This window comes from Crinia signifera, chromosome 6, assembly GCF_055691185.1.
Source record: "Crinia signifera chromosome 6, ASM5569118v1, whole genome shotgun sequence".
In the NCBI taxonomy this organism is placed as follows: domain Eukaryota; kingdom Metazoa; phylum Chordata; class Amphibia; order Anura; family Myobatrachidae; genus Crinia; species Crinia signifera.
The window spans coordinates 199,840,945-199,970,441 of record NC_139222.1 but is presented as its reverse complement, the minus strand read 5'-3'; the positions used below and the strand labels follow the sequence as shown (position 1 = coordinate 199,970,441).

Sequence of the window (129,497 nt, the reverse complement as noted above, 5' to 3'; positions counted from 1 at the left end):
AATGTCCGTTATCTCAGGGGCCAGGAAATCTTTGTCCTATGATAGATATACCTGACCTCTTCCCACCCCCTAAGCAGCGGGAACACGCCTTCGTTTTCACAAACAGAGACCTCTTACTCCCCCAGATGACAAAATATTACCAGTCACTGACAATCTGCAGCTGCTTTATATCCTATGTCGCAGGGCCCCTGCACGCTCTAAAATAAAAACCGGTACTTGGCAACGAGGGGCGCAGGACCGACCAGACTTGAATTAGGCCCAAAGCTTTTACGCTATGTTGGAGCACGTCTATACCCAGATATGATCCTTTCACATAACTTGTAATCTGTCTCTACTAGCCATCCTAAGGGCCAGATGCACTAAGCTTCAAAAGTGATAAAATGGAGAGTGATAAACAACCAACCAATCAGCTCCTGTCTGATAGTTTTCAGACACAGTCTGTGACATGTCAGACAGAAGCTGATTGGCTGGCTGTTTATCACTCTCCATTTTAACACTTTTGAAGCTTAGTGCCTCTGGCCCTAAATCTATCCAGGAAGCCTGTGGTAATAGAATTTTCTCATCTTGCTACAAAGAAGTGTGCATTAAATCTGTGACCCAGACCCACCGCAACTGCAGTAACAAATAACTTTCCTTAGGGTTAGGTTCTTTATGTATAAAGAATATTATTATAACTTGGGGCCGAATGCCAGCCAGTAATGTTGTTATAGCATTTTAGATCTTATAGTGGTGCTCTTATACTGTATATAAAATGGTGCTGATACCATTCACAAAGTCATAGTGTGACAGATATTGGGTTAAAGCATATGAGATTATTGTTGTATGTGATTTTCAGACTGCACATGTATGTGTGTGTGTGCATGTAGCTCTGTATCCATGCGTCCTGTAACCAACCGCACACATATACTCTACACTTCTGGGAATCTGGGCTTTGAAAACACAGCTGCTGCCTCTTGAGATGAAATGCAAACCGTATGCCGGAGGCAGAAGTCGTAGCAGCGGAGCCTAAGCTCACACTTGGCAACATTTTGTGGAATAGGAGAGAAAATACTTTAATGCAGAAAAAAAAAAATCTATGCCGTGAGCAAAATGAATAGAGCTCAGTGTGCTCACACCGGGGGCAGCCCACACGGCCTCAAATAAACTTTATATTAGCAAAAGGAAAAAATATTCGCTGTAGAAAAACACTGGCATGACGTTAGCGTACTGAGGAAGCCTCACATTCCTTGCGTAGGCGCCACTGAAACACTGAGGTAATCCCTCGCTTAAAATCACTAGCGCTCTTACGTTGTGCCCTTTTTACACCCATCTTTGTCTGTCTATTACAGTTGTGGAAATATTCCATGCAGTGGGTTCAAATACATAACAGATGTGGCCCATTATGAATACATTATAAAGTATGTCACTGGTAACAGATAGTGATGGGGCTCTATTGGGCAGCAGATGGCAGCGCAATGGTCAGGCAGAATATACCATGCCTTCCAGAAATAAGCTGATTGTGTATTTCTGTTAGCATTCTTTAGGTCCTACTGGGACACCCCAGGTGGCCAAAATGATGAATGCAGGGGCATGGTGATACAATTTATTATCATTATCATGTTAATACTGTGATTAACATAGAGGTAAACGTTAGCTAATTATACCAGTAATTAGCCCCACTCTCTCCACTAGGGAAGTGGATAGTATCCAGGACAGTTCCTCATTTACCAGGAGAATTCTCCTAATTTTATCTAATGTCTCATGAAATTCCAGGAGAGTAAGTAAGTATGAGAGAAATAATTCAAGAACCCAACTAAAATAAAAAATAAAACCAGACAAAAACAAAAAAATCTAATTCTATATTTCTTTAAATCAGAACATACTGTAGCATAACAGTTTTTAAGTCATAGTTGTTGCCTACCCTCCTGCATTCTGCAGGAGACTCCCTGAAATAACAGCAATCTCCCTCTCTCCCTCATTAGTCTAGTAATCTCCGTAATTTCACCTAGCCCACATTACACTGTTACATTTTTTTGGGGGAAAAAGAATGAGTGACAGATACATTTACATTGAGTGGGTGTAACTAGGTAGCTATGGCATGCAGGATAAGTATGCCATTGATAACATGAAGGAACTGCAGACTATATATGAGAATCTGATGTCAAATTAATCTCTTGTAGGGCTATTGAAAGTCTGCAATGGTCATGATGACATCAACTTTTACATACGGAACACTAAAGTTCCCATATTGCTGTACTTGCATGTTGTTTTAAATACTACACCTTGCCTATAATGGGCCTAATTCAGACCCAATCGCACGGCTACAAATAACATCCTGCTTTTCTTTTTATCCCTGGCTGTCGCAAGTTGCACACACTGGAAAAATCATTTGATGGTGAGCAGCTTGTGAATGGTTTTTAAACTACCCTCTGGTCCAGTTACTTTTTGCAAGCCCTGCTAAGCAATTTGCAGGCTTGCACAGGGCGGGATTTCACTCTGGCGGGGCAGCATTATGTATACCTGATAGCAGGGCTCCAAAAATTAGCAGCACAGCGATCAGGTCTGAATTAGGCCCAATGTTTCAAGCTGGGTACACATTACATGTGCAAATGATGCAGATGACATCAAGAATTTCCCTTTAACTCCAAGACAAACGATATAGTGCATACACTCTCTGCGACATTACAAATGACCTAACGATATATCATCAGCTGCAACATACAGGAGCAAGCTGTTGTTGGCGATATTATCAGATTGAGCTGCATGTACGACCAAATGTAAAGAATGGTGAATACACTTGCGCTGTTCTGAATACACACTAATCTGTCTGTCCCAGACGACCCTCTGTATGCGTAACTCCACCAATATAAGAGAGTAGAGACAAGACAGAAATGGTCAGTACCACTTTAAGGTATATAACCAGACGGGAGTGTACCCCTGAAACTGACCTTTCTGTCGTGCCCTATAGGCATATAAAGGTATCTTTGAATAGAAGTTGATTCAGCCTTTTATTCCAATTGGATCAGAGCTCACCTTATATCAGTGCCCTATGATCGTCAAAAGGTTTCTTTCCACATCCAGTAATAAATCGATATCCCAGTCAGATGGTAATCGGGGATGGTTTGAAAAAAATCCTTTTATTCAGGCAACAAAGTTCATATCACAATAAAAATGATAAAAAAGTCCTTTAAAAAATCACAGTAAAAAACCATGTATTCCTGGGGTCCAAAAAGGAATCTGGGTCCTTACCAACTCTCACTCACCCAGGTTAGAGCGAAGAGTGGGTGTCTATCTGATGGCAAAAAAAGCGACACAGGATCCCCAGGAAGTCTGGATTCAATTCCTCCTTACCAACGCGTTTCAAGCCTCTCCTTGGGCCCTTTTTCAAGATACCTTGAGGGCGACACAGGATCCCCAGGAAGTCTGGATTCAATTCCTCCTTACCAACGCGTTTCGAGCCTCTCCTTGGGCCCTTTTTCAAGATACCTTGAAAAAGGGCCCAAGGAGAGGCTCGAAACGCGTTGGTAAGGAGTAATTGAATCCAGACTTCCTGGGGATCCTGTGTCGCTTTTTTTGCCATCAGAAAGACACCCACTTTTCGCTCTAACCTGGGTGAGTGAGAGTTGGTAAGGACCCAGATTGCTTTTTGGACCCCAGGAATACATGTTTTTTTACTGTGATTTTTTAAAGGACTTTTTTTATCATTTTTATTGTGATATGAACTTTGTTGCCTGAATAAAAGGATTTTTTTCAAACCATCCCCGATTACCATCTGACTGGGATATCGATTTATTACTGGATGTGGAAAGAAACCTTTTGACAATCATAGGGCACTGATATAAGGTGAGCTCTGATCCAATTAGAATAAAAGGCTGAATCAACTTCTATTCAAAGATACCTTTATATGCCTATAGGGCACGACAGAAAGGTCAGTTTCAGGGGTACACTCCCCGTCTGGTTATATACCTTAAAGTGGTACTGACCATTTCTGTCTTGTCTCTACTCTCTTATATTGGTGGAGTTACGCATACAGAGGGTCGTCTGGGACAGACAGATCAGTGTGTATTCAGAACAGCGCAAGTGTATTCACCATTCTTTACATTTGGATTGTACTTTCTGGGACCGGTAATCCCTCGGTGTCTACAGTGCTGCAGTTCTGTGGCGCGGACAACTTCAACTATCTTTTTGTGTCTTGCATGTACGACCAAACTGAAGGGGCAATGGTGGCGATAGTGCATACAGCCTGGATGATGTCCTGATCCGTCGGGATTGGGCACTTCATTACAAAAATCATCTAATATGTACTCAGCGTATGATAGTTTTGTTTTTGAATGTCGGTTTTTGGGTTCTCTATGTCTATGTAGACATAGTTGCCTACCTTCCTGCATTCTCTAGGAGACTCCCTGAAATAGCAGCAATCTCCCTCTCTCCCTCATTAGTCTAGCAATCTCCCTCATTTCACCTAGCCCACATTACACTGTTACATTTTTGGGGGAAAAGGGAATACGAGACAGATACATTTACTGTACATTGAATCATCAGCACCATTTCCCAGCACTTTATTAAGTATATTATCTCTTACTAACTCCTTTGGGACTCATCTACATTTGGATATAAGTCATTTTATAAGATTCCTCTCAGATGTAGCCAGAGGCGTAGGGAGGGCGGAGCCACCGGAGCTCATGCTCCGGGCGCTGATTGGTGGAATGGCGCTGCCGGCCCGCCCCCCCTCCGCAAATGATCCCCTGCAAGTATCATACTAACTACACTAATGGCGGGCAGCGTGTGACGGCAGCTGCCCTGCCCGGCGCCTAGCTGCTGGTCCTGTCAATGAGCGTACCTACAGCCTGATGTCTGTTGCTGGACGCTGCTTGAGATCAGACAGGGCTGCAGCTCTGAGCACAGCCCACAGACACAGGCATGATGCTGGTGCAGGCTGCTTGTGTTCTCCGGGGCTGCAGACAGAGGATCAGAGGCTCACAGTGCCGGGGAAGCAGCTTGCATCTGGCATTTCTCACCTGTCAGCTCGGACAGCCAGCGTCTCCCTCCGTAACTGTAAAGTATTAACTTTAACCTTTGACTTGTGCACACACATCAGCTGACCCCCGGTATTGCCGCTGATGAGTGCACACAGATGGGAGGGAGGAGGGGGAGTGAGGGGAGGAAGCTACAAAGCTCTGTCCTTTAATTAAAGTAAGCATTCCCCCAAATACAGAAGTAAGAGACACAGGATAATGTGGTGGTGTTATCATCACTAGGCTGCCTAGGCGTTACAGTGTCTTATATAGCGTGGCAGATACCGTTACAGTGTCTTATATAGCGCAGCAGATTCCGTTACAGTGTCTTATATAGCGCAGCAGATTCCGTTACAGGGTCTTATATAGCGCAGCAGATTCCGTTACAGGGCCTTATATAGCGCAGCAGATTCCGTTACAGTGTCTTATATAGCGCAGCAGATTCCGTTACAGCGTCTTATATAGCGCAGCAGATTCCGTTACAGTGTCTTATATAGTGCAGCAGATTCCGTTACAGTGTCTTATATAGCGCAGTAGATTCCGTTACAGCGTCTTATATAGCGCAGCAGATTCCGTTACAGTGTCTTATATAGCGCAGCAGATTCCGTTACTGTGTCTTATATAGCGCAGCAGATTCCGTTACAGTGTCTTATATAGCGCAGCAGATTCCGTTACAGTGTCTTATATAGCGCAGCAGATTCCGTTACAGTATCTTATATAGCGCAGCAGATTCCATTACAGTGTCTTATATAGCGCAGCAGATTCCGTTACAGTGTCTTATATAGCGCAGCAGATTCCGTTACAGTGTCTTATATAGCGCAGTAGATTCCGTTACAGCGTCTTATATAGCGCAGCAGATTCCGTTACAGTGTCTTATATAGCGCAGCAGATTCCGTTACTGTGTCTTATATAGCGCAGCAGATTCCGTTACAGTGTCTTATATAGCGCAGCAGATTCCGTTACAGTGTCTTATATAGCGCAGCAGATTCCGTTACAGTATCTTATATAGCGCAGCAGATTCCATTACAGTGTCTTATATAGCGCAGCAGATTCCGTTACAGTGTCTTATATAGCGCAGCAGATTCCGTTACAGTGTCTTATATAGCGCAGTAGATTCCGTTACAGTGTCTTATATAGCGCAGTAGATTCCGTTACAGTGTCTTAAATATTTCAAATGTAACATGCCAACACATGTTAGCCACTCCACCAATTCATTACTGGGAGGAGGGGGGGGGGGGGCGCGAAATATGCCCTTGCTCCGGGCACCATGGCACCGAGCTACACCGCTGGATGTAGCAGTACACACCCACGCTTCTAGGTGCCACGTTCACATCTCTTTTCACAATCTCTCCATACATGAAACTAGACACGCTTTTAAGTGGTGCATGACATGCCCCCTCAATGGGGCTCTGTGCAAAATTCTATTTCCATATAAACATGCACTAATAATAATAATAATAATTATTGCATTTATTAACATTACTGGGAGTCACGTTATTTTCTTGCTCCATGTAACAATGTCAAATAGAATATGTGCTATATAGGGTTATCTATTAATATTAGTTAGAGGTTTAGATCTGTATTTTACCCATAGCAACCCAACTGACTAGTGTTTACATTGCCTAGTAATGTCCTCAATACTAATGACAGCTGATTGTTGAGAGACTTCCATAAACCTTGCTATTTGGAGGAAGCAATTATACTGTATATTATTTATAAATTAATTCATGTTTCTGAACAGTGACTGTAAAAAAAACAAATGAAGTTCCTCTTTCTTGTAACACTGAAAGAGAAACCATTTTTTCTCAATAAGACTGACACACCTAGGAAGGGGGAAGCTCTCTTCTATATGAGCCACATTTTACTCACATTATACTGTAAATCCACTACAATTCCCCTAATTGAATGAGTGGTGATTTTACCACAAGAGTCCCGTAGTTTCCGTCTCTCTGGCCCTTTCCCAACACTTGTAATAACTTCTGTGTCTGCAGTTATCAGAGGATGGTGACAGGCATCACCACCGTTACAGCACTGTACGGAATGCAGAAACAAATAATGTATTGAGCTCTCCAGGTCAGATAGCATTAAAATCTAATGTAATTTATATACTTACTTACTTTCTACCTTCCTGGAATATCTAGAAGAATTCCAAATTTAGGGGAGTTCTGTGTAATTCTCTGTTGACTTGGGTGGTCCGAGGTTTCACTTTAACCTGGCCTAATGCCCCCTACACCAGTATGTTCATGAATGTTTGTATCATCTTTGTAGGTAGCCTTATTATAACATAGACTGTAAACTCTATACATTAAAGGGTCTCATGTTTGAAGGCTTCAGTGATCCTTTGAAGTGCCATTAATCAGTATGCTCATGGTGCTCTATACATATAAAAGTACATACAGTAATAAATAACCTTTTACTCTTATGGTTTTGGGGACTGTTTCTTAGTTAGCCACCAAAACATATTGAACCTTATTTGCAAAGGGATTTTGCAAACTGTTTTGGTTTTGCGCCATGGTGCAGATGAAGAGATATATTTACCGAAGTTCAGGTTTACAAAAGTGGAAATGTTGGACATAACAACCAATCAGAGTCTTATCATGTATTTAGTAAGTAGGCTTTATTTATATAGCGCAATTGCTCCAACAGCAATAATCAGATTGGTTGCTATGGGCAACATCTCCCTTTCTGTAAACCCTCATTTAGTAAAAATACATTTTACTCTCTGCTCTTGGAAAACATATTCATTAAAAGAAGAGATGTGCAGGTTCAGATTTACATGGATTACAAAACGGGATCTTATTGGCTATATGCTGTCACATGTTTTTGCTTCAAAACATGTGACAGTTGGATAGCCTATAAGATCATGTTTTGAGACCCGGGTAAATCCGAACCTGCACATCTCTAATTAAAAGTATATCTAATTGGCAGAGGGCATGGGTCATAGGGTGGACAGTAATAAGGGTGAAAGTTAATAGGTTGACCACTATTGGATGACAGGCCATAGGTGGACACATGGGAAAGGTTGACATGCTGTAGGTGGACATGGTCAAAAGGATGACACAAGCAATAGGTCCACGTGGAAAATGTCAACGTGACTTTTTCACATGTTTGAGGGTTGCATGGTAGCAATGCTTCAGACACTAATATAATCTAACTCTATGTCCACTTGGATAGTAAAGTATGAAAAAAGCACCTTTTAAAAAAAAAACAATGTGAAAAACTCATGTCCACCTTTTGCTTGTATAGACCCTTTGACCATGTCGACTTAAGGTATGTCAACCTTTTTTTTTCATGTGTTGACCTATGGCCAACCAATAGTGGTTGACTTATTGCTGCCTACCTGCCAAGAGAGGCCCACTGGGTAGCTCCAAGAGCTTTCATTAAATCTAACTTTTCCATGTTTCTACTAAATTATATATAAATACTTCTTGGCTTAGACTTAGCTTTCATCGGAGAGATTGGACAATATTAAATTACTAGTAGACCTAAAAATGTGCTTCAACATAGAAATGCAAATTAGAAAAGCAAAGGGCATCACATTATAAGATCATTACAAAAACTGGAATCATTCCACAAAACTAACTACACCTGTGCCCCTTTCTGCAGCATCAGTGTTGTCACTAGTTCCTGGGGAACTGATATAGGCCGCATTATTGTCTGTGAGAAGGCAATTCAACTTACCATAAATTGTACATTCACTGATATGACATCACTATACTTAGCAAGCTACCATTGCTTGCTTCCTGTAACATGATTAGGATACGTGATTGCTTTATTTTATGGTGCATGTAGCAAACATCAGTCTATGAGCAATATCCCATATCTCACCAAACACGCAATGCAAGTCACTAGGATTGGGAAAGATAACTGAATGTGTATTCTTGAGAACAAGCTATTAAGATATGTCTTCTCTAGATACATGGTGTATGCAAAGGATTTATTCTTTTATTGAAAACACATTTAACCCTTTGAGTGCTAAGCGAATTTGTCAAGATAGGTGTGAAAATTGCCAAGCAAACTTTTTTAATCATCATAATGACCTGAAATGTTCACCTTATATAGGAAATATCATCTTTTTTTAATACATTTTATTTTGTAAATTTCTATAACAAATATGAGAGACGCTGGCGGTTTTAGCTGATATTTTGCACATCTCTCACATAGATGTCGGCACTCAAAGGGTTAAAAGCTAATGGGGGAAGTATGCTTACTACAGGTTGAAGGTTCTCTAAAGCTGTGTACACGCGGGGGGGTGATTTCAGCACATATTGCTGAGCGACCATATTGGCAGTGATTTCATGTGCTGTGGGAGATAAATCGCGGGGCGCACGCTCCCGCGGCGAGGCCTTCATGGTCGCAGGAGCATGCTCCTCTGATCATGGCTAAAAATTGCTGGTCGCTGGTGCACAATACACTGTGCACCAGCGATTTCTAGTCAAAATGAGGTGGAGACAGAATGAGACAGAATAGCTTGCAGTTTTCAGCCAAAATTGCTGGTCGCTGATGAAAACAGTACACACTGAGCAATATATTGCTGAGAGATATTGCCAGTACACTGAGCAATATATTGAGTGATTTTAAGCCAAAAATCGCTTAGCGACCAAATCGCACCGTGGGTACACAGCTTTATTCTCTATTTACTGTTACTGGAAATCATGCACAGTATGTAGATCTGTGATGGGCAATTTGTGCCGGCTGCTCACCCTATTCAGATAACGGCGAGGATTCCCCCAAACAGCAGGAAGCCCGCGGCATTTAGCCGTGAGCCTCGTTGTTTTAACGGTCACACAAGCCGTTTCACACGTCGCTGCAAAAACCTAGCAATGTGGGAACAGCGTGTACAGCAGGTCAGTTGAATACTGACCCTGCAAGCTGTGACAGCGAGCAGTCAGCACTACTTACGGTCACAACCCGCAAAAAACATTGAATACACCCCATACACCCCATAGCTTTTGTGAACACATAAGGTCCATTTTTCTTTATTTCTAACTCTATCCACAAGATTTTAGAATCACAGTAGGAACACTGATTTCATTAGAGTTACCAGATCTTACAGACTTTTGGGGTTATTCTGGTTGGTTTGCAAAAGCAAATTCCTTCTTTAATGGACAAAACCATGTGCACTGCAGGTGGGGCTGATGTAACCTGTGTTATAGGTACACCAAAAAAACATGAAGACCTTGTGACCATGTCGACCTTTTTGACCCTGTGGTTGACCTTTTGACTGTAGACCTAGACATTGTAGATCTAATATACCATAACCAAGACAATAGGAGAAGGAACAAGTACAGCAGGCATGTCCAAACTATGGCCCTCCAGCTGTTGTGAAACTACAAGTCCCATCATGCCTTGCCACAGTTTTGCTTTTAGGGAATGCTAAAACTATGTGAGGCATGCTGGGATGTGTAGTTTCACAACAGCTGGAGGGCCATAGTTTGGACATGCCTGAAGTACAGGCTTCTTCTTTGAGGTGTGTGAAAGTTACATTGATACACCTCCCCTTGCCATCAGACATCAAATTCATATGAGTTTGTATGTACGCGTGTAGATATCTATGCATAGATAATACAATATCGTGACAGTGATTATTATTTTTCTTGCTGCATTTGAAAATATGTGCACCTGACCATTATATGATTTATTGACCACGCTTTACCACTATAGTTTACAACATACAATACGGCATGGGCTCTGTATTATTAATAACAATGCTTCTGCTGTATCTCCCTCAGTTAATTGGCACTGTAGCACAAGTTCTTCCTGGTGTTCTTTTTCGTCCACTGTTACCCCTGGGCACTTGTACTTTTTGTACAGTACATCTTAATATTTTTCTATTATTGTTCTTACAGTAATTAAGCAGCTGCTTCTTGATTGATTGTATAACCTATACATAGCCTCCAAACTTTCAAGCGTTCCCTGAAAACTCACCTCTTCAGGCAAGCTTATCATTTAGGTACTGCACACATAACCCTCTGAGGCACTTATGTTTCTTATAGTTTCCCTTCTGGACTTGCAACCTGGTGGGATGGGTGTGGTATAACACACTGTCAGTCGGGATTCCGACAGTCATTAGCCCGACGACAGATTCCCGTCTGCCGGGACTCAGACAGCGGGGCGAGCGCAACGGAGACTCTTGCGGGCACAGTGGCTCTCTATGCTCGCCACCTCTCCCATGAGGGAGAATAGCCGCTGCTTTTCTGTTGGGGTTTTAGCAGTCGGGATTCCGACAACAGTGTAATGAATATCCATATAGATTGTAAGCTTGGCGACCATCTAATGATGTGGGAGTTTCCCCCTGGCCTGCAAATGGATGTTTATGTTAAACATCCATTCGCAACTAGTGTGTACAAACGCGGCATGCAAGGGGGGTGGACCGGCATTCACAGGGCGGCGTCTGGGGGACTTGCAAGGCTGCGAATTTGCATTGAATAAGGACCCCAGTTTGTTCTATCACTGTTTACAATTGTAAAGAGCAACGCAATCTGCTGCGCTATGTAAGAAATTGTTAATAAATACTGTACTGTGATCTTGTGTCTTTGTTATGTTATGTTGCGGTGCATTATACTTAAAAAAAAAAAAAAAGGATCAGGAATTCAATCTTTCATTATTAAAAAGGTCTCCACCGAGCTACTTCTTTATGTCACCCAACTGAAAACATTTTCTATGGAGAACACTGATCTATCTACCTCATACAGATGGAGCCGCTGTTGTTTAGTGGGGTCTGGTGGTCGGATCGCCAACTGCCAGAAGGGGAGACGCGCTCGCGTCCCCTTCCGGCGGTGCTCCCCATTGCTGTCCACCTGTCCCCAGCTGGGAGGACGGCAGTGGGTGACGCACAGCTGGGAGGATGGCATTGGGGAGCACGGGAGCGTAGGCAGCGTGCCGCACCCTTTCACCTCACTTTTTCTCACCCTAAACCTCTGCATTAACCTACTTCTCACCCTGTCTCCTCAGCTCCCTCCAGTCTCACCCCCACCTCGTCATCAACTAACCTAGCTCCTCTGCCTCACCCCAACATCACCCAACTCCCAGTCGCATCACCCCACCTCACTCCTCCTCACCCTAGGGACAGATTAAGGGGGGGGTGCTCATTACCCCTGGCCCCCTTTGTCTACGGCCCCCTGTGACTGGCATGTATTTAAAAAAATATTATTTTTTAAGCTAAAGGTTGTGTTTCGCAGGGGGAGGCTGCATAGGGAGCCGCGCAGGAGGAGGGTGACAGCCAGTAGCGCACGCAGGGGGGTTTCCGAGTACCCAGAAAACCCCCCAGGAGTCTAAGGGCCATTGTCTGAAAGCTGAGGGTCCCCTCTTTCCAGGAGTACAATAATTTTTAAAATCGGACCTTGGGAACCGGAGGTATCTGACTTCAAAGCAGTGGTCCCCATCCAAGCCTATTAATTGCTGTTCCCAGTCAGATATTTCAGGTTCTGTCTAACGTACAGTTTTTCTGAGGATATATTCCAAAAGCTGGGACTCTCCCCCTTTGAAGGACACTAGAAGCTTGTCTCTACTGTTCCCAGAACCAGAGATATCAGCCTTCCAGCAGCTGGTTACTGCTCCAGCTCCACACACCTGGTATGTAGTTTTATATATACTTGTTGGCAGATTGCTCTGCCTCCTGAACTCTGATCCCCTAGTCCCCAATATAATTTGGTAGGTGGGATTCTCTCGTTTTTAATTCCATTAAAATCTAAGAAATCTATTTCCGGGAACTGGAGATATCTGCAGTCAAGTATGTGCAAGAACAATAATAAATTAATTTCTGTACATTATAAAAGATATCTTTATTACGCAATTTCTCCTTTCTATTATTATACACTCATGTTTTTACTTATTTCAATCATTATATGTTGATTTGTATCATTGTGTAAATATCGCATAACAGTCACACATTTAAATATATTATTATTTCTCCAATTTCTTTGGAATGCTAGTCACGTTATGTTTACAAGTCCCTGCCTCGAAACCAGTTTTATCACTCACCCTTAGAACGTTACATAATACTGAAAAACAAAGTAAATCCAGCAAGGAATACTCTATGGGAAGATCCTCAGGCAGTATTAAGCCACAGCACTTCTACGTCTGGGAAAGAGGGTGGAGGCCTAGCGCTATCATCACACAGGTCCTCCGAAAGCTCACCAGAGGAAGTGAGTGAATGCCAGGTCATTCAGCTGAGTAATAAGTGTAAGTAAAAAATTATGTATTTACACCAAATATACATATATATTAGAGTGTAATTTTAAAATAGTTGACAAATATATAACACTTCGCTTCATAGAGTGCATATACCACACCACCATTATATATATATATGTATATATATATGTAACCAGAGTACCGGCACTCACACCAATAACCAATTTTGATTGATCCTGCTCCGGTGCCTCCTTCAACTGCATAACAGCTTGTATATAGGACAATATAAAGTGGCACTCGTGAGATTTCTTTGCGGTAGAAAAATGTTGTTTAATCCAACTTGTTTCGAGTACAACTGCTCCCTGATGACGAGCAGTTGTGCTCGAAACATGTTGGATTAAACAACATTTCTCTACCACAAAGAAGTCTCACGAGTGAGTGCTTACTGACTGGGTGTTCGCCATGTCTAGCTGCTAACGCTATTTTAATATTGGACCTATGGGCAGCAGCCCGCTCCTTGAATGCCCTGTCGGTTTTTCCGACATAATGTCGGCCGCAGGGACAACTCCGGAGATAGATCACACATTTGGAATGGCAACTAACTCGATGTTTAATTCTGAACTTTTTGCCTGAAAAAGGGTGATGAAAAGTGTCCCCCGGTGTCATGTAGCTGCACGTTGTGCAGCCACAGCACCAAAAACAACCGGGTTTCGGTGTTCCCAGGAATGTCAAATCCATGGGAGGAGGATAGGAGACGTTGTTTTTGACCAAATGTTCTCTCGGATTTTTGCCCCGCTTGTAAGCACACATAATGGATTTGTTATTGAGATCCGGCAGTGTAGGATCACTGGTAATTAACGGACAATATTTTTTGGAGATACGTTGTATCTGGCTGCTCTTATCGTGAAAGGAATTGGGCATATCCTCGTTGAAGACATTTTTTATCATGTCATCGAGGGACTGGTCCAGATCCACAGGGTCACTCGCGATGCGGCGAACCCGAAGCATCTTAGAGAATCTTTTAGCCAACTGGAGAGGGGAGAGCGGCCCAGGCCTGGAGGGAAGGCTGGGTTATGGAATAACGGGATTAGAGGAAAAGGGAGTGGGGCTAAATTATATATTTTGTTAACCTTGTCCCAAACCGATAAAGCACGGGAAACCACCGGATGGGATGCAACTGCGTGTGGACGTTTGGGTCTGGGTAGCCATAGCAGGGAAGACAAAGTGGATAATCCTAAATCATCCGACTCTATATTTACCCATACCTTCTGTGCTCCCCAGGAGTTACACTATTGGACATTCTGAGACAACCGTGAGGCGTAGTAGTACCTCCAGAAGTCTGGGATCCCTAGTCCACCCAGATAGGAGGGCCGCTGTAGTAGTTTTAGCCTTATTCGGGGGCGTTTTTGTCCCACATAAACTGAGTGATTTGGTATTGTAGTGATTTGAATACATAAAGGGGGATATATATTGGTAAAGTTTGGAATAAGTATAGGAGGCGTGGGATGACACTCAATTTGACTGAGTTGATCCTACCAATCCATGAGATGTAGTAGGAGGACCATGCGGATAGATCTGTTTTAATTATATCTAATAATCGCGGAAAGTTGGCCTGGTAAAGTTGGTGATAGTGGTGAGTCAGGTATATGCCGAGGTACTTGATTTTCTTTCTATTCCAATTGCATAGAAGCTGTTTCATTAGTTTGGATTTAGAAGATCCGGGTATATGAAAATCAAGGACCTCTGTCTTTTCCACATTGATTTTGTAGCCAGAGTGTTGGGAATATTGCTGTATTTCAAAAAGTAGAGGGGGGATAGAACTAGCCGGGTCAGCAAGGGTCAGAAGCACATCATCGGCATATAACGCGATTTTGTGCTCCGAAGGGCCGGTTCTTATGCCATGAATAGAGGGGTTGCTGCGAATCCTCGCCGCCAGGGGTTCCATGATGAGGGCAAAAATGAGCGGGGATAAGGGGCATCCCTGACGTGTACCATTCGCTATTTTGAAGTGGTCCGACATGACTCCGTTGACAGAGACCCGAGCGGACGGCGTGCGATATAGCGCTTTGATGCCTTCTAGAAAGGGCCCTGAGAAGCCCATCTTTTCTAAGACTGCAAAGGCAAAAAGCCAAGAAATACGGTCAAATGCCTTTTCTGCGTCTAGCGCTAAGACCAAGGCGGGGATTTTCTGCTTCTGAATGACGTGGATAAGGTCAATTGCTCGTCTTGTATTTTCCGACGCCTGGCGACCAGGGATAAAACTGACCTGGTCCGGATGAACCAGGAGTGGGAGCAGAGAAGCAAGCCAGCCGGCCAAAATCTTCATACATTTTTAAATCTACATTCAAAAGCGAAATCGGTCTATAGTTTGCACACCCGGTCGGGTCTCTGTCTGGCTTTGGGATCACCACTATGTCCGCTTGGGTAGCCTCGGGGGAAAAAGAGGCACCCTCTAGGATGACGTTAAACAACACCACCAGGTGAGGGGCTAGTTCTTTTGCAAAGCGCTTGCAGTATTGGGCCGAGAAGCAGTCAGGACCCGGGGCGGCAGAGGAACACATTGAACGGATCGCTGATACTACCTCCTCCACCGTTATCTTTGCGTTCAGGGCAGAAAGATGAGATTCTGAAAGTGTGTGGGTAAGGGGGTGCCGGCTAAGTAGGCAGATAAATTATCTTTGTCAAGTATGGATGCAGGGGGGGACTCACTCAGGTTATACAAAGCCTTATAGAGTGCACGGAATTCCTCCGCTATTTCTTTAGGGTCATAGGTGTGTGATCCCAGTTTTGAGGAATATATTTTATCAATAGTTCTCGACGCTTGTTGGCGCCGGAGCTTATTGGCCAGGATCGAGTCTATCTTATCTGCTTTGTCATAGAACCATTGTTGAAGTTTTTTAAGAATATTGGCAGCTCGGTGAGATAGGAGTGTATTTAACTGACCTCTAATTGAGTCTATCTGAGACAGTAAGGTAGATGTGGGCGTGAGTTTATGTTGATCTATAAGCGAGGTTAATTGGGATCCTAAAGTGTGTATCTGTTTGCTACCTACTTTTCAACCAAAATCTCCTCTCTCAGAACTGCCATCACTGCTGCCATGACCTCACCCTCTCCCTCCAACATCTCCACTCCCCTCCTTCCCACCCCTGTCCTCATTTTACCCCACCACTGCCGCTGAAGTCCATTCTATCCTTCAATCCGCTTCTCCCTTCACCTGCCCGCTCGATCCTATCCCCTCCATTATTATCTGTCGTCTCATTCCGTCAGTCTGCTCTCACCTGGCTCACCTCTTTAATCTTTCCCTATCCTCTGGGATCTTCCCCTCCCCCTTTCAAAAACGCTCTTGTCTCCCCAATTCTCAAAAAAAAAAAAATCTGGACCCCAACTCTCCGTCCAACTACAGGCCAATCTCCCTCCTCCCTTTTGCCTCCAAGCTCCTAGAACGTCTGGCCTATAATCGTCTCCTAAGCCACCTTACTGCTAACTCCATTCTAGACCCCCTCCAATCCGGGTTCCGCCCTTTACATTCCACTGAATCTGCCCTGACCAAAGTCACTAACGATCTACTATCGGCTAAATCCAAAGGCCTCTTCTCTATCCTCATCCAGCTTGATCTGTCGGCTGCCTTTGACACTGTTGACCACGCTCTCCTGCTCAACACCCTCCGCTCCTTTGGCATCACTGGCACGGTCTTCTCCTGGTTCACCTCATACCTCTCTGATCGCTCCTTCTCCGTGTCCACTCTGAGCTCCTCCTTTCTTACTACCCTGCAGCCAGTCGGTGTTCCACAAGGGTCAGTCCTTGGCCCTCTCCACCACCTCTCTGGGCACCCTCATCAGCTCCTATGGCTTCCATTACCACCTTTATGCTGATGATACCTTAATCTATCTCTCCTCCCATGACCTATCCCAATCACTCCTGTCCAAGGTCTCCGAATGCCTTACGGCCATCTTAGTCTGGATGACCCACCGCTTCCTGAAACTAAACATGGCTAAAATTGAACTTCTATCTTCCATCCCCCGAACATCCCCTCTTCTTCCACTATCTCCATCAGCATTGGTGAAACTTAGATCACCTCTGCCGCCTGACCTCTCACCTAATCACCTCCTCCCACTCCCATGTCCAAGAATTCTCTCAAGCTGCCCCCCTGCACTTGAACAACCTCCCGCCACCTATCAGGCTTTCTGATTCCCTAACCTCTTTCAAAACCCACTTCTTCCGAAAAGCCTATCCCTCCTCCTCCTAACCTCTGTCTCTCCTTCTATCCTGCCTACCCTACCCCGCCATCCGTTCCCACTTATTCTATTGTTTTTCGTTTGTCCACCCACCTCCTTTTAGTCTGTTAACGGTTATGAGTAGGGCCCTCCTTCCTCACCCTACCACTTTACCTCACCAGCGCTCCTGCCCTCTTCATCTTCAGTCTCCTCGACAATTTCGACACCTACGTCAGAATTTATGCTGATTTTAGTTCTACCAGCTATACTCCTATTTTATCAAAACACCCTGTACGTTACCTTGTCATTTTTTTTTTGTTTACTATGCACGGCGCTGCAGACACTTTGTGGCACCTTATAAATATACAAACTACTACTACTACTATGTCCTCTTTTACATCATCGGATAGGATTTGGTCCAATTCTGCTTTATATTGCAAAGAAGGATCTTTAGGAAGATGTTGGTAAGTCTCGATATCCTGGAGTTGTCGGTTGGCCTCATCCACATAGTCAGACATATTTAAAATTACAGTAGCTCCACCCTTATCTGCTAGTCGAATTGATATAGAAGAGTCCATACTAAGGATTTTTAAAGCATGCCATTCTGAGGCAGAGAAATTTGAGTGTCTCAAAGGAGCAGCAACAAGAATGTCATTAGTTTCCTTTTCTATCATTCTGCTGTAAGTCTTGTTAGAAGGATTTAAGGAAACAGGTTCAAATTTAGAGCTATTTCTAAGACTGGCTGGGAACTGATCATTTGAAGTAGGTGTCGATTCTGGTGGTCTTTTATCTTGAAAAAATTCCTGCAGTTTTAATTGTCGAATCAGTTAAAATGGGTCTACTTTAGTGGAAGGCACAATGCTCAATCCCTTGGAGAGCTTTGGTATTCAATAGGTTGTAATGGCCGGTCTGAAATATTAAAAATCAGTTCTTGGGGTACCGTTTCGGTTGAAACCGGGTCTTTCTACCTCGCCCTTTTACACTGTCCGCCCCTACGGGTAAACTTTCTGGGGCGTGTTGTGTCCGATCTTTTTGGATGAGCCCCTAAAGGGTTTGGAGCTGAGCTCTGTCCTGGTCTTTCCATGTCACTGACTGAGGATTGTTCCTCTGGATGATTCGGTTACACGGCCAGGCCTTGGAAATCGTGTATATGGACGTTTCTTAAAGGGGCAGTAGGCCGGTTCCCCTCCGGTAAGCCATGGGTATATTTGATGTTTTTGATAGTCTGTGTCGACTTTGGCTTTCTTGTTCTTTTTGTATTGAATAAGATCCTTCTTATGCTTGTAAATTAAGTCAAATTATCGATCATGTACCTCCACTGTCTCATGGGGGTGACAGATCATTAGTGCTACTACAAGCGGAGAGCCGATGGATCTATCTCCTGGATACATTGGCACCCTGCGGGTTAAATGAGAATTTAGGACTTACTTGCTTTCTTTAAAGTGATGCGGCTTTGTGTATTTGCTTTATATTACTATACATGGTACTTGTGTAGTTTCACGGCGCTAATGTAGTTAGCGAGCCTTCCTTTTAGAATCTTGTAAGCGTAGCGCTGCTGCTGGTGCTATGCTGATAACGTAGCGTCCCTGTAGTCATGTAAGCATCCCTGTCAAAACCGGCATAGTGTTTCCGTGACTATAACGTAGCATCCCTGTAGTCGCGCAAGCGTCCCTGTCAAAATCGGCATAGCGTAATCAGTCATAAATAGCGTGCTGTTGACCAGCTTCGTCAGCATAGCCAGTAGTTTGCGCGGCAGTTATGTAGTTAGCGTACAGTGTTCATGCGGCCGCTTAGCATAGCCAGCGTCTCTGTCAGATGCAGTGTAGTGTTCCCGCGGACAGCGTAGTGTAATCAGTAAGCTGGTAGATTGAGCGGGAAGCAGTTAGCGTAGTCAGTCAGCTGTTAGATTCCCTGAGAGTCAGACATATTTCAGTCATGGCTGCTGAAAAGCTGACACTGTTCAACCTGCCACAGACAGAGGAGGAGTCGGTGGCATTTCTGCAGAGCCACAAATTCCTGGCTGACACCCAGACCTGCCCCAATGGGCACCCTATGAGGCGGAGTGTCAGGGAGCAGATGTGGCGTGGCCATATCCACAGCTGCAGAAAGAAGGTCAGCGTCAGGGCTGCGCAGTGGGTCAGAGGGTGCCATCTGACCTTTGTCACCCTGATCAGATTCATCTTCTGCTGGGCAGAGGAGCTGACGAGCATCCGCTTCTGAGAGTGACACCTGGCCATCTCGCAGAAGACGACCATACTCTATAATAACTTGATGCAGAAGGCCTGCACCGTCGACCTTCTGTCGCAGTCTCACCAGCGTATTGGCGGCCCAGGCATTGTTGAAGTGGACGAGAGCCTGTTCGCCGAAAGGAAGAGCCATGTTGGGTCGCATGCTGCCCCAACAGTGGATCTTCGGAGGCATCTCCAGGGAGACCGGAGAGTGCTTCATAATGGCAGTCAAGAGACGTGATGCCAGCACCCTCATGGATGGCATTGAGGCACTTGCAACTGGGGACCACCATTTATTCCAACTGCTGGCGGGCCTACAACACAGAGCAGTTGGAGCATGCTGGGTAACACCACGCCATAGTGAACCACCGGTACCACTTCATGGATCCAGACACCGGGGTTCACACCCAGAACATTGAGAGGCTGTGGGGTTCCTGCAAGTGGTGCAATAAGCGCCAAAGGGGCAATGCGCGCCATCAGCTGGACTCCTACTTGCAGGAGTTCATCTGGAGGAAGACCCATGGCGCAGAAGACCCCTTCCTGCGTATTCTCCATGCGCTGACCCTGCTTCCCCAAGCTGAGAAAGGCGACGGCGCGGAGGCAGACACAAGTGCGTTGACTTTGCCTGCTGTTTCTGCCAGTGCAGTTTCTGAGGAATGACTTTCTAATTTTTTTGTGTGTCTTTTTTCTTCTTCTTGTTCATTGTATTGTCATTTGATAATTTTTCCTTGATTCTTCTTAATCTTAACTAAAAACCAGTTAACCAGTTAACACATGTCATCATTACTGTCTCAGATGTATGATATGGCAGGTGTGAATGTGTTCCTGAAACACCCCCACCATCCACCCCAGCCCAAAGCGTGGTGAGCACAGCGGTACACGTCCTACCTACCTTTTCATACCCGCGTCGCCTCGCTATGCTGCAGGCTCGGTGGCTCACTGCGCTCGTCACACTTTATAAAAACAACTCCATGCCGACTTGGATAGTGGGGGTATGAAAAGGTCGGTAGGGCGCCACGCTTCTGGCTGGCGTGGATAGTGGAATAAACAAGGTCGACAGCTGTTACATCGACAAGTGTCATTGTCGACAGGTTTACTAGTGTTTTTCACATTTTTGGTCTGTGTCTTTTTTGGAATAATGCTGCACCCCTATACCCGACTAAAATTTAGATGCTCTAGCGTCTAAATTTAGATGCACCCTTGTTAGCGGTTTGCCGGCGCTGTACTTAGACGCTATAGCATCTAAGTACTAGACGCACCCTTTAGACGCCCCCTTTGTTAGCAGTGTGCCGGGCTGTCTATTTCTCTGTGGAACTACAAGTGCCACAATGACATGTCAGCGCTGTGCTGCCACGGAGTCACTGCGCTGACAACGTAGTTCAAGCTGCCGCTGTGAAACTACACAAGTAAGGCAGCCTATGAGCTACGCTGATAACGTAGCTTCAAACAAACTTAGTGTGCGCTGCTGCCTGAACTACACTGTAGTAGCTTAGAGAAGTAAGGCAGCCATTGGGCGTACAGCTGCCAGCATAGAGTTGGCGAGCTGCCAGGATTCAAACATAGGGTAGCGCAGAGCTGGCGCCATGAAACTACACAAGTACCCTATACATTTTTGTGTTATTATTTATGTATTGCTAGATTCTTTACTGTGTTGTTACTATGTTTTTCTTCATGCTATGTTCTTAGTGTTCCTTTTAGCACCCGCTATCTTTGAAAACCCATGCAGTTCCTCTTCCCTGCCTGGGGTGTCGCTCTCTGCTGTGGTGTTTCTAGCACTGGTCTGGTTTGCATATCAGTGATGATATACAGACCACACTGTGCTAAAAGCACTACAGCAGACAGCGACACCACAGGCAGGGAAGAGGAACTGCATGGGTTTTCAAAGATAGCGGGTGCTAGAAGGAACACTAATTCTTTTAATGATTTTTATGTTTTTGTACAGATCACGTGTCAAGGATCCCCTCTGTGGTTCACTGTTGCCAGAAGCGTGTGACGTCATTTTCAGACGCGGCGGGTCCGGACGTTGTGACCCATGGACGGGACCAAGGGCTATTTAGGTAAGACACTTGTATGTATTCTTTGTTCATTGGCACCTTGATAAAGTGGCAGCGCTTGCCACGAAACGTTGGTAATCACGCCTGTGTGTATTCCTTTATAAGAGTGCCGCCGCCCGCACTACACGTTATGCTTTGCTTGACTCCTGTAATGGAGTATTAAGGGCCCTACATTCGCAGAGATTTGTGCCGGAGATTCATAACGGGAGATTCAGCATGAGAGATTTCACTCTCTCAGATAATGAGCCACATACAGAGAGATTTGTGTCAGAGATACATAATGGGAGATTCAGCATGGGAGATTTCAAATCTGTCACAACTGTCACAGAAAGCGACGTAAAAAATTGCACTGTCACATAGGCATGACATATTCATGTGTATTATGGCTGACCGTGTCAGCAGAAAGATCCTTGTCACCAAGATTGAGGGGTTGACCGAAGCAGCCATAAGACCACCTCCCAAATCACTTGTCAGACGAGCAAGGCCCCTTTACACCTGTGGCAGGTTATGCAGATGCAATTTTAATAATGGTCCTCATAGTAAGAAGGCAAAATGAGAGGTACAATCAGTGTACATTCCAACAGGATTCACCCTGAAACCCCAATTGAGAACGGTTTATACCACCCCATGAAGGAGGATGATGCTACGTCACATTAATTATTCTAGCGCCATGCACTTTTCAAAACCTGCACAGTTCCTCTTTCCACCCTGGGGTGTCATGCTCTGCTGTGGCTTCTAGCACAGTATAGTCTGTATATCAGTGCTGATAAACTGAATAGAGCAACACCCCAGACAGGAAAGAGGAACTGCGAGGGTTTTGAGGGGTGTAGGGTACTAGAATAATTACTGTGCAGTAGCATCATCCTCCTTCAACACTACATTGGTACTATGCATCTATACAGTGGCCACAAGCAATGGCGTCCATGAAATATAGGTGCCGGGCAAAAGCAGTACCTACACTCTAATCTTCGCCAACACCCATACAACTATTTAGGTATGATTTATATTTAAAGGCATGAAAGGCACAGCAACAGGACAGCCAGTGACAAAAGGCACACGGGTATAGAGTTACCACATATATAACACTACTAATGCAGCAGAATGTGCAGATATAATGACTCCCCAGCACTGAACTGGCTGATCTACATAATGTATGGTGCACAGCAACCAACGCCAGTCATGAGGGGGACTGAAAAGCAGTGCTGCTGTCCCAATGTTCCTCACTGACATATCTGGTCCTCACCCCCCCCCCTTCTCCTCACCCATCCCCGCCTCACCAACAGCCCATCCACGCTCCTCCAGGCACCAGTACCCGCTCTGTATCAGCCACTCCCCTTCAGTTGCAGTTCCGCAGACTTCTGACACTACAGCTTCTTCATCTCTCAGCCGCGGCGTCACTGTCAGCATCGTGGCCAGGCGACACATCAGACATGGAGGCAGAGGAGAGTCAGGGGCATTTTCCTGGACAGGTCAGCAGCACACATCTGCAGAGTGGGATCCAGCGGCTACACAGAACCACCCAACCACATAATAAGCCCATGGGTAATTCCCTGATACCCCTCTTCTGCAGCGTTCACACTGCTGGGGCACCGGGCGGTACTCTTGGTGTTCTCTCTCCTGCCTGTAAGAGCCGTCTCCAGGATCATCTCCAAGGGCGGCGTCATGGGGCTCCGGCGGCTGAAAGCTCAGAAGGCCACCACACATTCAGCGATATGTAGACCTTCTGAGCAACAATAACCAGCAGGTCTGTCATGCATCGTGGTCCTGCGGGGCCGCGCATGCCTGTCGCTGTGTGGGCTAAAATCGCTCAGAAAGTGGCTAAATATCGCTCTGTGTGTAGGCCCCTTTAGCCTTGGAGGGCACCGTGTTATGACAATTTCTACCTGTTGTTGCTTCTTGGGAGTGCGGCTGCATCCTCCACTGCATTGGATACGGACCTATTCATCTTTATCTGGCTGGCACCCACTGCTAAATATTATTGCTGAAACCTTGGTATCCTGAGACCGCTACTTGCACGTGCACTTTGCACCTCTCTGTGGTGTTTTTTAACCATTTACTGCACTTTTTTTAACTTGTTGGGACTCTCTAAACAACAAGACACCGGCAATCTATACTGGCCTTTCTGGTCGAAACATGGACAGCAATTCCAACCATATTAACCCCGTCCCAATGTCTCAGACACAGGTTGAATTGGCGCATGGAGCCATTTTCAGCTATTCCAATACTGACTACGACCGGGTCCTTTTTAAGGAGGATATGTTGTCATCCAGTGGAACTCCTAAAAATGTTCAGCTATATCAGGAATGGCTGATCTTAAAACGCAAAGAAATCGACTATCACTACCATGGGGTTACACTCTCCGATTAAATGCGTGAGAAAAAAATTCCACGCGGATTTAGGATTAAAAACGTCCCGTCGATAGGGCGTTTTAACATCCAATTCTGTAAAATTTGGAAATCAATTTTTAATAAGCATTCTTTCGATCTTATGGTCACTGTAATAGAAGAGGTATCACGTGAACTAGCCGACATCCGTGAGAAGATTTCTACTTTTGAAACACAGAACAAGGTACTCTTGGTACAAGACGTTACTACTAATTGGCTGGAAAAAGTGTTGACTCAATTAGACAAACATAAGAAGTATCTTATTCAATACAAAAGAACAAGAAAGCCAAAGTCGACACAGGCTATCAAAAACATCAAATATACCCATGGCTTACCGGAGGGGAACCGGCCTACCGCCCCTTTAAGAAACGTCCATATACACAATTCCAAGGCCTGGCCTTGACACCGAATAGTCCAGAGAGGAACAATCCTCAGCCAGTGACATGGAAAGACAGGGGCAGAGCTCATGTCCAAACCCTTTAGGGGCTCATCCAAAGAATCGGACAAAACGCGCCCCAGAAAGTTTACCCATAGGGGCGGACAGTGTAAAAGGGCGAGGCAGAAAGACCCGGTTTCAACCGAAATGGTACCCCAAGAACTAATTTTTAATCTTTCAGACCGGCCATTACAACATATTGAATACCAAGTGTTCTCCAAGGGATTGAGCTTTGTGCCTTCCACAAAAGTAGACCCATTTACAGTTAAAGCGGAACAATTTACACTGAATCGACAATTAAAACTGCAGGAATTTTTTCAAGATAAAAGACCACCAGAATCGACACCTACTTCAAATGATCAGTTCCCAGCCAGTCTTAGAAAAAGATCTAAATTTGAACCTGTTTCCTTAAATCCCTCTATCAAGACTTACAGCAGAATGATAGAAAACGAAACTATTGCCATTCTTGTTGCTCCTCCTTCAAAACACTAAAATTTCTCTGCCTCAGAATGGCATGCTTTAAAAACCCTTAGTATGGACTCTTCTATATCAATTCGACCAGCAGATAAGGGTGGAGCTACGGTCATTTTAAACATGTCTGACTATGTGGATGAGGCCAACCGACAACTCCAGGATATTGAGACTTACCAACATCTTCCTAAGGATCCTACTTTGCAATATAAAGCAGAATTGGACCAAATTCTATCTGATGCTGTAAAAGAGGACATAATCTCGACATCCACTCAGGATGCACTAACCACTGCATACCCAGTGACTCCTCTACTTTATCTGCTCTCAAAAGGACATAAGAGCCTGGTCAAACCCCCGGGTAGACCCATTTTTTCTGCCTGGGGGGTCACTACACCAAAGTATATCTGTATACCTCGACTATTTTCTCCAACCATGCGTTCGGGACATGAATACTTATTTAAAAGACACCAACGCATTACTTGCCAAGCTTATGGAAATTGCTTTCATTCCTCCTTATTGTTCGCTGTGTACCATTGACGTGGTGAGTCTGTATACGTGCATCCCGGACGAGGCGGGGATAGATGCCGTATGCAGACTCATCACTGACAATCCCCTGTATAAGGGACCAAGCATCCCCCTTTTTTTTGCGACTATTAAAACTCACACTTAAACTCAATTATTTTGTATTTAATGGGAAATTTTATGTCCAGCTACAAGGGTGTGCGATGGGATCCTCTGTGGCCCCATCGCTGGCGAATGCATTCATGTACATTATTGATCAACAATTGTTTACCAATAATCCGCTTACCACAGGCAGCCTGTTGCTATATACACATTATATAGACGACTTGTTAGTTGCATGGTCTGGCGAAGTAGAAAACTTAAAGTCAATTCTGGATGCACATAATGGCACATTATCTCCTGTCAAATTGACTTATACTATTGGCGTCAAAGAAGTGCATTATCTATACGTCAATATTAAGATTAACAATGAGAGTATCTGTACTTCATTACATGTTAAAACTACCGACAGAAATTACACTCTTTTGGCCACGAGCCATCACCCTGTCTCTTTAAAGAAAGGGCTACCGTTCTCCCACATGCTTAGGGTTCACTGCATCGCGATCTGGTACGGTTCCTCGATGTCCTAATAAAAAATGTATTCAACGAGGATATGCCCACACGGATTTGTTACAGGCAATAGCTACGGTTTTAGCATTAACTCGTGAGGAGGCTCTGACTCCCACCTCTAAAAATAATAGTAGTGACAACAAACTTATTTGGGTCAATTCCTTTCACGATAAGAGCAGCCAGATACAACGAAAAAATATTGCCCGTTAATTACCAGTGATCCTCAAGAACAAATCCATTATGTGTGCTTACAAGCGGGGCAAAAATCTGAGAGACCATTTGGACAAAAACAACGTCTCCTATCCTCCTCCAATGGATATGACATTCGTGGGAACATCGGAACTCGGCTGTTTTCGGTGCTGTAGCTGCACAACGTGCAGCTACATGACACCGGGGGACACTTTTCATCACCCTTTTTCAGGCAAAAAGTTCAAAATTAAACATCGAGTTAGTTGCCATTACAAATTTGTGATCTATCTCCTGAGTTGTCCCTGCAGCCGACATTGGGCCTTATTCTGGTTGGAGCGGCCGGGCCGTACGCGTACGTCCCGGTGTTTTTCATGATCTGCGCATGTGCAGATACGCTAATGCGCCGGCGCGAACACTCCACAACGCTTACGGCCGGGTCTCAACGTGCGAAAAAACCTGTACGCGAGTGTACGGGTAATGGGGGCGGCATAGGGGCGTGTTGATGGGAGCGGCCGAAATAATGAGGCCGAAATAATGAGGGAAAATGGGCGTAAATATGGGCGTACACGGGGGTGTGCACCAAAAATGAGCGGTGCTACTACCGCACGATCGCCTAAAGCACCGTTCATTTCGGACACCAGACAGGCGCCCGGCAACCGCCAGCTCAGACCACCCCTACAGATACCGCATGCCAGCGTGCGCCTGGGATTGCTAATTAACGCTGATTACTACTCAAACACATACACCTGAATGTAATAAGCAATGCTGCAGTCTATTAAGTCAAAAGCATGATTTCACTACCTGCAAGCCACACACACAGCACGCAAACACATTGGAAGCTTCTCTTTCTATACTTCTCCACATTTAAACGTTTGTTTAATTTAAGGTAAGAATCTTTTTAAGACCTGCTTATATACGCTAAGGTAGGGATTTGCTAAACAGTTAGACACATTCACTACGTGCTTTCATAGACTTTACACAGTAGCACACTCAATCTACACAAGTCGACATGTGTCAACGTGTTCACTCTAATACAAACATAGGTTTTCTATTTAGGATACAATAACATAAACCACATCTAACACCTACAAAGGATGTTTCAGCAATGTTTGAAGGCCATGACCACTATTTTGCACACAATCTTTGTATAGTACCCAAAATACTGAACTGTACCACTATCTTATCTGCTATGAATTGGATTTGACTACACTCTGGATGTAAGATGCCACCAATCACATTATTGCACTCACATCTCTCTAACAAAGGATTCCTACATCTGCTTATGACACTGTCAAATCATATATATTTAAAAGTTATGCATGTTTGTTCACAAGCTATTTTATCATGTTTGGCCCATTCACACATCTTTTTTTAGGGAGGACACATATGCATTCCTACACAAATGTACCTTTTCACCCTTGTTTGTCTGCCTCACCCACTCCATGAGGAAAGCATTGTTCTGGACCTGCTTTTACCTACTACTGTAGGAGCTACCTCACCTGCACACAAACTGCTTTCTCACCTATGAAGTTGCTCTGCACATGTGCTGACACAAACTAATTAGCTGGGAAAAGTTGGATAGGAACATGGTAATGGCCATGGAGAGGGTTACACATGGGAAACTTCTACCACACTTCATCAAATGTTCAAAAATACCCTGGTCAGTAAGTACACATAAATCTAGTATTTGTTTCACACAAGAAATTACACAGACCACAATTTTGATTTAATTGGGAAAAGAAATGTATTTGCTGTTCAGCATCACAGCTTATTTCACACTTTAATGTAAGAAATCAAATAAACAAATAAAATAGACACAAAAATGAAAAAACTGCCAGAACAAGAGGTTGCATATCTCCAAACATGTGTTACCCTGCAAATGCAATGGTGAAAGAAATGGGGACACCAGAATACGTACTGCAACAACCAGGGTGAATACTAAGCAAGATACACACCACCAAAAAAAAATATCCTGCATTTGTAGAGGTCAAAATACGAACTTTCATGCCCATGGCACGCAAATGGATCGATGGCCAACTCAGGAAGCGGATGTCCAGTGCAATTTAAACCTTTGGGCTCCAACCACAGAGGAAGTGAACCAGGTCTCATTTGGGCCCTTTTTTGCCCCTTTTAGATGGGGCCTTGGGGACAGGGGCCTTTGGCTCAGCTGGCTTTCGGCGTCTTCCCCTAGTCGACACAGGAGGGTCAGCAGAGGTGGAAGGTTGGGGAGCAGCTTGGGGTGGGGCAGCAGATGGGGGATTGTCCCTTAGGGACCTGGCGGTGGACAGCTGCTCCGCAAGAAGTTCATTCTGGCGGCTGAGGTGTTGGCCAATGCTTACTATGCCAGCCGCCAGAGTTTCATTAATGCGGTTCAAGGCCTCAACCTGCAGCTTGTTTGTGGCCTTCCACTCCGCCATAAAATCCGCCACCTGCTGCTGACGGATCGCAGCATCCACCCCTTGCTGCTCGATCCTCTCCAGCGTCACCAACAGGCTCTCATCCCATGTCTCCTGTGGCTGGGGCTGGGGGCGACGTCTTGGTGGAGGCTGGACCACTTGCTCCACCTGTGGCTCTGCAGAGGAAGATGCTGCCGGTACATCCTGGGTTTCTGCTTCTGCTAGGATAAGAATTGAAAACAATGTCACCATCACATACGCAATAAAAAATATCTTTCTAAATACAATGCATTACTGTGACTTACCATCAAAAGCAGCATCAAAGACCTCCGCCGGGAGCTCACTGTCCATATTGGAGATCCCCCTGATCTCCCCCACATCAATCACGTCCAAGGAGTCCTGCTCCAGGGGGGTATACTCCAAATGGTCAGGCATAGGACCTCTCCCGGTGGACATGCTGTGGTTGTACCGGTCAGTCATCTTCCTCTTCAGTGTACTTTTGAAGTCAGTCCACCTACAAGTTTAAAAATACAAATATCACCATGAGATATGTGCACCACTGTGCTACGTGTAGGGTTACCACCTAGTCCCTTAAATTCCGGACACATGTTAATTACACAGGTTCTGTGGCAGTTTAAAATTAGGTGAAGTGGAGTCTTGAAGTCAGCCAGCCACAGAACCTGTGTAATTAATATGTGTCCGGAATTAAAGGGACTATGTGGTACCCCTAGCTACGTGACATTTCCTAGTGTGGGTGCTCTTATGTTTTTTTGCCATATGTGTCCCACACACACATTCATGTCTAAATTAGGAGGCATTTCAGTGTCTCATCTCATTCATTAGGCCACTAAATGCACATACATACATCACTATGCAGAAATGACATCATCCATGGCCAAATTAGGCACCTCCACCTGGTGTGAAACTACACATTCCACCATAGCTTGACAATGTGGTTATTATGGAGTAATTTAACTATGGAATGGCATACTGGGATGTGTAGTTTCTCACCAGCTACATGTGCACAGTTTGGTCATTCTTGTTTCAGTAGCATCATATGGAACATGTTACAACAACTCTTTCAAAAACACACTTTCTCTTGTCCCATCACATACTTCACATGAGCAGAACTGTGCCCATAACCTCACATCACACCAATGGTGCATGTTTCATATATCAATGTGGGTTATTAGACATGGTTGTGTTCACATGTGACATTGAAGTGTAGCACTATCTACAAACACACCTTTCTATTAGTCTCAAAACATACATATAACATATGTACATACATATGACATCAGGGGGACAAAGACCAGGGCAATTTTTCAGCAGTCTCCAGCAGGAACTGAGGCCCTTATTCTAGTTCACTCTTTCTGCCCAAATATTTCTTTGATGGACAAAACCATGTGCACTGCAGGTGAGGCAGGTGTAAAACCCCACCCAAATCTGATTATCTCTGCACAAGTAACACCTGCCTCACCTGCAGTGCACATGGTTTTGTCCATCTAAGAAATATTTGGGCAGAAAGAGTGAACTAGAATAAGGGCCTCAGTTCCTGCTGGAGACTGCTGAAAAATTGCCCTGACAAACACACTAACCTTTTCTTCACCGCGTCCCAATTTCTGACCACTGGTGCCACCTGGTTCACTTCCTCTGCGATCTTCTCCCAAAGGTTTCTCCTTGCACTGGCACTAGGCTTCCTGGTTGCCAATTCAATCCATTCGCGTGCCCTGGGCACTAGAATTCGCATTTCGGCCTCTACAAATGCAGGGTTTCTCTTTCTGGTGGTGGTATCCTGCTCAGTCCTCACCCTAGATGTTGCAGCACGTTTTCTGGTTGCCCCAGTTCTCTCACCATGCACCTGCTGGGTCACACCTGTTTGGAGAGATGCAACCTCTTGTTCTGGCTGGTTGCTTGGCCCTTGTGGAGCTGGTGGAGGTTCAACAGGGCCTGTTACTGAGGGGCCCGCTTGATCTTGCAGGCTACTCCTCTCTTGGGCCCTCCTTCTCCGCTCCTGTTCCCTCTTGTTCAGTGCATCAAGCAGGGATTGTGCTGTAGCTCTCTGCAGAGCGTCCTCAGCTGCGGAATCGTCTGAGTCAGACATGTTTGCAGCAATTGTGGGCTGCATCTGACTGAATATTTATATGTTAATCTCCCGCCATGAACAAGGGGGCGTATATTTTTCCACGCAATGTAGATGCAAATTTACGCCGATATTTCCCGCCGATAATTCCCGCTTACATTACGCAGGTCTCAACGCACCTGATCAATCACCTGTATATGCACATACACAGGTTGTGGAGCATTGTGGGCTACATCGTGAAATGTGTGCACCTGTCATTCCAATGATGAGTGTTGTCAGCTGGTATCTGTTGGAGTTCGTGTATGCTTTGTGAGTCACATTTCAAAACATCACGTTACAATGCTTTCCTTACATATGTAATGTGTATGAAATTGTCATACAGCAACATGTCGCATTGTGGCCCTTTAAGCAGCGTAGTTATAAGTAGAGGGTTGCGTGTATTATTTTCCGCACACTGTAAATACAGTACTCCTCTCCATGGAAATCGGTGTATCGTGCCCCCTTTAAGCAGCGTAGTTATAAGTAGAGGGTTGCGTGTATTATTTTCCGCACACTGTATATACAGTTCATCTCTACATTGAATGCATGCTGTTGGTTGTGGTGTGTGTATATCGGAACGGTCCGCGTAAGTTTCTATTCGCATCCAGTTTGTTAATGTAAGAGGGATTAATAAAGTTAATACCAAACAAACAATTTTTTCGACCAATCAGCAAGCACCAAAAGTGATATATGTACCTGCAATTAATAACTGCACCATTGCCACTATGACTTGTAATCGAGCTAGGCCCTTTTCCACCCCTGAGCTGTTGGCCCTGGTCGACGTTATGGACCGTCACCTGGGGCCCATATGTTAGCAATGCGGACAAGCGGCGGGCGTATACTGCTGCCCGCCGCCTGATCTTCTCGACGACCGGCGTCCGCAGAAGCCTGGGGCAGGTTGAGCGGCGCTGGTCAGACCTGCGCCGGCGGCAGCCAGTTTTTCTCAGCAGCCTTCGCCGCCATATTGCCCGATGTAAGTTTTGATTACTAGTATGTCAGCGTTTTTTAGCAATGTTTTGTGTACTTTTTATAAATATGTTCCTGAGTATGGGGGTGTATATGGGGGTGTATATGGGGGGTATATGGGGTATATATGGGGGGTATATGGGGTGTATATGGGGGTATATGGGGGGTATATGGGGGGTATATGGGGTGTGTATGGGGGGTATATGGGGGGATATGGGGGGGATATGGGGGGTATATGGGGGGGATATGGGGGGTATATGGGTGTATAGGGGGTGTATAGGGGGGGGTTTAAGTAGTTGCTCAGTTTTTGGGTGTAGGATATCAATTAGTTTGCATGATAAATGTCTGAAATATCACAGCAATGATAATTTTGAAGGTTATGAGCATGACTAATGTGAATTTTTCTTTCCCCCTTTTTTATGAAACCCAATCTTCGATTTCTATGCCATCAACATGAACATTTCAGCACGGGCAAGAGCCCGCAGAGAAGCCCGGGAGCAGGCACGCCGGGACCAGGCAGCCCAGGAGCAGCCGGAAGAGGAGGAGGAAGAGGAGGAGGAAGAAGAGGAGGAAGAAGAGGAGGAGGAAGAGGAGGAGGAAGAGGAGAAGGAAGAGGAGGAGGAAGAAGAGGAGGAGGAAGAAGAGGAGACACTGGCTGTAGCTGGGGCCCACACCATTTCTCCATCCCCTTCCCCAACCCCCACCCCCTCCCCAACCCCCACCCCCTCCCCAACACTGGAGACACTGGCTGTAGCTGGGGCCCACACCATTTCTCCATCCCCTTCCCCCTCCCCAACCCCCACCCCCTCCCCAACCCCCACCCCAACACTGGAGACACTGGCTGTAGCTGGGGCCCACACCATTTCTCCATCCCCTTCCCCCTCCCCAACCCCCACCCCCTCCCCAACCCCCACCCCCTCCTCAACCCCCACCCCCTCCCCCTTGCTCATGACCACCCCAAACACCGCACAGCCAACCAGCGGGGACCAGGATGGCTCAAGTAGCCGTAAGTAAATAATGTGTATAATGTTGACCTACACATTTCTACACATCAAAAATCACAACAACCACATATGTGTATCCAACATCAACATTAGTTGCAACATATCACTGCAGGGCGACCATGAGGTGTGTCCTGTCCTTCTCCAGGAACAAGGGTCCCCTTGGTGGTTTTTTTGAGTGTGGCCATGCCTCACCCCTTGAATAATTGACATAACAGCACATCCAATGAGATATCCGACATAAGTGGTGTGGTAGTTATGTGGCTCCAGGTGTTGGGTAACTCCAGTTCCCAGCATGATGTGCAACACAGGGCCGGATTATAATGGAGGCACAAGGGGTCAGTGCCCCTGGGCACCCCTCTAGCTAGGGGCCCCCTGTGGTTGTCATGTATTTTTTAAAAAAAAAAATGTTTAAGTTATGTTTTTTTTTTTTTAGCTAAATGTTTTGTGCATGGGTGGGGTAGTGCTGCAGCTTCACCTATCTGCCAATGTGACAATGATTTATGGTGCTGAGCATCGGGAGCCAAGGCACACTGATTGCACAAGTGTGCAGTGCATTTCTGGGAGTTGACTAAGTCCCATGACACTTTGCACCAGAGGACAGAGGCTGAGAAGTTTGTGCTGAGCTCTGATTGGTGGAGCTCATTACATGCTTCTCAGGTCCATGGAGAACAGCAGCAGCAGCTTAGTCATGGGAGGGTTTTTAATCAGAGGCAGCACTAGGACTGTGAGGTCTCCTCCAGAGTAAGGGGCAGAGGGACAAACACAGGGTTTTCATGTGGTGTGTGTGTGTGTATATATATATATATATATATCCCATGCAGTTAACCATTGACCAAGTTTATTCTGCCTTTACTCTGTGTTTTGACAGTATAATATTCTCCCATGCAGTGTGCGGCCAGTAATGACAAGTGCAAGGGGGCCCCCCGCTCTAAAGTACCCCGGGCCCCCCAAAGGCTTAATCTGGCACTGGTGCAACATAAATGTAGAGATTGTTTTGTTAATAGTGTGTGAGGCCATGCGGATGCATGCTTTACAAACATAGCTGTAGGCCTATAATTTGTACAGCAATGTCCTAAATTTAAAATAGTAAGGAGTGCTTAAGCCACAACAATGTCATAACCCTTAAATAGCACAGCCTAATTGTGAGGTTAGAGGACAGTCCCCCAAAACCAAAGTACCAATTGGGATACAGCATACATTCATCCATGAAGGAGTAATTGAATTAATGTTATTTACTATGTACAGTATGTGTGTGTTAACATATTATTTTTTAGTACTGTGTTTACAGCAGACCCATCTTCAATGTAGTTTAAAAATGTATGTGGCCTTCACACATAACTCTGAACTTTTTATTATGTACAAATACAACAAACATTTGTGTATGTTATATATTTTTTTTTTTTTTTTATCCCTTCACTACAGACACTGAACAGCAGCAGGAGGAGGTGGCAGCCCTAATGAGGGAGATTGTATTGACCCTCCTGTACCTCCAGATCATGGCCCTTATTCTGATCGGTGCGGATATTCCCGCATTCTTACGGTGCGGTCCGCACGCCACGGTGTTTTGCCGCGTGCGGCCATCGTCCGTAGAAACGCCCACGTGTCCTCCGCATTCGGACGGACTCACTCTTTAAGAACAGGGCGTGTTTACGGACGACATACAAAGCATGCGTGTGCGGGAGAAACACTCCGATTCGGCACGGTATTACAGAGTATTACAGAGTATGCTCGGGAATACCGCATCCGAACGGGAGCCAAGCGGTGCTACCGCACGTAAGCGGAGTATTTACGCCAAACAACCCACTATGAAGTATCTTCTGCTATACATCACATGACCCACTTATTATACATGTCTAATACACATGTGTATTGATAGTATTAATATTCAGTCATGTCCATTGTTAGCAGTTTTTAAGTGTGGGACAAGTACAGCATATGTGGGGGACTAGTAAGGTTTCCTTGAAGCAGCAATGGTTTCAATTAAAGCACTGACAAGCGGCCTATTAGTGAGTAATGAGTAAAGGAGTAGATTCTATTGGGTTCAGGTGTTAATGGTTGTAGTCATTAGGCGTACGTTCGCCTACCGCATGAACGAGTGGTGTCCGCAAAGCAATAGTACACTTGTGGACACCGCACATTTCTGCCCTTTTTGATCGCGTGCATTCGGAGTGGTTTCCGAATGTACGCCCCCCAACATAAGTGTACTCCCCCGTGTCCGCCCATGTTTCCGCCCCGTTTTGCCCACTTTGAAACTACGCCCATGTGTCATTCCGCATGACGCCCATAATACGCCCCTATTTCCCGAATGATAGCGGTGAACAGTTCTGGACGGGATCTGGCCGAACTGGTACCGAGTCAAAGCGTGGCACATGCGCGTTGCGTTCTCCAAGCATGCGCAGACGCCGTAAACACGCGATCCGAAAGTATGCGGTAAAGTCCGCATCAATCAGAATAAGGGCCCCTGTTTGGACTTCTGGAGGCCCGGATTTTTTTTTATCCCCCCCCCCCTTATTATTGTTGTCCGAAATAAAAGTTTATGTACAGTTCGAACTTGCCTGTGTTTTTACTAATAAATATGTTAGAGGGCTTGTAAGGGTAGGTACATACAGATGTGTACTGTAAGTTATACTTGTAATTTGAGGTGAGGTGTAATGATTGATGTGTGAATGTGTGTGTTTTTGAGTAAAATTACACATAGTGAAAATGCATGAATGTTTAATGTTGTTCGATTAAAACATCACACATAACATCAGGGTAGGTATACATGTTACACATTTTGGACAAACTAATTATGGACATAATTTAGTACATATACAGAAACACCAACATAACTTGATTTAAAAGTAACAGCAATATGGGGACACATAGATAGTGATTAAAATGCCACATTAGAACATAACAAATATACATGTAATGAGGGTTCAAATGTTGGTTTATTAGGTCTTTATTAAGGTAGACAATTGAGTTAATAGAAAACAATAATTGAATAACAAATAGATTAATTAATCAATTGTGAGATTTGTAGTTGAAAGGCAAGATTTGCAGGTCCATATATGTGAAGGGTATGGCAGCGTACACGGACGTACGCTCACTCTCACGAGCGGTGACATAAGCTGTGTTTTCCATTGAAAACAATAGGGACCCGTCCGTGCAAACTGGCGTACGCTCAGATCTCCGCAAGAAGTCGGTGGGGAGACGGACGAAAGACGTCCGTAAACGGCGCCGTACGCTCAGTTGTACGCCTGTTGTCGGAGTGCAAGGGCTGGGCCGTCCGCGTACGTTGCCGTACGCTCATTTGTACGCCACTCCCCTTCTACGGTATTTCTGCCCGTACGTAAGCGGCTGATTTGTGGGTGGACCTAACCCTAACGGCCGCGTACGGCTAGCGTACGTTAATGGCGAACGTACGCACGTTTGGCCGCTCCGATCAGAATAACCTCCATTATGTCAGAAAAACCGACAGGGCATTCAGGGAGCGGGCTGCTGCCCATAGGTTCAATATTAAAATAGCGTTAGAGCTGGACATGGCGAACACCCAGTCAGCAAGCACTTTGTAGAAACCAGACATTCATTGACTTCACTCCGTTACAGAATTATTGATCATGTACCTCCACTGTCTCCTGGGGGTGACAGATCATTAGTGCTACTACAAGCGGAGAGCCGATGGATCTATCTCCTGCATACATTGGCACCCCGCCGGCTAAATCAGAACTTAGGACTTACTTGCTTTCTTTAAAGAGATGTGGCTTTGTGTATTTGCTTTATATTACTATACATTTTTGTGTATTGTTATTATTTATGTATTGCTAGATTATTCACTGTCTGGTTACTATGTTTTTCTTCATGCTATGTTCTTTTAATGATTTGTATGTTTTTGTACAGATTACGTGTCACTGATCCCCTCCGTGGTTCACTGTGTTGCCGGAAGCACGTGACATCATTTTCAGACACACGGGCCGGACACAGTTACCTATGGATGGGACCAAGGGCTATTTAGGTAAGACACTATGTATTCTTTGTTCATTGGCACCTTGATAAAGTGGCAGCGCTTGCCACTACATGTTGGTAATCACACCTGTGTGTGCGAGTGCCGCCGCCCCTAGTACACATTGTCACATATATATATATATATATACACAAAGAAATAAGGAGAGCGAGCGCTCTATAGTGCATGAATCTGTATGATAAATTTATTCAAGGTACACACAGGTTTACAGATGGCTTAAAATCACGTACCAGACAATGCGGTACTAAACACCGCAGATATAAAGCATAGGCGTGCTGTCTCAGCAGCCGGGTGTTGGAGAGGTTACACTCACACGGCAATCCGACTTTGCAGCAGCAGCAGCGGTGAGACTCCACACGTCAGAGCGGCACGATATCCCCACAGGTAACTCTGGTCAGAGACGACGCTAGGCCACGTCCCAACGCGTTTCGTAATCAACTTCGTCAGAGGGCTCTTAAGCCATCTGTAAACCTGTAAACCTGTGTGTACCTTGAATAAATTTATCATACAGATTCATGCACTATAGAGCGCTCGCTCTCCTTATTTCTTTGTAGACAAGCACCTGTTGGATCCAGGATTACCTCACCTGAGGTGGAGAGCTTGGAGCTGCCGGGTTAAATACCTGAGTGCCTATTATATACACGTGGAGGAACAATGTGTGGTACATCTTGCCCAATTGGACATAAATTGGCATTTATAACTCCTTATTTTTTGCGCACTGTTAGTTTGTCATATTTTGAATGAATATATATATATATATAGTCCAGAGTTCCCACACTGATCCGTGTAGGATGTAAGGCACTCGCCGGAATAACGAGTATCCAAACTCTGTTATAAATTCATCAAGTTTTTAGTTTTTATTCCAGTCATAGGATTGTGCTGCGATAATCACTATCCATACGGGCATAGTGATTATCGCAGCACAATCCTATGACTGGAATAAAAACTAAAAACTTGATGAATTTATAACAGAGTTTGGATACTCGTTATTCCGGCGAGTGCCTTACATCCTACACGGATCAGTGTGGGAACTCTGGACTATATTTGGGTGCATGATCTAATGCACCTCTTGTAAGGCACCCCAAGTTGCATTGGGTGAGTACGAGTGCGGTCTCCCCTCGAACTATATATATATATATATATATATATATATATATATATATATATGTCCTTTGATTGTATAGTCCATATGAAAAGGTACATGGCAGCAGAATTAATACTATTGAGGCTGATAAAGTTAAAGAGGATAATGGAGTTAGGTAACTGAAAGAAATAGAGGTAAAGAAGAGGAGTGAGTGGAATGGGGGAGAGAAGTAGTCAGGTTTAGGGGGGCTGGCAAGGGAATATGGTAGAAAAAAGCCATCCAGTAAGAGAGGATGCACCAGCTGTGCCAGTGATTCCCTGCTCACTGCTGTCCAGTCTCTCTTGACCACCCCTGCCCTGACTTTGACTCCGCCTATTTTCCACCATATCCCTATATTTGCCACCATTGACTGCGTCTCTGCTTTACCTGGACCTGGTACATCCAACTCATCATTGTGGCAATCTTCTCTAATTGCATCTATTCTATGACCTACCTGGTATCTTGCACTACCGAGGGTCTCATCCCTCCTACCACTTTCCCCATTGACTGGATATACAAACTCTTGGTCCAATCACCCTGGCCAAAACTTATGTTATGCCTGCTGGATTTCAGATGGCTGACAGACAAGGACTAGTCAGACAGTCAGTAAGTATACACCAAAAGTTAGACATGCATTAGTCAGACATTGACAAAACTAACAACACAAGTAAAATGTTGACATGAAGAATCAATATGTGTACATGGACACTGTGTACATGTGGTTATGGTATATTACATCTACATACCTAGGTCTACAGTCATATGGTCGACCACTAATGGTCGACAGTCAGAAGGTCGACAATAAAACGGTCGATAGGGTCCAATGGCTGACAGTGAAAAAGGACGACAGGGTCCAAAGGTCGACAGACAATAGGTCGACATGAAAACGGTCAACATGCATTTTGTTTTCAAAATTTCGAGCCAACATGTGCCGACAGGTGGTAATTAATGCCATCCACTACGGCATGGGGGGAGAATATAATAGTGTGAGGGGACGCGGTATACTTAGACAGTACCCATGTGTGTCTACCTATGTCAACATAGACACAAAAACACAGAAAATTCATGTTGATTTTTTCAATGTCGACCAATTGAAACTGTCGATGATTAGTGGTCGACCATATGAATTTAGACCTACACACTGTAGATGTAATATGCCATAACCACATTTATACAGTGTCCATGTACACATATAGATTTTTCATGTCAATATTTTACTTGTGTTGTTAGTTTTGTCAATGTCTGACTAATGCATGTCTAACTTTTGTCAATGTCTGAATAATGCATGTCTAACTTTTGTCAATGTCTGAATAATGCATGTCTAACTTTTGTCAATTTCTGAATAATGCATGTCTAACTTTTGTCAATGTCTGAATAATTCATGTCTAAAGGTGCTTACACACGGGGGCGATTTTGTGTATTATCGCTGGAAATATGGTCGCTGAGCGACCATATTGCCCGCGATGGGAGTGTGCACCGGAGTTATATCGCCGGGTGCACGCTCACGTTTTTACCCAAGTAGTGATCACTGGTCGCAGGAACATGCTCCTGCGGCCAGCTGATTTCCACTGCCGGGCTCCCCCGGCAGTTTCTTTTTCATCAGCGACCATCTCTGGTCGCTGATGAACAGGAGACACAGAGCAATATATTGCTAGCAATATATTGCTGAGCAATATATCTCCCCCGTGTGTAGGGGGCTTAACTTTTGTCAATGTCTGAATAATGCATGTCTAACTTTTGTCAATGCCTGACTAATGCAGGTCTAACTTTTGGTGTCTACCTATTGACTGTCTGACTAGACATTGTCTGTGAGCTATACCACACCCGACACTATTGCCCCAAAAATTCAAATTTTTTTAAAAAGTGTTGAGACATAGATCCGCCCCTGACACCCATGAAGCCCCACCCCCTGTGTTTTGATTGGCCCACAGGCCAATCAATCAAATACAATGGATGACCATCGATATGTAAAAATATCGATGGTCATCCATTGCATAGTTAAGCACTATCGATGGCCAGTTGCAGAATTGCCATCGATGGCAATTGCAACGATGGCCATCCCTAAGTTACACCCATGTACCGCAAAGCCTATTTAGGGAATCAAAAAAATGGCATAGTTCCTTTTCCCGGCAACTACAGTATTTATTTACAATTTCTTATATAGCACAGCATATTCCGTTGCGCTTTACAAGTAGACGGAACTACTGATATAACACTTATTCCAGGCAGCTGAAGCAAATGGCTCAGACAGTTAAGAGCCCTATTTCAGTACCCGGAATTGATGGCTAAAGTACTGGGAGCTTCAAAGCCACAACTGGAAGGCATGGCAAGAGCTCTTCTCTAATACTTGGCCAAGGTGGTCAGTGCCTCTTTCTGACACCTACTCAGCTTCCCACTCTGGCATCTAGAATGGCTGGGTAAGGTGCTCAGTGCCCTATTCTGGCACCTAGAATGGCTGTCTAATGTGGTCAGAGCCAGGTGCGGATTTAGAGGGGGGTGAATGGGGCGGTCGGCCCCCCTAGGGTGGACGCTGTCCCGTACAGCAGTGGCTGAGTGAGAGAGCGGAGATATTATTATAGCTGCTGGCGGCGGCGGGAGACCGGAGCTGAAGCTGTGAGCCTGTTACTATAGGAGTGTGCGGAGGTGTAAGCTCCAGGTGAGGCCAGGCGGCAGAGGTGTGCGTGTTGACGGGTGCGGGTGTCCAGGGTATATGTTGTGTGCACAGCAGTCGGGGGTGTGGGGGGTGCGACAAAGGGGAGTGGCGTACACTTGAGCGTACGCCACCGTACACGGACGGATCCCCTCTTAGCCACCGATAACTGGCGTACAACAGAACGTACGCCACCATATACGGATGGGTATCGTCTGTTTCCCCACCGACATCTTGCGTATATCTGAGCGTACGCCACATTGCACGGACGGGTCTCGCTTTTTTTCAATGGAAAACTCAGCGTGTGTCACCGATCGTGAGAGTGAGCGTACGTCCGTGCACGGTGGCGTACCCTTAACAAGCACGGATCACATTGCATTGCCTGTGCATGCAATGCGATGAAAACAAAGTACAAAAAGTATGTGCAAGCACATACTTTTTGTACTGTGCTATGAGGTGCCGCGGGAGCACGCACCTCAAAGCACAGAACGCACAGCCCGCATCGCAGCGTGTATGGGCTGCATTAGAATGAATGCTACCTACAATTAAACCAACCTTTACATGTAGAGAAGTGTTCAAAGATATGCTTCCAATGTGTTTGAGGGCTGTGTGTGGCTTGCAGGTAGTGAAATAATGGTTTTCACTTAATAGGCTGCAGCATTGCTTATTACATTCAGGTGTATGTGTTTGAGTAGTAATCAGCGTTAATTAGCAGACCCAGGCGTCTGCTCTCATACGGTATCTCTAGGGGTGGTCTGGAGCTATCTTTGGTGTCCGCCTGTTTTTGGGGCAAAATGCACGGTGCGTTCGCCGATCGAGCGGTTGTAGCACCGTACATTTTTGGTGCACACCCCCGTGTACTCCCATGTTTACGCCCCGTTTCCCTCATTATTCCAGCCGCTCCCCTAGAAACACCCCCATGCCGCCCACAATGTCCGCACTCTTGCGGACAGGTTTTTTCGCACGGAGAGACCCGTCCGTGAGCGGTGTGAGGTCGCCGCACCTGCGCATTGCGAAAGCTACGCATGCACAGATGAAAAAAAAAACGATCCGTCCGTTTACGGTCCCACCGTAGTGAGCAGAATGACAACCCCCCCCCCCCTATAATAAAAGTCTAAATCCGCCCCTGGTCAGAGCACCATTTTGGCATCTGGGATGGCTGATCCTGGTGCTCTGAATATCACATCCCGGAATTATCAAATAGCACACTCAGTGCCCCATTCTGGTACCTGGAAAATATGGGTAAGGTGCTCAGCAGCACCGGGAATAGCTTGGTTAAGGTGGTCTGTTATTAAAGGTCAGATGTTGTAACACTGCTTACACTGGCACCCCTGGCTGCCACCAATGTTGGGAGAATGCTCAATATCTCCATCTCCCCGTATGCAGCTGCAGAACACCCGGGCCCATGGTCAGGAGCAGCGGCGGGCTAGGAGGCTGGATGATATGCCTGCAGGATCGTAGCCCCGTGCAGGGGAAGCTCTCTGTCCGTGAGCGGCAGCCTCCAGTAACAGACCACGGGTTACGCAATACAAGCGCCGTTGAGCAAGGGGGCGCTGCAAGGAGCAGAGCCGTTCCGGAATCTGTAGCGTTCCGGTTTTTTACTTTTTACCCACTGTCCAGAAGAGCAGTAACCGCTCTACAGTCTGCTGCACATATACACCGGCTTTTCTCACCAGGGGGCGGGTCCTGGCGGCCGCTGCGCCTGCTCTGCTCCTGTATCCGGATAAGATGGCGGCGCCCTCTGTGCTTTGGAGGCGGCTTCGGGGTCCCGGGCTTATGGCTCTACTTGCCCGCCTCTGTGGCTGGGACCGTGGGGGCAGGTATGCACCAGTGTCACCAGGGGGCAGTGTCCTTGTAATCTTTATTATGTCTTCTCATACCCTACTTGCCCCGGGCACAGGGTAAAACTGCCCCGTGCTGTGCTAGCAACACCCATATTATTTACAGTCATAGAGCTACACTGTATGGCAGCAGCCGCATGTCTGCAGGGCAGGGGCATTACTACTATCCTCATGGCGTCTGCACATAGTACTGCACAACAGCCACAGCTGCCCAGTAATACCCCCGGTTTGTGTATCTACATGTAACTGCCTTGTGTATACTCATGTGCGGTTATATGTCACTGCGGGAAACGGTCATCTGTCAGACCAGACTTAGGTAGACAGTCATTAGGTCGACCCCGGAAGGTCGACTGCCCCCAAGGTCGACATGACTTAAGGTCGACATGGTTTTAGGTCGACAGTCATTAGGTCGACATGAGTTTTTCACTGATTTTTAAGCCGACGTGCCGACAGGCGGTATTTTATGCCCTACCATCCACTAGGGCAGGGCTGGGCAACACCGGCCCTCCAGATGTTGATGAACTACACATCCCAGCATGCCTTGCATCAGTTTCAGCATGGCCACATAGCAAAACTAATGCAAAGCATCCTGGGATGTGTAGTTCATTAACATCTGGAGGGCCGGTGTTGCCCAGCCCTGCACTAGGGCGTGGTGGGAGAATAAATAGTGTGCCCGAAGCACTGCGAGGGGCTGCGGTTCAACTCCAACTGTGTCCATGTCGACTGTGTCGACATTCGGGTAAAAAAACAGTGAAAAACTCATGTCGATCTAATGACTGTTGACCTAAAACCATGTCGACCTTGGCCCATGTCGACCTTGAGCCATGTCGACCTTGAGCTATGTCGACCTTTAACCCTGTCGACCTTGGGGACAGTCGACCTTCCGGGGTCGACCTAATGACTGTAGACCTAAGTCTGTTCTGACAGATGTACTGCTTCCGTCACCGCGCACCCGTCTGTGTCGCTATAGCTATATAACTGCCAGGTATTTTGCTTTTGCGCAATTACGTTTCCTGACTTCTTGCCCTAGGGGTACATTTCTAAGATGGGAGTTATTTTGAAGATCAAGGGGTTCTATCTATTATCTTCTAAAATGTGCTAAATGAGAAGTAGAATCTGATTGGTTGCTAAGGGCAACAGCCCACCTTCAATAGAACTCCCATCTTAATAAATATAACCCTGGTATTACCCATGTGTGTCTTTATAACCGTGTAATTGTCCACTATACTGTACTCCTGAAACTACATTAATTCACTCTTAGAGGTGTCTATTCTGTTCCTATTGAATTACCTAATATTCTCATGTATAGTTACCTGTTTGAGCGTCTTTCAGCTCAAAGCCGCCCAGTGTGTATGCCCCAGCGGTGAGCGCTCTCCCGCATCATCGCCGGGAAAGCTGCTCATCTGCTGGTAATACCAGCAGATGAGCGGCGATGAGGACGGCTTTGCATAGCTCTGCGCTATGCAACGCCGTCCTCCCCCCACCGTTTGCCCCCGGGCAGGGGGAAAGCCACTCAGTGTGTATTGACATCATCGCTGTTCATACACTCTGGGCATAGTCGCCCAGTGTGTATGGACCTTTACATTTCCTGACCCCTAGGTAATGTCGGGAGGTTGGACTTTGGACTTGGATGGATTTGCTAAATCTTATGTGCAGCCTCAGGGCGTGGGACGCTGCGAGGTGGGCAGGGGCAGCAGACGCAGAGGTGGCAGATGCCAATGAGGGGAATGGAGAGCCAGGCAGTAGGAGCAGGGAGCTGCAAGAAAAAAAAAAACCAAAACAAATGAATGGGCAGCCAGTGATTGGCTGAGTGCTCTCTCAGCCAATTGCTGATTGGCTGAGAGAGCTCTCAGACAATCACTGGGTGCCCATTCATTTCCATGGGCTTTTTTTTCTTTTCTTGCAGCACTGACAGCTCCCTGCTCCGTCTGCCAGGCTCTCCGTTTCCCTCACCGGCTCACCTGCGTCCCCCATCCGCCACCTCTATCTCTGCCACCCCCTGCTCCTTCCACCTGCAGCTCCCTAGAAGTTGCGATTTTATCATATGCAAAACTTAACACATGAAGTGCCTAATCGTGTGTCCCCCTCCCGGGGAGCTGCCGGGGAAATAAGGTCCGATTTGTCTTTTCCACCTCTCTGAAAAGAACCAGCGAGATGGAAACGGCGAGTGAAGGGGACGCCATTGACTACTCTAGCTATTGGCTCTGCTGGCCACCAGAGGCTCGCCAGCGGCATTGAATTTACCCCAATATGTCTATAGCTGCCTGGCCTTCTGACTTTCAGTAGTTCCCCTTATTCTAAACATATATACTGTAACTGTACCATATTATTGTATATTGTATTGGCAGAATGGGGGCACCATAGTTAGCATTGCTACAGCTGTTATTGATGCACTGTTGATTCTTGGCCAGGGCCCGATTTGTGTGGAGTTTGTATACATTCCCTGTATATGAGTGGGTGTTCTCTGGGTATTCTGGCTTCTTCCTGCCCTACAAGAAAACATGCTGGTAGGGCAGTTGTCTTCTGACTAAAATGTATCCCTGTATGTGCTTTTGTTACACACTATATGATTTTCACTATATCAGGGGTTCACAAACTTTTTTTTTGAATCACGGTGCCCTAAGAATCCAGATTTTTTTCGTGGTACCCCATGACCACAAATTTCTTATTGATTGCATTTTAGAAAAAATATTATATTACGTAAATTGTGTTTATATGTCATCTTTAAGATCAGCTATGGGGAGAAATTTATAGGATGAGAGATTCAGAAAATGAGAGATTTGGTAAGAAATCTCCAGTTTTTTCTTGTTAAAGCGGCAATCATTTACACTGCAAAACCAGTACAGCGCTGCATTAATAGTGGCTCTATATGATTTATATTGAGGACGCTTTCTGGCTTTTAGTGGAGTCCCCAATTCTAGAATAAAACTACCTAAAATACAAGTGCCCCCTATTATATTGTGTATAATATGCCTGCTATACTCCAAAAAAAGTGCAACTAATTTATTGTAGTGCCCTTGATCTATCTCTACATAACTGGCTGGCATACAAGTGTGTAATCACACCTTATCTCCTACTCCTGGTAGGGCCTCCTACTCTATACCTAAATAGACTACATGTCCAATATACTTTGTTACAATAATAACTGCTGCTTCTTGGCATTGACCACTAAGTTTGTAACTGTATAACTGACAGAAATGCTATTTGCATATTCAGTTATTTTATGTGGACTATCATACCCTCCAACAGTACCGAATTTGCCGGTACAGTACCGTTTTTTAACGGTCTGTATCGGCAAATTCAACCTGTACCGAATGTACCGGTTTTCTTAAATAATTGACAGCCGGGCAGAGAGCACTGTCTGTGCGCGCTGCCCTGCTGGATCTAGTCTCTACCTTTAAGTGAAAACAGTAGCAGCAGCCTGGTGGTGACCCGGTCCCTGCCCTGCTCCCCTCCGTCAGTAATATTATCAATTCCCCTTGTCTGGACGGCCGCGAGCCAATAGGAGCTCGCGGTCTGACAGCCAATCAGGAGCAACTGCCGGATCACAAGCTCCTATTGGTTTTTGGCCGTCCAGCGGCAGGAGAGTTGAAAATACAGACGGACTAGGCCGCTGCTCTTGCTGCTAGGACCTGCTGCAAGGAGGACAAATGCCCCTTTTGTGAGTGCATTACAGAACTGATTTTGTTTGTGTACAGAGTACACAAATGCCATGCTTTAGAATAATCACTTTAAAGGGGGGTTGGAATGAAAGACAGCATATTATGTATACAGTATACCCTATAGAAATGCATCAGCCCTGCAATAGTACACTCCATATAAATGCATCAGTCCTGCAACAATATATGTCCCCAGACTTTGTACTGTATACAAGTGTTGTCATGTAAGACAATGGAATTACCTGCAAATTAGATGCTGCTAGCTGTGCTTGTCAGCATTATGGCTGTGTTTGTATGATTTTTGTGTATTCCACTCAGTGTCTATTCTTTGCATAACATGAGTATGTAGGTAAGCAGCATGTAGTTGTCAAGTATGTAATGGGCATTATGGTTTGTTATATAGTATGTAATGGGCATCATGATGTGTGGCACATTGTTTAATGGTTTAAGGCAGTGGTTCCCAAAAAAAAGTGCAACCACTTGACCACAATATAAGCTCAGCCCATTCTGCGGACAGCATATAAAATAACAGAACCTTGTCAAATCTCTATTACTGAAGCAACAGACATTCCAACGGATCACGTTAGCCTTCCAATAGTGCCAGATACACATATGCCCCAAAAAGTGCCAGATACACATATGCTCCAATGGTGCCAGGTATGCCCGCACAGTGCCAGAAACGGGAATGCCACCACGGTGCCAGGTATGACCCCATGGTACTGGGTATGTGCCCACAGTGCCAACAATGCCCCTACAGTGCCAGCAACAAGTATACCCCCATAGTGCCAGCAACAAGTATGCCCCACAGTGCCAGCAATGCCCCACAGTGCCAGCAATGCCCCACAGTGCCAGTAACAAGTATGCCCCACAGTGCCAACAATGCCCCACAGTGCCAGCAATGCCCCACAGTGCCAGCAACAAGTATGCCCCACAGTGCCAGTAACAAGTATGCCCCACAGTGCCAACAATGCCCCACAGTGCCAGCAACAAGTATGCCCCACAGTGCCAGCAACAAGTATGCCCCACAGTGCCAGCAATGCCCCACAGTGCCAGCAATGCCCCACAGTGCCAGCAATGCCCCCATAGTATTTCCCAGCAGCAGCACACTCACCATTGACACTGCTGCTGGGGAGAGGACAGTCCAGTGTCCCCCTGCCATGTAGCTGCAGTGCTTCTCTCAGGGAAGGAGAGTACAGCACACTGCGTATCTCTCCTTCCCTTCAGCGTGACTGGGCTGCCCGTCAATCAAAGTTCGCGGGCCGGCTCCTGATTGGCGGACGGGCGGCCAGTCACAGGGAAGCACACTGAGGGGTAGGAGAGATGCGCAATGCACTCTCCTCCCCTCCAGCGACCTGTCTGACTGCCGCGGCCGCCATTACAGGCCGGGCCGCGGCGTACCCCCCAGCTTGTGGATGCGTACCCCCAGGGGTACGCGTACCACAGGTTGGGAACCGCTGGTTTACGGTGTATGGCCTTATGTGTAATTGGCATTACAGTGTTTACTAAAATGTGTAATGGGCATTACAATGTGTGTAACAGTGTGTAATACCACACCCCTTTTTGCGATGTCACGCCCTTTCCATTAAGCCACGCCCCCTTTCTGAATTTGTACCGATTTTTGCAATTCAAATGTTGGAGGGTATGGATTATACAGTATGTGTTTTATATGTGTGGCGTAAAACCACAGGGTACAAAAAAAAGGTAGAATGGTACAAGATCAGAGGTGAAGAAATATGGCATCTTGAATTTCTGATAGGTAACAATACTGTAGTTCAGTGAAAGGGTCTAAGTCAGTGGTTCACGAACTGTGTGCCTAGGCACCCTGGGGTGCCTCAGGACACTTGCAGGGGTGCCTTGGGTTGGTGGACCAGGATCAATTCATATTATTTATGGTCATTGTAAAAGGCAAAACCAGTGCTTGTGGCTGCCAATCATAATATATGTGGACAAACAGAAGCAAATCCTGTCCCTCACCAGATATCTGTGACATATAAACACAATGTACTTAATTAAATTGTTTTTTTTTCTGAATTTCTCGATAAGCATTTGGCCTAGGGGTGCCATGAAAATATTTTGATGCTCTAGGGCACCATGATTCAAAAAAGTTTTGGAACCCCTGGTCTAAGTAGTTAAACTCATTGCGGGCAATTGGACTGGCGGTGGGAGAACACCAGATAGTACATTTGATATAACAGTACATCGGCCCTCATAATAATGTGTACCCCACCTTAATCTGCATTGATGTGGCCTTTGAATTGCTTATGGCAGAGCAATTACCTATCAGTATACTGCCATTTTATCTCTTGGGCAGCATGGACGGTGTAATGGTTAGCATTACTGCCTCGCAGCTCTGAGGTCATGGGTTTAATTCCCACCATGGCCCTAATTTTGCAGAGTTTGTATATTCTCCCCGTGCTTGCGTGGATTTTCTCTGGGTACTCCGGTCTTCCCCCACAATCCAAAAATATACTGGTATGTGGCTCTCAACAAAATGAACCCTAGATCAAATGTGTGTGCATGTACATGTGGTAGGGAATATAGATTTTATGCTCCATTGGGGCAGGGACTGATGTGAATGTCCAAATCTTTTCTATAAAGCGCTGCATAATATGTGTGCACTATGTAAATAACTGGTAATAAATAATCTCTTATTAGAGCTCTTCTTGTAATCTTACCAGCTCTGACAAGAGATTATGACTCACCCCTCCATAGGCTGTAGATAAAAATCATATTTTGGGGCAGATGTATTCAGCCTGATAAAGTGAATTTCTCAGTACATATACTGAAGAATAGACCCAATATTCCAAGGACGCACTGAACCACAATAAATGGTTAAATCTCACGGCAGCCTGACCGCTGAGTTCCTTGAGGGCTCAGGAACTAATACACAACATACAACCCAATAGTGGTAAGGCACCTAAATTGTATAGATAAAATCAAAACATTAGTAAGTGATATAAAGTCCTCAATTCAGTGAAGCAGAGATAATGGAGTTTTTCCAAAGAAAGGTATTTATTTATTTCTTTCAACCAATGGATACAGGTAATGCAGATATAACCCCGACGCATTTAGTCTATGAAGACTTCATCAGGGGAATTTAACAAACTGTATCTTTCTATTGAAGTGAAATAGGTATTCCAATGATATATAAATCAGATATTCTATATTTCAAGTGTGTGAGGAATCCCAGCTAGTATGATGTAAATTCTAATATTCCACTCAGCTATGATGGTATCGCTTTATTAATCAAAGATGAAGGGGATTATTCTGGTTCACCACTCCTGGCAAATTCCTTCTTAAATGGACAAAACCATGTGCACTTCAGGGGGCAGATGTCAAATGTGCAGAGATAATTAGATTTGGGTGAGTTATTTTGTTTTTGTGCAGGGAAAATACTGACTGCTTTATTTTTACACTGCAATATAAATCTCACTTTAAAGTAAAACCCCACCCAAATCTAAGTATTTCTGCACAAGTTACATCTGCCCCACCTGCAGTGCACATGGTTTTGTCCATTTGAGAAGGAATTTGCCAGAATGAGTAAACCAAAATACCCCCCTATAGAAGGATTAAGGCCCTTATTCTGATCGGTGCGGCCGGATCCGAATATGCGGCCAGCACCGTGCGTGCGAAACCCCGCCTTCCATACGGATCGCCAACTCCGTCCGTACGCGGTAAGAAGCTGGCCGAACGGACCGCACGTGTATTTTTCACGGAATACGCCTCCTCCATCTCAGGGAACCTCCCCCCATCATTCAATGGTCGCAGACCATCGAATGCTGGACCGAGTGTTCCACCAGCTCCCGCAACCTCAGACCACACGGACATTTTTCCGTGCAAAAGCAGTGATCTGTGCGGGCAGCTGACATCCGGTGATGTCATATGTCCGCCCCCTACACGTGCGTCACGACTGCATTACCATACGTACGCCCAGCGTTTGCATGGGAACGCCCATGAAACACGGGGCGTATGCATATGGTAGTGAGCCCAAATAGCCCTTCACGCCCCTCTCCACCCCCTGTTCGTAGTGTCCACATTTCATGCGGGATTTGGCCGTACGCCCCGCTCGCACATGCGCAGAGACGCCTCTGCACATGCGCAGACACAAAACATCGGCGGCACGAACGCACGCGGTTATTACCGCACCAACCAGAATAAGGCCCTAAATCCCAATGCCAATAGGGTTTGTTATTTAATGTGACAGTCAGCAGAAATATGCCTTTAAAAAGTAGCTGTCTCCTACAGGGGTAGAATTCAGAATGGCCCTAAGGACAAGTCGGGCCTGATTGTCCCAGCAGCTCCCCGGGAGGGATCACATGCGATTAGGCACTTAATTTGCCAAGTTTTGCATGTGAGCTGCAGGTGGGGGGAGCAGGGGGATGTTGGTGCAGGGAGCCGGGCAGGGGAGCTCTTCAAAGGAAAAAAAAAGCCCATACAAATGAATGGGCAGCCACTGATTGGCTGAGACCTCTCTCAGCCAATGGCTTCCTATTCATTTGGATGGGCTTTTTATTTTAAGTACTCCTGTTGCTGCCCGGCAATGTCGTCCCCTGCCTGGTTCCCTGCGCTGCCTCCCCCTGCTCCCTCCACCCAGCTGTCTGATACTCGGCATCCCCCGCCCACTGCCGTCACCCGCCCGGCTCTGGGCTGCATATAGGACTTAGCAAATCTTATGTGCAGCTCATCCGACCTCCCAAATGCGATCCAATGCGCACGAGACCAGATCACATAGTATATGGGGGCCTTTACCGTTCATGGCCTTTTTCCACACACAGAAGTTCTGCTGCTCTAACCACTATCCTTCGAACCATGTACAGATAGTTTAGAGGCCACTTTTCTTTGTGTTTAACAAGCTCTTCTGTGTACAAACTGAGAATGTTTTGGCTTTAGAGACACCTGATTTTATATGCTCAAGTTGCTGTGGAAACGCCAGCATCGGCATCTCAATTTGTCCCATCACGCCCCAATCCCCCAGACTTTTAGGGCTACTAACGTAGGTGCAGCATATAGCCGTTCTTTATATGCATGAGCTTGCAGGTTCGGCTAATTAAATAGAACCCAAAGTGTTGCAATGTGGCACTAGAATTATTAGATTCAGTCTTATTTAAAAATAAAAAAAGTAGAAGGGAAGATTGGGTACTGGCCCCACTTTATTTTAATCCAGCTTCTTCTAAACAAATGTGCTGGGTGTGTGGGATGGATTTATACCTGATGCTCGCTAAAGAGTTCCATAAGGCTTCACCCTCAACACTACACACGTTATTTTGGTAGGAGGGTTACAGTACAAGCAAACATCTTGTTTGTTTTTGGGGTTGTCTGTCTCGCTGTTGTGGGGGGGCCTGCTCAGGTGATCTCACACTGTGGTTACTCCTTTGGTTATTTAGTAACGTTTCCCAGAAGTGAAACATCTGTTGAATCAGTGTGGTAAGGCAGCCCTCATATCCTGCAGGGTGAGCAATTGCCAGCCGGTTATCCTTGAGATCCCATCCCCCCTCCTGTGACTCTGCTTGAGTTGGACAACTTTTGGGAACTGACAAAGACAGGAACTTTATACCAACAAATTACTGGTGGTTTGTCTTGTGACTCTGCCAGCTGTGTAGAAAGATAGACATCTATATGATGTTCTGCTGTATGCAGGAAGTGCACATGACTTCTAATCTGGATGAAAACTTGTGTTAACAAGTCTGATAGTTACCTACCCCTGCTTACAATCTCACTATTTCATCAGATTTACGCAAATTGAACACTCATACCATTACTAATTTGTAATTTGTGGTATCTCATTTGTTTCATCTACGTCTTCTTTGTCCCTGTTTGTTGTAATCTAAGGGGCATACACACGTTAAACGTTTTTGCTAAGCTATAGGGGAGGTGGTTTCCTGGTGTCTAGATCGCCCATAGAGAGCCCATTATGCATGCAGCAATGTGTGCTAGGCAGTTTTACTTAAGCAAAAAAAAAAATGCAGGGCATACACCCGGAGCGATCTGCGCTTACTTTCTAAGTGATCTAGTCAGATAGCTTAGAAAAGACCACAATCTCGCTCCTTAATGTCATTTAGGGGCATTTTCTGAGCAATCTAACTAGATCACTCCATGTGTAGGGGCCATAGCGATTGCAATGTGCGGCTGCGCACGTCACTATCGCCCGACGATTAATATCCAGCATGCTGGATATTAATTTGTCAGGTCCAGTGTTCTCACCGGGGAACACTGGCCCTGACAGATCTCTCAGCACACATCGCTGACACATCGTTGTGTGTTGAATGATCTAGTATCGCTCAGCACATCTCCCCGTTTGTAGGCCCCTTAAGAGTCTAGTTGGGTTTGGTTTGGTTGTGCCTCAGAGTTGCTGAAGGTCTACAAAGCTTCCAGTGTCTGCAGTTTTGTTTTTTTATGTTTTGTTAATTAGATCAGCAGTTTATTTCACCAAGCATGTGAAAGAAACAATATTGGTGGGTGTGGGGGTGGTTAAGAAATTAGGTTAAGCATTCTCCCACCACTTTTGGCTACTCTGTATTTTTCCTACTTAGTACTTCTCATAACTCCATGCTAACACATGGCATTCCATGCAAACACGCATAAAAAGGTTTGTGCAATCTGGTGAGTATACCAGGGCTACGTCACTACTGCAATTCAGAGGTGACACGTTGGTAGTGATTCCCATATTTGTATATCTTGTCCAGTTCTTTGTGCACAATTTGGGGATGTTTACAGTCGGGCCATCCCACGCTTTCAGGAGTCTGCAGTGTTAATGTTAGGCAATAGTCCATGTCTGGTATTATGTAATGCTGCCATTAGTAGCATATATAGCATTTTCTGCTGCTTTTGCTGAGTTTACTGTGGTAAATATTGTGCTGACCTTTTATTTGCTATCATTATGTTAAAGCAGGCCCCATTTTAAGATTGTCTCCATGGGCCACATTAAAATCAGCGGGGCACGTTGTTATTCCACTTAAAGATTTGTCTGGCTGCTATATTTGACTGTCTGTATTTGTGTATTACTTTATCCTCTCTAGGAAATACCTTCTGCGTTCTTTCAGTGTTGTTAAAATTCTAAAACCAGCCATGGAGATTTATTTTGAACATGTAGTGCCCAAATAGGACATGACAGAGAACAAAAAGACTGAAAAGTCCCAAAGCGCTACCAATCCTTGCAGCCGTAATTCCAGAACGAGGACCACTGGGTAATCCTCCTATGCAACTCTTCCAAAACAAATAGGAATTCCTGGCGCTGGATTTGTATGTTCAAATATCGATAGTTTCTCGTGTGAATATAGAAACAAGAGAAAACATGTGTATAAATAACACAATAAATATAAATAAAAAGTGGGAGGGGTAGGGTTGACCCAAAAAATGAAGTCGTACCACGACTCACACTTTGTGTGCGGTTACAAATATGTAACGGTTTCTTTAAGGTCCACCAACGTGTTTAGACAGAAAGGTAATACCAGAAGAAGGTGAAATCACAGGTGCATACCGTACTCAACTGATAAAACAGGAGTTTGAAACTTATAAAGGTTTCTTTAATACCAAGGGTCCTATTCACATAATGATGTAACAATGAAGGCACTTCGTACCATACTCACAAGAAGTACTGGTACCATAAACACATAAAGGTATCTTGTAGGGGGACTGGTGAGTGGCGAATTCCCACTGGTGAGGTCCCCACGTGGCAGCAGATGTACCCAAAAATAAAGGGATGACCAGTCTCAGAAACAAGATTTATTTTAAAAGAAAACTGTAAACGTGGCCCATTGGCCAAGGGCACGGTACAGCTTAAAAGATAAATGTACAATCAATTGAACATTAAAATCACAAAAAACTCACTTGACATCCAACATGTTTCGGCGGGCTCTGCCGCCTTTTTCAAGGATAGTCAGTGAGTGATACTTACAGAGTTTTTATAGTACTATGGAGGAACCGTTTCCGGGTCAAAGGGCATGTGACTAAAGTTGTGTAAGTGACACCTTTAGAGTGTCATACGCGGCCCGTACCATATGCTGGTTAACCGGGCATTAACATTAGATAATGCAAGCGCCTGATAAGTGCGTCTAAAAGGTTTAAAAACGAATAAACGGGCGATGGTTTCCATTAAGTGGAACGCATCCCCGGAAGTGTGATGCGGAATTTGGAACGCATATCCGGCTGGTGCGCCGGGTTATGCGTACACACATCAGTGACGTAGGGTGATGCCTTCCGGCATGTGGAGCGCAGACGCCGTGGAGTGATGCCTTCCGGCAAGTGGAACGCAGGCGCCGACCTCCGGTGGTTTGAACCACATGATTCGTGCAGAGGCTCTGACGCGTCACCAACTTTAGACTAGGTGAAGCGCAGGAGATGACGTTTGCGTGTCAATGTATAGGAAGTGAAGCAACGTGAATGAAACGCAAAATTCACGTTTGTGTTTCACTACAAGTGCAATTGGAGAATATAAAGTGCGGATGTGCGTATATAATACCAAAGGAAAACAGGTTCCTCCATTTACAATATAATTCATATATATAGATAATAACAAAAATATTAATAATAAGACCATTTTAAAAAAGCATATCATTAAAATATTTTTCAAAAAAGCAGAATATAACAACAATAAGGCTACAGAGAAAGACATAAAATATATCATAAAAACCATTTTAATTCAAACTCATGATTTAAACCCAATGGAGCTAGGGTGGATAAATTAAATATCCACCTCATCTCCGTTTGTGCCAATCTGACATCTCTGTTATTATTTCTCCAATTACCCTTAACAGCCTCCAACCCCCAAAATCCTGTGATGGATTTCACAGAGCTATCATGGATTTCTGAAAAGTGCAAGGAGAAAGGGTGGTCTTTAAAGCCTTTTTTGATGTTTCGCACATGTTCGGCGAGTCGGACTTTTAAATTTCTTTTCGTTTTGCCGACATAAAGTTTATCACATGAACACCGGATCGCGTAAATTACATAATTCGAGTTACATGTGATAAACTGTTTGGGTTTAATGGTAATGTTATTGAGTTTGATCTCTGTAAATTTTCTGACCACAGAGGGGTGTGATTTGCACATGGCACAATCTCCACATCTGTGGAACCCATTGTTGCGTGTTGACATGGTCCCCCTATCCATGAACGCACTACTAACCAATTGATCTTTGAGGCTAGCCGCCCTTCTATAAATGAATTTAGGGTTCTGTGGTAAAATGCTGGAAAGGGCCGGATCTTCTAACAGTACTCTCCAATTTTTTCTAATAATATGCTCAATGGATCTATGGTAAGCATTATATTGTGTACTAAACGCTATAGTATAGTGATTAGTATCGGTCGGAGTAATCGGTTTATTTTTAAGAAGATCTTCTCTGGGGAGCAATCTAGTCTCCTCTAGGGCCCCCTCAACAAGAGTGGTGTTATATCCTTTATTAATGAACTTGTCCCTCATTCTAACAGCACTCTCCTCGAAATTGGTATCATTGGAACAATTGCGTTTCAAACGTACGAATTGTCCCTTGGGAATATTTGAAATCCACTTTTTGTGATGATTGCTGGAGGGGTTAATGTATGAATTAGAATCTGAGGGTTTGTAGTAGACTGATGTTTCTATCTTACTATTATCTATAAAAATCTTGAGATCAAGAAAATTCACCTCATATTTACTGATGTTAAAAGTCAAATGGATATTAAACGGATTCAAATTGAGGTATTCACAGAACTTGTCAAGTTCTGTCTCCGGACCTCTCCATATAAACAATACATCGTCTATATACCTCCACCACTGGACCAGATTTGCCTCCCAGTCATGCCCATGCCACACCATTAGATTTTCCCATCTGGCCATGAACATGTTGGCATAACTGGGGGCAAATCTGGTCCTGAACATGTTGGATGTCAAGTGAGTTTTTTGTGATTTTAATGTTCAATTGATTGTACATTTATCTTTTAAGCTGTACCGTGCCCTTGGCCAATGGGCCACGTTTACAGTTTTCTTTTAAAATAAATCTTGTTTCTGAGACTGGTCATCCCTTTATTTTTGGGTACATCTGCTGCCACGTGGGGACCTCACCAGTGGGAATTCGCCACTCACCAGTCCCCCTACAAGATACCTTTATGTGTTTATGGTACCAGTACTTCTTGTGAGTATGGTACGAAGTGCCTTCATTGTTACATCATTATGTGAATAGGACCCTTGGTATTAAAGAAACCTTTATAAGTTTCAAACTCCTCAGTTGAGTACGGTATGCACCTGTGATTTCACCTTCTTCTGGTATTACCTTTCTGTCTAAACACGTTGGTGGACCTTAAAGAAACCGTTACATATTTGTAACCGCACACAAAGTGTGAGTCGTGGTACGACTTCATTTTTTGGGTCAACCCTACCCCTCCCACTTTTTATTTATATTTATTGTGTTATTTATACACATGTTTTCTCTTGTTTCTATATTCACACGAGAAACTATCGATATTTGAACATACAAATCCAGCGCCAGGAATTCCTATTTGTTTTGGAAGAGTTGCATAGGAGGATTACCCAGTGGTCCTCGTTCTGGAATTACGGCTGCAAGGATTGGTAGCGCTTTGGGACTTTTCAGTCTTTTTGTTGTCAGTCGTTTGTTCACTTTGAAATATTGTTCTAAGCTGCAACCATGTATGTTCATCGTAGCACACGTCATCAACACATTGATACGGTATTTTCTCTAGACACTTTAGGAGATATTGAAATTGTAGATGATACGTTAGAAAATGTGATGTCTAAACTAGAGGCTACTTTACTAAAAGAAGGTCGTCTCTGGTGGGAAGTCACTACACTAGAGAAGTATCTCTCAGTTAAACTTATCCCCAGGGGACTTCAAATTATTAAGAAAGCATCATTTAATAAACCGTCAGAAATGTTTCTAGAAAGATGGGAACAAATTCTTAACACATGCTCCATATCACTTATGGAGCTAATTATCCAAGAAAGGAAAAGGGATATGGAGGAGGTTGAATCCACTTTAAAAAACTTAGAAACCCTTACTGATCCTTTTAAGGACCAAATGGAGTATAAGGAATTTGAAAATAAAATCAAATTAAAACTCCAAAAAAACGAAAGAGAACTTATGAGGAGGAAACAAAAAAAGTTCCAGCGAGACAGGACTTCCGCTGACGGGGTTAAAGAGGTTGCAATACCTGGGAGGTCCGTTCCAGGGCCACCAGGTGCACGCAGCCGCCACGTCCCCGGAATTACTGTCGCAAAAAAGGATCTCAGGAGGAAACCCCAGAGTCTCCATTCTCCCTTAAGACCCAAACCTCTCTATAGCGAAATTTTGCGGTCTAACCCTAATCATTTGAGAACACCATTACCTCCTAGGACCCCTGAAAACCGCAACCAAAGAGAATGGAAAAGGGTACCGTTTAAAAAGAGTTTTAGACCTTGGGAAGAAAGAAAGAATGATCCTGTCTTTCCAGATCAACCACCTAATAGGAGAAGATTAAATGAAAGAGAAGGCCCGTCCAATTGGGTGGACCATTTTTCATCCCGTAATAGATTTGAGAATTTGGAACATCCACCTAACAGATCTCCCATGCACCATAATGGTAATTTTTTAGACAGGAACCATCAAACATGGAGAATCAATTAGCGGTCACACCCACCCCTGAAAACCCTATTACATATAGGAGGATTAGAAGGGGTAAAAGAGGGGGTACACGCAAAAGAGTTAGAAGGAAAAGGGGTTTGACTAAAATTTCTCCTCCTAATTCAGAGGACTTTGTTACTAAAGTTTACAATTTAAGTGACCACATTCTATCTGAGGGGGAAACCAAAATATTACAAAAAGGTTTAAAATATGCACCCAGTAACTCAATTAATTTTTTCGATCTCTATTTGGATGTAAATAAATTTATTAGGAAAATTACCCTCAAAAAATTCTTCCTAAATAAAGATCTAGAGACTACTGATCGGACTATTAATTTTTTTAAAAAACCTTCTACGTTTAACCCTCAGCACGTTAAAGGTTGCTTCATCGAATCATTTCAGAAAATGGTCAATAACGAGTTGAGAATACTAAAAGACAACCTCCCGTCACTCAAACATAATCTCACCTCTGAAGAAAGAGATGCTATAGACAGCCTGAAAGGGAATCTTAACATAATTATAAAGCCCGCCGATAAAGGCGGGGCAGTAGTTGTTCTGAATAAATCAATGTATACAGCAGAAGTAGCCCGACAATTAAATGATGGGATTACTTACAAAAAATTGAAGACAGACCCCTCCCAAAGAATCCTTGCTAGTCTTAAAAACTTGATTGACGGCTTTGTTAACTCTGGAACCCTTAATAGTGAAACTGCTGAATTTCTGGTAAAGGAAGACTACTCCATTCCTGTGCTATATCTTTTGCCAAAGATTCATAAAAATGCTCAAAATCCCCCAGGGCGACCGATTGTCGCAGGTACCAATAGTATCACGGCAAATTTATCATACTTTATAGACCATCATCTCCAACCAGTGGTATTGACCAATAGATCTCATTTAAAAGACACAAAGGATGTACTCAATAAGATCAAAGCAGTTAAATGGGATGATGAATGTTTTTTAATTACCGCAGATGTCACATCCTTATACACCATCATAAGGCATGTCGATGGAATACAAGCGGTAAAACTGTCCCTCCAGGAAACTAATATCAACCCTGACCTACAGAGCCTATTGATACAAGGTATAGAATTCATTCTTATGAATAATTATTTCAATTTTAACGGCACGTTTTATAATCAGGAGGTTGGTACAGCCATGGGGACCAGATTTGCCCCCAGTTATGCCAACATGTTCATGGCCAGATGGGAAAATCTAATGGTGTGGCATGGGCATGACTGGGAGGCAAATCTGGTCCAGTGGTGGAGGTATATAGACGATGTATTGTTTATATGGAGAGGTCCGGAGACAGAACTTGACAAGTTCTGTGAATACCTCAATTTGAATCCGTTTAATATCCATTTGACTTTTAACATCAGTAAATATGAGGTGAATTTTCTTGATCTCAAGATTTTTATAGATAATAGTAAGATAGAAACATCAGTCTACTACAAACCCTCAGATTCTAATTCATACATTAACCCCTCCAGCAATCATCACAAAAAGTGGATTTCAAATATTCCCAAGGGACAATTCGTACGTTTGAAACGCAATTGTTCCAATGATACCAATTTCGAGGAGAGTGCTGTTAGAATGAGGGACAAGTTCATTAATAAAGGATATAACACCACTCTTGTTGAGGGGGCCCTAGAGGAGACTAGATTGCTCCCCAGAGAAGATCTTCTTAAAAATAAACCGATTACTCCGACCGATACTAATCACTATACTATAGCGTTTAGTACACAATATAATGCTTACCATAGATCCATTGAGCATATTATTAGAAAAAATTGGAGAGTACTGTTAGAAGATCCGGCCCTTTCCAGCATTTTACCACAGAACCCTAAATTCATTTATAGAAGGGCGGCTAGCCTCAAAGATCAATTGGTTAGTAGTGCGTTCATGGATAGGGGGACCATGTCAACACGCAACAATGGGTTCCACAGATGTGGAGATTGTGCCATGTGCAAATCACACCCCTCTGTGGTCAGAAAATTTACAGAGATCAAACTCAATAACATTACCATTAAACCCAAACAGTTTATCACATGTAACTCGAATTATGTAATTTACGCGATCCGGTGTTCATGTGATAAACTTTATGTCGGCAAAACGAAAAGAAATTTAAAAGTCCGACTCGCCGAACATGTGCGAAACATCAAAAAAGGCTTTAAAGACCACCCTTTCTCCTTGCACTTTTCAGAAATCCATGATAGCTCTGTGAAATCCATCACAGGATTTTGGGGGTTGGAGGCTGTTAAGGGTAATTGGAGAAATAATAACAGAGATGTCAGATTGGCACAAACGGAGATGAGGTGGATATTTAATTTATCCACCCTAGCTCCATTGGGTTTAAATCATGAGTTTGAATTAAAATGGTTTTTATGATATATTTTATGTCTTTCTCTGTAGCCTTATTGTTGTTATATTCTGCTTTTTTGAAAAATATTTTAATGATATGCTTTTTTAAAATGGTCTTATTATTAATATTTTTGTTATTATCTATATATATGAATTATATTGTAAATGGAGGAACCTGTTTTCCTTTGGTATTATATACGCACATCCGCACTTTATATTCTCCAATTGCACTTGTAGTGAAACACAAACGTGAATTTTGCGTTTCATTCACGTTGCTTCACTTCCTATACATTGACACGCAAACGTCATCTCCTGCGCTTCACCTAGTCTAAAGTTGGTGACGCGTCAGAGCCTCTGCACGAATCATGTGGTTCAAACCACCGGAGGTCGGCGCCTGCGTTCCACTTGCCGGAAGGCATCACTCCACGGCGTCTGCGCTCCACATGCCGGAAGGCATCACCCTACGTCACTGATGTGTGTACGCATAACCCGGCGCACCAGCCGGATATGCGTTCCAAATTCCGCATCACACTTCCGGGGATGCGTTCCACTTAATGGAAACCATCGCCCGTTTATTCGTTTTTAAACCTTTTAGACGCACTTATCAGGCGCTTGCATTATCTAATGTTAATGCCCGGTTAACCAGCATATGGTACGGGCCGCGTATGACACTCTAAAGGTGTCACTTACACAACTTTAGTCACATGCCCTTTGACCCGGAAACGGTTCCTCCATAGTACTATAAAAACTCTGTAAGTATCACTCACTGACTATCCTTGAAAAAGGCGGCAGAGCCCGCCGAAACATGTTGGATGTCAAGTGAGTTTTTTGTGATTTTAATGTTCAATTGATTGTACATTTATCTTTTAAGCTGTACCGTGCCCTTGGCCAATGGGCCACGTTTACAGTTTTCTTTTAAAATAAATCTTGTTTCTGAGACTGGTCATCCCTTTATTTTTGGGTACATCTGCTGCCACGTGGGGACCTCACCAGTGGGAATTCGCCACTCACCAGTCCCCCTACAAGATACCTTTATGTGTTTATGGTACCAGTACTTCTTGTGAGTATGGTACGAAGTGCCTTCATTGTTACATCATTATGTGAATAGGACCCTTGGTATTAAAGAAACCTTTATAAGTTTCAAACTCCTGTTTTATCAGTTGAGTACGGTATGCACCTGTGATTTCACCTTCTTCTGGTATTACCTTTCTGTCTAAACACGTTGGTGGACCTTAAAGAAACCGTTACATATTTGTAACCGCACACAAAGTGTGAGTCGTGGTACGACTTCATTTTTTGGGTCAACCCTACCCCTCCCACTTTTTATTTATATTTATTGTGTTATTTATACACATGTTTTCTCTTGTTTCTATATTCACAAGAGAAACTATCGATATTTGAACATACAAATCTAGGACATGACAGAGGCCCGTTAGCATGGTCAATTTCCAACAGTACTAACGGCTATAATCTTATCGTATTTTTTATTAACTGGATGGAGCTTCTGACATAAGTTCAGTGCATGTGTGGTAAAATGACCTGCACTGTGGAAGCACGGTTAATAGAATGCACCTCATCCGGTGACATATTTATGTTGTACCTAATGTCTCTACATCCTAAAACTGGGTACACACCTCCAGATTTATCTGTTCAATCTGTTTGGTGAGAACAAAAATCTGGTAGTGTATGGGAGCATATGATAATTAACCATCGCTCCCAAACACTGGAAAATCGGCAAAAATGTTCGGATAAATTTGTTTAATATAACTAATTTGTCTGAATGACCATTGTCTGTTTTCCAGTGTTTGGGATCACATGTTTCATTCTCATATGCTCCCATACATTACAGATTTTTGCTCTCACCAGATATATTGGACAGATAAATCTGTAGGTGTGTGCCCAGCTTAAGGTTTGGTTAAATGCAGGTTGAGTCTCATTCTTTTCTCATGGCTAAAGACAACATTTCAGTTGCGTAGTCCTGTGGTGAGCATAGTACCTAGCTTAGGGCTTGACATCCCTGGTTTACTTTACACATGTATCATCTTCTAATTGATTAATCTCTCTGCACTTTAGCCATGGTAAATGATAAGATGATAAGGGTTCCACGTGCCATGCAGGAGGGGCAAAGTAACATGTGCAGAGAGAGAAAGTTAAGTCCCCTATCCATTGGAGCAAGGTATTGCATGCGGTACCCAGCCAACTCACGCAGCAGCTACCAGGTGGCAGGATCGCATATGATACATTGTCTGCGGTCCTTTTCACATAAAATCTGGCTGTGGGATCCGATGAATCCTTGGTACAGCAGGTCCGATTTCCGGCTCCGATCCGATGTGCACGGGACCGCACAACTGGTTGGAATCAGAGACAAAACACATCCGATTTGACTAGGGTGGCCAACCCCGGGATCGTGATCGGCGGGATCCTGGGATTTGGCACCAAAACTGCCTGGAGTATCCAATCCTTGGATTTTGTGATTGTGCAGTCTAATGCCGCGCAGCGTCTGAGCTCCTGCTCACAACGGTCAGGGGTCATGCTGCGCAGGCTGCATCACTCCCATCTGCCCATTTCCACTGTCCCCACAAGCATCGCGCACCAGCCTGCCACCCGCTCTCAAAGGCACCAGCCTGCCTCCCACTCCAGCCACTGCACTAGTAAGTGAATGTGGGGCGCAGCCGGTTTGGGGATTGGGGGTGCTTTTTTAAAATGAGTAATGCCAATCCCGGGAATCCCGTATTGAGCATTTTTCATTCCCAATTCCCGGGATGAAAAAAATGCCCCAGGATTGGCATCCCTAGATTTGACACTTTGTATCTGATTTCTTGGCCCGATTTGGTGACATTGAATTGAAAATGGCCTAATGGGTGGGCACATTTAGATATGGGTAAGGTGTGTTTAGACTGAAGTCTAATGCCCCTTTCCCACTGCAGCTCTTAAACGGTAATTTGCAGCTTTTTTAGCCTTTTTAAAGGGGAGAGCTGCAGTTGGAAAGCTCCAGGTTGCTTTACCCGGTTAAAAATACCGGGTTTTTTCAAACGGGTAAAAAGCAGAGTTTTACCCGTTTAAAAGCCGTTTTTTTGGCAGTGGGAAAGGGGTACCCCTTTTACCCTTTAACCCCTTCCTGACAGAGCTAGTTTTTGCGTTCCTGACAGAGCCATTTTTTTCAAATCTGACATGTCTCACTTAAGTGGGGATAACTTTTTTTTGCTTTTACTTATCCCAGTGATTTTGAGATTGTTTTCTCGTGACACATTGTACTTCAAGTTAGTGGTAAATTTTCGTCAATACAGTCTGTGTTTTTTTGTGAAAAATACCAAAATATCGTGAAAAAATGGAAAATTTAGCGATTTGCAAAATGTTAAATTTTCTGCTTGTGAGACAAATAATCTTACCACTCAAAATAGTGAATAACTAACATAGACCATATGTCTACTTTATGTTGACATCATTATTTCAACTTCCTTTTAATTTTTTGGGACACTAGGAGGCTTACAATATGAATAGCAAATTCTCAAATTTTCAAGAAAATTTCAAACACTGATTTTTTTAGGGACCAGTTCAGTTCTGATGTGACTTTGAGGGACTTGTATGTGAGACACCCCCATAAATGATGCCATTTCAAAAAACTGCACCCCTCACAGTATTCAAAACAGCATTTGGGAAGTTTGTTAACCCTTTAGGTGTTTCACAGGAATTAAAACAAAGTGTAGGTGAAATTTCAAAATTTCTTTTTTTTTGCAGATTTGCAATTTTAATACATTTTTCTAAGGAACACAGTACATTTCACTAGAGAAATGTGACTAAAAATTGATTCCCCCAATTCTTTTGTTTTCATAAATATCCTATATGTGGCCCTAGTGTGCACGGTGACCAAACCACAGGCTTCATAATAGAAGGAGCACCTACTTGATTTTGGAGCCTCCTTTTTATGAGATTATTTTTTAGGCACCATGTAGGTTTCTAGGCACCATAAGATGCTAAAAGTTAGGAACCCCCCCACAAGTGACCCCATTTTGCAAACTACACCCCTCAGGGAATTCATCTAGGGGTATAGTGTACATTTCAAACCCCCAGGGGTTTCACCAATTGTGGTACAACTGGGCAGTGAAAATGAAAAATTATTTTTTTTACACAAAAATGCAGTTCTGGCTCCAAATTTGTCATTTTCAGAAGGTATGAAGGAGACAAAGCACCCCAAAATCTGTGCCCCAATTTCTCCCGAGTACGGCAATGCCTCACATGTGACCAAAAAATACCAGTTGGGTGCATGGCAGGACTCAGAAGGGAAGGAGTGATTTTTGGATTTTGCAGCTCAGATTCTGGTGGAATTTTGGTGGGTGCTATGTCGCATTAGCAAGACCCCCCAAGCACCAATACAGTGGAACCCCCCCACAAGTCACCCCATTTTGAAAACTACACCCCTCAGGGAATTCATCTAGGGGTATAGTGTACATTTCAAACCCCCAGGGGTTTCACCAATTTTGATACAAGTGGGCAGTGAAAATGAAAAATTACATTTTTTTACACAAAAATGCAGTTCTGGCTCCAAATTTTTCATTTTCAGAAGGTATGAAGGAGAAAAAGCACCCCAAAATCTGTGCCCCAATTTCTCCCGAGTACGGCAATGCCTCACATGTGACCAAAAAATACCAGTTGGGTGCATGGCAGGACTCAGAAGGGAAGGAGTGATTTTTGGATTTTGCAGCACAGATTCTGGTGGAATGAATGGTGGGTGCTATGTTGCACCAATACAGTGGAACCCCCCCACAAGTCACCCCATTTTGCAAAGTACACCCCTCAGGGAATTCATCTAGGGGTATAGTGTACATTTCAAACCCCCAGGGGTTTCACCAATTTTGATACAAGTGGGCAGTGAAAATGAAAAATTACATTTTTTTACACAAAAATGCAGTTCTGGCTCACAATTTTTCATTTTCAGAAGGTATGAAGGAGAAAAAGCACCCCAAAATATGTGCCCCAATTTCTCCCGAGTACGGCAATGCCTCACATGTGACCAAAAAATACCAGTTGGGTGCATGGCAGGACTCAGAACGGAAGGAGTGATTTTTGGATTTTGCGGCTCAGATTCTGGTGGAATTTTGGTGGGTGCTATGTCGCATTAGCAAGACCCCCCAAGCACCAATACAGTGGAACCCCCCCACAAGTCACCCCATTTTGAAAACTACACCCCTCAGGGAATTCATCTAGGGGTATAGTGTACATTTCAAACCCCCAGGGGTTTCACCAATTTTGATACAAGTGGGCAGTGAAAATGAAAAATTACATTTTTTTACACAAAAATGCAGTTCTGGCTCAAAATTTTTCATTTTCAGAAGGTATGAAGGAGAAAAAGCACCCCAAAATCTGTGCCCCAATTTCTCCCGAGTACGGCAATGCCTCACATGTGACCAAAAAATACCAGTTGGGTGCATGGCAGGACTCAGAAGGGAAGGAGTGATTTTTGGATTTTGCAGCACAGATTCTGGTGGAATGAATGGTGGGTGCTATGTTGCACCAATACAGTGGAACCCCCCCACAAGTCACCCCATTTTGCAAAGTACACCCCTCAGGGAATTCATCTAGGGGTATAGTGTACATTTCAAACCCCCAGGGGTTTCACCAATTTTGATACAAGTGGGCAGTGAAAATGAAAAATTACATTTTTTTACACAAAAATGCAGTTCTGGCTCACAATTTTTCATTTTCAGAAGGTATGAAGGAGAAAAAGCACCCCAAAATCTGTGCCCCAATTTCTCCCGAGTACGGCAATGCCTCACATGTGACCAAAAAATACCAGTTGGGTGCATGGCAGGACTCAGAAGGGAAGGAGTGATTTTTGGATTTTGCAGCTCAGATTCTGGTGGAATTTTGGTGGGTGCTATGTCGCATTAGCAAGACCCCCCAAGCACCAATACAGTGGAACCCCCCCACAAGTCACCCCATTTTGAAAACTACACCCCTCAGGGAATTCATCTAGGGGTATAGTGTACATTTCAAACCCCCAGGGGTTTCACCAATTTTGATACAAGTGGGCAGTGAAAATGAAAAATTACATTTTTTACACAAATGCAGTTCTGGCTCGAAATTTTTCATTTTCAGAAGGTATGAAGGAGAAAAAGCACCCCAAAATCTGTGCCCCAATTTCTCCCGAGTACGGCAATGCCTCACATGTGACCAAAAAATACCAGTTGGGTGCATGGCAGGACTCAGAAGGGAAGGAGTGATTTTTGGATTTTGCAGCTCAGATTCTGGTGGAATTTTGGTGGGTGCTATGTCGCATTAGCAAGACCCCCCAAGCACCAATACAGTGGAACCCCCCCACAAGTCACCCCATTTTGCAAACTACACCCCTCAGGGAATTCATCTAGGGGTATAGTGTACATTTCAAACCCCCAGGGGTTTCACCAATTTTGATACAAGTGGGCAGTGAAAATGAAAAATTACATTTTTTTACACAAAAATGCAGTTCTGGCTCAAAATTTTTCATTTTCAGAAGGTATGAAGGAGAAAAAGCACCCCAAAATCTGTGCCCCAATTTCTCCCGAGTACGGCAATGCCTCACATGTGACCAAAAAATACCAGTTGGGTGCATGGCAGGACTCAGAACGGAAGGAGTGATTTTTGGATTTTGCAGCACAGATTTTGGTGGAATGAATGGTGGGTGCTATGTTGCACCAATACAGTGGAACCCCCCCACAAGTCACCCCATTTTGCAAAGTACACCCCTCAGGGAATTCATCTAGGGGTATAGTGTACATTTCAAACCCCCAGGGGTTTCACCAATTTTGATACAAGTGGGCAGTGAAAATGAAAAATTACATTTTTTTACACAAAAATGCAGTTCTGGCTCAAAATTTGTCATTTTCAGAAGGTATGAAGGAGACAAAGCACCCCAAAATCTGTGCCCCAATTTCTCCCGAGTACGGCAATGCCTCACATGTGACCAAAAAATACCATTTGGGTGCATGGCAGGACTCAGAAGGGAAGGAGTGATTTTTGGATTTTGCAGCTCAGATTCTGGTGGAATTTTGGTGGGTGCTATGTCGCATTAGCAAGACCCCCCAAGCACCAATACAGTGGAACCCCCCCACAAGTCACCCCATTTTGCAAACTACACCCCTCAGGGAATTCATCTAGGGGTATAGTGTACATTTCAAACCCCCAGGGGTTTCACCAATTTTGATACAAGTGGGCAGTGAACATGAAAAATTAAATTTTTTACACAAAAATGCAGTTCTGGCTCAAAATTTTTCATTTTCAGAAGGTATGAAGGAGAAAAAGCACCCCAAAATCTGTGCCCCAATTTCTCCCGAGTACGGCAATGCCTCACATGTGACCAAAAAATACCAGTTGGGTGCATGGCAGGACTCAGAAGGGAAGGAGTGATTTTTGGATTTTGCAGCACAGATTCTGGTGGAATGAATGGTGGGTGCTATGTTGCACCAATACAGTGGAACCCCCCCACAAGTCACCTCATTTTGCAAACTACACCCCTCAGGGAATTCATCTAGGGGTATAGTGTACATTTCAAACCCCCAGGGGTTTCACCAATTTTGATACAAGTGGGCAGTGAAAATGAAAAATTACATTTTTTTACACAAAAATGCAGTTCTGGCTCAAAATTTTTCATTTTCACAAGGAATGAAGGAGACAAAGCACCCCAAAATCTGTGCCCCAATTTCTCCCGAGTACGGCAATGCCTCATGTGTGACCAAAAAGTGGCAGGACTCAGAAGGGAAGGAGTGATATTTGGATTTTGCAGCACAAATTCTGGTGGAATGATGGTGGGTGCTATGTCGCATTAGCAAGACCCCCCAAGCACCAATACAGTGGAACCCCCCACAAGTGACCCCATTTTGCAAACTACACCCCTCAGGGAATTCATCTAGGGGTATAATGTACATTTCAAACCCCCAGGGGTTTCACCAATTTTGATACAACTGGGCAAAATTACATTTTTTTACACAAAAATGCAGTTCTGGCTCAAAATTTTTCATTTTCACAAGGTTTGAAGGAGAAAAAGCACCCCAAAATATATGCCCCAATTTCTCCCGAGTATGGCAATGCCTCATATGTGACCAAAAAATACCAGTTGGGTGCATGGCAGGACTCAGAAGGGAAGGAGTGATTTTTGGATTTTGCGGCTCAGATTCAGGTGGAATGAATGGTGGGTGCTATGTGGCATTAGCAAGACCCCCGATGCACGGTGAATTGATGGACCTAATAATCCATAGATGTGTGGTATATTTTAAAACACTCCTTTATGCAAAGGCCGGGTTTGTCAGGGCAAGTTTCACAGTGGAAAATAGTTTCCTTTCTTATTCCCCTTTTATAACAAACTTTGCACCTTTTTTGTGTCCTGCCCTTTTTTGCAGTGGAGGGGATTTCGTTGGGAAAATGCTGCCCTGGTACAATACGGGGGCCAGTACTAGAAGTACTGGGGCCCTCTGCCTGCTGGTTCCCAAATATCAGGCCCTTTATGACTTCCTCTTGAAAGTGCATAAATGTCCCCCTCTGGCCGGTAGAACGGAATAGCACGTAAGCGTTATACAGTGCCATCTGGATGATATACACGGCCAGCTTCTTGTACCAGATTTTTGTTTTCCGCAGGGCACTGTACGGCTTCAGTACCTGATCTGAAAGATCCACTCCGCCCATGTACCTATTGTAATCCAGGATACAATTAGGTTTTGAGGTGTGGGTACTGGTACCTCGTACAGGGACGGAGGTGGTACTGTCTCCGTGAATTGTTATCAGTATAAGGACATCCCTCTTGTCCTTATATTTGACCAACAACATATTTTCAGTGCATATTCCCCTGCTTTCACCCCTTCTCATTACTTGGGCAATGTGCGTTTTTGGGAGGCCTCTTTGGTTCTTGCGCACAGTACCGCAAGCTGCTGTACCTCTTGAACCAAGGGCCTTAAACAGGGGGATGCTAGTGTAAAAGTTATCCACATAGAGGTGATAACCTTTATCCAGGAAGGGGTGCACTAAATCCCAGACAATTTTTCCACTAACACCTACGAGGGAGGGGGGGCATTCTGGCGGTTCAATACTTGAATCCTTCCCTTCATATACCCTAAACCTGTGGGTGTACCCTGAGGTGCTTTCACACAGTTTATACAATTTTATGCCATACCTTGCCCTCTTATTGGGAAGGTACTGGCGGAATTTAACCCTTCCTTTAAAATGTAAAAGGGACTCGTCCACACAAATGAATTGTTGGGGGATGTACATCTCCTCAAATTTGGCGCTGAAATGATCAATGACCGGCCTGACTTTGAATAGCCGGTCAAAGGTGGGATCATCTCTGGGTGGGCACTGTGCATTATCGCTGTAATGCAGAAATTTAAGGATCATCTCAAAACGAGTCCGGGTCATGGCCATACGGTAAAATGGGGTGCTGTACAGAACATCTGTACTCCAATATTGCCTAATTTCTGGCTTTTTTACTATGCCCATATGAAACACCAGACCCCAAAACGCCATCATCTCTACTGCATCTACAGGGGTCCACCTAGCAAATGATGACGTGGGGTTTTGAGCAATAAACTGCTGGGCATATAAATTAGTTTGGTCCACCATTAAATTTATAAAATCATCAGAGAAAAATAATTTGAAGAAGTCAATTTCTCTGAGACCTGTGGAATCAAATTGGATTCCTGGGATGGCCAAAAACTCAGGAACCTGGGGCTCAAAATTGTCTGGTGGTGGGGTCCATACGAGATCAATCATTGGGGGGGGGGGGTCTCAGCTGCTCTACGGGGGCGTCTTTGAGGGGGTCCCTCATCACTAGAGGAGGAAGATGAGGTTAACACAAATCCTTCAAATTCCCCGCTTGCATCACTGTCTGTGTCACTGTCAGAGGCAAGCATGGCATATGCCTCCTCCGCTGAGTACATTCTTCTGGATGACTGGGATGACATTTGGGATGACCTTTGGGATGCCATTTTTATTTTTGTGTTTGTGGTTGTGAAATGTTTCAACACGTGTATAGTGTAGGGGGGGGTACAAACTTTATTTCAACCAGGTAGTGTGTATGTAGTGCAGAAAAAAAAAAAAAAAAAGGTCCTGCACCAAAAATTGAGCACAGATGTTAGTCAGTAACGACCGTCACTGAACAGCGCACAAAGGCAACAGGAATTTATTAAAAAAAAAAAAAAAAAAAAAGGTCCTGCACCAAAAATTGAGCACAGATGTTAGTCAGTAACGACCGTCACTGAACAGCGCTCAAAGGCAACAGGAATTTATTAAAAAAAAAAAAAAAAAAAATCAACCCTGTGCCGAAAAAGCTGATCAGTGATGTACGTCACTGATCAGCGCACAGTGGCCACAGGACACCCACAAAATCACAGTGTGTGTAAAAATACCCACAGCACCCTCAAAAAAAAAAAAAAAGGTGAGGGGCAGCAGGTGCACAACCTTTGGTGCAACTGGCAGGTATATATTTCCTGCAGACACAAAATATAGCACTCTATCACTCTCTGTCACTCTCTCTCTCTATCTCTCACTATCTATCACTCTATGACACTGCAGCACTGACAGGAATTTAAAAAACAAACCCCTGCACCCCCAAAAAAGTTGCTGATCACCTCAGATATAGTGATCAGCACAAAAGGCGGGGGCAGCAGACACAAAATTTAGCACTCTCTATCACTCTCTCTCTCTATCTCTCACTATCTATCACTCTATGACACTGCAGCACTGACAGGAATTTACAAACCCCTGCACCCCCAAAAAAGTTGCTGATCACCTCAGATATAGTGATCAGCACAAAAGGCGGGGGCTGCAGACACAAAATTTAGCACTCTCTATCACTCTCTCTCTCTATCTCTCTATCTCTCACTATCTATCACTCTATGACACTGCAGCAAACCCCTGCACCCCCAAAAAAGTTGCTGATCACCTCAGATATAGTGATCAGCACAAAAGGGGGGGCAGCAGTCAGTTATATAAAAAATATATATCACAATCTGTCACTATCTCTCTATCTCTCTCTCTCTATCTCTCTCTCTATCTATAACTCTATTACACTGCAGCAAAATATAGCACTCTCTGTCACTAGGCCTCTCTATCTCTCTCTATCTCTCTCTATCTCTCTCTATCTCTCTCTCTCTAGCTAACTGCAGCAGCACAACACAGCACAACACAGCACAACACAAGTAGCAAGATCCAGGCAGTGATCAGGTAAGTATTTTGCACGGTTTGCACGGATCAGGTCAGTATACTGCGGCAGCCAGGCACGGTGACCACACTGCACGCAATTCCAGACCGGAATGGCGTCTGCAGTGCAGTCACCGTTAGTTTAAACCCCCCTCCATGGCTGTGATTGGTCCGTCGGTCCGACGAACCAATCACGGCCTTTGGGGGCGGGCGGGGTGAGGTGGGGTGACACCAGTGTCACCCTTACACCCCACGGTGATTGGTGCTGTACTTTACAGCACCAATCACCTCCGATCCCATGTCACCGGCGAACGTTATTCGCCGGTGACACAGAAAACGCTGTAATTGGCTGTTCACACTGAACAGCCAATCACAGTGATCGGCGACGGGGGGGCGGCATCGCAGCCCCCCCCGGGCACGCAGGGACATGTCTGCTGTCAGGGACAGCAGACATTGTCCCTCTGTCACTGCGTCTCTAGACGCAGTGACAGTTTTCAGCCATGACGTATATATACGTCATGTGTCGGGAAGTACTTCCCGACCATGACGTATATATACGTCAAATGTCGGGAAGGGGTTAAAAAAAAAACGGCATGGGGTCCCCCCCCACTGCCGTAACCAGCACCATGCTGAAAGAGCCGGGGCTGGTATTAAAAAATCAGGAAACCCGACAAATAGGGCTTCGCTGATTTTTTAAAACCAGGTCCGGGGATGGTTCCCAAAATACGGGGGACAAAATGACTAGGGGTCCCCCGTATTTTAAGAACCAGCCCCAGGCCAACCCAGCCAGCAGGGTAATGCCACAGCCGGGGGACACTTATGTGCACGGGACCGCACAACTGGTTGGAATCAGAGACAAAACACATCCGATTTGACTAGGGTGGCCAACCCCGGGATCGTGATCGGCGGGATCCTGGGATTTGGCACCAAAACTGCCTGGAGTATCCAATCCTTGGATTTTGTGATTGTGCAGTCTAATGCCGCGCAGCGTCTGAGCTCCTGCTCACAACGGTCAGGGGTCATGCTGCGCAGGCTGCATCACTCCCATCTGCCCATTTCCACTGTCCCCACAAGCATCGCGCACCAGCATGCCACCCGCTCTCAAAGTCACCAGCCTGCCTCCCACTCCAGCCACTGCACTAGTAAGTGAATGTGGGGCGCAGCCGGTTTGGGGATTGGGGGTGCTTTTTTAAAATGAGTAATGCCAATCCCGGGAATCCCGTATTGAGCATTTTTCATTCCCAATTCCCGGGATGAAAAAAATGCCCCAGGATTGGCATCCCTAGATTTGACACTTTGTATCTGATTTCTTGGCCCGATTTGGTGACATTGAATTGAAAATGGCCTAATGGGTGGGCACATTTAGATATGGGTAAGGTGTGTTTAGACTGAAGTCTAATGCCCCTTTCCCACTGCAGCTCTTAAACGGTAATTTGCAGCTTTTTTAGCCTTTTTAAAGGGTAGAGCTGCAGTGGGAAAGCTCCAGGTTGCTTTACCCGGTTAAAAATACCGGGTTTTTTCAAACGGGTAAAAAGCAGAGTTTTACCCGTTTAAAAGCCGTTTTTTTGGCAGTGGGAAAGGGGTACCCCTTTTACCCGTTAAAAAAAAAACGGCATGGGGTCCCCCCCCACTGCCGTAACCAGCACCATGCTGAAAGAGCCGGGGCTGGTATTAAAAAATCAGGAAACCCGACAAATAGGGCTTCGCTGATTTTTTAAAACCAGGTCCGGGGATGGTTCCCAAAATACGGGGGACAAAATGACTAGGGGTCCCCCGTATTTTAAGAACCAGCCCCAGGCCAACCCAGCCAGCAGGGTAATGCCACAGCCGGGGGACACTTATGATATAAGTTCCCGCGGCCAAAGCATTCATCCCTACTGACCAGTCAGCCTGGCCAGGGGCCCTGGGGGAGTGGGGACCCCCCCAATGAAGGGGTCCCCCCCCTCCAGGACTTACCTGACCAGGCTGAAGCCTGGTGCTGTCCCCGATGCCCCTGGGCGGTGGGCATCGGGCTGATGGAATGGTGTAAAAAAAATAGAATAAAAACTATTGTCTTTTTTACTGTGGAACTATAAGTCCCAGCAAGCCTCCCCCGCAGGCTGGGACTTGGAGAACCACAAGTCCCAGCCTGCGGGGCATTAAAGGGCCCGCTGGCACTTGTAGTTCCACAGTAAAAGAAATAGTTAAATAAGCACACACTGGATATGCCGGTACTTGCTACTTTACACCTGTGAGTACAGGCATTCTCTCTCTAATTTAGCAATGCGCTGATTAGAATAGGTGCAAGAGCTCACTCCTGGCACTAAAAACTGTGTACCATATTGAATCGACCCCAATGACTACTGGGTACATTTACAAGGCAGTGTTTAAAAGCCAGGGCTTGTTCTGTGCTTTCAGCTACTGGATTTAGAAGGGAAATATAGGTTGAGTGTCCCTTATCTGGATATCTGTTATGCAAATTATTCTAGAAACCAAAATTCTAGAGTATACTTTTGTTTTTGCTAAAAGTGCTACTGGGGACATCTGTAACTGGCACTACTGGGGACATGATATATAACTGCCCGTTCTCTGCCTCCTCGACTGATAATCGGCAGGCGGGATTCAATGACCCACCTGGTGAGCGATTGGAAACGGGGCGTGCCCGCGAGATATGGCCATGGATCGTCGAAATCCATCTGTGAGCTCAACAATCCAAAGGCGTTCTCATCAGAATGGGCCAGACGGATTTTAAAGTCAGGTCCATTCTGTCAAGATGCCTGTTCACTGCTGTCGGGAAAGACAGCATTGAATAGGCACCAGCCACTATTTCCGCCATTGGAAATAGCGGCATGGGATAGAATACCCCTAAATATGTGTAAGAAAATTATTGCTGTGCATTAAAATTTATTTCTTGTGATAATACACAAACTTTTTTTTTTTTTTTTCAAACCTTGTTTTACACACAAATAAATATATTTGTATGTATTTCATGTGTTTGATGTGTTTATACAAAATAAATGCATTTTGTGTTCACACATGGGTCTCATCCTCAAGATACCTCATTGAAATCTAAAAATATTCCAAAATATGGAATGATCTGTTTATCCAAAATGTTTCTCTTGTCAAGCATTTTGAATAAGGGCTATTCAACCTGTAATATAAAAAATGTTTTTAATGTTCTTTCCCCTTTATGTCCAGTGGAGGAAACTCTAAAAGGGCAATTCAATTGTTTATCATGCCCAATACTCCATCTAGTGTTGAATGGTCCTGGGGTTATATGTACCCAGATAGGCCAAGTTTGCCGCAGAAAATGCCTACATCCAAAGTGCTGGATGCAACCCAAAAAGTGATGCTTGTCAACCAAACCAGTCACTTCGCACATTTCAGCTTGGCAGCATGGGGGCCTGCCTGAATGGAGCAACAACTGATCTGTTGGACTCTGTCTAGTGTCATATAACTGTAGGGTCTCTCAGTGCAGTGCTGTCAAGTGAATAAAGTAATACAGGGTGGGTATCCCTTATTCGGATGTCCCAAATCCAATATATTCCAAAAACCGTTGTTATAGTACAAGCCTGCCCACCACTCAAGGTAACCTAGTCGGACAGGTCCCTAACATTATAGGGGTTCACCTATATCAAACAAATGTGGTTCGCCACATCAAACCACGCCAGGGCACCACACACTAAAAAGATAAAGTGAAGTATCAGTGTAAGTTTAAAAATAAAAGTGAAGTGTTGGAATGTTAGGTAGGTGAAAATGGCTGCGTCTGCATAGTGCCACCGGGACGGTCAGAACACCCTGCAGCCACCGACATAGGGCCTTATTCAGATTTGAGCTCAGTACAAATATGTTTGGGCAAAAACCATGTGCCCTGCATGTGGAGCAGATGTAACCTGTGCAGAGAGAGTTACATTTGGGTGGGGTGTGCTAAAACTGAAATCTAAATTGCAGTGTAAAAATAATGCAGCCAGTATTTACCCTGCACAGAAACAAAATAACTCACACAAATCTAACTCTGCACAGGTTATATCTGCCCCACCTGCAGTGCACATGGTTTTGCCCATTTTCCAAACAAATTTGTACTGAGCTCAGATCTGAATAAGGCCCATAGTCTGATTTCACTTGCCCTCAATAGATGTGCATAGGAAAATTAGCGATGATTGTCTACCTTATTTCTCTGTGATGAATTCATTCATGTTTCCTATAGTTCAAGATGAACTGCAATATTTTGCCTTTTCAATTGGATAATGAAGTACAGGAAAAACTATCTTGCTTGGAATGATCCTGCTGAGAAGAGTGTCCTAAAGAACCCTGTTGTTGCCCCTGCGTTATTTATTGTATGCTAGTGTACAGTACTTTACAAGGTAGATTCAGTAAGCAAGGTAACAAGACCTTTCACAAGTGCAGTGTTTTTTATATAATTCTAAATACCTGCCAGGCTTCCCTGGTGGTAACGTTATGTCACAGAAATGGGTTTGAGTCAGGTTCCATCTTCCCTTCCTGACAGACCCCCCCCCCCCCCCCCCCATGCAAATGGGGCTCAAAGTATTTTTCTCTAGTGGGAAATTAGAATAAAAAAGAAAACAATACACACGTGAGATGTATTGTTACCAGCCACCCTCGTAGTTTTTAGTACTATTGTGTAACACGTATTGATTGATATTTATGCCATAAAGTTAAAAATGGTAACTCCCTTTATACAATATGGGTACTTATGCTTGGTAATATCAAAGGATTTAGGTGATGACAGATTTTATTGTAGACTCTTTAGCAGGTATGCATTGGAGCATGTGATGTTGTGCCAAGATACACACAGACTGTAGTTAATGGAATATTGGGGATTCCCTGACCTGATAGCGCACAGTTCAGCTGTATTAAATTGCAGTTCTTTCCTTATATACTTTTAATATTGAACAATGTATCATTTTATTTAATCTTCTATGACGTTATTTGCTAAAACCTATATAGGATGACATATATTAGAACAGCCAGTTACCAATAATACCATTTGAATTTTAGCTACCTGGATACTTCAGCTCGGACATCCCTGCATTTATCCGTGTAGCAACATTTGACATATGTTGACGTCATGCCAATTAGGCTCCCGAATGGTTCTACAAGAAGTCCTGTCTTGATGCAGGAAATTTGTGATGTCAAATACACTCTGATCCATCTGGTCACGATGAAATATGAAACGATTTAATGTTTTTCTCTTTGTAGATGGGACATCTTGTACTATGTGAAAATCTAATGTTCTCACGTACATAAATATTTATATATTGTGCAATGGAAATCTTTTTATCTTGTATCATCAGTAATCTGTGCTAACTGCAACTGTCCCCGATCTTTGTGGCTTATTATAAAACTTAAATTAAATTCACATCTGCCTGACTGAGCATGCGGTATAAGGACCTGTAACTTAGTATTGCCTGTGGAACTGAGGGCCTTATTCTAGTTCACTCTTTCTGACAAAATCCTTCTTAGATGGACAAAACCATGTGCACTGCAGGGGGGTAGATGTAAAATGTGCAGAGAGTGTTACATTTGGGTGGGGTTTTACTTCAAAGTGAGATCTATATTGCAGTGTAAAAATAAAGCAGCCAGTATTTACCCTGCACATAAACAAAATAACTCACCCAAATCTAATTCTCTGCACGTTTTACAGCTGCCCCCTGTAGTGCACATGGTTTTGTCTAACTAAGAAGGATTTTGTCAGAAAGAGTGAACTAAAATAAGGCTCTATGTGAAATGTAATATGGTGGCTTGGTTACATTTGTCTTTAGTATAGTAATAATCAAAATTAAATATAAAATGCTTGTATATTAATTGGCTTGTGATTAATATGAAGCCTAATGTGTGTGGTAGGGAATTTAGACTGTAAACTTTGGTGGAGAGGGACTAATGTAAATAATTGTGCATGCCCCATTATGGCTGCCTCACCCTCTCCTTTAATGGAAAGTGCTTTGACTCCTATTGGAAGAAAGGACAAAAAAATAAAATAAATGATGATCTCAGTGGAGGCATCTATGCATGGTAATGCAGCACATAAACTCACTAGATAGTGTTTCATGAAAAAATTGCTGGTTACAAGGTGCCTAAGTGATGCCAGTGGTCAGGCGAGGGGGGTGGGGCGCCCCGGTTCCTACGGGGGGGTGTAGTGGTACCTGCGGCGCTGTGTGATCTGGCGGCGTGGTCCCTGCAGTGATGCACGCTATCCGGCAGCCAGGCGGCGGGAAGTGCTGATGGGTTTGAAAACTCGCCGCACGCTGATTGGCTGAATCTCAGCCAATCAGCATGCGGAATGTTTTCAAACCCAGCAGCACTTCCCGCCCCGCCGCCTGGCTGCCGGATAGCGTGCATCACTGCAGGGACCACGCCGCCAGATCACACAGCGCCGCAGGTACCCGGCACGGACACCCCTGCAGCCTCCATGCGAGGGGCGAAGTGCCGCCCTTCAGTGGCTGGCGCCCTAGGCAAATGCCTAGATTTGCCAGTGGTTTTAAAATACTGTCTAAGCCCATTGACTACTTCTAATACAATGTTTGTAGAGAGGAGGGGTTTGTCACAGTCTGTAATTATTTGAGGAAAGAATGAAAAACAACTAAGAAAAAACCAAAATGAGACTAATCACTTATGAACACAATTATCAGAGGTGCTATGTTGGTGGTGCTCCCATAAATGAGTTCAGCGACAAAGCTGTAAAAAGAGGGTATGTCCAAAAAAGGATAAAGGAGGAACCATATAGGATTTTGGGGCACGCTTGTATGATTGTAAATGTAGATGGAATATATGTGTGAACTAAAATATAACTTTTATTACACTAGTTATGTAAAATAAAGGCGTCACATTAATGAGACTGACAAATGTACATATACACAACTAAATAAAATATGTTAAATTAATCACTGCTAATTGGCGAAAATGATTGTTCTAGAAGTCCCACTCTGTAAATGAGCTACATGGGAGTAGTTAATGATGGAGGAGCTAACAATAAGGTTAGGGTAATGGAGGGGACAAATTACCAGGTAATTAAAGAGGGTTAATAATGATGCATATGTGGGTGATTAATACAGTAGATATTGATGGTCTCATTTATGATGATTGGTCAGGATGCCGATGAAGGAGAGATATGTGGATCCGGATGCCGGCTCCCCTCTATTTACAGCAGGCATGTCCAACGTTGGCCCTCCAGATGTTTTGAAACTACACATCCCAGCATGCTTTGCAATAGTTTTAGCCTTCTCTAATAGCAAATTAGTGGCAAAGCATGCTGGGATGTGTAGTTTCACAACATCTGGAGTGCCAACGTTGGACATGCCTGATTTACAGCATTACCTGTATATTTGAGCTGCCTACATAACAAGCTGTGTTACTGATGATTTGGATGCCTAAACCTCTCTGTTCTCTAAATATCTGTGTTGGGTATCATAAGGTCATTTGCCCATTGTATGTCTATTTGTCTTGACACGGTGGCCATTATTTAGTCTAGTCCTCTTTAGGCTGGACTATATTGTAACCTTTATTTCCATCCAAAACTTCCAAAATACCAAATGTTATTATAGGGTATCCATTAAATTTGTATGTGGGATTTTGTGTTTTGTAAAAAATTTTCCTTTGGGTTATAGGTGTGGGAGGTATTGTGTAGTCTGGCAAGTACAGTCCTAGATAAAGGAAACCGTTTCTGTGCTGCTGTGACTCAGACCCTTATTGCATTGACCTGGCATTAACAAACAGCAGGCTTCTGGGAATCCTGTCTTTGTAAGGAACTGTTAGCGATTCTCTTTTGTCATGAATCAGACTGTTGAAATGGACTTCCAGAAATCATATGAATGATAGTTACGTGTACTGTTACCACTATGTTCTTACTAATATGGAATATGTTCTTACTAAGATTATATTCTACAGTTCTTTTCTACTTACACATTATTAGTGGAAAGAAGTCTATCCAGTTTGCAATCTAATTAATTGTGTTGCATAACCAGTACATACAACATAATTATTATTTTTTTTTTTTAAAGTAGCTAGAGGCCTATTGCTAGCTTGTCCACATAGAATGGGCATTGCTGCCTAGTAGTATTACGAAATGGAATTAGTTCATCATTTGGTAGATCAGCTCAAGGGATGTCCAAATGGGCATACACAGGGAGCGATTTTAAGCTGTTCTCTAATACCCCTTTCACACCGGCCACCCGGCAATTACCTGGCATTTTTGAGTGCCGGGTCATTTTGTTGGGTGCAGCCTGACCCCAATTCACACCACCCGCAAATTACCAGGTTAAAGCTTTTCAACCTGGGAATTTGCTGAAAACCCCGGGTATTTTTGTGGTGTGAAAGGGTCACCACAGGTCTTAAATCCCAGCACTATGACCCTGCTCTTGAACAGTGTCACACCAAAGAAAACGCGGGTCTAAAAGCTTTAACCTGGTAATTTGCTTCTGGTGTGAAAGGGGTATAAGCAATCTGACTAGAAATTATGCATGGTTCACTCCATGTGTATACACACGAGCGATGGGCTGTGGATCACCATTGCCTGACTAGATTTTGACTACATGTAGTCACGATCTAGTCAAATCACCGGCCTGTTCTAACCAGAACACTGGTTAGCGTAGGTCGCCAATACAAAAATCGTTACATGTGTACATGTGATGCAGGCTAGAAGAAATTGCCCTGTGTTTAGGGTGGCCAATCCTGGAATTGGAGTTTCCAATCCCGGGATTTCGGGATTAGACTGCGCATGCTCGCAGTCGATGCTCAGACGCTGCCCGACTTCTCCCGGCAGCACTGCGCAGCTTGACGAGATCAGAGGTCACGCTGCGCAGGCAGAGGTCGCTCCCAGCAGTATGATGCCGTGCCAGCCCGCCAGCCAGCGCGCCAGCCCACCCAGCCGGCAGCATGGACGACCCGTCCCGGGCAACCCTGCTGCACCCTCAAATGTAAGTAAATGCGGGGTAGCCAGGGCGGATTGAAAAAATGCCCCAGGATTGGCTTCCCTACCTGTGTGCATAGGGCTTAAAGGGGCATGCACTCAGTGAGATGTATGCTAAGATATTTAGGCTAGGCAATTTCCCTATGTTTTGATCGCCCATAGATAGCCCATAAACGTGCAGCAATGTTTGCTAAGCAAAAAAAAAAAAAGGGCAGATAGTGGTTCATGATGACGTAAATTGTGAACGCTATCGCTCATGCTGTACACACAGAGCAATTTGCAGTCACTTGTTAAGAAATTTGACTAGATTTTGACTGAATGCACTGACTTAACTAGCGGGCGTTAGCAACGTGCATCGCCATCGCTCGGGGGCATACACATGGAGTAATCTGTGCTTAGTTTCTAGTGAGATCACTTAGAAAAGAGCACAAAATTGCTCTGTGTGTATGCCTTTTAAGACTTCTGCTTCGGTTGTTTCTTATGGTTTTTTTGTGAAATGGGAATAGCGTCTGGTTAAAACACACTACAAACACTGCAACAGTATGAACAACAACATGTTTTATTTTCTAACTACAGCTGTTATACAATATGGGTTGAGCACATAGCATTCAAATCATATAATTGTCTAAACCTAACTATACATTCTGAAAACGGTACATTTTACTTATCATCATAAAATGACTACTGTAGAATTCTACAATCTATTACATGTATTTTGGGTGTGTTGTTTGTAGTTTTGCACTTTAAATCTTGGGATCACTTAATTTAATCAAGCTATTTCTACATAAATCCTTGTAATAATATTTTTTATTACTTCAATTGCAATACTAAGTAAGCATCATCTGGTTATTGGTGGACACCATTTCACTGGGTGTGGTATGGGACTCCGACAGTCGGGATCCCAACAGTCATTATCCCGACAGTCATTATCCCGACGTCGGGATCCCGACTGCCCGGAGTCAGACAGCATGGCGAGCGCAAAAAAGCCCCAGGATTGGGGCTACGCGAGCCACCTATTCCATTCTCCCTCTATGGGGGTCGTGGACCCCCACGAGGGAAAATAGCGGGTGGCCGTTGGGCACCCGGCTGTCGCCATTTTGACAGTCGGGTAAATGACTGTCAGGATCCCGACTGTCTAAAACCCGTCCGGCACCCAATTTCACAAAGGCAGTTTGCAAAATTAGTATGATGTCTTTTTCATTTTACATCCCTATAAAGGTTGAATATAGAAAGTGTTTAGGTGTGATCATTTCAACAGGCGCCAGAGAATAGGTGAAAAATAGATTTAGATTTATTATACAATACAATCATATGCTGGTAAAAAAGATGCTTCTAAAGATATTTAGAAGCATCTTTTTTACCAGCGTATGATTGTATTGTATAATAAATCTGAATCTATTTTTCACCTATTCTCTGGCGCCTGTTGAAATGATCACACCTAAACACTTTCTTTATACATTCAAGGTCGGAGGGAGACCTTAAAGTGATAACAAAAAGGCAGCCTAAGAAGGAGCGCAGGACATTTTGATACTCAAATTCATCATTCTAGATTCCTATAAAGGTTGTCTAAAACATGTACAAGTCTGTAATTCTGTGTGTAGCCAACAGGAAGGGTAAATACACTGATCCACTAGATTTGATTGACGGAATATGTGGTGGAAATGTGGAGTTGGACTATCAATTACCAGATCTTAAAATTCATCTTCAAACGTCAGCCATTGACTTAACACTATCCAGGAACATCTCCAAGCTTCATTGCCTTTTCTGTTATTTTTAATTCAAATCTGGTTTCTTAGGAGGAAGTTTGATGGAGTAAAAAATACTTTGCAGTGGTGACCAGTTTGGTCCAAAATACCGCCAAATTTCCTGCATGCTGAAAGTAAAAGTGTAGTGTACTCTATTTCAAATACTAATTGTCCCCTCAAACTCCCCCATTAAGATGTTTGCAGAATGTTTAACATTTTTTAGAGAGCATGAAAATGATGCTTGTAGACATGATATTTTCTCTGGAAAGCACTGAAAAGAAAGAAGTCGGAAGAATTGGTGGAGAATTTTATTTTTATTTTTTATACTTTTAAAGTTCATTATTCAGTTACTGTATATACCCGAGTATAAGTCGACCCGAATATAAGCCGAGGCACCTAATTTCACAACAAAAAAACTGGGAAAACTTATTGATGCAAGTGGGACCCTCACTCGAGTATAAGCCGAGGGGGCCCTTTTCAGCATAAAATATGTTCTGAAAAAGTAGGCTTATACTCGAGTATATATGGTATGTTGACCGTAGGCAATTTGCATAGTTTGACCTATTCCGCCTTGTATGAGAGGAATACAAGAATTTACAGCTTTTATCGTCTGGCTTTCTGTCAGTGGTGTTGGTTCCTCCTTTCTGTTACATTTCTGTGAAGCTGCTAATACAGTAAGAGTATGAGCAAAGAAAACTACGGGACTTCCCATTATCATTACCAGATACATTTTTTCCTATAATGTGATTGTTTTTATTGGGAATCTCCATACTTCTTTAAACAGAGAAATTTAAGAAATATCAGAACCTTCTAAAAATACTAGACCACAGTAACCTGCCTCCTGTTTAGTATGGTTACTGGGTATCTGGTGTGCACTTTTATTCCTTACATTTCTAATTAAACCAGAGTATCTGGTGGAAACTCCCTGCAAGTATGGGGAGAACATACAAACTCCACACAATTAGAGCCATGATGGGATGGGAATTGAATTTTGACCTCTGTTCTGTGAGGCAGCAATGTGAACCATTACACCATCTGTACTCCCCAATGCTCAGTGATGATTGGCCTAAAATATTAAAAACAGCAATCCATTTTTCTGCATACATGTGCAGCTTAACAGAGGCTTTCAGGGAAGAACTGACAACATCTGTGTTTCTTTATGCTGCATTAGTCTCTTAGATGAGTAATATCTTTTTCCAAGTCTGCAGATGGCAACCAATGAAAACAAAAATGAAACCCTTACTTTAAAATCATCTTTTAAATGCTGCTAGTAAGTTCATTTTGCATACTAAGCATTATAAATGTTTTCATTTCTCTAGGACCCCTATGTTTCTTTTGGCTCCACTTGTGGCTCCTTCAGTCCCGCCAGCTCCTACCCAGTGTCCTCCTTTTGGTTATGTATGCCGGGGCACGCACAGATTCCAATGGGTGGGGAACCTGGTTCCAGAGTTTGGAATATCAAGTTCAAATGTGAAGATTCTTTCAACTCCCTCCGAGTTCTACCAAGTCATGAAAGTAAGTGGTCAGTGAAAGTGTTTTTATAATTAATTATGGTAGCATGTATGAGGCTCATCTATATGATTTAAATGACGCTTTATTGCAGGACAGGCCAACCTGTGGCTCTCCAGATGTTGTGAAACTACAAATCCCAGCATTTGTTTGGTATCACAGCCCTGGAATCTCGGGCTCATTAAAGCACTTCTACAATATATTTTTAAATCTAATCTGTAAGTCATAAAATTGTAAAGGAGGGGACACCATTTTTGGGGACGGAGCATTTTTGGCAACAACTAGCTCAGTTGGACAATTATGGGTAGAAATGAGCTAACAATACAGATTTATCAGACTTTCTTGCAAAAAATCTCTAGTCCTTTCCCCCATTTATTTTGTTTTGTACTTTCTAGACACAAGCGAAAACTGCCAAGAAGCGAATCATCCTGGCATCCCTGTACCTTGGAACAGGTCCCTTGGAACAAGAGCTGGTGAGTGTCTGTTGGGATCTCTCATTTTTGTGTTGAGGATGGTTTAAAATGGGCAATGTTCAGTTTTTGTATTATATTTAATAGTTAGTAGAAACGAGGGCTCCGTTCAGAGACTCTTTTTCATTTGCATGTAATGGAAGAGTCATGGCAAGCAGTTGCTTTGTATAGTGTGTAGTTATGCTTTTAGTGCATGTACTAGATTAAATGGGTTTTCCCATTACAGTAGAGGGTTTGTATATCCTATCTGCTTATTCCAATAATCTACATTTCAGGTGGACTGCATAGAGGAAACGTTGAACAGCTCAGGCTCATCTGACCTACAAGTTTCTATCCTGCTGGACTTCACCAGAGGATCCCGGGGTCAGTGATGGCCCCTGGAACAGGTTATGACACCTCCCCTCTGATGTGATAACAGGCAATCAGATGGTAATCACTGTGATACTCACTAATCACATAAGAGGATGGTGGCACATGGCCTGTGAAAAGTGTGCATGTCATTTTTGCTTTGAAAATCTGAAGCACCATTTTTAAAGCATCATGTTGAGTTTTTAGTGTTGTGCAATATTTATGTATCTTCTGTTCCTTCTGCCACAGGTAAGAAGAATTCCCGCACTATGTTGCTGCCTTTGTTGCGCCGGTACCCAGAACGTGTACGCGTGTCTCTCTTCCACACGCCAAACCTGCGGGGTCTCCTGCGCATGCTTGCACCAGAAAGATTCAATGAAACCATTGGCTTGCAGCACATAAAAGTCTATCTATTTGATGACAATATCATACTTAGTGGGTAAGGATGCCAGAAGTACTAATGCAAAAACTGATTACAGTACCATGCATGAACACGAGGCTGTCTGTCCTATTTGCAGTAAAAATAAGTGTCAGTGATTTCTCTTTGATTATATTTCATTGATAAAGTGCAGGTAATAGGGAACAAAAAACACAGTATTAAGGGGCCCATACACGGATCGTTAAACAGATCCGTTTGGGTCTTAATTAGCACGCTTCGCATCGGATCGCATGCGGTGTGCATGCAATGCGATCCGATGCGAAGTTTAGCTAGTACAAAAAGTATGTGCAGCACATACTTTTTGTACCGTACTATGTGATGCGCGGGAGCGCGCATCGCATAGTACAAAACGGACGGTCCAGGAACGGACCGTCTATGGGCACCTTTACAGTAGTAACAGGTTAGTGTACCATTCTAGATTCACTAAGTACCGGAGAGGAAATGTGGTGGCACAGCAGCTGTCTAAGCCAGTGGTTATCACAGCTGTTACACAGTGACCCATCCGTATTTGTGCGGTGTGAAAACCACAGTGTATTTCTTACTACCGCTGAAAGAAAATGACAGTAAAAAGAAACCAGAATTTTTTCAGCGGACCATTCTGTTGTTTGTGAAATAGCTCTAAGTGCATAACCTAGATCCTTGATGGCTAACCTTGACACTCCAGCTGTTGTTGAAATACACATCCCAGCATGCTCTGCATCAGATTTAATATGGCCAAAATAGCAAAACTGAAGCAGAGCATGCTGGGATGTGTAGTATAAAAACATCTGGAGTGTCAAGGTTCGCCATCAGGGCCTAGATCCACCCAGGATACTCTTTATTATTAATGGAAGAATGAACAATAAAAAAGACTAGTATGAACACCGGTTCTCTGTTGATTTTAGACACTTCTTTCTTTCATTGTACTTTCATTTGTTTCTGTGTTTATGGAGTGTTAAATAATGGCGGACTGTCACTGTTTATTTCTTGCAACAAAGCTATTCAGTGTTATACCTGTGCTAAGGGAGGGCAGAGACCTCCTGTGGAGCAGACTGGCTAAAAATAATCCTACAATTACCGTATTAACGGAATGCATAATCATAGCTTACATTGAATATTACTGGGAGATAGAGCTAGTTACATCCCATATTTATACTATCAATTTGTCATGTGTTTAGTATACTTCACCTTGGATTTGTTCTTACAGGTCACTTCAACACAACCGTGCCAGCCACTTTGTGACCATAGTGTTCACTTGGAGTGAGCGGTATATTGCTGATAGGCTGAAGAGTAAATGCTGTTGTTTGATTATTATCATTATTTGCTTAATTACTAGGTTTATTATTTCATTTTTCTCCATGTTTTAATGAACCCTGTTTCTAGAGCGAACCTGAGTGACTCTTACTTCACCAACCGCCAGGACCGTTACATTTTGCTTCATGGGTGCTCAGAGTTAGCAGATTTCTTTAGTGAACTGGTGGGAGCTGTCGGAGATATCTCTCTTCAGCTGCACCCAGATGATTCAACGCAAATAGAAGAAAAGATGGAACATCCGTATGAAGGTGAGACCACTTTCTCTCTAGCAGGTTATACTATATTTGTTTTTCCTGTTAATTGCATGCTGTATTTTCCCCAATAATTATCAACACAATAAAATTTTTATTTACAAACTGCCAAATAAGAGCTGAGAAAATGTTTTACTCAATGGGCCTTATTCTAGTTCACTCTTTTTGACAAAATCCTTCTTAGATGTTACTTGTGCAGAGAGAATTAGATTTGGGTGGGGTTTTACTTCAAAGTGAGATCTATATTGCAGTGTAAAAATAAAGCAGCCAGTATTTATCCCTGCACAGAAACAAAATAACACACCCAAATCTAATTCTCTCTGCACATTTTACATCTGCCCCCCTGCCGTGCACATGGTTTTGTCCATCTAAGAAGGATTTTGTCAGAGTGAACTAGAATAAGGCCCAATATCACACAGGAACAGAGTTCTCACCCAAACCTCATCCTGAAAGTGGGTACTAAAACTCTTAAGGTGCATACACACTGGGCATTTTTGCCCAGCGTATATGCACAGCGATGATGGGGAAAATCGCTGGGCTGAAAATTTTCACCCGTTCAAGCGTTTATTTGCTGGGGTGGACGGCTTTCCATAGTAGGACATTACAGATAGCCACCCACTCGGCTGGTAATACCAGCAGATGAAACTTTCAAATATATCAAGGGTTTTGAAATGGTCCAATGACTTCAAATGAATGGGAGTATTAGAACATGAGGACATGTAGGAGGTAGGTTCAGGGGAAATCTGAGGGAAAATGACTTCACAGAAAGGATAGTGGATAATTAGAATAGCCTCCCATCAGAGGTGGCAGAGGCTAATACAGTAGAGCAATTTAAACATGCATGTGATAGACTTAAGGATATCCTTACAAAGAAATAAGGGGTGGATTTATTAAGCTTGGTGAAGTGATAAAGTGTCTTGTCTTTATCACCGGCCAATCAGCTCGTACCTGTCAGTTTTCAAACCATGCCTAGGAGCTGATTGGCCAGTGATAAAGTACCAGCCACATTATTATTTTACCAAGCTTAATAAATCATATAGGGTTTGAGGTACTACGGTTAAAAGAAGGAGCAGCCTACTGTAGATGGGACAAAGGGTTCTTAGCTGCTGTCAACTTCTCTGTTTCTGACCAGGCTTACCATACCATCCATTTAAACTGGGGAGTTTATGTATTACACAGGTGCTGTAAGGTTATCTAATGTGCAAGAATATGGTATTCGAAGGGCATATGTGCAAGAATGTTTTATTCAAAATGTCAACATGGAGTTTGTCAAGAGTCTGCATGTCATCATAACCTATTAACCACAGCCTAAACCTAACATTAAAATTAAACTGGTGGTATTGTGTCCATGTCCACAAAATGGCTACATACTGTGCAACCAAAGTGCTCAGTCAGTCAGTCTGTCAGTCTGTCAGTGCTTAACTTGTACCACACAGTTTCTGTCATTTTATCATTAGGACGTTGAGTATCCAGACGTTTAAGTAAACCTGTGTACAGAAAGATATCATGCACATAAAAAGACATTGTGCTTTCAGCCCATGTTCAGTTTAAATGACCTAAATAGGCCTTAAAAACCATAAGATTGTTTCTTTTTCCAGGTGATAAGGCCAAGTACTGTGAATCTGCAAGGAACAGAGTAATGGAAGTGATAGAGATGGCACGACGCAAGCAATGTGAGCTACACAGCACCAGCTTCCAGAACAGGGATCCCAACACAGAAACTGAGCCTCCAGATACCTGGGTTTATCCACTAGTGCAAATGAGGCCTTTTGGAATCCAGATAGATGAGCTAGTCACAGAGACATTGCTCACCGAGGCTGAACGAGGGGATCGGCTACATCTGACCACTGGGTATTTTAACCTGACACAGGGCTATATGGACTTAGTGCTCGGTACTCGAGCTAACTACAACATTCTACTGGCTTCACCAGAAGTGAATGGCTTCTTTGGTGCCAGGGGTATTGCAGGTGCTATACCAGCTGCTTATGTACACATAGAGCATCAGTTTTATAATGCAGTCTGCAGGCTTGGACAACAACAGCGAGTCAAGCTCAGAGAGTACTTCAGGGACCACTGGACGTTTCATGCTAAAGGTAAGTCGTTTGTCTGTTCAAGCACTTTCTAGTCTACTGATCTGTTGTGTCATAAGCATCTCAGAAGTACTTGTAACTATATCATTGCAGAAAGTCTCACCTTTTGGTTTTAGTATATTTTATTCAGTCAAAGTAGTTATCCATTTGGTTTCCAAAAACCTCAGCACATATGTCCCAATGTGGTAGTGTTCCTTTTTTTTGCGCCCACACTGAACAGTTTTTGCATGAAAAACCATAAAAAAAAGAGATTTTGCTTTGTGAGATGAGATGAGACTACTTAAAGCAGGGGTGGCCAAACCAGGCCTCGGGATCTACCAACTGTTCATGTTTTCCAGACCAATTGTGAATCTGTAAAATACGTCAACTAGGAATGAATGCATTACAATGTGAGTTTGTAATGACTACACCTTTGCACAAGCTATGTGGTCTGGAAAACATGAACTGTTGGAAGATCTCGTCCAGTTTAGCCACCCGTAACTTAAGGAACAGGGTGCGGAGAGGGCACATTTACAGGTCAGTTTTGCAGAAGCCTTTTCCACCCCACAAAAGCATTTCAGTTTTCTGTTATCCACTAAAGTGCCAAATGTTGTTCTTAGCCTATAGTTTTAATAGACTTCTTGTATAATAAACCGCTTCAAACATAGAAAAGTAATGAATGTAAAAACACTTTTTAGGTGTATCTGTCTTCTGCCGTTTAACATGACTGTGCCTGCCTATAGATTTGCTGGGATTGTCTATGACTGCAGTCTGGCTTCCTCTGTGTAGACCAGTACAAGGGGATGCTGACAACATTGACTCAGGAAAGTTCTCACTGTAGCTGTAAAGGCCGCCATTCCCTAGTGCAGCGGTTCTCAAACTGTGGGTCCTGACCCCAAAGTGGGTCCCCACCTGCTTAGCATGGGGTCGCGACTCCATGTTGGTGACCATCAGACTGATTAATTTTCTAATCTCAGTCAGTGATATTTAATAGGATGAGATATTCAGAAAGTGAGAGATTTGGTAAGAAATCTCCAGGTTTTTTTAAAGCGGCAATCATTTACACTGCAAAACCAGGTTTTTTTTGCAGTGTGAATAATTGCCGCTTTAAAAAAACTGGAGATTTCTTACCAAATCTCTCACTTTCTGAAACTTTCATCCTATTAAATCTCACCAAAGGAGTCTAAACAATCTGTTGAAGTGTCTGTTATTTTAGACTCCTCCCATCATTTTGTGCCTCCACAATGCTGCCATGTATGTGCTGTCTGCTGACTACACATGTGATGTGATGACCTTCTGCATCAACTTGCTGGGGTCCCGTAAATATTTTTATTGTCTTATGGGGTCCCAGAGCAAAATCGTTTGAGGACCCCTGCCCTAGTGCAATATGCATCTTTTTCTGCGATTCCAAGTGCTGCAACGGATCGCATGTAAAGTGACACTTCGCTTGTCATTTTCCTGGATTGCTATCTGAGCCACGTTCCCATGCGCCTTGCATCACAGTCACAGATCCTACGGGCTTCCATGAATATTCATTGCAGCATTTAGCCCTTGCTGGGATCACATACAATACAGTATATGTAAAAGGACCAAATGCAATGTATCGTATGCGATCCTGCTGGTGAGTTGGCGGGGTATCGAATGCTATACCTCGCCCTAGTGGATGGGGGCCTTAACCACTTTGGTGGTAAGCCCGGAAATTTTCCGGGGTGACCTGCGCTGCAGAAGCGGGGGCTCTCTCAGGAAATTTTCGGGCATGCCACTGATAAGCAGATGATGGGATTCCTTAACAGGCCTTCTCACCCACTGCTTACTGAATGACCCAGAACATTAAGGTTGCTGCCTCTGATCCTCTCTAAAACCCAATGTGCCAAATGTGATTTATTGTTACATTATTAAATACTTAATTTGCATAAAACTATAAGAACCTTTTTTTATTAAATTATTGTAATTTTAAAAAAACTGAACAGTGGCATGTGAAGCGGATTTATGCATAATTAATGTTTTAGGGAGTCTATGGCCTTAGCTTCTACAGTAATATAATTAATTAACACACATGGGGTGATGGGGAAGGCTGTGCTGAGCTACGGGCTAACGCACGATCGCTCAGCACACATTGTGGTACACAGTAAATCTGTGCAGAGGCGGGGCTTTGCTTATTGTTTATAGGCAAAGCTCCGGGATCTAGCAGGAAAGACCGATCAAGCACTGCCTTTCCCTGCGGGCGATGGCGCGGTTCCCCGGGGCTTTAGACACGGAGTGATCAGTGCTCCATTTCCAAGCGATCTAGTAAGTTTGTTTAGAAATGAGGAGAAAATCGCCCCATGTGTATGCCCCTTTAGACTCGGACAATAACATTGCTTTTGGCAAACATAACTAAGCCAAAGTCTGGGTATGCAGCACTGGTATACAGACCAGACTGTACTAGAAGCACCAATGCAGAGAGCAAAACCCCAGGCAGGAAAGAGGGACTGCACAGGTTTTGAAAGGTGCTAGAATAAACACTAAGTATGTATGGATATAGAAATATATTTGCACTACCAGATCATGGCATGTTTGAGATTTACATTGGCTGTTACTAGGCAGCTGGGTAATCACTGTTCAGTTAAATCAGGGATGGGGAACCTTCAGCCCTCCAGCTGTTGTTTAACTGCACATGGCAGCATGCCATGCAACAGTTTTATAATGGCCAAATCGCAGAACTGTAGCAGGGCATGCTGGGATGTGTAGTATAACTACAGCTGGAGGACCAAGGATTCACCATCACTGAGTTAAATGGTTCACACTGATTATTTTTGCTTTATTAGTGTCATGAAACTTTCTTGTTATCTATGTAAAAACATTTCTGTATGGTGTGTTTGGGCAAGGTCACGCAGCTGTTCCAGAAGACCAATGTTTTCTGGCCAGGAAGCACTATAAATCTAGGGTCCATTTAGTCACGGCAGCCCTGAATGAATGGCTTTGGTGGGGACACTGGTAATGCTCTCACAGCAACTGCATCAAGCAGTTGCAAAATCCCTCTAGTGTCACAGGGGAACAGTGTTTCCCATTGAATTTGACGTGTTTCTGACTGAGCATATCCTCTCTCAAGAATTCTACAGTTTCCTGGTCAGGAAATTGTGACATTAAATGCCCATGTTACCGTTCCGTTAATATTATTGCTTTTATTGTTCTACTTCAACTTGTATTTCAGTAGAAATGGTGCAGTTACATAGACACTGAGCAGGGTGCAGGTTGATGGTGGCTGTGTGAGCAGCAGCTGTCTAATCCTGTACCATATACAGCCTGGCACAATCCTTCACCTTTTTCAAATACTTCACATACCTACACCACGTACTTAATCACAATATTTCACGTGTCTATAGTACATAAAGCCTGAGTGTTTGATCAGGGAGTTCTCCGTCACCATATTTCTAGCTGCAAGGAGTGCTTAAGCTAAGAGGTACAGTTACCTGTAACACATAGGGCCTGGTTCAGCGGTGGCCGATGTGGTGATCCGGCACGTATTATAATAATAATAATGGCATGCATGCGCAGTGTGACCTCAATGGTTGCCACATGGAGACACAGAATGTATTTGAACAAAGGGAGAGTGGGTTCCAGTGGGCGTTTCCTGGGAGGTAACAGGGGTGTGGCCAATCAGACATGAGTTTGTTGCTAACAGCAGCTGCATCTAAAGATGCAGATCTGTGCACACAGAATGCCACATTCAGGAGGAGAACCTGCACCTGCCATAGGGCTGGTGCAGGGTTCTATGATTCCTTCTATGTTGCACCTAAAGATGCACAGCGCCAGCTTTATATGTTTACATACCAGCAGCCATAAGAGGGCGCCCATCTGAGCTACTGAAGTGTAGCTCCACTCGGCCGCATATGGCTGCCGGCGCCGTCATAGCCGCTCGCACCCCAGCTGAAATGCGCAAAAAGTCTCCTGAGTTTTTACGTTGCACTGAATCCTGACCTTAATGGGTGTGATATGCGCATAAAAAAAGCCACTAGAATATCGCCCCGCGATGTCCCGTCACTTTAGACAGGAGGTCAGGCATGAGGAAACATTTGAATCTGGCCCACACAGATGGATTTGTACCGCTGGGGCATCTATGTATGGAGATTATCTGCTGCAGTATTAGCCTTAAGCTGCAGATACAGTAAAAAGGTGCAGCTACGTCTGCATCCGAATACAGAATAGGGCCCGTGCTGTGCGTTTCCATGAACATGGTGAATTACAAAACATGACTCGCATGGTCATGCCAGGACCTGTTGTGCATAAATAAAAGTGTGTCTGGATTGGCTCTAGTTCCACTTCTGCTTTTTCTTCTACAGAAACACTGCTCAGGTGTCTCCAGTTATGAAACTGGCTGAACTTGACAGGCTACTGACCGTAAATCTTAATATACTCAGACTTGCCAGTAAGCTACAGTAAAGCGAATGCCTGTGTGTGCAGAGATATTTTTGTGGGAAGTGTTAATCCCTTTTTCTGTTATATAAGCACAATGCTGATTCTATCTTCGTGTTCTTTTTGTACAAGTGAATGTGAATAGCTGCAGCATGTTATATAAGGTTTCCTTGTGTCTGCTCTTTCACCCCTTGCAGGTCTGTGGCTGTACCCTGCAGGTAAAGACATGCCCTGTCTTACTCTCATCGGCTCTCCAAACTTTGGGTACAGATCGGTTCACCGGGATTTAGAAGCCCAAATTGCCCTAGTGACCGAAAGTCAAGACTTGCAGCAGCAGCTCCATGAGGTGACCCACCTTCTGTGGGGACTGTGGGTGTATTGTATGTAACCTGAGCCCTCATTCTTTAGCACTTGGGGACTCGTTCTATTTCAAGAGTCTTTTATTTATGTCATCATTTAAGTTTTTGTAAGTTAAAATACGTCTTCGGTGGCTGCCAAGTCACTATTCCCAGCAATTCATGCCCTGTTATGTCAACTTAGAATGTGCAGAGTGTCTCGCGTGACCCTCCCCGGGATAGTCTCCCATGACAGATGATTTTATTTATATCTCTTCTGAGAAACGACAGACTTGGCCTGAGGGAAATAGGTGATGACGGCTTGGAAACTTCATGCCTTGAAATGACTAGATAGGACAATGACCATTTTGTTGCTACAGGTACAGCTTTCACCAGCTATTCTCTAGAACAGGGGTTCTCAAACTTGGTCCTGAGAACCCCACACAGTTCACGTTTTCCAGGTCACCCGACAGGTGCACTTACTACTGACTGACACATTTTGAAAGATCCTCCTTATTTCACTTGATTCTGTTAGTAAGTAAGTTTTATTTATATAGTGCACTTTCTCCAACAGGACTCAAGGCACTTTACAGACATTAAAAATAACAATGCACATACTGTAATACAAAGGGTTATCAGTACAAGGAACAGGAAACAATGGCAGTACAGATATACATCACACATATACATCACGTGTACAGATATGCACTAGATGCATTCTAATAAGGGACATGGGGAACATATTTACCGAGCTGTGCAGTACCCAGGCAGCCATTCAGCGGTGCCACATGGTGATTGCACCAGCCAGCACCGTACATATAGAACACACTAGAACAGTACAGGGTACACAGAACTAGACATAACACAATTAAAGCACAAGTCACGAACACATCTTTGCCGGGGACTAATGAAAGGGAAATATTGAGAAACCATTTTCATAGAATCATCAATGTCCTGGTCTCATGAGAGCAGTACAGGTGGTTATGAGAAAGTGGGGGCAAATTCAAGTATGGGGGAAGTATAGCTACATAGGCTGGCCCTGGTGCTTCCCCTCACAGTTCCATGCTCACCATAAGGGGTAGTTCTGGTGTTCTCAGCCATAGTTTTGTGGTTATAATGCAGTCCTTCAGAGGTAATGATGGTTTGTTGTTTTCCTTCTGGTTTTCTTCGGTTTAACGCCGTATAACGCTGATATAAATTTAAAGATGACCCTTTATAACCAGACCCTTCAGACACTAGACCCTAACGTCCTAAAGGACTGACGTCCCAACCAATACTCATTACTGATGTTAGGAGACCTGCAAAACATGCACTGTGTGGGGTCCCGAGGACCGACTTTGAGAACCTGTGCTCTAGAAGCATGTACTGGCTATCCATTGAGTCACACATACTAATTTGGGAGGTCAACCGTATTCTGTAGCCTGTTGGCAGTGGGGGTTCTACAATGTGTGGCCATATTGTAACGCTCAGATGCCAACTAAACTGAAAATAGAGCAGGTATTACGGGGCATGGATCCCAAAGCCACATGCTTATTTGACATATATTGCTATTTTCCAATATGCCTGTAAACCTGTGGCATGAGACCCTGCATGCACAGCTGTCATTTAATGTTCTATGCCAGGGACTGTTTTGCTCTGGGACCCCATCAGACAATAAAAATAATGACGGGACCCCAGCAAGTTACTGCAGAAGGTCATCACATCACATGTGTAGGGCACATACATGACAGCATTGTGAAGGCACAAAATGATGGGAGGAGTCTAAAATAAAAGACAATTCAACAGATTTCAGACTCCTTGAATCACTGACTGAGATTACAAAAGATATTCTAATGGTCAGCAGCATGGAGTCATGACCCCATGCTGAGAAGGTGGTGACCCACTTTGGGGTCAGGACCCACAGTTTGAGAACCGCTGTTTTTAAGCAGTTTCTGTTTTAACTGGCAGTGTGGGTGTCTAGTACATTTTGGGGGGAAATGGCGACAGTCACCAACCATATCTGTAGTAAATTTTGGAAGTGCTTTTTTTTCCCATGTAAAATATCTGTCAGTAGTGCTGTACTTGCACTTGAGCTTTTGTAACCGCTCATGGTTCTTGTTTTCAGTAACTTATTGTAAGTTGAGCTAATTTGACTATCCATTTCCTCCCGTGTACTGTGCCTCAGACAATTGGCACAAAGCATACTGTGACGTAAGTCGGGTTTATATTATTTGTATAAATTTGAGTTTAGCAACATGCGATGCCGCTGCTGAGGACATGTCCCTATTTCAGCTTTATTGCCTTTTCCTCTATCTCCCTTTGCTCAGATTTATTGTAAACCAGGAAATCCCACAATTCCCTTTTTCTCCCTGTCTGATATGTACTTGTGATGTAGCTTCTGTTCCCGATGCTAATGGGTGATCTTCCAGATTACACACCCTGCTTTGTGTAGTTAATGGCACAGATTTGTTATCTACAAATATCATTACTGACAGCTGTGGTTCCAAGGATCAGAATTACAGAACATTTACAGGATGGTAATGGTAATTGTGAACCTTGTTATCTCCTTAATGTAGTGCATAACAAAAATTCCTGGTCAACTGAACTATTGAAATACAAATTAATTAAAAATTGATATCACCTTTAATCTAAATGAGTCCTTTTAATAGCCCCATCTTTTACTGTATACCACGTCCAAGTAGTAGAACTATTACCCTACATATTAGGATTGTCCTAACTGTAATGCCTGGATAGCTGTGAGGCAGGTGGAGGTGTTCTAGAGCGCAAGGGGCTGCTAATTGTGTGCTATCGGCTGTTCAATGTAAGTAAATGATCAAAGATTTAACAGTGTTATGTTGTTTTTGTTGTAGGAGCAGCTGCATTTGTACACTCGATCAACTGAAGTGACCCCTGCTACCTTCCAGCACCAGAGCCGCTACGTGAGGCTTTGGGTGAAGTTGGTAACACCGCTGATAAAGAATTTTTTTTGAATCTCTGGTTAGTGATTTTCTAAAAAAAAGAGCTTTACTGGAGTGATTGCTGTTAGGGTTTCTCAACACAGTTACACCAACAGGTGTTTAAAGGAAATCTACAGAGTCTGTGAGACAGGGTTTAATAATTGTGTATCTAAGCAATAGAATCGTTCAATTAAGGAAATGTAAGGTTCTTACAGGTAATTTGTCTAGTTCGGCGCGCAGACAATACCCCCGAGATGTCCTCAGCTGTGATGCACACTCTGCTTAATCAGCTCCCTTAACTCCTCCCCCTGCTGTGCCAAAGGCACAGCTGCCCAGAAAGGGTGGGTGGTCTAGTTTAAAGGGGCGTAATCTCCATTTCATCACTTTGGGAGCATGATCAGGTTCCCTGGAGATGCCGGCTGCCCCCCACTCCACTCGCCTTGTGACGGCGCTGCAATACCTTACACATACATTCCAATATATTTTGTCATTTAAGTTTTATATATATATCGGAAATTACTGCAAGTCTTATTTTGGTAACGTGTAACAATTATTGGTTCACATGTGGTTGGTTCAGTGCTCTTGGCTGCTTATGCTGTTTCTCAGTAAATGCAGTATTGGTGCAGAAGCTTTGAAGATGCTTGTTATCACTACGTCCCCGACAATACTGAGAATGCTTTCACAATGCCGTACTCAGAAGAGGAAGCACTACCACACATGCTGCCGGCCTTACCAAGATGTCATAGGTTTTGCTTTGTTTTATGCATTTTATTTCTGAGTGGCATGACTCATTTGACTTTTACAATGAAGACATCCAGCGGTCTGGCGTTTCATTACTCCTTAGTGTACACCCCCCACTTCTTTACAGAAGTACGCTGTTCAGCAGAAACAGCGACAATGAGGTCATACTTCCTATTAATGTAATCGCTTCTGCTGTAGAAAACCAGATGAAATTAGAATTTGAAATAGTGTTGAAGGGGTGGATTCTAGAAACTCCCTCACATGGTGATATGAGTGAATTTATGCAAATCCCAAGCTACAGTAGATAGCTTTGCCTGTTTCAGGGGCTCTCACAGGTTGAAATTCTGGGATTTCTAATTTGCCTCCCCCCTCCGTTTCCCCAACACAAAATTACAGGAAAACAAGAAACTACCCTGTCTGTGTTTTTTTTTGTTAGGTATGGTTTTATAATTATATATATATATATATATATATATATATATATATATATATATATATATATATATATATATATATATATATAGATAGATAGATAGATAGATAATGGAGGAGGCCTGGCACTCCCGCAGCTGGGTCCGAATACCCCGGTGCCTTCCAGGACAGGTAGGTAGAGGAATGGAAGAGGCGGCACTCAAATGGGATTTCACCTACATGCAGCAGGAGCCACTGCAGTCATTACATGTGGGATAGAGTAGGTGTACTGGAGGAGTGGCACTTTAAGAAAACTTTACTGCTGCAGGCTCCTCCCTCCTCTATCCCCACCCAGACCCCAGTCTTAGAAAAAGTGCCCGGAGGAGTAGGTTCTCTGGGCCTATTCTCCTCAGGGAGTTAGGTCTTTTTTACTTTTATTTTTACCTTTTTCTTTTGAAAATATTTTTATTTTTGACTGCTGACACAGGCAGACCCCTCCGCAGGGTCTGCCTGCTCCGAGGGACCTGGAGGGGTGCTAGTCGCCACTGCCCGCAGTGCGCCTTCTATGCACCCGGCCACCGGTGCCACCGCATCGGGGACCCGCCGCAGCTGCACGCGGCTCGCGTTACGGGTCCAAGGCCTGGCCACTGCTCCAGGGATGAAGGCAGCATCGCTGCAGGTAAGCGGCGCTGTGCGCCGAAATGTGGCCTGAGACGGGCGGGCGCACCCGTTCTCAATGATTCAGCAGCCTGTAGTCTGACGGCCGCCATTTTGGGGAGCGTCAGTGGGGACAGCATCAGAGCGGAGGCTGTACACAGCGCTCCGCTCTAGTAAAACTACGCGCCGGAGGGAGAGGGAGGGCTTAGGTGACGTCAGCAAGAGACGCCCTTTCTTTCTCTCCTCTCTCCCTGCTGCCGGCGCCATTGCTGTACCTCCGCAAGGCTGATCTGAGGACATCGTGTACAGCGCTCCAGCGCACGCACTGCAGTCCAGCGCCCCCCTTACCCACTACAGAGCAGGTCTGTAAGTTACTGGGGGATTATTTTTTTGTGCACAGTTTACAGAGATTGTGCATAATCTCTGATACAAGGGCGGAAGGCTCCCCCTCCCTATCCTAGCTCAGCTCCGCTGTTTTAGGAATAGTATCTGTTGCTTTACAAGTCTGTGCATTCTTGTATATTGTGTCTGTGTGTGTGTGTGTGTGATTTTATAACTAATCTCATACACTGACAGTATGGCAGGAAAAGCTGCCTCCAAGGCTGCCCTTAAGGTTTTTACATGTAAAACCTGTAAGGAGCAGTTCACCCAGCATATAAAGGGTGTTTCATTGTGTGAATCTTGCTATAAGGCAGAGCACACACAGGAAGTGGAACCTCAGACACAGTCTTCTCAGTCAGAATCTTCTGAGCCTTTACTACAGAATGTGTTGGCTGGATTGGCTGCAGAATTAGCTGCTTCCAGGAAGGACAGGGAGAGATTTCATGCTCACCTGTCCATTATGGGTTCTACTGAACCAGCCTGGGTTAAGACGCTTATGCAATCTGTGGCCTCTGGGTCCATCCCTGTAGCTGGGCCTTCACGGCCTTCACAAAAGCGTCCCAGATCTCCCATAGGTCTATTACAGGATGATAATGATACTGATGGGGAGGACGATGTGGATTTGCTTCAGGTAGATGAACCTGAATTCATTCAGGATGAGGCGCTACAGCGTGATGATCCTCAGGGGGTAGAGGGCCTGATTCAGGCTGTTCGCACCACACTTAATTTGGTTGAGGACGATACTCCGGTTCCTTTGTCCTTATTTGGGCGGACACAAAAACAGCAGGTTACCTTCCCTGATTCGGCTGAATTAGACAGACCTCTCCTAAATGTATGGAAAACGCCAGACAGAAAATTCCAATTGTCTAGGCGCATGAAGTTACTTTACCCTTTTTCTCAAGAATCTAGAGAAAAATGGGAGACTCCGCCTCCAGCTGATGTCTCGCTGTCCAGGCTCTCCAAGCGGACCACGCTTCCAGTTCCGGCGGCAGTGGCTCTAAAGGAGGCCCCTGACCGCCGTCTTGAGACAACGGTAAAAACTATTTATACCACGGCAGGGGTCTTACTCAGACCAGCCTTAGCTTCAGCCTGGGTCAGTAAGGCCATGGAGAAATGGTCTGAAGAGCTTGCGTTGGGTTTACAGAGCGGTAGGCCCCGTGACGAACTGCTACAGCTGGCTCTGTATATTAAAGATGCAGCTGTCTATACAGGAGAAGCTGCTTCAGATGTAGCTGAGTTGGGTGCTAAAATCTCAGCTTCAGCGGTATTGGCCAGACGTACTATCTGGTTAAGATCTTGGCAGGCGGAGGCCGACATAAAAAAGGCAGTAGAAGCTTTGCCTTATGCGGGAGATATGTTGTTTGGGCCTGAGCTTGACAAGCTCATTGCTCAAGCTACCGGAGGTAAGTCTACCTTCCTCCCTTCGGCCACTCCCCCACCGAAGAGACAATTTACACCGTCCTTTCGGGCTTTTAGAGGGGGCGCCTCATTCAGAGGACGTGCCAGGGGAGGTTTTTCGTCCTTTCGAGGACGCAGAGGCAGAGGTGGCAGAGGAGCCACAACCGCAGTTACCTCTACCCGTCGTGCAGAAACCAAGGTTGCAGACAAACCTGTGGCATGACGGGCTTCCCGCCCATTTGGGGGATCCCAAGGTGGGCGCAAGGTTATCCCTCTTCGAGAACGTCTGGAGGTCTCACTGTCGAGACAGTTGGGTGCTTCAGATTGTGGAACACGGGTACAAACTGGAGTTTGTTCAGGCTCCGCCGAACAGGTTTTTTACAACAGGCCTACCTGCTTTAGTAACAACACAAGCAGCTTTGGTCAACTCCATTCAAAGTTTTTTACAAGCAGGGGTCATTATACCTGTCCCCAAAGCTCAGGAAAAGCTGGGTTATTACTCAAGTCTTTTTCTAGTACCGAAGCCGGACGGTTCGGTAAGGCCCATTCTCAATCTGAAGCACCTCAACGATTACATCGTGTACCACAGGTTCAAGATGGAATCTATAAGGTCAGTCATTGCAAGCCTGGAGCCAAGGGAGTTTCTCTTATCACTGGACATAAAGGATGCCTATTTGCATATTCCGATCTGGGAACCACACCATCGGTTCCTCAGGTTTGCGATTCGCAATCAGCATTACCAGTTCAGAGCACTCCCTTTCGGTCTTTCATCAGCTCCAAGAACCTTCACAAAGGTTATGGCTTGCATGATATCAGCCCTTCGGATTCAGGGGATAACGATTGTGCCCTATCTGGACGATCTTCTCCTGAAAGCATCCTCTCCACAAAAACTACAACAGGATGCCCGGACTACCTGCGACTTCCTGGTTCAGAATGGTTGGATCCTGAATTTCAAAAAGTCTCAGCTGGAACCAACACAGAAGATATTGTTTCTGGGTCTGTTGTTCGACACTGTCCAGGAAAGGGTTTTTCTGCCATTATCCAAGGTCACAGTCATCCAGCAGAGGGTTCGTCAGGTCCTGACGCCTCACAGAGTATCGGTGCATTTGTGCACCAAGCTGTTAGGCCTGATGGTGGCAGCCTTCGAGGCCCTATCTTACGGAAGGTTTCATTCCAGGACCTTTCAAGGCAATCTTCTAGCTCAATGGTCGGGATCCCATCTTCAAATCCACAAGACCATTGTTCTGTCCAAGGAAGCTCGACTCTCTCTTCAGTGGTGGCTGAATACATCCAACCTTACCAAGGGTCGCTCTTTCCAGTCTCAGGTCTGGACTATGGTGACCACAGATGCCAGCCTTCGGGGTTGGGGTGCGGTCACGCTGGGTCGCACCTTCCAGGGTCTTTGGACCAGCCAGGAAGCCCGCTTACCCATAAACATCTTGGAGTTACGGGCTATCAGGTTGGCACTGACACAGGCCCACCCCCTTCTTGTCGGTTTGCCGGTAAGGATACAGTCGGACAACATCACGGCAGTATCCTATATCAACCGACAAGGGGGCACCAGGAGCAGGACAGCCATGCGGGAAGTCCGCCCGATTCTGTCCTGGGCAGAAACATACACCACCGGTTTCTCCGCAGTCTTTATTCCAGGAGTGGAAAATTGGGAGGCGGATTACCTCAGCAGGCAGGACCTCCACCCGGGAGAGTGGGGTCTTCATCCGGAGGTTTTCCAACAGCTGGTTCAGAGATGGGGGATGCCACAGATAGATCTCATGGCATCCAGACTGAATCACAAACTTCCCCAGTATTGTGCAAGGGCTCAGGATCCAGCGGCTGCGGCAGTGGATGCCCTCTCCATTCCCTGGGACTTCGACCTGGTATATCTCTTCCCTCCTATTCCGTTACTTCAAAAGGTACTCAAACGGATAAAGAGGGGAGCAGCAGAAGTCATCTTAATCGCTCCAGATTGGCCCAGGCGTCCGTGGTACTCCGACCTCAGGGACCTGATGGTGGAGGAACCTTGGCGCCTGCCGCTGCGAGAAGACCTGCTGCAGCAAGGTCCATTCGTCTACCAAAACTTGCCTCGTCTACGTTTGACGGCGTGGCGGTTGAGGCCGAACTTTTGAAGAGAAGAGGTATACCAGGAACGGTCATTCCTACAATGCTTAAGGCAAGGAAGGATGTAACAGCGTCTCACTACCATAGAATATGGAAGTCATACATCCGCTGGTGCGAGGCTAGGAAGGTGCCTAAGGCAATCTTTTCTCTGGCTAGACTTCTTGAATTCCTGCAGGCGGGACTTGCATCAGGTTTGAAGCTTGCTTCTCTCAAGGTCCAGGTTTCAGCCCTCTCAGTATTCTTCCATCGCAGGATAGCGCTGATTCCTGAGGTACAAACCTTTTTTAAAGGAGTACTTCGACTTCAACCACCGTTCACTGCTCCTACGGAACCATGGAATTTAGTGGTGGTTCTAGAGTTTTTGAAGTCAGATGTTTTTGAGCCACTGGACACCTCGGATCTCAAATTTCTGACTTGGAAGACGGTGATGCTGCTGGCTTTGGCCTCAGCACGTAGGGTTTCTGAATTAGGAGCCCTATCGTGTAAGTCTCCTTTCCTTACCTTTTACAGGGACAGGGCTGAACTACGTACTAGCAGGAATTTCCTTCCTAAGGTGGTTTCTGCATTTCATGTAAACCAGCCTATTGTTGTACCAGTTCTTCAGGGTGAAGATGCTTCTCTGGATGTAGTCAGAGCCTTACAGGTTTATGTTAGGCGAACCCAACATCTAAGGAAATCTGACAGCCTTTTTGTGCTCTACGATGCACTTAAGAGAGGTTGGCCTGCGACAAAAAGGACTTTGGCAAGATGGATTTGCTGTACAATTAGGGAAGCCTACTTGTATGCACAAAAGAAGGTACCATCGGGAGTGTCAGCGCACTCCACGAGGTCAGTAAGTACTTCTTGGGCCATGGCGAGAGGTGTCTCCTTGACACAAGTGTGCAAAGCGGCTACCTGGTCGGGATCTAGCACGTTTGCAAAGTTTTATCGGTTTGATACCTTCGCCAGCTCGGCTACGGCTTTTAGTAGGGCAGTGTTACAGGAGCCCCAGAGCTCTCCCGCCCGGACTTAAAAGCTTGGGTATGTATCCCCACATGTAATGACTGCAGTGGCTCCTGCTGCATGTAGGTGAAATAAGGAATTTGGTACTTACCGATAATTCCCTTTCACCGAATCAGCAGGAGACACTGCACGCCCACCCAGCACTGGTTCTCCTGCCATGATGTTAGTGTGGTTTGTGTGTGTGAAAGATACGTTCTTTCTATTGTTGCAATGTTTGTTGCATAGTTATTATTAGTACATAGGGATCTTTTCAAAAATCCTATGTGTTATGTTTTGTTAGTATGTTCACGTTATGTGCATTGTCTACTAACTCTGTTTATGTTTTAGCTCCGTTCCCTACCGGGCAGGCCCTGGTCTCTCTTCTCCTCTCGGACACAGTTTTTCTAAGACTGGGGTCTGGGTGGGGATAGAGGAGGGAGGAGCCTGCAGCAGTAAAGTTTTCTTAAAGTGCCACTCCTCCAGTACACCTACTCTATCCCACATGTAATGACTGCAGTGTCTCCTGCTGATTCGGTGAAAGGGAATTATCGGTAAGTACCAAATTCCTTATTTTTCAAAAGTGTATTGTGGCAAAAGAAAGGACCAACGTTTCGGTGTCTTAATCACCCCTTTGTCAAGGTGCAAGTGGATATCTCCACTTGCACCTTGACAAAGGGGTGATTAAGACCCAGAAACGTTGGTCCTTTCTTTTGCCACAATACACTTTTGAAAAATCCCATTTGAGTGCCGCCTCTTCCATTCCTCTATATATATATATATATATATATATATATATATATATATATATATATATATATAACACTGCCATCGGTTGGCAGCAAGTAAAACTACATCTCTTTCTCTCTCTCGCAGAGACAATCATGTACAATTAGCTGCCTTACTAGCTTTCCAAGCATTTGCTTCGAGCAGGCTTACTAGTGTGATATGTAGGGGTACATTTACGAAAGCTTTTAAAATGAAAAGAGGTGGTGTTGCCCATATCAACCAATCAGATTCTGCCTACTATTTTTCTGTTGAATCCTAGAAAGTGATAGACAGCATATGATTGCTTGCTATGGGCAAAATCACCTCTTTGCATTCTTTAAGCTTTATCCCAGAGTCAGTTTAGCTTTTTCTACAGGTAACACAACCCTTAGAGCAGGTATGGGGAACCTTCAGCCCTCCTGCTGTTGCTGAACTGCACATCCCAGCATGCCCTGCTACAGTTTTGCTATTTGACCATGCTAATACTGTTGCAGGGCATGCTGGGATGTGAAGTTCAACAACAGCTGGAGGGCCGAAGGTTCCCCATCCCTGCCTTAGAGGGTTGACAGCTGACAATTGGCATGAGTTTGTACAGTACAAGCCACTGGCCTGTCTTCCTTCCGTACATATAACCACACAGGTACTGCAGTTGAGACAGTGAAATTTAATCTTATTTATAACCTCTTATTTGGTAGGCGGATTGTGGCATTGTGTAGTGAAAGCTTGTATATTGCATTGCACAGGGTGCTAAGTTAGACACCTGCCCCCCGTGAGACAGGACAGTGGTAGTAGGTGGATTATGGGGCATCATGTAGTGTAAGCGGAAAATGTCACACATCACTTATTGCACAATGTGCTACGTAAGATACCGGTATTCTATTTTTGATTAAAAGGGAACTGGGAAAAACAGTCAACGAGCACTGAGATTCCTGACCAGAGAAATCTATAGAGATAGATAGTGGCATAGGACATCCACATCCATCTTCTGTGCACTACAAGTCACATTACACATAATGGGGCCACTTCAGGATTACTCGTAGCGATCTGAATACGGCTTCAGCCCTAATGGTTGGGGATTTGCGCATGTGCAGGGAGGGATGGGGATAAAATGGGGCTGGAGCAGGGGAACGCTCCAGCATTTTATGGGTGTCCCCATGAAAACACTGGTCATACCCCTAGGAACACAAGTGGGCCCGAGGGTGGGTGGCTGACATCACAATGTCGGTGCCTGCCTCCTCTTCGGCGGACTCGAGGGAAATAAATGTCCGTTTCAGTTTAGACTGACTTTGTTTTTATTTTCGAAAGCGGAGAGAAATCATTAAGATGGTCGGCAGATGGAATTATTTGCCCTGCCGTGGCTCTTTCCTTCTGGATTTAAACCCCACGTCCTGGTTCACCACTCCCCCCAAAAATTTTTAAACCTCTTTAAACAGTTTTGTTGGGCCCTTATTAGATGCCCTTTGTGTTTTTTTTGTATTCGCCATAAAACTTGGATGTTACATCTTGTATCTCTTTTTGTATGACATGTGTTCACTTACTGTATCACCTACTAAAAAGGCAAGCATGTAATATATCATTTTAAGGGGGCGTGGCCTGACTGAGCTAGCGGGTGCACGTGGGGAAGCTGAGCTCCGTACAAATCCTGTACTTCTATCCTGCCTGCGGAGTTTCTGGCTTTCCTACCTTGCTTGCTTCGATCCCCGGAGACCTCCCGATCCCGATGGACCGCTGAATGCCCACCTGACCGCCATAACTTGGACGAGTAGAGACCCCTGGCCTGCTATCCCTGCCGCGGCTGAGGCTAGGCGCCATCTTGGATTCTCTATTTGGCGTCCTGTGTCTCTCTCTGCGTACTCTCCGCATTATCCCTGGGTGCTGCAGCGGGCTGGTAACGGGCGCCGGCTGCTCCCTGTTACAGTGAGCGGTGTAAGCGGGAAGTGCTCCCGTCAAGGGCGCGCTGCCGCTGTCCGCGCGGGGGGTGTCTGTGCCGTCCTGCCTGCTTGGTCCCTGGACTGTGGCCGCCTGCACATATCCTCCTAGTCCTAAAGCCTCGGACCTCCAACGGATCTTCTGATTTTGGGATACAACTATCTTACCTACGGTGGGAATTAATATTGGACAGTGCTCTCACTTCGCCGGTTAGTACAGGTGGCAGTGATCCGACATATTTGGTCTGGCTGTATTACCCCTGGTTATTATCTCATCTGGGCATCCATTGTTCCACTCCAACTGTGGTGAGCACTGTGCTGAGACTGAACTTTCCAGAAATTATCCCAATCCCGGTGGAGTGCTAGCCTCCACCAATCTTTATTGTGTTCAGTGCTACTAAATATAACTCAGTGCATACAACATACGGCACCATGTATTCTCCTTTCCAGCATATATTGGATGCAATAGCTGACTCCTCCGCCAGACTCTTGTCCCTGTTGGATGGGGTGCTGGGAGGTTCCCCATCCTCTTTGATTACTCCTGCATATAGCAGTACAATGGTTCTTGATGACTCTCCTACGTCAGGCCCCTTGCTGGCCCTCTCCGAATATACTCCGGACTTAACTGTGAGCACGTTTACCCCTGAGACCCTCTGTACAACAGCGGTCACCTATTATACCATCTCTACATCTACTTTCAGCAGCAGTGGTTTTTATTGGTTACCAGTATTGCGGCTGCCAGACATGCTAAGATTCTGGTTGCTACATCCTTTTATTTGCATTGTCACGTTCTTATGCTCTGGTCATTCCCCTGACTTTAATATATTTGCTACACTTCTCCAAGGAACCGAGAAATGGCCTGATTGAGCTCTCCTGACATGATTTACCTATAATCGGCTATGCTGTATATTTCCTCTATATAAAATAGTCTGCCTTTATTGTTCTATTTGTTATATTCTGTTTATTGGTTTACATGTGCTGCAGTGTCACACAGTATTTAAAGGAAAGAGATGGTATGTCTCTACATTCTTTAAGGTCCTATACTAATAGCCCCCAGCACATCCTGTTTTAAATATCCTTTATGAATAGTGTATATGCTGGGATGGGGGGGGTGGGATTGTTCTGATAGGTTAGTGTGTTTAAGGTAGTGGGGGGGGATGTTAGATTTAGGGCTCCAGGTATTCCCAGGTTGGGGGAGGGACATACAGGGTGGGGGGTTATTTGGGGGGTTGATTTGGGTCCTTTTGGGTTTTTCTTTGTTAGCATTACTATGGGCTGTTTCGGGTTTACAATTATTTTCCTTTAGACAGTGGTGTTTCCATTTTCAGTCATTCTATTCTACAAGCTGGCAGTGTATTATTAACCATATACAACATGTCTTTGTGCCTCTCCATACTCATCTGCTCCCGACAGCCCGGATGGCGCCTCCGGGCATGTGTAGAACTATTTATCTGTTTATATCCTGGAACGGTGATGGGTATATACATCCTGATATTATCATTTGTCAATATGTGTGACTCATGTTTAGGTACTAATGCAACATACCAGAGATTACTGTATATACCTCTACTATACAAATATTGTTGTACCAAGATGCCACTGTCTGTGATATTGTTTTGTTTTTGTTTTTTTTGCTTTTCTTGCAAAACCAATAAAAAATATTGAATTTATAAAAAAAAAATATATCATTTTAAAGTGTCAACTGCACACTTACCAATATGATACTTAAATCAAGTTGTGATGACAAGTAGGTTCTAGACTACTTTGGTCCTTGGATTACCCGATCCACTTCAGTCTCCTATTATTTCCATCCTTGTTTTTCAGGCTACGTTTGCAAGTGGGGCAGAATGCAGCAGTAACAAATATGCACTGGCTATGCAGACATTCCCTGAGATATGTTTTCGTAAGGTTATTTCCCGTCTCCTCATCTTCAAGATCTCTCTCCTGAGTAAGAAGATACATTGTGGGTCTAGGCTTCTTCCTCTGTGCCAATGCAAGATTTCCTGGGAAAGGTCCTCCTGATCTCCTGAGAACTGTAACATTAATCTAAAGAGTTATTCACTAACACCAATATGAAAATAGAAGTATTCTGCAATAAAGCAATAAACATTGGTTTTGTGTTTTTCTATGGCATCGTATAGCCAGCCAGCCAGCCTGCTATAGACTTTTGCTGTCATTGTGCTAAAAATCACTTTGCTCAATGGTTCTCAAACTCTGGCCTCAAGCTACCCTTACACTCCAGTTTTTAAGGATATCCATATTTGAGCACAGATGGTTACATCAAACCGATTGAGGTACCAGTTAAGCTACCTGTACTCAAGCATGCATATCCTTAAAACCTAGACTGTTATGGGTGCCTTGAGAGTTTGGGAACCCCTGACTTAGGCACACTTGTAACTAAATTCAGATTTTTAATGTCTACATTCTACGCCTAGAAGAGTGCAATCCCCAAAACATTTTCATGAAATTCTTGACCATTTTGGATGTGTGGCATCGGGCGAAATCCTGTTGGAAGATGCCTGATCCATCTGGAAGTGTTTTTCCCAAATCTGGAACACTTTGCTCTGAAGAATATCGATGTACTGGGCTGAGCGCATCATACCATCAACTGGCTTCAGCTCCCAACATCGTAGTAGCGGAGGCATCCCCAAAACATTTTCATTTCTGGCTGTTTCACACACTGATCAATGTGACAATCCCTGATCTTCTCCCTAGTTGACCTTTGAACATGTTGACTTATCTGTCCCTGTACAAAGAAATGGCTTTCATCGCTGAAGATAAATAACCTTCCGCCAGTGTTCCTTTGTCCAGTTTTTATATTTCTGTTCCCCTTTGTAACTCTTTTCTTTCATAGGTTTAGTGAGCAGCTGCTTTTTCACTGGCCGCCTAGTCCTCCGTCCAACTGCAAGAAGTCGCCTGCACACTGTAATTGAGCTAACTTGTATTCTAATTTATCTCAAATCCATATTCAAGCCATCACTTCCAAAAGCATCCATAAAATAAATTCAGAAGTCAAATTATTATTTTTCGGAAGAGGGAAAGAGATTGAGTGTCAAAAAACAAAAATCTCTTGTTTCAATTAATTTGTACAAGGGTGTAAGGTCGACAGGGTCAGAAGATCGACATTGGCAAGGTCTACAGTCAAAAGGTTGACATGGGTTTTTCACTTTTTGTTTGAGCCGACGTGCCAACAGGTGGTATTTCATGCCATACCATCCACTAGGGTGTGGAGGGAGAATAGAATAGTCTGCCAAGCTTAGCGAGCACACGCGGTACACCGATACGATGCCCATGTCGACTGTGTTGACATTTGGAACTAAAAAAAGGGAAAACCCATGTCAACCTTTTGACTGTCGACCTAATGCATGTGTCGTACTTATGATCCTTTCGACCGTAGGCATGTCAACCTTTTGTCTGTCGACCTTCAGTGGTCGACCCAATGTATGTCCAACTTCATTTGGTTGACCTAGTGACCCATCCCCGTGAAACCGATCCCACACATCTCTAATCATAGCAGATAAGTAATTGGAGTATATGCAGTAAGCTGGTGGTGTCAGACACACTTCTATATGTAACAAAGTTCAAACCTGTTAATGCCTCTGTACTAATTTGATGGGTATGGAAATGTAGGACCCTCAAAGTTTTTGGAAACCTATTACAGCTTTCTGTGTTTGGAGTATTAACACCACTGTATTTATAAATTTTGTATTGAATCCTATGTAAATTCTTATAAATTCACATAGGAAGCACAAATTGTTTTTTAAATGTAGCAACGAGCTTATAAAATATTGTTTGAATAATCTACTTTAGTTGAGGGCTAATATAAATGTATGGGATCCGTCTGCTTCACTTGAGAGCAAATAGCTGAATTTGATCTGAATTCACATGTGTGTGACCAATCTGATCAGTGGTTCTTTACATCTTAAGGCATGGGTCCTCAAACTGCGGCCCTCCAGATGTTGTGAAACTACAAATCCCAGCATGTCTTGCCACAGTTTTAATACTCCCTTATAGCAAAACTGTGGCAAGGCATGCTGGGATTTGTAGTTTCACAACATCTGGAGGGCCGCAGTTTGAGGACCCATGTCTTAAGGCTTTATGTTGATTTAGTGCAAATTTTGCACCAAGATTCAATCAGAGAATTCCTTTTATTGGCTAACTTTAACTAGACCCCTATTTGCTAGTTCACAGGCACTTACTGTAGTTTTCTGTTCAATTCTTGCAATGTATTAGCACTTGTACAGTTTGTAGCTTGTAATACACTGTAATAGCCTTCAACTTGGACGCATCTGCAAGCTTCTCTGATGTTTTAGCAATGCAGATCACATTATTACTATATGGTATAACAGGTTAGGTGACAGGAGTTATAAATACTCATCATAATAACAGTGACCGTAATGGCCTAAACACACTCCTTCTAAATGGAGCTTCTTGTAAATTATCATTGCAACATTACAGGTAAAACAGGTTTTTTGTTTATTTTCCCTTGAACATTACTTTTGGCAACAAATCTTCCATGCTCCGCGTGTAGGTGAGAGGTAGCCACCTTCTTCTTACATGGTTTTAGTATTTCAAATGGTAAAATATTTGGTAATCTGAGGATGTGGTAAACATCAGCATTGTCCCATAAATTGGAAGATAATGCATTTGCCGCAATTAAATATCAGTGCCCTACAGGCTTGGGTCATCTAAACGTGTATATTCAATGTACTGTATTGAATATACACGTTTAGATGACCCAAGCCTGTAGGGCACTGATATTGAATTGCTGCAAATGCATTGCATTGTATTTTCTGCTATATCACATTGGCTGCACATCTGTGTAAAGTCAAGGGGTCTAGTCCTGCATTTCATGCAATGTCCGATTCATTCAATGATTGGGATGTAATACCGTGCCAACCAACTCAGCCTTTTTTAAAGGGGTATATAAAAAAAATCTGAGTATTTGTTCGGCATCTCGCACAGCTGCTGGACTCGGACACCATTACCTCCTGCCCAATGTTTACTCAATGCACTGTGGAGTCTATTCTGGTTGATTCGCAAGGCTGCAAATCCACCAAACCCCACCTGCGAATGCAAGGCCGCCCGCCCCCCCCCCCCCTCCTTGCAGCATGTGTTCGCCCGCACAGGCTGCAAATGGATGTTTAACATAAACATTCGTAGGGCAATGGTAACCTCACGCATTTTATGGTGGTCGCGACCATCGAAAGTTATGGAAGGTGCACGCATATAAAAGTGACTTTCAATATGCGTGCATGCTGGGAAGGAAATGGAATTGTTTTTCAGGCTACGTTTGCAAGTGGGGCAGAATGCAGCAGTAACAAATATGCACTGGATATGCAGACATTCCCTGAGATATGTTTTCGTAAGGTTATTTCCCATCTCCTCATGTTCAAGATCTCTCTCCTGAGTAAGAAGATACATTGTGGGTCTAGGCTTCTTCCTCTGTGCCAATGCAAGATTTCCTGGGAAAGGTCCTCCTGATCTCCTGAGAACTGTAACATTAATCTAAAGAGTTATTCACTAACACCAATATGGAAATAGAAGTATTCTGCAATAAAGCAATAAACATTGGTTTTGTGTTTTTCTATGGCATCGTATAGCCAGCCAGCCAGCCAGCCTGCTATAGACTTTTGCTGTCATTGTGCTAAAAATCACTTTGCTCAATGGTTCTCAAACTCTGGCCTCAAGCTATCCTTACACTCCAGTTTTTAAGGATATCCATATTTGAGCACAGATGGTTACATCAAACCGATTGAGGTACCAGTTAAGCTACCTGTACTCAAGCATGAATATCCTTAAAACCTAGACTGTTATGGGCGCCTTGAGAGTTTGGGAACCCCTGACTTAGGCACACTTGTAACTAAATTCAGATTTTTAATGTCTACATTCTACGCCTAGAAGAGTGCAGTCCCCAAAACATTTTCATGAAATTCTTGACCATTTTGGATGTGTGGCATCGGGCGAAATCCTGTTGGAAGATGCCTGATCCATCTGGAAGTGTTTTTCCCAGCTCTGGAACACTTTGCTCTGAAGAATATGTACTGGGCTGAGAGCATCATACCATCAACTGGCTTCAGCTCCCAACATCGTAGTAGCGGAGGGACCCCCAAAACATTTTCATTTCTGGCTGTTTCACACACTGATCAATGTGACAATCCCTGATCTTCTCCCTAGTTGACCTTTGAACATGTTGACTTATCTGTCCCTGTACAAAGAAATGGCTTTCATCGCTGAAGATAAATAACCTTCCGCCAGTGTTCCTTTGTCCAGTTTTTATATTTCTGTTCCCCTTTGTAACTCTTTTCTTTCATAGGTTTAGTGAGCAGCTGTTTTTTCACTGGCCGCCTAGTCCTCCGTCCAACTGCAAGAAGTCGCCTGCGCACTGTAATTGAGCTAACTTGTATTCTAATTTATCTCAAATCCATATTCAAGCCATCACTTCCAAAAGCATCCATAAAATAAATTCAGAAGTCAAATGATTATTTTTCGGAAGAGGGAAAGAGATTGAGTGTCAAAAAAACAAAAATCTCTTGTTTCAATTCATTTGTACAAGGGTGTAAGGTCGACAGGGTCAGAAGATCGACATTGGCAAGGTCTACAGTCAAAAGGTTGACATGGGTTTTTCACTTTTTGTTTGAGCCGACGTGCCAACAGGTGGTATTTCATGCCATACCATCCACTAGGGTGTGGAGGGAGAATAGAATAGTCTGCCAAGCTTAGCGAGCACACGCGGTACACCGATACGATGCCCATGTCGACTGTGTTGACATTTGGAACTAAAAAAAGGGAAAACCCATGTCAACCTTTTGACTGTCGACCTAATGCATGTGTCGTACTTATGATCCTTTCGACCGTAGGCATGTCAACCTTTTGTCTGTCGACCTTCAGTGGTCGACCCAATGTATGTCCAACTTCATTTGGTTGACCTAGTGACCCATCCCCGTGAAACCGATCCCACACATCTCTAATCATAGCAGATAAGTAATTGGAGTATATGCAGTAAGCTGGTGGTGTCAGACACACTTCTATATGTAACAAAGTTCAAACCTGTTAATGCCTCTGTACTAATTTGATGGGTATGGAAATGTAGGACCCTCAAAGTTTTTGGAAACCTATTACAGCTTTCTGTGTTTGGAGTATTAACACCACTGTATTTATAAATTTTGTATTGAATCCTATGTAAATTCTTATAAATTCACATAGGAAGCACAAATTGTTTTTTAAATGTAGCAACGAGCTTATAAAATATTGTTTGAATAATCTACTTTAGTTGAGGGCTAATATAAATGTATGGGATCCGTCTGCTTCACTTGAGAGCAAATAGCTGAATTTGATCTGAATTCACATGTGTGTGACCAATCTGATCAGTGGTTCTTTACATCTTAAGGCATGGGTCCTCAAACTGCGGCCCTCCAGATGTTGTGAAACTACAAATCCCAGCATGTCTTGCCACAGTTTTAATACTCCCTTATAGCAAAACTGTGGCAAGGCATGCTGGGATTTGTAGTTTCACAACATCTGGAGGGCCGCAGTTTGAGGACCCATGTCTTAAGGCTTTATGTTGATTTAGTGCAAATTTTGCACCAAGATTCAATCAGAGAATTCCTTTTATTGGCTAACTTTAACTAGACCCCTATTTGCTAGTTCACAGGCACTTACTGTAGTTTTCTGTTCAATTCTTGCAATGTATTAGCACTTGTACAGTTTGTAGCTTGTAATACACTGTAATAGCCTTCAACTTGGACGCATCTGCAAGCTTCTCTGATGTTTTAGCAATGCAGATCACATTATTACTATATGGTATAACAGGTTAGGTGACAGGAGTTATAAATACTCATCATAATAACAGTGACCGTAATGGCCTAAACACACTCCTTCTAAATGGAGCTTCTTGTAAATTATCATTGCAACATTACAGGTAAAACAGGTTTTTTGTTTATTTTCCCTTGAACATTACTTTTGGCAACAAATCTTCCATGCTCCGCGTGTAGGTGAGAGGTAGCCACCTTCTTCTTACATGGTTTTAGTATTTCAAATGGTAAAATATTTGGTAATCTGAGGATGTGGTAAACATCAGCATTGTCCCATAAATTGGAAGATAATGCATTTGCCGCAATTAAATATCAGTGCCCTACAGGCTTGGGTCATCTAAACGTGTATATTCAATGTACTGTATTGAATATACACGTTTAGATGACCCAAGCCTGTAGGGCACTGATATTGAATTGCTGCAAATGCATTGCATTGTATTTTCTGCTATATCACATTGGCTGCACATCTGTGTAAAGTCAAGGGGTCTAGTCCTGCATTTCATGCAATGTCCGATTCATTCAATGATTGGGATGTAATACCGTGCCAACCAACTCAGCCTTTTTTAAAGGGGTATATAAAAAAAATCTGAGTATTTGTTCGGCATCTCGCACAGCTGCTGGACTCGGACACCATTACCTCCTGCCCAATGTTTACTCAATGCACTGTGGAGTCTATTCTGGTTGATTCGCAAGGCTGCAAATCCACCAAACCCCACCTGCGAATGCAAGGCCGCCCGCCCCCCCCCCCCCCCCCCCCCTCCTTGCAGCATGTGTTCGCCCGCACAGGCTGCAAATGGATGTTTAACATAAACATTCGTAGGGCAATGGTAACCTCACGCATTTTATGGTGGTCGCGACCATCGAAAGTTATGGAAGGTGCACGCATATAAAAGTGACTTTCAATATGCGTGCATGCTGGGAAGGAAATGGGCGGGCAGCTGACATCCGGTGATGTAAGTTGCCAGCCCCTGCACCCACGTCACGGCCTCATTCGCATGAGAACGGACAGCGTTCTCATGGGAACGCCCTTGAAACGCTCGGCGTTCCCATATGATAATGGCGCTGCCTGATGCCCCTCTCTGCCCGCTGTCCTGGGTGCGTGCATCCGGCGAATAGACTATTCGCCGTGGGTGCACGCACCCTGCATCTGCACATGCGCAGAAATACATCTGTGCATGCACAGAAGGGATGCCAATCCCGATGCATTTTTTCAATACCGGGATTCTGGATTAAAAAATGCTCAATTCCGGGATTGGCCTCCCTAATTTAAAAAAAAAAAAATAGTTCCTGCACATTATATATAGACTTCCCTGTGGGAGCTGCCTTTACCTAATGCCCGGCTATACCCTCCGCATGTACTGCTAGGGCCCCTCCTCCCATGTTACACACACGTACATGCTGTGTGTATGTGGGAGAGGGGCGGGCACACATGATACAGGACACCTGTACGGTCCTGGTCGCACGCAGGCAGAGGAAGATGCAGCAGTGGGGTTGGGAGAGAGAGTCGGGTGAGGGGAACCTAACCTGGTCACAGCAGGTGGGTTCTCAGTGCAGAGCATCCGGAGAGAGCGGCGGTGCGTGTCTGGTTGGCTGCACAATGTGGTGCTCAGCGTGACCTCTGACCGCACCATGCTGCGTGTCTGAGCTGCACAGCCAGGATGGGACAGGATCAGCCAGGCAGAATCTGAGCAAGTGCTCAGACGCTGCCCAGAATTAGACTAGTCTAATCCCGACATCCCAGTATCGCAAATCCCGGCAATTTTGGGGCAAAATCCCGGGATCCCTCCGATCCCTGATTGACCACCCTAATGCACAGATGCACTACACTGGTCCCCCGAGCGAACGGATTAGAATAAACCCCAGTATGTCTCTATGGAGGTTATTCTGGTTGGTGCGTACATTTCCGAAATCTTACGGAGCGGTCCGCACGCCACGCTGTGCGGACATCGTCCGAAGAAACGCCCACCGGACCTCCGCATATGGAAGGACTCACACTAGAAGAACAGGGCGTGTTTACGGACGACATCCAAACCTTGTGTGTGCGGTGGACACACACATATTCTGCACGGTCTTACAGCGTTTGCACGGTCTTACCGCGGACGGCAACCTGGCCGTACGCACCGATGAGGTGTATTTTCGACAAACTCACCACTCTTATCTGAACTCCGAAATCGGTCACATGACACACTTATGCAATTAGGTAACCTCATTAAAAAGTGTTTGTTTGGAATTGGAATCAATTAAATCCTAATACATACTTAAACACATTACTACCACATTCATTACAGACATTAACCCTTACATCATGTGAAGTGCTATATATTCAGTATGTACCTTTTGCTACTTACAAATATTCTAAACAATTTACACATATACTGTTTAATATCAAAAAACACACAGACAACTTCTAACTGTAATGAATAATTTATTTTTTTAACTAAATTTTTTAAATGAAAAAAGGGGGGGAAAACCAAATAATAGAAGCAGGTCTGTAAGGTCCTGCAGATCCGCCAGGACCAGGTGCAGGTGTTCCCGTAGTCTGAGGAGGGCCCCACGTACACCCTCATCTGCTTGGGTAGGCTCATCTGTGGGTATGTTATAGGGTGTAAAATTAGTAATGATAATCATGAATACATTTAACATAGTCATACATAAATCTAAGAAATGCAAGGTAGTAGTAGTAGTAGTACGTTTATTTATAAGGCGCCACAAAGTGTCCGCAGCGCCGTACATAGCAAACAAAAAAAAACAAATTACAAGGTAACGTACAGGGTGTGTAGAAAGATACAGTATAAATAGGGGTATAGCTGGTAGAACTAAAATCAGCATCAGTTCAGAAGTAGGTGTCAAAATAGTCAAGGAGACCGAAGATGAAGTAGAGGAAGGGAAGAACAGGACAGGAGCACAGGTGAGGTAATGAGGTAGGGTGAGTACGTGAGGAAGGAGGGCCCTGCTCATAAGAGTTAACATACTAAAAATAGGTGGGTGGACGAACGAAATACAATAGGATAAGTAGGAACGGAGGCAGGATAGGAGGATCAAAAGAGGTTAGGAGGAGGGATAGGCTAGTCGAAAAAAGTGGGTTTTGAGGGAGCGCTTGAAGGAGGTAAGGGAATCAGATAGCCTGATGGGTGGCGGGAGGTTGTTCCAGTGCAGGGGGGCAGCGCGAGAGAAATCTTGGACACGGGAGTGGGAGGAGGTGATTAGGTGAGAGGTCAGTCGGCGGTCAGCGATGGAGCGAAGAGGACGGGAGGGAGTGTGGATAGAGATCAGTGAAGAGAGGTAGGGAGCTGTGGAGGAGGAGAGAGCCTTGTAGGTGGTGGTGAGGAGTTTAAAGAGAACTCGGAAAGGAATGGGGAGCCAGTGAAGAGATAAACAGAGGGGGGAGGCGGAGGTAGAGCAGCGGGAGAGGAAGATGAGCCTAGCAGCAGCGTTAAGAATGGATTGGAGAGGTGCAAGGCGGGTGAGAGGTAGCCCAGAGAGAAGGATGTTGCAGTAGTCAAGGCGGGAGATGACAAGAGAGTGAATGAGAATTTTGGTCGCGTCAGTGGAGAGGAATGGTCTGATGCGTGAGATGTTGCGTAGGTGAAAGCGGCAAGACTGTGAGAGAGCACGAATGTGGGGGGTGAAAGAGAGGGAGGAGTCAATGATGACACCGAGGCAGCGCGTTTGGTCGGTGGACGTGATCTCGGTTTCACCAATGCTGATGGAGATAGTGGGAGAAGAGGGGATGTTCGGGGGATGGAAGATTAGAAGTTCAGTTTTAGCCATGTTTAGTTTCAGGAAGCGTTGGGTCATCCAGGCTGAGATGGCCGTGAGGCATTCGGAGACCTTGGACAGAAGTGATGGGGATAAGTCGGGGGAGGAGAGATAGATTAGGGTATCATCAGCATAAAGGTGGTAATGAAAACCATAGGAGCTGATGAGGGTGCCCAGAGAGGTGGTGTAGAGGGAGAAGAGGAGAGGGCCAAGGACTGACCCTTGGGGAACACCGACTGGCTGGGGGGTAGTAGGAGAGGAGGAGCTCGGAGTGGAGACGGAGAAGGAGCGATCGGAGAGGTATGAGGTGAACCAGGAGAAGACCGTGCCAGTGATGCCAAAGGAGCGGAGGGTGTTGAGCAGGAGAGGGTGGTCAACAGTGTCAAAGGCAGCCGACAGATCAAGCTGGATGAGGATAGAGAAGAGGCCTTTGGATTTAGCCGATAGTAGATCGTTAGTGACTTTGGTCAGGGCAGTTTCAGTGGAATGTAAAGGGCGGAACCCGGATTGGAGGGGGTCTAGAATGGAGTTAGCAGTAAGGTGGCTTAGGAGACGATTATAGGTCAGACGTTCTAGGAGTTTGGAGGCAAAAGGGAGGAGGGAGATGGGCCTGTAGTTGGATGGAGAGTTGGGGTCCAGATTTGTTTGGTGTGTGTGTGTATGTATGTATGTATATACAGGTTGAGTATCCCGTATCCAAAATGCTCGGGACCAGGAGAATTTTGGATAACGGATTATTCCGTATTTCGGAATATTTTAATATTTCAGTTATGTATTTTGAAGTATCTTGCATGTATGCTGTATAAACACATAAAATACACACAAATATATTTTATTACCACATAAAATACACAAATATATTTTATTTGTTCAAAAAACAAGGTTTCAAAACATGAAACAAAATGTGTGTACTATCTCAGATATTGAATTTGAATGCCAAGCAATCATTTTCTTGCACATATATAGTGCCAGTTACATATCATGTCCCCAGTGATGCTGTTACAAATGTCCCCAGTGAGTTTTTAGCAAAAAAAAAATTTTTTTTCACTTTCTGGAATGTATGGTTTTCGGAATAATTCGGATACGGGATACTCAACCTGTATGTGTGTGTATATATATATATATATATATATATATATATATATATATTGAAATCAACTTAAAATTGAAAATGTTTATTCCAAACAATAAAACAGAAGTTTTTGTATTTTAAATGTTTTATTGTTTGGAATAAACATTCTCAATTTTAAGTTGATTTGTTGTTGGTGAAACACATCAAAGCGCACCTCTACTTCTTTCATTCTATCCCTTTTTATTTGGACCTCTATTAACAGCGAGGCCCTAGAGTAGTGCTGCTTCCTAAAGAGCGCAGGACAAGGTCACAACCCCCGTTTTTTCTGATATATATATGTATATAGAGACATATATAAATATGGATTCAGTATTGAATCCCGGCGGTCGGGATCCCGGCGTTCAGAATCCCGACAGCCGAAATGCCGACAAGGGGGGGACGTGGATCGCCCCCTTTGCGGGCTCGCTGCACTCGCCACGCAGCGGGCCCAGTGCCTCGTTACGCTCGGCACACTAAATTATTCTCCCTCCAGGGGTGTCGTGGACACCCACGGAGGGAGAATGTGTCGGCATTTCGGCGGTCGGGATTCCGGCGTCGGGATTCTGAACGCCGGTATTGTAACTGCATCCCATAAATATATATGACACATACATCTATACATACATGCATACATACTAAATGGAGAGCCTGTTTTTTTCCCTCTACCCTTTACTCTGTAGAACACCTCACAGTCATAGTGCTCCTTCTGAATCCAAACCCACCCATGACTAAGCTATGAGAAGCATGTAATGAGCTCCACCAATAACAACTCATCAAAAACCGCTCAGTGTCTGTTCTATGATGCAACGTGGCATGGGACTTACTCAACTCTCAGGAATGCACAGTACATTTGTGCAATCATGCATGGCTTGGCTGCTGATGGTCTGCTCCATAAGTCATTGTCATAATGGCAGGTAGGTGAAGCTGCAGCACTAACCCACTCCCATGCACAAAATCATTATTAAGACAAAATCAACCAACAATTATGTTTGCAAAAATACATGCAAACCACAGGGGGTGGTTAGCTAGAGGAGGGCCCAGGGGCACTGACCACTTGTGACTCCATTCTAAGCCACGCCTGTCCATACTCCATTTATGCCATACTTAATATAGTTTAGAAATATCAATCAACTGTAAACTCTATGCACCTATATGAGGCTACAGATTGTACGCTTGCAGCAGGGACATGTAACCCTTAGATGAGCACGTCATCCCTTTATTCCAGGATACAGATTAACTACACAGGTGGCAGTTAAAATCGAGCTGAAAGCCATCCCCAGAACCTGTGTAATTAACATGTGTCCAGGATGAAAGGGATGGTTTGGACACCCTATCTAACCCCTAAGTGTGTCTGTTGGTACCCAGTTTGTTTTATGACTTTATACTATTGTAAAACACAATTGAATCACCAGTGCTACATAGCAAATAGTAGACGAAAAAATGAATAATGATTCATTATGTATACATACCACTTTCTGGCGCCTGCACCACCTCACAGGCCTCCGGCTCCATCTCCTCATCCCAGGCCTCCTCCACTGCCACCACCTCCTCCTCCACTTCCTCTGCCACCTCCACTTCCTCCGGCGCCTCCACTTCCTCCGGCACCTCCTCCGCCTCCCCTTCCTCCTGCACCACCTCCTCCACCATCTCCTCCATCACCTCCTCCTGGGCCTGTCGTGCTCGATGCCGTGATGCGCATAGCGTTGCCCACGCATGCGCAGACGGCTAAAAAACGCCATCCGAAAGAGTTCGGGAAAGTACGCACAGACCACAATAAGGCCATATGTCTCAGTTAAGAAATTACCTTATTTTTAGGCTTCGTTTTTAACATATGATGTCCAAGTATAAACATGTATTTCTTCTTGTCTATATTAAAGGTAATACATAGAAGGAAGATATAATAAAACTACAATGAATTTGTTATTTTATAAAATAATGTAACCATTCTGAAAGTAGCATTTTGTATTGGTATTTAATGACCAAAACTAATTTTGCTTTAATTTTGCAGTGGTGCTTGTAATATTGCAGTGCAGAACGTTGTCATTTGTGAATTTGGTAATATTTCCTGAAAGATTTGCAATGCAAAACCAGTTCTTTTTAATTTAGAAAGAACGTCCTGGCTGGATTCTTCCGAACTCTAAATGAGCTTACACAATTAATAAGGTTACAAATATCACTGTGATGCATTTTTATTGTAACTTTGGTATAGTCATATCTCTCCCATGAGTTTGGTTTCCCTATTATATTTAGCATCTGCTGAAACGCTTCTGTGAAGTGATCGATTTCTGTAAAACTGAACCTCCTTCTACCCTCTGCTTTCTCAGTGTGAACTGTGCTAAAGATGCTGTTTCTGGATTAGTCATGTACCTGTGAATAGATTTCCTTTTGAAAGTAATAGGCCCACTTTTTCAGCTGTATACACTATTGACTGCTTGTGAGAGAGTATGAGCAGAGATTACTGAGATAGGGTTATATAGTTGTTAAGCTTCTTTTATTTGTTCATGGAATTTGCATTATTGTAAATATGGACTTGCATGATATGGCTATACCAATAGAGGCATAACAGACCAACCAAGTACTAACTTTATATTGTGTTAAGGACTTTAGGATTTTATAACTACATTTTGGGGGTTATTCTGTTTGGTACGGTGAAACGTACGTACGGTTCGTCACACCATGCGTTTTCCGTACGCTCACGGTGAGCGCAAGTCCGCCCACAGAACAGCCGCACACGGACCGTCACAGACACCGACAATGGGGAGTGGCATTCACTTGAGCGTACGCCACCGTGCACGGACAGATCTCCCTCTTAGCCACCGATACCTGGCGTACATCTGAGCGTACGCCACAGTGCACGGACGGTTCTTGTCTGTTTTCCCACCGACACCTTCCGTATATCTGAGCGTACGCCACATGCAAACATGTTCTACTATTGTTCAAAATAAGACTTTAGAGTGTGATAGGGAGATGTTGGGATCCTTTGTTAGAGATATGTGATTGCAATAATGTGCTTGGTGGCATCTTACATACAGAGTGTGCTACATAAAGTTCATAGCAGATATGAAAGTGCATAATGTATGTTATTGGGAAAAAAATACAGATTGTGTGCAAAATAGTGGCCATGGCCTTAGGACATTGCTCCACCATTGCAAGTAGAAATTGAGTCCAAAAACATTATTGTTGCTCTTAGACGTGGTTTATGTGTCTTTTTCATAATAAAAAACTGGGTACTTATGTAGTATCTGGGCTGCCGATTTTCTGATTGTATGCCTTACCTTAAGGCATACAATCAGATGCGATTCAACGCGATTTTCGTCAAAATCGCATCGAATCGCATCCGATATCGCATGCGATGCAATTTTGTATAGGATTCAAGTTAACAAGGTCCTGTTCATTTCCCCACTATCCAAGTGCGCATAGAGTTGATTTTATAAAGCGTGGCGAGCGCTGCGAGCCACCAAGCCCGAAGCGTGGCGAGGGGACGCATATTTCTTAAAAAGTATTCTGTGTCCGCTCGCCACAGGTTTATATCCAAATCCATGCCCACTTGGATAGTGGGGAAAGGAAAAGAACCCCTTTTTCCCATTGAATTCTATGTTAAAATGGACTCAGACCATTTTAACATTGAATCCTGTGGAAAAATCGGGACCATCGCATCGCATACGATTTGGTTGCATGCGATGCGATGCTACCGAGCCGACCCGATTTATAAATCGGACGCCCAGATACTACATAAGTACCAAAAATGGGTATGTTTGTGTTACAGTGAAAAAGTTGACACATGTCGACTCCTGTGAATTGAGTGTCCTGCTTTTTAAAGTATAAAAAAACACTTTCTGAATGGGTGTAGATGGTTATAAAAAAAACTACTTGGACATACTGTATATAGTTATACACAGAGGGGTGAGACTAGCACTGACTCAGTATTCTATTGTAATACATACTGTATATAACCAGGTCTTAGAATGAATATTACCTAAAATTAAACCAACCTTTACATGTAGAGAAGTGTAGAAAGATATGCTTCCAATGTGTTTGAGGGCTGTGTGTGGCTTGCAGGTAGTGAAATCATGATTTTCACTTAATAGCCTGCAGCATTGCTTATTACATTCAGGTGTATGTGTTTGAGTAGTAATCAGCGTTAATTAGCAGACACAGGCGTCCGCTCTCATGCGGTATCTCTAGGGGTGGTCATGAGCAATCTTTGGCGTCTGCCTGTATTTTAGGCCAAAATGCACGGTGCGTTCGCCGATCGAGGCGGTTGTGGCACCGTGCATTTTGTGTGCACACCCCCGTGTACGCCCAGTTTTCCTCATTATTCCGGCCGCTCCCATAAAAACGCCCACATGCCGCCCACAATGACCGTGCTCTTGCAGAAAGTTTTTTTTGCACGGAGAGACCCGTCCGTGAGCGGTGTGAGGTCGCCGCATATACGCATTGCGAAAGATACGCATGCGCAGATGAAAAAAAAGCCCAATCCGCCCGTATGCGGTCCCACCATACCAAACAGAATAACCCCCTTTTAGTATAGTGTCATTAGACATTTTTAGCTGTAAAGCCCTGTACGGAGAGTGAGATATTAGCTAATGGCTAATTTTGACATGATGCACAAGAGAGTTTGGCTATATGGAGATTTCGACTAAGCAATTTTTCTAAGTAATGATAGTCTATGACAGTGGTAGCCAACCCTAGCCCTCGAGAGCAACCAACAGTTCACATTTTCCAGATAACCTAGCTGCTGCACAGCTGCACTCATTAATCACTGACACATTTTAAAAGATCCACAGATGGAGCTAATTAGCTCACTTGTGATTCTGTGAGGAGACCTGCAAAACATACACTGTTGGTAGCTCTCGAGAACTAGGGTTGGCTACCCCCGGTCTAAGTAATCGATGGTAGACAATATTGAGTAAGCAGGAGAAAACAGATTTTGACTAACCTTTTAGGAAATTTTGACTATCTAGTCAAAATCTTCTACCAAAATCTCACTGTTTGTACACCCCTTAAACCAGAAAGGTTCTAACAGTTGTACCTTCTGACTTGTCTTATGTAATGCCAAAGGACAGCTTATCATGACCCTTTGTGAAAAAAACAAAACAGATGGCTATCTGGCTATGCTGCACTTTTAGGTTGGGTACACGCGCACAAAGATTTATCTGTCCAATCTGGTAGAAATCAGAAAAAAGATTATTTGTATTCATTTGTTAAATTAGACAAATTGGTTAAATCCATTTTAACAACCGTTGTCTGTTTTTCAGTGTTTGGTAGCAAATGTTTGATTCTCCTAAAGCAGGGGCGTTTCAAGAGCGGAGAGAACTCGCGTGCAGCCCCTGCTGAGAGGCCTGTCCCCTCTGACAGAGTTTAGACTCTGGCATTATGCCAAAGTCTACTGCGCATGTGCAGGTCTCTGGGAACATGGCACCCACACTTGTTCCTGTGGACATATCCAAAATCACTTCGGGATGGCCGCGGCGGCCATTTTTAAAGTGATTTGCATCTCCGGTGTTGAGATGCCTTCGTGGGACATTGGAAAGGTAAGTATAATGTATGGGTGCAGTGTGGGCCCCGTTGGACCCAGGGGCCCCTGTTAGGGTTACCACCTAGTCCCTTTAATTCCGGACACATATTAATTACACAGGTTCTGTGGCTGGCTGACTTCAAGACTCCACTTCACCTGATTTTAAACTGCCACAGAACCTGTGTAATTAACATGTGTCCGGAATTAAAGGGACTAGGTGGTAACCCTAGCCCCTGTGCACCACTCTCACTGCACCCATTTTAGAAACAACTATGCTCTCATACATTACCAGATAGATTTGACACATAAATCTTCAGGCGTGTACCCAGCTTAACAGTCTAGGTTGACAGAAAGCCGGCATTTGGGGGTGATAACTGGCCGTCTGGAAAAATGCAGGTGTGCCCAGACATTTGAAGGAACTATGTGACCTCATCTCCAAAAAGCCTGTTTCTATTGCAACCTCCACGTAAGTCCTGGGGTATGCGCAGACTGCACGCAATGGAAAAATCATTAGATGGTGAGCGTCTTGCATATGGATTTGCTGCTTATCGGCGTCATTTTCCCAAGCCATGTGTGAACATTGATGCGCAAGTTTGTACATGGTGGTATTTTACTCTGGCTGGGTGGCAATTACCTGATCTCAGGTCTCTGCAAATTAACAGAGAACCAGGTCAGAAATCTTGCGTATATCTGAGCGTACGCCACATTGCACGGACGGGTCTCGCCTTTTTTCAATGGAAAACTCAGCGTGTGTCACCGATCGTGAGAGTGAGCGTACGTCCGTGCACGGTGGCATACCCTTCACATATATGGCACTGCAAATCTTGCCTTTCAACTATAATTAAGACAATGAATTAATTATTCTAACTGTTATTCAATAATTGTTTTCTATTAACTCAATTGTCTACCTTAATAAACACCCTAATAAAACAACATTGTAACCCTCATTCCATGTATATTTATTATGTTCTAATGTTGCATTTTAATCACTATCTATGTGTCCCCACATTGGTTTTACTTTTAAATAAAGTTATGTTGGTGTTACAGTGAAAAAGTTGACACATGTCGACTTCTGTGAATTGAGTGTCCTGCTTTTTAAAGTATACAAAAACACTTACTGAATGGGTGTAGATGTTATAAAATAACTACCTTGACATATATAACCAGGTCTTAGAACATGGGTCTTCAAACTGTGGCCCTCCAGATGTTGTGGAACTACATGTCCCAGCATGCCCTGACAGTTTTGGCATGCTCTTATAGAAAAAAATGTGGCAATGCATGTTGGAACATGTAGTTTCACAACATCTGGAGGGCCACAGTTTGAAGACCCATGTCTTAGAATGAATCTTACCTAAAATTAAACCAACCTTTACATGTTGAGAAGTGTAGAAAGATATGCTTCCAATGTGTTTGAGGGCTGTGTGTGGCTTGCAGGTAGTGAAATCATGGTTTTCACTTAATAGGCTGCAGCATTGCTTATTACATTCAGGTGTAGTAATCAGCGTTAATTAGCAGACCCAGGCGTCCGCTCTCATATGGTATCTCTAGGGGTGGTCTGGAGTTATCTCAGGCGTCCGCCTGTTTTTGGCCCAAAATGCACGGTGCGTTCGCCGATCGATTGTAGCACCGTACATTTTTGGTGTACGCCCATGTTTACGCCCAGTTTTCCTCATTCCGGCCGCTCCCCTAAAAACGCCCCCATGCCGCCCACAATGACTGTACTCTTGCGGACAGTTTTTCCGCACGGAGAGACCCGTCCGTGAGTGGTGTGAGGTCGCCGCACATGCGCATTGCGAAAGCTACACATGCGCAGATGAAAAAAACCCCGATCTGCCCGTATATGGTCCCACCGTACCAAGCAGAATAAACCCCTAAAGGTGTGTACACACGAGTGCAATTTCATGTGAAATCGCTGAGAATATGGTCGCTGAGCGACCATATTGCCAGTGATTTGGAGCGCAGCTGGCGATAAATCGCCAGCTGCGCGTTCCTGTGTGCACTGCCTAATGGTCGCAGGAGCATGCTCCTGCGACCAGCGGCTTTCCCCGGCGATCGCTGTGCTGGGAGGTCAGCGCCGGGGAGATCAGCGTTGACCATGCCGCTGCTCCCTCCCACCTCCCATCAAAGTGACAGCAGCAGCGTCTGCTGCTGCGCTCCCCCTCCGCCCCGTAGCAGTGTCTCCTTTTCATCGCTGATGAAAAGGAGACACTGAGCAATATGATTGCTGGGGATATATTGCTAGCAATATATCGCTAGCAATCATATTGCACCGTGTGTACACAGCATAAGTGTGTGTGCATAGAGTACTGCGCTATGGAGATAGCACTGCTGCTGCCCCCCCCCACAGCCCTTGCTTCCGGATAGCCATACAGAGTGCCCTGGGGATGCTGTGGGCTGCATGTATCAGCTCTAGTGAACCCTCCCTTCTCTGCATGACGACAAGGCATCATTTGCTTAGGGGGCGGGGGCAATACTGGCTGCATTGCTACCATGTAATGCCGCTTTGTGTACTGCACACCCTGCACCTATTATAGACACTGGACCATGTAGATCTGCTTTTAGGTCATTTGCCTCATGCCTCAGTCATGTTCTAAAATGTAAGTAATATGATACAACGCATGAATGTTGATGTACTCCATGGCCCTTATTCTGATCGCTTAGCTCGGACCCAGATTTGGCCAGTGTACCGATGTTGTAAGTATACGCATGTGCAGAACCATTTCTATGTATGTATGTAGGGAGCGAGCGAGCGAACTCTGCGAGAAGTCTGGTCGCCGCATGCTCGCTACTGGCCTTCCAAACTACGGGTGGAGAGGGATGTTGCAGTTCACATGAAAGCGCAGTATGCGTATGGAAATGCGGTTGTGACGTGTGTGAGGGGGGCGGACACCTGACTTAACCGCTCAAATGTACGAGCATGTGCAAGCGCTTTCCACATCATTCGATGGTCGCTGACCATCGAATGATGGGGGAGGTCCCCACAGGCATTCGAATGGATGTGCACATAAAACATCCATTTGCATGCCGACTGTCAGTCTTCGGCGTGCAAATGGGCGGCGCTGGCAATCCATTCCCTAGGCGGGGTTTGGTACATTCGCTTCGGCCCGTGCACAGGTCCGAGCGAAGCGAGCAGAATAAGGGCCCATGACCAGTAAGTACATGTTATTTGCTGATTTGACATACATGTTTTACATTCAGCAGCTACATCATTGTCCTCTTTTGGGTGTAACATCTCATGTACATGAGAATAGAAGTGATATAGCATAATTCTCTAGCTCAGAGGGTTCCCACGACCCGCAGTGTGAGGAAGTCTAAGCAATTGCTTATTGTGTCAGCAGTGACAGCCATACCTGGCCTTTCTCTAACACCTACAGAGGTATATGCACAGGTGTGTATCCTACAGATACGCAATGTAAATATTACTCCCTTACCATTTCCATGTGACCAGATAAATAATGTTCTTACTGACAGTAAGTTACTGTATAGCATGTGTTGGGGTTTGTATATTTCCTGTCTTTGGAAATCAGTTCAATGAGGACATCAATCCGGCCTTCTCTTCATACGCACTACTGTGAGGTATGGTGTAAGTGTGAGCAATGTTTGCAGATTTGGGAAGTTCTGAGCACGCATACCTCCCAACTTCTGTCCTGATGAAATAGGGGGCGGGGCATATGCAAATGCGGGTTCAGCTTATGCTAATTAGCAGCGACCTCATTTTCATACGAGAATAGACGTTGTGCGCATGCGCACAGCGTCTATTCTACTAGATTGGGGGGTCTCCCAACTGCCACCCCCGGACAATGCCTGCCGCGGGAGGGACAGCGGGACAGGACCCAAAAATTGGGACTGTCCCGCTGTAATCGTGACAGTTGGGAGGTATGAGCACATAATGACATGAACAAAGTTTGTGCACACATAACAATTTACAGTATAACTATGATGTATGAAATATAGCAAACCCATATTTTATATCCCTTATTTGACACTTTCACAGACTGTATACTTTTGCATTGCTTTATGCATTCCAATTGGTTATTTTGCTTACCATTACACCAATAAATACACCTGACTGTACAGGACACATTAAGGCTGCACGCACTCTGGGATGCCCTCCCTCACACAGCAAGACGTTCTCCAGCCTCCAAACCAGTGATTCCCAACTTTCTTTCTCTAAGTACACTGACTGTCCAGGTATAAGTGATATACCTGCTTGAACTCTGATGGTGAAATCCAAATAACAGGTACTAATTAGTAAACTGTGCTCAATTATGGCTATCCTTATAACCTGGACTGTGAGTGTGACTTAAGGATCGTGGTTGAGAGCACCTGCTCTTAACTTTCCAAAAATGTCTGTATTTCCTCCCTCTACACAGGTCACATATCTAATTAGATGATATTTTATATAGGAAAAAAAAATTTTGTATCCCAATTGCACACTGAGTGACAAAAAATTTTCTCACTCAGTGTGCAATTGGGATACAAAATGTTTTTTTTTTCCTAACCAGAATTACCCCTCCCTTTTGGCACCTGAATGACACACCTCTGATTGAGCAGCTTACCAACAAAAGTGTTATGATATTTTATATGTAATTATATGTTCTCTTTCTACGCTTACCCTAAACCGCTGCTAATCTGCTTAACACCAAATACCTTCTGAACGAAGTGCGTTGGCAGTGTTTGCCCTAGAGATGCCCACATTTACTCTGCACATTCATAGTCGGATGAATGCCTCTTCTACAATTATCAGATGGGTTTGGCAGATTTCATATAGCGTCTGGGTGCTGGAGACAAGCCCCTGCTTATTTCTCCTGACTTTATTAAACATCTTCATGGACAGCCTCTTTTAAAGCAAAAAATTCTTGAAACTGGGAAAGTCTCAAATAACTACATACTGTATAATGTTTGTATGTATGGCCATAGTATTTTTCTAAGCTAGTTACATACAGATGGGCGTAGGAAAGGCGGAGCAAGTGGAGCACAAGCTCTGGGCGCCGAGACAACAAAGGGCGCCGGAGCTTTTCAGCCTACTCCCTCCCTCGCCCGCTACCTGCTCTGCCCGGCTTCGCTCAGCACCACTGTCTGCAGCTATTAAGTCTACCGCAGGACCACTAGCAATATGTGCTTGCGGTCCAGCAGCCAATCACAAGCATCACTGCTGGCTACTGGACTACAAGCGCCTATTGGCTAGCTGTCCAGCGGGAGACTTAAGTGAAAATAGCTGCGGACAGGGGGGAAGCTCATCCGGGCAGAGTAGGGAGCGAGCGGGGGTCCCCCTTGACAACGAGCTAGATTAGTCCCCCTTGGCAACAAGCATTTTTCATCATTGTGATCTTTGCATGTTTCTGGTGTAAAAATAGAGTTAAATAAAAAAAATTGGAAAAAAAACATGTAGGGCGTAGGGTCCCGAGCATAACCAGCCCCGGGCTCAAAGAGCCGGTCCTGGTTTCATAAAATCACTGGGCAAACCATATCAGAATCAGAATCAACTTTATTGGCCATGTATGCTTGCGCACACTAGGAATTTTTTGTGGATTTACAGTGCAGCATCAAGCAGGGATGAAGCTGGGGGGGTGAAGGCATTACATACATTACATTAAGACATTACATGTGGGGAACACATGTATTTGGATTTTATAAAACCAGCACCAGGCTCAAGGGTCGGTCCTGGTTCCCAAACTACGGGGGACAAAATGAGTAGGGGTCCCCCGTATTTCAACAACCAGCACCGGGCCCATCCAGCCAGCAGGGTAATGCCACAGCCGGGGGGAGACTTTTTATACAAGTCCCCCCGGCCAAAGCATTCATCCATTGACCAGTCCGCTTGGGCAGGGATCCTGGAGAAGTGGGTACCCCCCCAAAGAAGGGGTCCCCCCCAAAGAAGGGGTCCCCCCCTCGAGAACTTACCTGCCCATGCTGAAGCCCAGGGCTGTCCTCGATGCCCCTGGGCTGTGGGCATCGAGCTAATTCTGTGTAAAAAAAATAGATGAAAAACTATTCTCGTATACAGTGGAGCTATGAGTCCCAGCAAGCCTCCCCCGCAAGCTGGGACTTGGAGAACCACAAATCCCAGCATTAAAGGGCCCACTGGCACTTGTAGTTCAACAGTAAA

At 44.4% G+C, this 129,497-nt stretch overlaps 1 protein-coding gene across 5 annotated transcripts; it reads left to right on the top strand.

The window, feature by feature from the left end:
• The first annotated feature begins 12,970 nt into the window (after positions 1-12,970).
• Positions 12,971-110,760, top strand: PGS1 (phosphatidylglycerophosphate synthase 1). 5 transcript variants are annotated; one of them, XM_083148603.1, is made up of 11 exons: positions 12,971-13,178; positions 21,515-21,629; positions 83,081-83,276; positions 83,666-83,743; positions 84,016-84,103; positions 84,338-84,527; positions 85,890-86,068; positions 87,670-88,164; positions 92,733-92,881; positions 95,720-95,846; positions 107,011-107,298. In XM_083148603.1, exons 3-10 carry the CDS (start codon positions 83,088-83,090, stop codon positions 95,837-95,839), a joined length of 1,488 nt encoding a protein of 495 aa, XP_083004729.1. In that variant the 5' UTR covers positions 12,971-13,178; positions 21,515-21,629; positions 83,081-83,087; the 3' UTR covers positions 95,840-95,846; positions 107,011-107,298. The 5 variants fall into 5 exon arrangements, 4 of the variants coding, with proteins under 4 accessions (XP_083004729.1, XP_083004728.1, XP_083004727.1 ...); XM_083148602.1 differs by lacking the exons at positions 12,971-13,178; positions 21,515-21,629; positions 107,011-107,298 and adding exons at positions 41,981-42,324; positions 110,473-110,760; XM_083148601.1 differs by lacking the exons at positions 12,971-13,178; positions 21,515-21,629 and adding an exon at positions 41,985-42,324.
• Positions 110,761-129,497: the final 18,737 nt, after the last annotated feature.

Coding starts and splice junctions, on each gene's coding strand:
- PGS1 (XM_083148602.1), top strand. CDS start 42,233: ATGGCGGCGCCCTCTGTGCTTTGGAGGCGGCTTCGGGGTCCCGGGCTT. Junction 84,528..85,889: donor GACAATATCATACTTAGTGG/GTAAGGATGCCA, acceptor CCCTGTTTCTAG/AGCGAACCTGAGTGACTCTT. Junction 88,165..92,732: donor CTGGACGTTTCATGCTAAAG/GTAAGTCGTTTG, acceptor CACCCCTTGCAG/GTCTGTGGCTGTACCCTGCA.